Raw genomic sequence first — 144179 nt, forward strand, 5'->3', positions numbered from 1 at the left:
GCGGTGTGTCGGGATCTAGAATCTTGTGGTGCGGGTTCTGAGCACAATGGCCTCCTGAGATAAGCGGTTTCCTAGGATACGGTTTCCAAGCATACGGTTGCCTTGGTTACTGCATTCTAGAATGCGGTGTGTCGGGATCTAGAATCTTGTGGTGCTGGTTCTGAGCACAATGGCCTCCTGAAATAAGCGGTTTTAGGATACGGTTTCCAAGGATACGGTTGCCTTGGTTACTGCATTCTAGAATGGGGTGTGTCGGGATCTAGAATCTTGTGGTGCGGGTTCTGAGCACAATGGCCTCCTGAGATAAGCGGTTTCCTAGGATACGGTTTCCAAGGATACGGTTGCCTTGGTTACTGCATTCTAGAATGCGGTGTGTCGGGATCTAGAATCTTGTGGTGCGGGTTCTGAGCACAATGGCCTCCTGAGATAAGCGGTTTCCTAGGATACGGTTTCCAAGGATACGGTTGCCTTGGTTACTGCATTCTAGAATGCGGTGTGTCGGGATCTAGAATCTTGTGGTGCTGGTTCTGAGCACAATGGCCTCCTGAGATAAGCCGTTTCCTAGGATACGGTTTCCAAGGATACGGTTGCCTTGGTTACTGCATTCTAGAATGCGGTGTGTCGGGATCTAGAATCTTGTGGTGCGGGTTCTGAGCACAATGGCCTCCTGAGATAAGCGGTTTCCTAGGATACGGTTTCCAAGCATACGGTTGCCTTGGTTACTGCATTCTAGAATGCAGTGTGTCGGGATCTAGAATCTTGTGGTGCGGGTTCTGAGCACAATGGCCTCCTGAGATAAGCGGTTTCCTAGGATACGGTTTCCAAGGATACGGTTGCCTTGGTTACTGCATTCTAGAATGCGGTGTGTCGGGATCTAGAATCTTGTGGTGCTGGTTCTGAGCACAATGGCCTCCTGAGATAAGCGGTTTCCTAGGATACGGTTTCCAAGGATACGGTTGCCTTGGTTACTGCATTCTAGAATGCGGTGTGTCGGGATCTAGAATCTTGTGGTGCGGGTTCTGAGCACAATGGCCTCCTGAGATAAGCGGTTTCCTAGGATACGGTTTCCAAGCATACGGTTGCCTTGGTTACTGCATTCTAGAATGCGGTGTAGCGGGATCTAGAATCTTGTGGTGCTGGTTCTGAGCACAATGGCCTATTGAAATAAGCGGTTTTAGGATACGGTTTCCAAGGATACGGTTGCCTTGGTTACTGCATTCTAGAATGGGGTGTGTCGGGATCTAGAATCTTGTGGTGCGGGTTCTGAGCACAATGGCCTCCTGAGATAAGCGGTTTCCTAGGATACGGTTTCCAAGGATACGGTTGCCTTCGTTACTGCATTCTAGAATGCGGTGTGTCGGGATCTAGAATCTTGTGGTGCGGGTTCTGAGCACAATGGCCTCCTGAGATAAGCGGTTTCCTAGGATACGGTTTCCAAGGATACGGTTGCCTTGGTTACTGCATTCTAGAATGCGGTGTGTCGGGATCTAGAATCTTGTGGTGCGGGTTCTGAGCACAATGGCCTCCTGAGATAAGCGGTTTCCTAGATACGGTTTCCAAGGATACGGTTGCCTTGGTTACTGCATTCTAGAATGCGGTGTGTCGGGATGTAGAATCTTGTGGTGCTGGTTCTGAGCACAATGGCCTCCTGAGATAAGCGGTTTCCTAGGATACGATTTCCAAGGATACGGTTGCCTTGGTTACTGCATTCTAGAATGCGGTGTGTCGGGATCTAGAATCTTGTGATGCGGGTTCTGAGCACAATGGCCTCCTGAGATAAGCGGTTTCCTAGATACGGTTTCCAAGGATACGGTTGCCTTGGTTACTGCATTCTAGAATGCGGTGTGTCGGGATCTAGAATCTTGTGGTGCTGGTTCTGAGCACAATGGCCTCCTGAGATAAGCGGTTTTAGGATACGGTTTCCAAGGATACGGTTGCCTTGGTTACTGCATTATAGAATGCGGTGTGTCGGGATCTAGAATCTTGTGGTGCTGGTTCTGAGCACAACGGCCTCCTGAGATAAGCGGTTTCCTAGGATACGGTTTCCAAGGATACGGTTGCCTTGGTTACTGCATTCTAGAATGCGGTGTGTCGGGATCTAGAATCTTGTGGTGCGGGTTCTGAGCACAATGGCCTCCTGAGATAAGCGGTTTCCTAGGATACGGTTTCCAAGGATACAGTTGTCTTGGTTACTGCATTCTAGAATGGGGTGTGTCGGGATCTAGAATCTTGTGGTGCGGGTTCTGAGCACAATGGCCTCCTGAGATAAGCGGTTTCCTAGGATACGGTTTCCAAGGATACGGTTGCCTTGGTTACTGCATTCTAGAATGCGGTGTGTCGGGATCTAGAATCTTGTGGTGCGGGTTCTGAGCACAATGGCCTCCTGAGATAAGCGGTTTCCCAGGATACGGTTTCCAAGGATACGGTTGCCTTGGTTACTGCATTCTAGAATGCGGTGTGTCGGGATCTAGAATCTTGTGGTGCGGGTTCTGAGCACAATGGCCTCCTGAGATAAGCGGTTTCCTAGATACGGTTTCCAAGGATACGGTTGCCTTGGTTACTGCATTCTAGAATGCGGTGTGTCGGGATCTAGAATCTTGTGGTGCTGGTTCTGAGCACAATGGCCTCCTGAGATAAGCGGTTTCCTAGGATACGGTTTCCAAGGATACGGTTGCCTTGGTTACTGCATTCTAGAATGCGGTGTGTCAGGATGTAGAATCTTGTGGTGCTGGTTCTGAGCACAATGCCCTCCTGAGATAAGCGGTTTCCTAGGATACGGTTTCCAAGGATACGGTTGCCTTGGTTACTGCATTCTAGAATGCGGTGTGTCGGGATCTAGAATCTTGTGGTGCGGGTTCTGAGCACAATGGCCTCCTGAGATAAGCGGTTTCCTAGGATACGGTTTCCAAGGATACGGTTGCCTTGGTTACTGCATTCTAGAATGCGGTGTGTCGGGATCTAGAATCTTGTGGTGCGGGTTCTGAGCACAATGGCCTCCTGAGATAAGCGGTTTCCTAGGATACGGTTTCCAAGGATACGGTTGCCTTGGTTACTGCATTCTAGAATGCGGTGTGTCGGGATCTAGAATCTTGTGGTGCTGGTTCTGAGCACAATGGCCTCCTGAGATAAGCGGTTTCCTAGGATACGGTTTCCAAGGATACGGTTGCCTTGGTTACTGCATTCTAGAATGCGGTGTGTCGGGATCTAGAATCTTGTGGTGCGGGTTCTGAGCACAATGGCCTCCTGAGATAAGCGGTTTCCTAGGATACGGTTTCCAAGCATACGGTTGCCTTGGTTACTGCATTCTAGAATGCGGTGTGTCGGGATCTAGAATCTTGTGGTGCTGGTTCTGAGCACAATGGCCTCCTGAGATAAGTGGTTTTAGGATACGGTTTCCAAGGATACGGTTGCCTTGGTTACTGCATTCTAGAATGCGGTGTGTCGGGATCTAGAATCTTGTGGTGCGGGTTCTGAGCACAATGGCCTCCTGAGATAAGCGGTTTCCTAGGATACGGTTTCCAAGGATACGGTTGCCTTGGTTACTGCATTCTAGAATGCGGTGTGTCGGGATCTAGAATCTTGTGGTGCGGGTTCTGAGCACAATGGTCTCCTGAGATAAGCGGTTTCCTAGGATACGGTTTCCAAGGATACGGTTGCCTTGGTTACTGCATTCTAGAATGCGGTGTGTCGGGATCTAGAATCTTGTGGTGCTGGTTCTGAGCACAATGGCCTCCTGAGATAAGCGGTTTCCTAGGATACGGTTTCCAAGGATACGGTTGCCTTGGTTACCGCATTCTAGAATGCGGTGTGTCGGGATCTAGAATCTTGTGGTGCGGGTTCTGAGCACAATGGCCTCCTGAGATAAGCGGTTTCCTAGGATACGGTTTCCAAGGATAAGGTTGACTTGGTTACTGCATTCTAGAATGCGGTGTGTCGGGATCTAGAATCTTGTGGTGCGGGTTCTGAGCACAATGGCCTCCTGAGATAAGCGGTTTCCTAGGATACGGTTTCCAAGGATACGGTTGCCTTGGTTACTGCATTCTAGAATGCGGTGTGTCGGGATCTAGAATCTTGTGGTGCGGGTTCTGAGCACAATGGCCTCCTGATATAAGCGGTTTCCTAGGATACGGTTTCCAAGCATACGGTTGCCTTGGTTACTGCATTCTAGAATGCGGTGTGTCGGGATCTAGAATCTTGTGGTGCTGGTTCTGAGCACAATGGCCTCCTGAGATAAGCGGTTTTAGGATACGGTTTCCAAGGATACGGTTGCCTTGGTTACTGTATTCTAGAATGCGGTGTGTCGGGATGTAGAATCTTGTGGTGCGGGTTCTGAGCACAATGGCCTCCTGAGATAAGCCGTTTCCTAGGATACGGTTTCCAAGGATACGGTTGCCTTGGTTTCTGCATTCTAGAATGCGGTGTGTCGGGATCTAGAATCTTGTGGTGCGGGTTCTGAGCACAATGGCCTCCTGAGATAAGCGGTTTCCTAGGATACGGTTTCCAAGGATACGGTTGCCTTGGTTACTGCATTCTAGAATGCGGTGTGTCGGGATCTAGAATCTTATGGTGCTGGTTCTGAGCACAATGGCCTCCTGAGATAAGCGGTTTCCTAGGATACGGTTTCCAAGGATACGGTTGCCTTGGTTACTGCATTCTAGAATGGGGTGTGTCGGGATCTAGAATCTTGTGGTGCGGGTTCTGAGCACAATGGCCTCCTGAGATAAGCGGTTTCCTAGGATACGGTTTCCAAGGATACGGTTGCCTTGGTTACTGCATTCTAGAATGCGGTGTGTCGGGATCTAGAATCTTGTGGTGCGGGTTCTGAGCACAATGGCCTCCTGAGATAAGCGGTTTCCCAGGATACGGTTTCCAAGGATACGGTTGCCTTGGTTACTGCATTCTAGAATGCGGTGTGTCGGGATGTAGAATCTTGTGGTGCGGGTTCTGAGCACAATGGCCTCCTGAGATAAGATGTTTCCTAGGATACGGTTTCCAAGGATACGGTTGCCTTGGTTTCTGCATTCTAAAATGCGGTGTGTCGGGATCTAGAATCTTGTGGTGCTGGTTCTGAGCACAATGGCCTCCTGAGATAAGCGGTTTCCTAGGATACGGTTTCCAAGGATACGGTTGCCTTGGTTACTGCATTCTAGAATGCGGTGTGTCGGGATCTAGAATCTTGTGGTGCTGGTTCTGAGCACAATGGCCTCCTGAGATAAGCGGTTTCCTAGGATACGGTTTCCAAGGATACGGTTGCCTTGGTTACTGCATTCTAGACTGGGGTGTGTCGGGATCTAGAATCTTGTGGTGCGGGTTCTGAGCACAATGGCCTCCTGAGATAAGCGGTTTCCTAGGATACGGTTTCCAAGGATACGGTTGCCTTGGTTACTGCATTCTAGAATGCGGTGTGTCGGGATCTAGAATCTTGTGGTGCGGGTTCTGAGCACAATGGCCTCCTGAGATAAGCGGTTTCCTAGGATACGGTTTCCAAGGATACGGTTGCCTTGGTTACTGCATTCTAGAATGCGGTGTGTCGGGATCTAGAATCTTGTGGTGCTGGTTCTGAGCACAATGGCCTCCTGAGATAAGAGGTTTCCTAGGATACGGTTTCCAAGGATACGGTTGCCTTGGTTACTGCATTCTAGAATGCGGTGTGTTGGGATCTAGAATCTTGTGGTGCTGGTTCTGAGCACAATGGCCTCCTGAGATAAGCGGTTTCCTAGGATACGGTTTCCAAGGATACGGTTGCCTTGGTTACTGCATTCTAGACTGGGGTGTGTCGGGATCTAGATTCTTGTGGTGCGGGTTCTGAGCACAATGGCCTCCTGAGATAAGCGGTTTCCTAGGATACGGTTTCCAAGGATACGGTTGCCTTGGTTACTGCATTCTAGAATGCGGTGTGTCGGGATCTAGAATCTTGTGGTGCGGGTTCTGAGCACAATGGCCTCCTGAGATAAGCGGTTTCCTAGGATACGGTTTCCAAGGATACGGTTGCCTTGGTTACTGCATTCTAGAATGCGGTGTGTCGGGATCTAGAATCTTGTGGTGCGGGTTCTGAGCACAATGGCCTCCTGAGATAAGCGGTTTCCTAGATACGGTCTCCTAGGATACGGTTGCCTTGGTACCGCATTCTAGAATGCGGTGTGTCGGGATCTAGAATCTTGTGGTGCTGGTTCTGAGCACAATGGCCTCCTGAGATAAGCGGTTTCCTAGGATACGGTTTCCAAGGATACGGTTGCCTTGGTTACTGCATTCTAGAATGCGGTGAGTCAGGATCTAGAACCTTGTGGTGTGGGTTCTGAGCACAATGGCCTCCAGAGTAAGCCGTTTCCTAGGATACGGTTTCCAAGGATACGGTTGCCTTGGTTACTGCATTCTAGAATGCGGTGTGTCAGGATGTAGAATCTTGTGGTGCTGGTTCTGAGCACAATGGCCTCCTGAGATAAGCGATTTCCTAGGATACGGTTTCCAAGGATACGGTTGCCTTGGTTACTGCATTCTAGAATGCGGTGTGTCAGGATGTAGAATCTTGTGGTGCTGGTTCTGAGCACAATGGCCTCCTGAGATAAGCGGTTTCCTAGGATACGGTTTCCAAGGATACGGTTGCCTTGGTTACTGCATTCTAGAATGCGGTGTGTCGGGATCTAGAATCTTGTGGTGCGGGTTCTGAGCACAATGGCCTCCTGAGATAAGCGGTTTCCTAGGATACGTTTTCCAAGCATACGGTTGCCTTGGTTACTGCATTCTAGAATGCGGTGTGTCGGGATCTAGAATCTTGTGGTGCTGGTTCTGAGCACAATGGCCTCCTGAGATAAGCGGTTTTAGGATACGGTTTCCAAGGATACGGTTGCCTTGGTTACTGCATTCTAGAATGCGGTGTGTCGGGATCTAGAATCTTGTGGTGCGGGTTCTGAGCACAATGGCCTCCTGAGATAAGCGGTTTCCTAGGATACGGTTTCCAAGGATACGGTTGCCTTGGTTACTGCATTCTAGAATGCGGTGTGTCGGGATCTAGAATCTTGTGGTGCGGGTTCTGAGCACAATGGCCTCCTGAGATAAGCGGTTTCCTAGATACGGTCTCCTAGGATACGGTTGCCTTGGTACCGCATTCTAGAATGCGGTGTGTCGGGATCTAGAATCTTGTGGTGCTGGTTCTGAGCACAATGGCCTCCTGAGATAAGCGGTTTCCTAGGATACGGTTTCCAAGGATACGGTTGCCTTGGTTACTGCATTCTAGAATGCGGTGAGTCAGGATCTAGAACCTTGTGGTGTGGGTTCTGAGCACAATGGCCTCCAGAGTAAGCCGTTTCCTAGGATACGGTTTCCAAGGATACGGTTGCCTTGGTTACTGCATTCTAGAATGCGGTGTGTCAGGATGTAGAATCTTGTGGTGCTGGTTCTGAGCACAATGGCCTCCTGAGATAAGCGATTTCCTAGGATACGGTTTCCAAGGATACGGTTGCCTTGGTTACTGCATTCTAGAATGCGGTGTGTCGGGATGTAGAATCTTGTGGTGCGGGTTCTGAGCACAATGGCCTCCTGAGATAAGCGGTTTCCTAGGATACGGTTTCCAAGGATACGGTTGCCTTGGTTACTGCATTCTAGAATGCGGTGTGTCGGGATCTAGAATCTTGTGGTGCGGGTTCTGAGCACAATGGCCTCCTGAGATAAGCGGTTTCCTAGATACGGTTTCCAAGGATACGGTTGCCTTGGTTACCGCATTCTAGAATGCGGTGTGTCGGGATCTAGAATCTTGTGGTGCTGGTTCTGAGCACAATGGTCTCCTGAGATAAGCGGTTTCCTAGGATACGGTTTCCAAGGATACGGTTGCCTTGGTTACTGCATTCTAGAATGCGGTGAGTCAGGATCTAGAACCTTGTGGTGTGGGTTCTGAGCACAATGGCCTCCAGAGTAAGCCGTTTCCTAGGATACGGTTTCCAAGGATACGGTTGCCTTGGTTACTGCATTCTATAATGCGGTGTGTCAGGATGTAGAATCTTGTGGTGCTGGTTCTGAGCACAATGGCCTCCTGAGATAAGCGGTTTCCTAGGATACGGTTTCCAAGGATACGGTTGCCTTGGTTACTGCATTCTAGAATGCGGTGTGTCGGGATCTAGAATCTTGTGGTGCGGGTTCTGAGCACAATGGCCTCCTGAGATAAGCGGTTTCCTAGGATACGGTTTCCAAGCATACGGTTGCCTTGGTTACTGCATTCTAGAATGCGGTGTGTCGGGATCTAGAATCTTGTGGTGCTGGTTCTGAGCACAATGGCCTCCTGAGATAAGCGGTTTTAGGATACGGTTTCCAAGGATACGGTTGCCTTGGTTACTGCATTCTAGAATGCGGTGTGTCGGGATCTAGAATCTTGTGGTGCGGGTTCTGAGCACAATGGCCTCCTGAGATAAGCGGTTTCCTAGGATACGGTTTCCAAGCATACGGTTGCCTTGGTTACTGCATTCTAGAATGCGGTGTGTCGGGATCTAGAATCTGGTGGTGCTGGTTCTGAGCACAATGGCCTCCTGAGATAAGCGGTTTCCTAGGATACGGTTTCCAAGGATACGGTTGCCTTGGTTACTGCATTCTAGAATGCGGTGTGTCAGGATGTAGAATCTTGTGGTGCTGGTTCTGAGCACAATGGCCTCCTGAGATAAGCGGTTTCCTAGGATACGGTTTCCAAGGATACGGTTGCCTTGGTTACTGCATTATAGAATGCGGTGTGTCGGGATCTAGAATCTTGTGGTGCTGGTTCTGAGCACAACGGCCTCCTGAGATAAGCGGTTTTAGGATACGGTTTCCAAGGATACGGTTGCCTTGGTTACTGCATTATAGAATGCGGTGTGTCGGGATCTAGAATCTTGTGGTGCTGGTTCTGAGCACAACGGCCTCCTGAGATAAGCGGTTTCCTAGGATACGGTTTCCAAGGATACGGTTGCCTTGGTTACTGCATTCTAGAATGCGGTGTGTCGGGATCTAGAATCTTGTGGTGCGGGTTCTGAGCACAATGGCCTCCTGAGATAAGCGGTTTCCTAGGATACGGTTTCCAAGGATACAGTTGTCTTGGTTACTGCATTCTAGAATGGGGTGTGTCGGGATCTAGAATCTTGTGGTGCGGGTTCTGAGCACAATGGCCTCCTGAGATAAGCGGTTTCCTAGGATACGGTTTCCAAGGATACGGTTGCCTTGGTTACTGCATTCTAGAATGCGGTGTGTCGGGATCTAGAATCTTGTGGTGCGGGTTCTGAGCACAATGGCCTCCTGAGATAAGCGGTTTCCCAGGATACGGTTTCCAAGGATACGGTTGCCTTGGTTACTGCATTCTAGAATGCGGTGTGTCGGGATCTAGAATCTTGTGGTGCGGGTTCTGAGCACAATGGCCTCCTGAGATAAGCGGTTTCCTAGATACGGTTTCCAAGGATACGGTTGCCTTGGTTACTGCATTCTAGAATGCGGTGTGTCGGGATCTAGAATCTTGTGGTGCTGGTTCTGAGCACAATGGCCTCCTGAGATAAGCGGTTTCCTAGGATACGGTTTCCAAGGATACGGTTGCCTTGGTTACTGCATTCTAGAATGCGGTGTGTCAGGATGTAGATTCTTGTGGTGCTGGTTCTGAGCACAATGCCCTCCTGAGATAAGCGGTTTCCTAGGATACGGTTTCCAAGGATACGGTTGCCTTGGTTACTGCATTCTAGAATGCGGTGTGTCGGGATCTAGAATCTTGTGGTGCGGGTTCTGAGCACAATGGCCTCCTGAGATAAGCGGTTTCCTAGGATACGGTTTCCAAGGATACGGTTGCCTTGGTTACTGTATTCTAGAATGCGGTGTGTCGGGATGTAGAATCTTGTGGTGCGGGTTCTGAGCACAATGGCCTCCTGAGATAAGCGGTTTCCTAGGATACGGTTTCCAAGGATACGGTTGCCTTGGTTACTGCATTCTAGAATGCGGTGTGTCGGGATCTAGAATCTTGTGGTGCGGGTTCTGAGCACAATGGCCTCCTGATATAAGCGGTTTCCTAGGATACGGTTTCCAAGCATACGGTTGCCTTGGTTACTGCATTCTAGAATGCGGTGTGTCGGGATCTAGAATCTTGTGGTGCTGGTTCTGAGCACAATGGCCTCCTGAGATAAGCTGATTTAGGATACGGTTTCCAAGGATACGGTTGCCTTGGTTACTGTATTCTAGAATGCGGTGTGTCGGGATGTAGAATCTTGTGGTGCGGGTTCTGAGCACAATGGCCTCCTGAGATAAGCGGTTTCCTAGGATACGGTTTCCAAGGATACGGTTGCCTTGGTTTCTGCATTCTAGAATGCGGTGTGTCGGGATCTAGAATCTTGTGGTGCGGGTTCTGAGCACAATGGCCTCCTGAGATAAGCGGTTTCCTAGGATACGGTTTCCAAGGATACGGTTGCCTTGGTTACTGCATTCTAGAATGCGGTGTGTCAGGATGTAGAATCTTGTGGTGCTGGTTCTGAGCACAATGCCCTCCTGAGATAAGCGGTTTCCTAGGATACGGTTTCCAAGGATACGGTTGCCTTGGTTACTGCATTCTAGAATGCGGTGTGTCGGGATCTAGAATCTTGTGGTGCGGGTTCTGAGCACAATGGCCTCCTGAGATAAGCGGTTTCCTAGGATACGGTTTCCAAGGATACGGTTGCCTTGGTTACTGCATTCTAGAATGCGGTGTGTCGGGATCTAGAATCTTGTGGTGCTGGTTCTGAGCACAATGGCCTCCTGAGATAAGAGGTTTCCTAGGATACGGTTTCCAAGGATACGGTTGCCTTGGTTACTGCATTCTAGAATGCGGTGTGTTGGGATCTAGAATCTTGTGGTGCTGGTTCTGAGCACAATGGCCTCCTGAGATAAGCGGTTTCCTAGGATACGGTTTCCAAGGATACGGTTGCCTTGGTTACTGCATTCTAGACTGGGGTGTGTCGGGATCTAGAATCTTGTGGTGCGGGTTCTGAGCACAATGGCCTCCTGAGATAAGCGGTTTCCTAGGATACGGTTTCCAAGGATACGGTTGCCTTGGTTACTGCATTCTAGAATGCGGTGTGTCGGGATCTAGAATCTTGTGGTGCGGGTTCTGAGCACAATGGCCTCCTGAGATAAGCGGTTTCCTAGGATACGGTTTCCAAGGATACGGTTGCCTTGGTTACTGCATTCTAGAATGCGGTGTGTCGGGATCTAGAATCTTGTGGTGCGGGTTCTGAGCACAATGGCCTCCTGAGATAAGCGGTTTCCTAGATACGGTCTCCTAGGATACGGTTGCCTTGGTACCGCATTCTAGAATGCGGTGTGTCGGGATCTAGAATCTTGTGGTGCTGGTTCTGAGCACAATGGCCTCCTGAGATAAGCGGTTTCCTAGGATACGGTTTCCAAGGATACGGTTGCCTTGGTTACTGCATTCTAGAATGCGGTGAGTCAGGATCTAGAACCTTGTGGTGTGGGTTCTGAGCACAATGGCCTCCAGAGTAAGCCGTTTCCTAGGATACGGTTTCCAAGGATACGGTTGCCTTGGTTACTGCATTCTAGAATGCGGTGTGTCAGGATGTAGAATCTTGTGGTGCTGGTTCTGAGCACAATGGCCTCCTGAGATAAGCGATTTCCTAGGATACGGTTTCCAAGGATACGGTTGCCTTGGTTACTGCATTCTAGAATGCGGTGTGTCAGGATGCAGAATCTTGTGGTGCTGGTTCTGAGCACAATGGCCTCCTGAGATAAGCGGTTTCCTAGGATACGGTTTCCAAGGATACGGTTGCCTTGGTTACTGCATTCTAGAATGCGGTGTGTCGGGATCTAGAATCTTGTGGTGCGGGTTCTGAGCACAATGGCCTCCTGAGATAAGCGGTTTCCTAGGATACGGTTTCCAAGCATACGGTTGCCTTGGTTACTGCATTCTAGAATGCGGTGTGTCGGGATCTAGAATCTTGTGGTGCTGGTTCTGAGCACAATGGCCTCCTGAGATAAGCGGTTTTAGGATACGGTTTCCAAGGATACGGTTGCCTTGGTTACTGCATTCTAGAATGCGGTGTGTCGGGATCTAGAATCTTGTGGTGCGGGTTCTGAGCACAATGGCCTCCTGAGATAAGCGGTTTCCTAGGATACGGTTTCCAAGGATACGGTTGCCTTGGTTACTGCATTCTAGAATGCGGTGTGTCGGGATCTAGAATCTTGTGGTGCGGGTTCTGAGCACAATGGCCTCCTGAGATAAGCGGTTTCCTAGATACGGTCTCCTAGGATACGGTTGCCTTGGTACCGCATTCTAGAATGCGGTGTGTCGGGATCTAGAATCTTGTGGTGCTGGTTCTGAGCACAATGGCCTCCTGAGATAAGCGGTTTCCTAGGATACGGTTTCCAAGGATACGGTTGCCTTGGTTACTGCATTCTAGAATGCGGTGAGTCAGGATCTAGAACCTTGTGGTGTGGGTTCTGAGCACAATGGCCTCCAGAGTAAGCCGTTTCCTAGGATACGGTTTCCAAGGATACGGTTGCCTTGGTTACTGCATTCTAGAATGCGGTGTGTCAGGATGTAGAATCTTGTGGTGCTGGTTCTGAGCACAATGGCCTCCTGAGATAAGCGATTTCCTAGGATACGGTTTCCAAGGATACGGTTGCCTTGGTTACTGCATTCTAGAATGCGGTGTGTCGGGATGTAGAATCTTGTGGTGCGGGTTCTGAGCACAATGGCCTCCTGAGATAAGCGGTTTCCTAGGATACGGTTTCCAAGGATACGGTTGCCTTGGTTACTGCATTCTAGAATGCGGTGTGTCGGGATCTAGAATCTTGTGGTGCGGGTTCTGAGCACAATGGCCTCCTGAGATAAGCGGTTTCCTAGATACGGTTTCCAAGGATACGGTTGCCTTGGTTACCGCATTCTAGAATGCGGTGTGTCGGGATCTAGAATCTTGTGGTGCTGGTTCTGAGCACAATGGTCTCCTGAGATAAGCGGTTTCCTAGGATACGGTTTCCAAGGATACGGTTGCCTTGGTTACTGCATTCTAGAATGCGGTGAGTCAGGATCTAGAACCTTGTGGTGTGGGTTCTGAGCACAATGGCCTCCAGAGTAAGCCGTTTCCTAGGATACGGTTTCCAAGGATACGGTTGCCTTGGTTACTGCATTCTATAATGCGGTGTGTCAGGATGTAGAATCTTGTGGTGCTGGTTCTGAGCACAATGGCCTCCTGAGATAAGCGGTTTCCTAGGATACGGTTTCCAAGGATACGGTTGCCTTGGTTACTGCATTCTAGAATGCGGTGTGTCGGGATCTAGAATCTTGTGGTGCGGGTTCTGAGCACAATGGCCTCCTGAGATAAGCGGTTTCCTAGGATACGGTTTCCAAGCATACGGTTGCCTTGGTTACTGCATTCTAGAATGCGGTGTGTCGGGATCTAGAATCTTGTGGTGCTGGTTCTGAGCACAATGGCCTCCTGAGATAAGCGGTTTTAGGATACGGTTTCCAAGGATACGGTTGCCTTGGTTACTGCATTCTAGAATGCGGTGTGTCGGGATCTAGAATCTTGTGGTGCGGGTTCTGAGCACAATGGCCTCCTGAGATAAGCGGTTTCCTAGGATACGGTTTCCAAGGATACGGTTGCCTTGGTTACTGTATTCTAGAATGCGGTGTGTCGGGATGTAGAATCTTGTGGTGCGGGTTCTGAGCACAATGGCCTCCTGAGATAAGCGGTTTCCTAGGATACGGTTTCCAAGGATACGGTTGCCTTGGTTACTGCATTCTAGAATGCGGTGTGTCGGGATCTAGAATCTTGTGGTGCGGGTTCTGAGCACAATGGCCTCCTGATATAAGCGGTTTCCTAGGATACGGTTTCCAAGCATACGGTTGCCTTGGTTACTGCATTCTAGAATGCGGTGTGTCGGGATCTAGAATCTTGTGGTGCTGGTTCTGAGCACAATGGCCTCCTGAGATAAGCTGATTTAGGATACGGTTTCCAAGGATACGGTTGCCTTGGTTACTGTATTCTAGAATGCGGTGTGTCGGGATGTAGAATCTTGTGGTGCGGGTTCTGAGCACAATGGCCTCCTGAGATAAGCGGTTTCCTAGGATACGGTTTCCAAGGATACGGTTGCCTTGGTTTCTGCATTCTAGAATGCGGTGTGTCGGGATCTAGAATCTTGTGGTGCGGGTTCTGAGCACAATGGCCTCCTGAGATAAGCGGTTTCCTAGGATACGGTTTCCAAGGATACGGTTGCCTTGGTTACTGCATTCTAGAATGCGGTGTGTCAGGATGTAGAATCTTGTGGTGCTGGTTCTGAGCACAATGCCCTCCTGAGATAAGCGGTTTCCTAGGATACGGTTTCCAAGGATACGGTTGCCTTGGTTACTGCATTCTAGAATGCGGTGTGTCGGGATCTAGAATCTTGTGGTGCGGGTTCTGAGCACAATGGCCTCCTGAGATAAGCGGTTTCCTAGGATACGGTTTCCAAGGATACGGTTGCCTTGGTTACTGCATTCTAGAATGCGGTGTGTCGGGATCTAGAATCTTGTGGTGCTGGTTCTGAGCACAATGGCCTCCTGAGATAAGAGGTTTCCTAGGATACGGTTTCCAAGGATACGGTTGCCTTGGTTACTGCATTCTAGAATGCGGTGTGTTGGGATCTAGAATCTTGTGGTGCTGGTTCTGAGCACAATGGCCTCCTGAGATAAGCGGTTTCCTAGGATACGGTTTCCAAGGATACGGTTGCCTTGGTTACTGCATTCTAGACTGGGGTGTGTCGGGATCTAGAATCTTGTGGTGCGGGTTCTGAGCACAATGGCCTCCTGAGATAAGCGGTTTCCTAGGATACGGTTTCCAAGGATACGGTTGCCTTGGTTACTGCATTCTAGAATGCGGTGTGTCGGGATCTAGAATCTTGTGGTGCGGGTTCTGAGCACAATGGCCTCCTGAGATAAGCGGTTTCCTAGGATACGGTTTCCAAGGATACGGTTGCCTTGGTTACTGCATTCTAGAATGCGGTGTGTCGGGATCTAGAATCTTGTGGTGCGGGTTCTGAGCACAATGGCCTCCTGAGATAAGCGGTTTCCTAGATACGGTCTCCTAGGATACGGTTGCCTTGGTACCGCATTCTAGAATGCGGTGTGTCGGGATCTAGAATCTTGTGGTGCGGGTTCTGAGCACAATGGCCTCCTGAGATAAGCGGTTTCCTAGGATACGGTTTCCAAGGATACGGTTGCCTTGGTTACTGCATTCTAGAATGCGGTGAGTCAGGATCTAGAACCTTGTGGTGTGGGTTCTGAGCACAATGGCCTCCAGAGTAAGCCGTTTCCTAGGATACGGTTTCCAAGGATACGGTTGCCTTGGTTACTGCATTCTAGAATGCGGTGTGTCAGGATGTAGAATCTTGTGGTGCTGGTTCTGAGCACAATGGCCTCCTGAGATAAGCGATTTCCTAGGATACGAATTCCAAGGATACGGTTGCCTTGGTTACTGCATTCTAGAATGCGGTGTGTCAGGATGTAGAATCTTGTGGTGCTGGTTCTGAGCACAATGGCCTCCTGAGATAAGCGGTTTCCTAGGATACGGTTTCCAAGGATACGGTTGCCTTGGTTACTGCATTCTAGAATGCGGTGTGTCGGGATCTAGAATCTTGTGGTGCGGGTTCTGAGCACAATGGCCTCCTGAGATAAGCGGTTTCCTAGGATACGGTTTCCAAGCATACGGTTGCCTTGGTTACTGCATTCTAGAATGCGGTGTGTCGGGATCTAGAATCTTGTGGTGCTGGTTCTGAGCACAATGGCCTCCTGAGATAAGCGGTTTTAGGATACGGTTTCCAAGGATACGGTTGCCTTGGTTACTGCATTCTAGAATGCGGTGTGTCGGGATCTAGAATCTTGTGGTGCGGGTTCTGAGCACAATGGCCTCCTGAGATAAGCGGTTTCCTAGGATACGGTTTCCAAGGATACGGTTGCCTTGGTTACTGCATTCTAGAATGCGGTGTGTCGGGATCTAGAATCTTGTGGTGCGGGTTCTGAGCACAATGGCCTCCTGAGATAAGCGGTTTCCTAGATACGGTCTCCTAGGATACGGTTGCCTTGGTACCGCATTCTAGAATGCGGTGTGTCGGGATCTAGAATCTTGTGGTGCTGGTTCTGAGCACAATGGCCTCCTGAGATAAGCGGTTTCCTAGGATACGGTTTCCAAGGATACGGTTGCCTTGGTTACTGCATTCTAGAATGCGGTGAGTCAGGATCTAGAACCTTGTGGTGTGGGTTCTGAGCACAATGGCCTCCAGAGTAAGCCGTTTCCTAGGATACGGTTTCCAAGGATACGGTTGCCTTGGTTACTGCATTCTAGAATGCGGTGTGTCAGGATGTAGAATCTTGTGGTGCTGGTTCTGAGCACAATGGCCTCCTGAGATAAGCGATTTCCTAGGATACGGTTTCCAAGGATACGGTTGCCTTGGTTACTGCATTCTAGAATGCGGTGTGTCGGGATGTAGAATCTTGTGGTGCGGGTTCTGAGCACAATGGCCTCCTGAGATAAGCGGTTTCCTAGGATACGGTTTCCAAGGATACGGTTGCCTTGGTTACTGCATTCTAGAATGCGGTGTGTTGGGATCTAGAATCTTGTGGTGCTGGTTCTGAGCACAATGGCCTCCTGAGATAAGCGGTTTCCTAGGATACGGTTTCCAAGGATACGGTTGCCTTGGTTACTGCATTCTAGACTGGGGTGTGTCGGGATCTAGAATCTTGTGGTGCGGGTTCTGAGCACAATGGCCTCCTGAGATAAGCGGTTTCCTAGGATACGGTTTCCAAGGATACGGTTGCCTTGGTTACTGCATTCTAGAATGCGGTGTGTCGGGATCTAGAATCTTGTGGTGCGGGTTCTGAGCACAATGGCCTCCTGAGATAAGCGGTTTCCTAGGATACGGTTTCCAAGGATACGGTTGCCTTGGTTACTGCATTCTAGAATGCGGTGTGTCGGGATCTAGAATCTTGTGGTGCGGGTTCTGAGCACAATGGCCTCCTGAGATAAGCGGTTTCCTAGATACGGTCTCCTAGGATACGGTTGCCTTGGTACCGCATTCTAGAATGCGGTGTGTCGGGATCTAGAATCTTGTGGTGCTGGTTCTGAGCACAATGGCCTCCTGAGATAAGCGGTTTCCTAGGATACGGTTTCCAAGGATACGGTTGCCTTGGTTACTGCATTCTAGAATGCGGTGAGTCAGGATCTAGAACCTTGTGGTGTGGGTTCTGAGCACAATGGCCTCCAGAGTAAGCCGTTTCCTAGGATACGGTTTCCAAGGATACGGTTGCCTTGGTTACTGCATTCTAGAATGCGGTGTGTCAGGATGTAGAATCTTGTGGTGCTGGTTCTGAGCACAATGGCCTCCTGAGATAAGCGATTTCCTAGGATACGGTTTCCAAGGATACGGTTGCCTTGGTTACTGCATTCTAGAATGCGGTGTGTCGGGATGTAGAATCTTGTGGTGCGGGTTCTGAGCACAATGGCCTCCTGAGATAAGCGGTTTCCTAGGATACGGTTTCCAAGGATACGGTTGCCTTGGTTACTGCATTCTAGAATGCGGTGTGTTGGGATCTAGAATCTTGTGGTGCTGGTTCTGAGCACAATGGCCTCCTGAGATAAGCGGTTTCCTAGGATACGGTTTCCAAGGATACGGTTGCCTTGGTTACTGCATTCTAGACTGGGGTGTGTCGGGATCTAGAATCTTGTGGTGCGGGTTCTGAGCACAATGGCCTCCTGAGATAAGCGGTTTCCTAGGATACGGTTTCCAAGGATACGGTTGCCTTGGTTACTGCATTCTAGAATGCGGTGTGTCGGGATCTAGAATCTTGTGGTGCGGGTTCTGAGCACAATGGCCTCCTGAGATAAGCGGTTTCCTAGGATACGGTTTCCAAGGATACGGTTGCCTTGGTTACTGCATTCTAGAATGCGGTGTGTCGGGATCTAGAATCTTGTGGTGCGGGTTCTGAGCACAATGGCCTCCTGAGATAAGCGGTTTCCTAGATACGGTCTCCTAGGATACGGTTGCCTTGGTACCGCATTCTAGAATGCGGTGTGTCGGGATCTAGAATCTTGTGGTGCTGGTTCTGAGCACAATGGCCTCCTGAGATAAGCGGTTTCCTAGGATACGGTTTCCAAGGATACGGTTGCCTTGGTTACTGCATTCTAGAATGCGGTGAGTCAGGATCTAGAACCTTGTGGTGTGGGTTCTGAGCACAATGGCCTCCAGAGTAAGCCGTTTCCTAGGATACGGTTTCCAAGGATACGGTTGCCTTGGTTACTGCATTCTAGAATGCGGTGTGTCAGGATGTAGAATCTTGTGGTGCTGGTTCTGAGCACAATGGCCTCCTGAGATAAGCGATTTCCTAGGATACGGTTTCCAAGGATACGGTTGCCTTGGTTACTGCATTCTAGAATGCGGTGTGTCAGGATGTAGAATCTTGTGGTGCTGGTTCTGAGCACAATGGCCTCCTGAGATAAGCGGTTTCCTAGGATACGGTTTCCAAGGATACGGTTGCCTTGGTTACTGCATTCTAGAATGCGGTGTGTCGGGATCTAGAATCTTGTGGTGCGGGTTCTGAGCACAATGGCCTCCTGAGATAAGCGGTTTCCTAGGATACGGTTTCCAAGCATACGGTTGCCTTGGTTACTGCATTCTAGAATGCGGTGTGTCGGGATCTAGAATCTTGTGGTGCTGGTTCTGAGCACAATGGCCTCCTGAGATAAGCGGTTTTAGGATACGGTTTCCAAGGATACGGTTGCCTTGGTTACTGCATTCTAGAATGCGGTGTGTCGGGATCTAGAATCTTGTGGTGCGGGTTCTGAGCACAATGGCCTCCTGAGATAAGCGGTTTCCTAGGATACGGTTTCCAAGGATACGGTTGCCTTGGTTACTGCATTCTAGAATGCGGTGTGTCGGGATCTAGAATCTTGTGGTGCGGGTTCTGAGCACAATGGCCTCCTGAGATAAGCGGTTTCCTAGATACGGTCTCCTAGGATACGGTTGCCTTGGTACCGCATTCTAGAATGCGGTGTGTCGGGATCTAGAATCTTGTGGTGCTGGTTCTGAGCACAATGGCCTCCTGAGATAAGCGGTTTCCTAGGATACGGTTTCCAAGGATACGGTTGCCTTGGTTACTGCATTCTAGAATGCGGTGTGTCGGGATCTAGAATCTTGTGGTGCTGGTTCTGAGCACAATGGCCTCCTGAGATAAGCGGTTTTAGGATACGGTTTCCAAGGATACGGTTGCCTTGGTTACTGCATTCTAGAATGCGGTGTGTCGGGATCTAGAATCTTGTGGTGCGGGTTCTGAGCACAATGGCCTCCTGAGATAAGCGGTTTCCTAGGATACGGTTTCCAAGGATACGGTTGCCTTGGTTACTGTATTCTAGAATGCGGTGTGTCGGGATGTAGAATCTTGTGGTGCGGGTTCTGAGCACAATGGCCTCCTGAGATAAGCGGTTTCCTAGGATACGGTTTCCAAGGATACGGTTGCCTTGGTTACTGCATTCTAGAATGCGGTGTGTCGGGATCTAGAATCTTGTGGTGCGGGTTCTGAGCACAATGGCCTCCTGATATAAGCGGTTTCCTAGGATACGGTTTCCAAGCATACGGTTGCCTTGGTTACTGCATTCTAGAATGCGGTGTGTCGGGATCTAGAATCTTGTGGTGCTGGTTCTGAGCACAATGGCCTCCTGAGATAAGCTGATTTAGGATACGGTTTCCAAGGATACGGTTGCCTTGGTTACTGTATTCTAGAATGCGGTGTGTCGGGATGTAGAATCTTGTGGTGCGGGTTCTGAGCACAATGGCCTCCTGAGATAAGCGGTTTCCTAGGATACGGTTTCCAAGGATACGGTTGCCTTGGTTTCTGCATTCTAGAATGCGGTGTGTCGGGATCTAGAATCTTGTGGTGCGGGTTCTGAGCACAATGGCCTCCTGAGATAAGCGGTTTCCTAGGATACGGTTTCCAAGGATACGGTTGCCTTGGTTACTGCATTCTAGAATGCGGTGTGTCAGGATGTAGAATCTTGTGGTGCTGGTTCTGAGCACAATGCCCTCCTGAGATAAGCGGTTTCCTAGGATACGGTTTCCAAGGATACGGTTGCCTTGGTTACTGCATTCTAGAATGCGGTGTGTCGGGATCTAGAATCTTGTGGTGCGGGTTCTGAGCACAATGGCCTCCTGAGATAAGCGGTTTCCTAGGATACGGTTTCCAAGGATACGGTTGCCTTGGTTACTGCATTCTAGAATGCGGTGTGTCGGGATCTAGAATCTTGTGGTGCTGGTTCTGAGCACAATGGCCTCCTGAGATAAGAGGTTTCCTAGGATACGGTTTCCAAGGATACGGTTGCCTTGGTTACTGCATTCTAGAATGCGGTGTGTTGGGATCTAGAATCTTGTGGTGCTGGTTCTGAGCACAATGGCCTCCTGAGATAAGCGGTTTCCTAGGATACGGTTTCCAAGGATACGGTTGCCTTGGTTACTGCATTCTAGAATGCGGTGTGTCGGGATCTAGAATCTTGTGGTGCGGGTTCTGAGCACAATGGCCTCCTGAGATAAGCGGTTTCCTAGGATACGGTTTCCAAGCATACGGTTGCCTTGGTTACTGCATTCTAGAATGCGGTGTGTCGGGATCTAGAATCTTGTGGTGCTGGTTCTGAGCACAATGGCCTCCTGAGATAAGCGGTTTTAGGATACGGTTTCCAAGGATACGGTTGCCTTGGTTACTGCATTCTAGAATGCGGTGTGTCGGGATCTAGAATCTTGTGGTGCGGGTTCTGAGCACAATGGCCTCCTGAGATAAGCGATTTCCTAGGATACGGTTTCCAAGGATACGGTTGCCTTGGTTACTGCATTCTAGAATGCGGTGTGTCAGGATGTAGAATCTTGTGGTGCTGGTTCTGAGCACAATGGCCTCCTGAGATAAGCGGTTTCCTAGGATACGGTTTCCAAGGATACGGTTGCCTTGGTTACTGCATTCTAGAATGCGGTGTGTCGGGATCTAGAATCTTGTGGTGCGGGTTCTGAGCACAATGGCCTCCTGAGATAAGCGGTTTCCTAGGATACGGTTTCCAAGCATACGGTTGCCTTGGTTACTGCATTCTAGAATGCGGTGTGTCGGGATCTAGAATCTTGTGGTGCTGGTTCTGAGCACAATGGCCTCCTGAGATAAGCGGTTTTAGGATACGGTTTCCAAGGATACGGTTGCCTTGGTTACTGCATTCTAGAATGCGGTGTGTCGGGATCTAGAATCTTGTGGTGCGGGTTCTGAGCACAATGGCCTCCTGAGATAAGCGGTTTCCTAGGATACGGTTTCCAAGGATACGGTTGCCTTGGTTACTGCATTCTAGAATGCGGTGTGTCGGGATCTAGAATCTTGTGGTGCGGGTTCTGAGCACAATGGCCTCCTGAGATAAGCGGTTTCCTAGATACGGTCTCCTAGGATACGGTTGCCTTGGTACCGCATTCTAGAATGCGGTGTGTCGGGATCTAGAATCTTGTGGTGCTGGTTCTGAGCACAATGGCCTCCTGAGATAAGCGGTTTCCTAGGATACGGTTTCCAAGGATACGGTTGCCTTGGTTACTGCATTCTAGAATGCGGTGTGTCGGGATCTAGAATCTTGTGGTGCTGGTTCTGAGCACAATGGCCTCCTGAGATAAGCGGTTTTAGGATACGGTTTCCAAGGATACGGTTGCCTTGGTTACTGCATTCTAGAATGCGGTGTGTCGGGATCTAGAATCTTGTGGTGCGGGTTCTGAGCACAATGGCCTCCTGAGATAAGCGGTTTCCTAGGATACGGTTTCCAAGGATACGGTTGCCTTGGTTACTGTATTCTAGAATGCGGTGTGTCGGGATGTAGAATCTTGTGGTGCGGGTTCTGAGCACAATGGCCTCCTGAGATAAGCGGTTTCCTAGGATACGGTTTCCAAGGATACGGTTGCCTTGGTTACTGCATTCTAGAATGCGGTGTGTCGGGATCTAGAATCTTGTGGTGCGGGTTCTGAGCACAATGGCCTCCTGATATAAGCGGTTTCCTAGGATACGGTTTCCAAGCATACGGTTGCCTTGGTTACTGCATTCTAGAATGCGGTGTGTCGGGATCTAGAATCTTGTGGTGCTGGTTCTGAGCACAATGGCCTCCTGAGATAAGCTGATTTAGGATACGGTTTCCAAGGATACGGTTGCCTTGGTTACTGTATTCTAGAATGCGGTGTGTCGGGATGTAGAATCTTGTGGTGCGGGTTCTGAGCACAATGGCCTCCTGAGATAAGCGGTTTCCTAGGATACGGTTTCCAAGGATACGGTTGCCTTGGTTTCTGCATTCTAGAATGCGGTGTGTCGGGATCTAGAATCTTGTGGTGCGGGTTCTGAGCACAATGGCCTCCTGAGATAAGCGGTTTCCTAGGATACGGTTTCCAAGGATACGGTTGCCTTGGTTACTGCATTCTAGAATGCGGTGTGTCAGGATGTAGAATCTTGTGGTGCTGGTTCTGAGCACAATGCCCTCCTGAGATAAGCGGTTTCCTAGGATACGGTTTCCAAGGATACGGTTGCCTTGGTTACTGCATTCTAGAATGCGGTGTGTCGGGATCTAGAATCTTGTGGTGCGGGTTCTGAGCACAATGGCCTCCTGAGATAAGCGGTTTCCTAGGATACGGTTTCCAAGGATACGGTTGCCTTAGTTACTGCATTCTAGAATGCGGTGTGTCGGGATCTAGAATCTTGTGGTGCCGGTTCTGAGCACAATGGCCTCCTGAGATAAGCGGTTTCCTAGGATACGGTTTCCAAGGATACGGTTGCCTTGGTTACTGCATTCTAGAATGCGGTGTGTCGGGATCTAGAATCTTGTGGTGCGGGTTCTGAGCACAATGGCCTCCTGAGATAAGCGGTTTCCTAGGATACGGTTTCCAAGGATACGGTTGCCTTGGTTACTGCATTCTAGAATGCGGTGTGTCGGGATCTAGAATCTTGTGGTGCTGGTTCTGAGCACAATGGCCTCCTGAGATAAGCGGTTTTAGGATACGGTTTCCAAGGATACGGTTGCCTTGGTTACTGTATTCTAGAATGCGGTGTGTCGGGATGTAGAATCTTGTGGTGCGGGTTCTGAGCACAATGGCCTCCTGAGATAAGCGGTTTCCTAGGATACGGTTTCCAAGGATACGGTTGCCTTGGTTTCTGCATTCTAGAATGCGGTGTGTCGGGATCTAGAATCTTGTGGTGCGGGTTCTGAGCACAATGGCCTCCTGAGATAAGCGGTTTCCTAGGATACGGTTTCCAAGGATACGGTTGCCTTGGTTACTGCATTCTAGAATGCGGTGTGTCAGGATGTAGAATCTTGTGGTGCTGGTTCTGAGCACAATGGCCTCCTGAGATAAGCGGTTTCCTAGGATACGGTTTCCAAGGATACGGTTGCCTTGGTTACTGCATTCTAGAATGCGGTGTGTCGGGATCTAGAATCTTGTGGTGCTGGTTCTGAGCACAATGGCCTCCTGAGATAAGCGGTTTCCTAGGATACGGTTTCCAAGGATACGGTTGCCTTGGTTACTGCATTCTAGAATGCGGTGTGTCGGGATCTAGAATCTTGTGGTGCGGGTTCTGAGCACAATGGCCTCCTGAGATAAGCGGTTTCCTAGGATACGGTTTCCAAGCATACGGTTGCCTTGGATACTGCATTCTAGAATGCGGTGTGTCGGGATCTAGAATCTTGTGGTGCTGGTTCTGAGCACAATGGCCTCCTGAGATAAGTGGTTTTAGGATACGGTTTCCAAGGATACGGTTGCCTTGGTTACTGCATTCTAGAATGCGGTGTGTCGGGATCTAGAATCTTGTGGTGCGGGTTCTGAGCACAATGGCCTCCTGAGATAAGCGGTTTCCTAGGATACGGTTTCCAAGGATACGGTTGCCTTGGTTACTGCATTCTAGAATGCGGTGTGTCGGGATCTAGAATCTTGTGGTGCGGGTTCTGAGCACAATGGTCTCCTGAGATAAGCGGTTTCCTAGGATACGGTTTCCAAGGATACGGTTGCCTTGGTTACTGCATTCTAGAATGCGGTGTGTCGGGATCTAGAATCTTGTGGTGCTGGTTCTGAGCACAATGGCCTCCTGAGATAAGCGGTTTCCTAGGATACGGTTTCCAAGGATACGGTTGCCTTGGTTACCGCATTCTAGAATGCGGTGTGTCGGGATCTAGAATCTTGTGGTGCGGGTTCTGAGCACAATGGCCTCCTGAGATAAGCGGTTTCCTAGGATACGGTTTCCAAGGATAAGGTTGACTTGGTTACTGCATTCTAGAATGCGGTGTGTCGGGATCTAGAATCTTGTGGTGCGGGTTCTGAGCACAATGGCCTCCTGAGATAAGCGGTTTCCTAGGATACGGTTTCCAAGGATACGGTTGCCTTGGTTACTGCATTCTAGAATGCGGTGTGTCGGGATCTAGAATCTTGTGGTGCGGGTTCTGAGCACAATGGCCTCCTGATATAAGCGGTTTCCTAGGATACGGTTTCCAAGCATACGGTTGCCTTGGTTACTGCATTCTAGAATGCGGTGTGTCGGGATCTAGAATCTTGTGGTGCTGGTTCTGAGCACAATGGCCTCCTGAGATAAGCGGTTTTAGGATACGGTTTCCAAGGATACGGTTGCCTTGGTTACTGTATTCTAGAATGCGGTGTGTCGGGATGTAGAATCTTGTGGTGCGGGTTCTGAGCACAATGGCCTCCTGAGATAAGCGGTTTCCTAGGATACGGTTTCCAAGGATACGGTTGCCTTGGTTTCTGCATTCTAGAATGCGGTGTGTCGGGATCTAGAATCTTGTGGTGCGGGTTCTGAGCACAATGGCCTCCTGAGATAAGCGGTTTCCTAGGATACGGTTTCCAAGGATACGGTTGCCTTGGTTACTGCATTCTAGAATGCGGTGTGTCAGGATGTAGAATCTTGTGGTGCTGGTTCTGAGCACAATGCCCTCCTGAGATAAGCGGTTTCCTAGGATACGGTTTCCAAGGATACGGTTGCCTTGGTTACTGCATTCTAGAATGCGGTGTGTCGGGATCTAGAATCTTGTGGTGCGGGTTCTGAGCACAATGGCCTCCTGAGATAAGCGGTTTCCTAGGATACGGTTTCCAAGGATACGGTTGCCTTGGTTACTGCATTCTAGAATGCGGTGTGTCGGGATCTAGAATCTTGTGGTGCTGGTTCTGAGCACAATGGCCTCCTGAGATAAGAGGTTTCCTAGGATACGGTTTCCAAGGATACGGTTGCCTTGGTTACTGCATTCTAGAATGCGGTGTGTTGGGATCTAGAATCTTGTGGTGCTGGTTCTGAGCACAATGGCCTCCTGAGATAAGCGGTTTCCTAGGATACGGTTTCCAAGGATACGGTTGCCTTGGTTACTGCATTCTAGACTGGGGTGTGTCGGGATCTAGAATCTTGTGGTGCGGGTTCTGAGCACAATGGCCTCCTGAGATAAGCGGTTTCCTAGGATACGGTTTCCAAGGATACGGTTGCCTTGGTTACTGCATTCTAGAATGCGGTGTGTCGGGATCTAGAATCTTGTGGTGCGGGTTCTGAGCACAATGGCCTCCTGAGATAAGCGGTTTCCTAGGATACGGTTTCCAAGGATACGGTTGCCTTGGTTACTGCATTCTAGAATGCGGTGTGTCGGGATCTAGAATCTTGTGGTGCGGGTTCTGAGCACAATGGCCTCCTGAGATAAGCGGTTTCCTAGATACGGTCTCCTAGGATACGGTTGCCTTGGTACCGCATTCTAGAATGCGGTGTGTCGGGATCTAGAATCTTGTGGTGCGGGTTCTGAGCACAATGGCCTCCTGAGATAAGCGGTTTCCTAGGATACGGTTTCCAAGGATACGGTTGCCTTGGTTACTGCATTCTAGAATGCGGTGAGTCAGGATCTAGAACCTTGTGGTGTGGGTTCTGAGCACAATGGCCTCCAGAGTAAGCCGTTTCCTAGGATACGGTTTCCAAGGATACGGTTGCCTTGGTTACTGCATTCTAGAATGCGGTGTGTCAGGATGTAGAATCTTGTGGTGCTGGTTCTGAGCACAATGGCCTCCTGAGATAAGCGATTTCCTAGGATACGAATTCCAAGGATACGGTTGCCTTGGTTACTGCATTCTAGAATGCGGTGTGTCAGGATGTAGAATCTTGTGGTGCTGGTTCTGAGCACAATGGCCTCCTGAGATAAGCGGTTTCCTAGGATACGGTTTCCAAGGATACGGTTGCCTTGGTTACTGCATTCTAGAATGCGGTGTGTCGGGATCTAGAATCTTGTGGTGCGGGTTCTGAGCACAATGGCCTCCTGAGATAAGCGGTTTCCTAGGATACGGTTTCCAAGCATACGGTTGCCTTGGTTACTGCATTCTAGAATGCGGTGTGTCGGGATCTAGAATCTTGTGGTGCTGGTTCTGAGCACAATGGCCTCCTGAGATAAGCGGTTTTAGGATACGGTTTCCAAGGATACGGTTGCCTTGGTTACTGCATTCTAGAATGCGGTGTGTCGGGATCTAGAATCTTGTGGTGCGGGTTCTGAGCACAATGGCCTCCTGAGATAAGCGGTTTCCTAGGATACGGTTTCCAAGGATACGGTTGCCTTGGTTACTGCATTCTAGAATGCGGTGTGTCGGGATCTAGAATCTTGTGGTGCGGGTTCTGAGCACAATGGCCTCCTGAGATAAGCGGTTTCCTAGATACGGTCTCCTAGGATACGGTTGCCTTGGTACCGCATTCTAGAATGCGGTGTGTCGGGATCTAGAATCTTGTGGTGCTGGTTCTGAGCACAATGGCCTCCTGAGATAAGCGGTTTCCTAGGATACGGTTTCCAAGGATACGGTTGCCTTGGTTACTGCATTCTAGAATGCGGTGAGTCAGGATCTAGAACCTTGTGGTGTGGGTTCTGAGCACAATGGCCTCCAGAGTAAGCCGTTTCCTAGGATACGGTTTCCAAGGATACGGTTGCCTTGGTTACTGCATTCTAGAATGCGGTGTGTCAGGATGTAGAATCTTGTGGTGCTGGTTCTGAGCACAATGGCCTCCTGAGATAAGCGATTTCCTAGGATACGGTTTCCAAGGATACGGTTGCCTTGGTTACTGCATTCTAGAATGCGGTGTGTCGGGATGTAGAATCTTGTGGTGCGGGTTCTGAGCACAATGGCCTCCTGAGATAAGCGGTTTCCTAGGATACGGTTTCCAAGGATACGGTTGCCTTGGTTACTGCATTCTAGAATGCGGTGTGTTGGGATCTAGAATCTTGTGGTGCTGGTTCTGAGCACAATGGCCTCCTGAGATAAGCGGTTTCCTAGGATACGGTTTCCAAGGATACGGTTGCCTTGGTTACTGCATTCTAGACTGGGGTGTGTCGGGATCTAGAATCTTGTGGTGCGGGTTCTGAGCACAATGGCCTCCTGAGATAAGCGGTTTCCTAGGATACGGTTTCCAAGGATACGGTTGCCTTGGTTACTGCATTCTAGAATGCGGTGTGTCGGGATCTAGAATCTTGTGGTGCGGGTTCTGAGCACAATGGCCTCCTGAGATAAGCGGTTTCCTAGGATACGGTTTCCAAGGATACGGTTGCCTTGGTTACTGCATTCTAGAATGCGGTGTGTCGGGATCTAGAATCTTGTGGTGCGGGTTCTGAGCACAATGGCCTCCTGAGATAAGCGGTTTCCTAGATACGGTCTCCTAGGATACGGTTGCCTTGGTACCGCATTCTAGAATGCGGTGTGTCGGGATCTAGAATCTTGTGGTGCTGGTTCTGAGCACAATGGCCTCCTGAGATAAGCGGTTTCCTAGGATACGGTTTCCAAGGATACGGTTGCCTTGGTTACTGCATTCTAGAATGCGGTGAGTCAGGATCTAGAACCTTGTGGTGTGGGTTCTGAGCACAATGGCCTCCAGAGTAAGCCGTTTCCTAGGATACGGTTTCCAAGGATACGGTTGCCTTGGTTACTGCATTCTAGAATGCGGTGTGTCAGGATGTAGAATCTTGTGGTGCTGGTTCTGAGCACAATGGCCTCCTGAGATAAGCGATTTCCTAGGATACGGTTTCCAAGGATACGGTTGCCTTGGTTACTGCATTCTAGAATGCGGTGTGTCAGGATGTAGAATCTTGTGGTGCTGGTTCTGAGCACAATGGCCTCCTGAGATAAGCGGTTTCCTAGGATACGGTTTCCAAGGATACGGTTGCCTTGGTTACTGCATTCTAGAATGCGGTGTGTCGGGATCTAGAATCTTGTGGTGCGGGTTCTGAGCACAATGGCCTCCTGAGATAAGCGGTTTCCTAGGATACGGTTTCCAAGCATACGGTTGCCTTGGTTACTGCATTCTAGAATGCGGTGTGTCGGGATCTAGAATCTTGTGGTGCTGGTTCTGAGCACAATGGCCTCCTGAGATAAGCGGTTTTAGGATACGGTTTCCAAGGATACGGTTGCCTTGGTTACTGCATTCTAGAATGCGGTGTGTCGGGATCTAGAATCTTGTGGTGCGGGTTCTGAGCACAATGGCCTCCTGAGATAAGCGGTTTCCTAGGATACGGTTTCCAAGGATACGGTTGCCTTGGTTACTGCATTCTAGAATGCGGTGTGTCGGGATCTAGAATCTTGTGGTGCGGGTTCTGAGCACAATGGCCTCCTGAGATAAGCGGTTTCCTAGATACGGTCTCCTAGGATACGGTTGCCTTGGTACCGCATTCTAGAATGCGGTGTGTCGGGATCTAGAATCTTGTGGTGCTGGTTCTGAGCACAATGGCCTCCTGAGATAAGCGGTTTCCTAGGATACGGTTTCCAAGGATACGGTTGCCTTGGTTACTGCATTCTAGAATGCGGTGTGTCGGGATCTAGAATCTTGTGGTGCTGGTTCTGAGCACAATGGCCTCCTGAGATAAGCGGTTTTAGGATACGGTTTCCAAGGATACGGTTGCCTTGGTTACTGCATTCTAGAATGCGGTGTGTCGGGATCTAGAATCTTGTGGTGCGGGTTCTGAGCACAATGGCCTCCTGAGATAAGCGGTTTCCTAGGATACGGTTTCCAAGGATACGGTTGCCTTGGTTACTGTATTCTAGAATGCGGTGTGTCGGGATGTAGAATCTTGTGGTGCGGGTTCTGAGCACAATGGCCTCCTGAGATAAGCGGTTTCCTAGGATACGGTTTCCAAGGATACGGTTGCCTTGGTTACTGCATTCTAGAATGCGGTGTGTCGGGATCTAGAATCTTGTGGTGCGGGTTCTGAGCACAATGGCCTCCTGATATAAGCGGTTTCCTAGGATACGGTTTCCAAGCATACGGTTGCCTTGGTTACTGCATTCTAGAATGCGGTGTGTCGGGATCTAGAATCTTGTGGTGCTGGTTCTGAGCACAATGGCCTCCTGAGATAAGCTGATTTAGGATACGGTTTCCAAGGATACGGTTGCCTTGGTTACTGTATTCTAGAATGCGGTGTGTCGGGATGTAGAATCTTGTGGTGCGGGTTCTGAGCACAATGGCCTCCTGAGATAAGCGGTTTCCTAGGATACGGTTTCCAAGGATACGGTTGCCTTGGTTTCTGCATTCTAGAATGCGGTGTGTCGGGATCTAGAATCTTGTGGTGCGGGTTCTGAGCACAATGGCCTCCTGAGATAAGCGGTTTCCTAGGATACGGTTTCCAAGGATACGGTTGCCTTGGTTACTGCATTCTAGAATGCGGTGTGTCAGGATGTAGAATCTTGTGGTGCTGGTTCTGAGCACAATGCCCTCCTGAGATAAGCGGTTTCCTAGGATACGGTTTCCAAGGATACGGTTGCCTTGGTTACTGCATTCTAGAATGCGGTGTGTCGGGATCTAGAATCTTGTGGTGCGGGTTCTGAGCACAATGGCCTCCTGAGATAAGCGGTTTCCTAGGATACGGTTTCCAAGGATACGGTTGCCTTGGTTACTGCATTCTAGAATGCGGTGTGTCGGGATCTAGAATCTTGTGGTGCTGGTTCTGAGCACAATGGCCTCCTGAGATAAGAGGTTTCCTAGGATACGGTTTCCAAGGATACGGTTGCCTTGGTTACTGCATTCTAGAATGCGGTGTGTTGGGATCTAGAATCTTGTGGTGCTGGTTCTGAGCACAATGGCCTCCTGAGATAAGCGGTTTCCTAGGATACGGTTTCCAAGGATACGGTTGCCTTGGTTACTGCATTCTAGAATGCGGTGTGTCGGGATCTAGAATCTTGTGGTGCGGGTTCTGAGCACAATGGCCTCCTGAGATAAGCGGTTTCCTAGGATACGGTTTCCAAGCATACGGTTGCCTTGGTTACTGCATTCTAGAATGCGGTGTGTCGGGATCTAGAATCTTGTGGTGCTGGTTCTGAGCACAATGGCCTCCTGAGATAAGCGGTTTTAGGATACGGTTTCCAAGGATACGGTTGCCTTGGTTACTGCATTCTAGAATGCGGTGTGTCGGGATCTAGAATCTTGTGGTGCGGGTTCTGAGCACAATGGCCTCCTGAGATAAGCGATTTCCTAGGATACGGTTTCCAAGGATACGGTTGCCTTGGTTACTGCATTCTAGAATGCGGTGTGTCAGGATGTAGAATCTTGTGGTGCTGGTTCTGAGCACAATGGCCTCCTGAGATAAGCGGTTTCCTAGGATACGGTTTCCAAGGATACGGTTGCCTTGGTTACTGCATTCTAGAATGCGGTGTGTCGGGATCTAGAATCTTGTGGTGCGGGTTCTGAGCACAATGGCCTCCTGAGATAAGCGGTTTCCTAGGATACGGTTTCCAAGCATACGGTTGCCTTGGTTACTGCATTCTAGAATGCGGTGTGTCGGGATCTAGAATCTTGTGGTGCTGGTTCTGAGCACAATGGCCTCCTGAGATAAGCGGTTTTAGGATACGGTTTCCAAGGATACGGTTGCCTTGGTTACTGCATTCTAGAATGCGGTGTGTCGGGATCTAGAATCTTGTGGTGCGGGTTCTGAGCACAATGGCCTCCTGAGATAAGCGGTTTCCTAGGATACGGTTTCCAAGGATACGGTTGCCTTGGTTACTGCATTCTAGAATGCGGTGTGTCGGGATCTAGAATCTTGTGGTGCGGGTTCTGAGCACAATGGCCTCCTGAGATAAGCGGTTTCCTAGATACGGTCTCCTAGGATACGGTTGCCTTGGTACCGCATTCTAGAATGCGGTGTGTCGGGATCTAGAATCTTGTGGTGCTGGTTCTGAGCACAATGGCCTCCTGAGATAAGCGGTTTCCTAGGATACGGTTTCCAAGGATACGGTTGCCTTGGTTACTGCATTCTAGAATGCGGTGTGTCGGGATCTAGAATCTTGTGGTGCTGGTTCTGAGCACAATGGCCTCCTGAGATAAGCGGTTTTAGGATACGGTTTCCAAGGATACGGTTGCCTTGGTTACTGCATTCTAGAATGCGGTGTGTCGGGATCTAGAATCTTGTGGTGCGGGTTCTGAGCACAATGGCCTCCTGAGATAAGCGGTTTCCTAGGATACGGTCTCCAAGGATACGGTTGCCTTGGTTACTGTATTCTAGAATGCGGTGTGTCGGGATGTAGAATCTTGTGGTGCGGGTTCTGAGCACAATGGCCTCCTGAGATAAGCGGTTTCCTAGGATACGGTTTCCAAGGATACGGTTGCCTTGGTTACTGCATTCTAGAATGCGGTGTGTCGGGATCTAGAATCTTGTGGTGCGGGTTCTGAGCACAATGGCCTCCTGATATAAGCGGTTTCCTAGGATACGGTTTCCAAGCATACGGTTGCCTTGGTTACTGCATTCTAGAATGCGGTGTGTCGGGATCTAGAATCTTGTGGTGCTGGTTCTGAGCACAATGGCCTCCTGAGATAAGCTGATTTAGGATACGGTTTCCAAGGATACGGTTGCCTTGGTTACTGTATTCTAGAATGCGGTGTGTCGGGATGTAGAATCTTGTGGTGCGGGTTCTGAGCACAATGGCCTCCTGAGATAAGCGGTTTCCTAGGATACGGTTTCCAAGGATACGGTTGCCTTGGTTTCTGCATTCTAGAATGCGGTGTGTCGGGATCTAGAATCTTGTGGTGCGGGTTCTGAGCACAATGGCCTCCTGAGATAAGCGGTTTCCTAGGATACGGTTTCCAAGGATACGGTTGCCTTGGTTACTGCATTCTAGAATGCGGTGTGTCAGGATGTAGAATCTTGTGGTGCTGGTTCTGAGCACAATGCCCTCCTGAGATAAGCGGTTTCCTAGGATACGGTTTCCAAGGATACGGTTGCCTTGGTTACTGCATTCTAGAATGCGGTGTGTCGGGATCTAGAATCTTGTGGTGCGGGTTCTGAGCACAATGGCCTCCTGAGATAAGCGGTTTCCTAGGATACGGTTTCCAAGGATACGGTTGCCTTAGTTACTGCATTCTAGAATGCGGTGTGTCGGGATCTAGAATCTTGTGGTGCGGGTTCTGAGCACAATGGCCTCCTGAGATAAGCGGTTTCCTAGGATACGGTTTCCAAGGATACGGTTGCCTTGGTTACTGCATTCTAGAATGCGGTGTGTCGGGATCTAGAATCTTGTGGTGCGGGTTCTGAGCACAATGGCCTCCTGAGATAAGCGGTTTCCTAGGATACGGTTTCCAAGGATACGGTTGCCTTGGTTACTGCATTCTAGAATGCGGTGTGTCGGGATCTAGAATCTTGTGGTGCTGGTTCTGAGCACAATGGCCTCCTGAGATAAGCGGTTTTAGGATACGGTTTCCAAGGATACGGTTGCCTTGGTTACTGTATTCTAGAATGCGGTGTGTCGGGATGTAGAATCTTGTGGTGCGGGTTCTGAGCACAATGGCCTCCTGAGATAAGCGGTTTCCTAGGATACGGTTTCCAAGGATACGGTTGCCTTGGTTTCTGCATTCTAGAATGCGGTGTGTCGGGATCTAGAATCTTGTGGTGCGGGTTCTGAGCACAATGGCCTCCTGAGATAAGCGGTTTCCTAGGATACGGTTTCCAAGGATACGGTTGCCTTGGTTACTGCATTCTAGAATGCGGTGTGTCAGGATGTAGAATCTTGTGGTGCTGGTTCTGAGCACAATGGCCTCCTGAGATAAGCGGTTTCCTAGGATACGGTTTCCAAGGATACGGTTGCCTTGGTTACTGCATTCTAGAATGCGGTGTGTCGGGATCTAGAATCTTGTGGTGCTGGTTCTGAGCACAATGGCCTCCTGAGATAAGCGGTTTCCTAGGATACGGTTTCCAAGGATACGGTTGCCTTGGTTACTGCATTCTAGAATGCGGTGTGTCGGGATCTAGAATCTTGTGGTGCGGGTTCTGAGCACAATGGCCTCCTGAGATAAGCGGTTTCCTAGGATACGGTTTCCAAGCATACGGTTGCCTTGGATACTGCATTCTAGAATGCGGTGTGTCGGGATCTAGAATCTTGTGGTGCTGGTTCTGAGCACAATGGCCTCCTGAGATAAGTGGTTTTAGGATACGGTTTCCAAGGATACGGTTGCCTTGGTTACTGCATTCTAGAATGCGGTGTGTCGGGATCTAGAATCTTGTGGTGCGGGTTCTGAGCACAATGGCCTCCTGAGATAAGCGGTTTCCTAGGATACGGTTTCCAAGGATACGGTTGCCTTGGTTACTGCATTCTAGAATGCGGTGTGTCGGGATCTAGAATCTTGTGGTGCGGGTTCTGAGCACAATGGTCTCCTGAGATAAGCGGTTTCCTAGGATACGGTTTCCAAGGATACGGTTGCCTTGGTTACTGCATTCTAGAATGCGGTGTGTCGGGATCTAGAATCTTGTGGTGCTGGTTCTGAGCACAATGGCCTCCTGAGATAAGCGGTTTCCTAGGATACGGTTTCCAAGGATACGGTTGCCTTGGTTACCGCATTCTAGAATGCGGTGTGTCGGGATCTAGAATCTTGTGGTGCGGGTTCTGAGCACAATGGCCTCCTGAGATAAGCGGTTTCCTAGGATACGGTTTCCAAGGATAAGGTTGACTTGGTTACTGCATTCTAGAATGCGGTGTGTCGGGATCTAGAATCTTGTGGTGCGGGTTCTGAGCACAATGGCCTCCTGAGATAAGCGGTTTCCTAGGATACGGTTTCCAAGGATACGGTTGCCTTGGTTACTGCATTCTAGAATGCGGTGTGTCGGGATCTAGAATCTTGTGGTGCGGGTTCTGAGCACAATGGCCTCCTGATATAAGCGGTTTCCTAGGATACGGTTTCCAAGCATACGGTTGCCTTGGTTACTGCATTCTAGAATGCGGTGTGTCGGGATCTAGAATCTTGTGGTGCTGGTTCTGAGCACAATGGCCTCCTGAGATAAGCGGTTTTAGGATACGGTTTCCAAGGATACGGTTGCCTTGGTTACTGTATTCTAGAATGCGGTGTGTCGGGATGTAGAATCTTGTGGTGCGGGTTCTGAGCACAATGGCCTCCTGAGATAAGCGGTTTCCTAGGATACGGTTTCCAAGGATACGGTTGCCTTGGTTTCTGCATTGAAGAATGCGGTGTGTCGGGATCTAGAATCTTGTGGTGCGGGTTCTGAGCACAATGGCCTCCTGAGATAAGCGGTTTCCTAGGATACGGTTTCCAAGGATACGGTTGCCTTGGTTACTGCATTCTAGAATGCGGTGTGTCAGGATGTAGAATCTTGTGGTGCTGGTTCTGAGCACAATGCCCTCCTGAGATAAGCGGTTTCCTAGGATACGGTTTCCAAGGATACGGTTGCCTTGGTTACTGCATTCTAGAATGCGGTGTGTCGGGATCTAGAATCTTGTGGTGCGGGTTCTGAGCACAATGGCCTCCTGAGATAAGCGGTTTCCTAGGATACGGTTTCCAAGGATACGGTTGCCTTGGTTACTGCATTCTAGAATGCGGTGTGTCGGGATCTAGAATCTTGTGGTGCTGGTTCTGAGCACAATGGCCTCCTGAGATAAGCGGTTTCCTAGGATACGGTTTCCAAGGATACGGTTGCCTTGGTTACCGCATTCTAGAATGCGGTGTGTCGGGATCTAGAATCTTGTGGTGCGGGTTCTGAGCACAATGGCCTCCTGAGATAAGCGGTTTCCTAGGATACGGTTTCCAAGGATACGGTTGCCTTGGTTACTGCATTCTAGAATGCGGTGTGTCGGGATCTAGAATCTTGTGGTGCTGGTTCTGAGCACAATGGCCTCCTGAGATAAGCGGTTTTAGGATACGGTTTCCAAGGATACGGTTGCCTTGGTTACTGTATTCTAGAATGCGGTGTGTCGGGATGTAGAATCTTGTGGTGCGGGTTCTGAGCACAATGGCCTCCTGAGATAAGCGGTTTCCTAGGATACGGTTTCCAAGGATACGGTTGCCTTGGTTTCTGCATTCTAGAATGCGGTGTGTCGGGATCTAGAATCTTGTGGTGCGGGTTCTGAGCACAATGGCCTCCTGAGATAAGCGGTTTCCTAGGATACGGTTTCCAAGGATACGGTTGCCTTGGTTACTGCATTCTAGAATGCGGTGTGTCGGGATCTAGAATCTTGTGGTGCTGGTTCTGAGCACAATGGCCTCCTGAGATAAGCGGTTTCCTAGGATACGGTTTCCAAGGATACGGTTGCCTTGGTTACCGCATTCTAGAATGCGGTGTGTCGGGATCTAGAATCTTGTGGTGCGGGTTCTGAGCACAATGGTCTCCTGAGATAAGCGGTTTCCTAGGATACGGTTTCCAAGGATACGGTTGCCTTGGTTACTGCATTCTAGAATGCGGTGTGTCGGGATCTAGAATCTTGTGGTGCGGGTTCTGAGCACAATGGCCTCCTGAGATAAGCGGTTTCCTAGGATACGGTTTCCAAGGATACGGTTGCCTTGGTTACTGCATTCTAGAATGCGGTGTGTCGGGATCTAGAATCTTGTGGTGCGGGTTCTGAGCACAATGGCCTCCTGATATAAGCGGTTTCCTAGGATACGGTTTCCAAGCATACGGTTGCCTTGGTTACTGCATTCTAGAATGCGGTGTGTCGGGATCTAGAATCTTGTGGTGCTGGTTCTGAGCACAATGGCCTCCTGAGATAAGCGGTTTTAGGATACGGTTTCCAAGGATACGGTTGCCTTGGTTACTGTATTCTAGAATGCGGTGTGTCGGGATGTAGAATCTTGTGGTGCGGGTTCTGAGCACAATGGCCTCCTGAGATAAGCGGTTTCCTAGGATACGGTTTCCAAGGATACGGTTGCCTTGGTTACTGCATTCTAGAATGCGGTGTGTCGGGATCTAGAATCTTGTGGTGCGGGTTCTGAGCACAATGGTCTCCTGAGATAAGCGGTTTCCTAGGATACGGTTTCCAAGGATACGGTTGCCTTGGTTACTGCATTCTAGAATGCGGTGTGTCGGGATCTAGAATCTTGTGGTGCTGGTTCTGAGCACAATGGCCTCCTGAGATAAGCGGTTTCCTAGGATACGGTTTCCAAGGATACGGTTGCCTTGGTTACCGCATTCTAGAATGCGGTGTGTCGGGATCTAGAATCTTGTGGTGCGGGTTCTGAGCACAATGGCCTCCTGAGATAAGCGGTTTCCTAGGATACGGTTTCCAAGGATACGGTTGCCTTGGTTACTGCATTCTAGAATGCGGTGTGTCAGGATGTAGAATCTTGTGGTGCTGGTTCTGAGCACAATGCCCTCCTGAGATAAGCGGTTTCCTAGGATACGGTTTCCAAGGATACGGTTGCCTTGGTTTCTGCATTGAAGAATGCGGTGTGTCGGGATCTAGAATCTTGTGGTGCGGGTTCTGAGCACAATGGCCTCCTGAGATAAGCGGTTTCCTAGGATACGGTTTCCAAGGATACGGTTGCCTTGGTTACTGCATTCTAGAATGCGGTGTGTCAGGATGTAGAATCTTGTGGTGCTGGTTCTGAGCACAATGCCCTCCTGAGATAAGCGGTTTCCTAGGATACGGTTTCCAAGGATACGGTTGCCTTGGTTACTGCATTCTAGAATGCGGTGTGTCGGGATCTAGAATCTTGTGGTGCGGGTTCTGAGCACAATGGCCTCCTGAGATAAGCGGTTTCCTAGGATACGGTTTCCAAGGATACGGTTGCCTTGGTTACTGCATTCTAGAATGCGGTGTGTCGGGATCTAGAATCTTGTGGTGCTGGTTCTGAGCACAATGGCCTCCTGAGATAAGCGGTTTCCTAGGATACTGTTTCCAAGGATATGGTTGCCTTGGATACTGCATTCTAGAATGCGGTGTGTCAGGATCTCAAATCTTGTGTTGCGGGTTCTGAGCACAATGGCCTCCAGAGTAAGCCGTTTCCTAGGATACGGTTTCCAAGGATACGGTGCCTTTGTTACTGCATTCTAGAATGCGGTGTGTCAGGATCTAGAATCTTGTGGTGCGGGTTCTGAGCACAACGGCCTCCTGAGTTAAGCGGTTTCCTACCTTACGGTTTCCAATGATACGGTTGCTTTGGTTACTGCATTCTAGAATGCGGTGTGTCAGGATCTAGAATCTTGTGGTGCGGGTTCTGAGCACAACGGCCTCCTGAGATAAGCGGTTTCCTAGGATACGGTTTCCAAGGATACGGTTGCCTTGGATACTGAATTCTAGAATGCGGTGTGTCAGGATCTTGCATCTTGTGGGACGGGTTCTGAGCTCTATGGTCTCTAGAGTAAGCGGTTTCCTAGGATAGGGTTTCCAGGATACAGTTGCCGTGGACACGGTGTTCTAGAATGTGGTGTGTCAGGATCTAGAATATTGTTGGTCGGGTTGAGAGAATAATAGTCTACAGGAATACGCGGTTTCCTAGGATACGGACTCCAAGAATACGGTTGCCTTGCATACGGCGTTCTAGAATGTGGTGTGTCAGGATCTAGAATCTTGGGAACAGATTCTGAAAATAATGGTCTCCAGAGATAAGTGGTTTCCTAGGATACGGTTTCCAAGGATACGGTTGCCTTGGATACGGTGTTCTAGAATATGGTGTAACAGGATCTAGAATCTTGTGGGACGGGTTCTGAGCACAATCGTCTCCAGAGTAAGCGGTTTCCTAGGATACGGTTTCCAAGGATACGGTTGCCTTCGATACTGCGTTCTAGAATGCGGTGTGTCAGGATCTGGAATCTTGTGGTGTGGGTTCTGAGAACAATGGCCTCCTGAGATAAGCGGTTTCCTAGGATACGGTTTCCAAGGATACGGTTGCCTTGGATACTGCATTCTAGAATGCGGTGTGTCAGGATCTAGAATCTTGTGTTGCGGGTTCTGAGCACAATGGCCTCCAGAGTAAGCCGCTTCCTAGGATACGGTTTCCAAGGATACGGTGCCTTGGTTACTGCATTCTAGAATGTGGTGTGTCAGGATCTAGAATCTTGTGGTGCGGGTTCTGAGCACAACGGCCTCCTGAGATAAGCGGTTTCCTAGGATACGGTTTCCAAGGATACGGTTGCCTTGGTTACTGCATTCTAGAATGCGGTGTGTCAGGATCTAGAATCTTGTGGTGCGGGTTCTGAGCACAACGGCCTCCTGAGATAAGCGGTTTCCTAGGATACGGGTTCCAAGGATACGGTTGCCTTGGTTACTGCATTCTAGAATGCGGTGTGTCAGGATCTAGAATCTTGTGGTGCGGGTTCTGAGCACAACGGCCTCCTGAGATAAGCGGTTTCCTAGGATACGGTTTCCAAGGATACGGTTGCCTTGGTTACTGCATTCTAGAATGCGGTGTGTCAGGATCTAGAATCTTGTGGTGCGGGTTCTGAGCACAACGGCCTCCTGAGATAAGCGGTTTCCTAGGATACGGGTTCCAAGGATACGGTTGCCTTGGTTACTGCATTCTAGAATGCGGTGTGTCAGGATCTAGAATCCTGTGGTAGGGGTTCTGAGCACAACGGCCTCCTGAGATAAGCGGTTTCCTAGGATACGGTTTCCAAGGATACGGTTGCCTTGGTTACTGCATTCTAGAATGCGGTGTGTCAGGATCTAGAATCTTGTGGTGCGGGTTCTGAGCAAACGGCCTCCTGAGATAAGCCGTTTCCTAGGATACGGTTTCCAAGGATACGGTTGCCTTGGATACTGCATTCTAGAATGCGGTGTGTCAGGATCTAGAATCTTGTGGTGCGGGTTCTGAGCACAACGGCCTCCTGAGATAAGCGGTTTCCTCGGATACGGTTTCCAAGGATACGGTTGCCTAGGATACTGCATTCTAGAATTCGGTGTGTCAGGATCTAGAATCTTGTGGTGCGGGTTCTGAGCACAATGGCCTCCTGAGATAAGCGGTTTCCTAGCATACGGTTTCCAAGGATAAGGTTGCCTTGGATACTGCATTCTAGAATGCGGTGTGTCAGGATCTAGAATCTTGTGTTGCGGGTTCTGAGCACAATGGCCTCCAGGGTAAGCCGTTTCCTAGGATACGGTTTCCAAGGATACGGTGCCTTGGTTACTGCATTCTAGCATGCGGTGTGTCAGGATCTAGAATCTTGTGGTGCGGGTTCTGAGCACAATGGCCTCCTGAGATAAGCGATTCCCTCGATACGGTTTCCAAGGATACGGTTGCCTTGGATACTGCATTCTAGAATGCGGTGTGTCAGGATCTAGAATCTTGTGGTGCGTGTTCTGAGCACAACGGCCTCCTGAGATACGCGGTTTCCTAGGATACGGTTTCCAAGGATACGGTTGCCTTGGTTACTGCATTCTAGAATGCGGTGTGTCAGGATCTAGAATCTTGTGGTGCGGGTTCTGAGCACAACGGCCTCCTGAGATAAGCGGTTTCCTAGGATACGGTTTCCAAGGATACGGTTGCCTTGGATACTGCATTCTAGAATGCGGTGTGTCAGGATGTGGAATCTTGTGGTGCGGGTTCTGATCACAATGGCCTCCTGAGATAAGCGGTTTCCTAGGATACGGTTTCCAAGGATACGGTTGCCTTGGATACTGCATTCTAGAATGCGGTGTGTCAGGATCTGGAATCTTATGGTGCGGGTGCTGAGCACAATTGCCTCCTAAGATAAGCGGTTTCCTAGGACACGGTTTCCAAGGATACGGTTGCCATGGATACGGCGTTCTGGAATGTGGTGTGTTAGCATCTAGAATCTTGTTGTGCTGGTTCTGATCACAATGGCCTCCTGAGAAAATCGGTTTCCTAGGAAACGGTTTCCAAGGATACGGTTGCCTTCGATACTGCGTTCTAGAATGCGGTGTGTCAGGATCTGGAATCTTGTGGTGTGGGTTCTGAGAACAATGGCCTCCTGAGATAAGCGGTTTCCTAGGATACGGTTTCCAAGGATACGGTTGCCTTGGATACTGCATTCTAGAATGCGGTGTGTCAGGATCTAGAATCTTGTGTTGCGGGTTCTGAGCACAATGGCCTCCAGAGTAAGCCGCTTCCTAGGATACGGTTTCCAAGGATACGGTGCCTTGGTTACTGCATTCTGGAATGTGGTGTGTCAGGATCTAGAATCTTGTGGTGCGGGTTCTGAGCACAACGGCCTCCTGAGATAAGCGGTTTCCTAGGATACGGTTTCCAAGGATACGGTTGCCTTGGTTACTGCATTCTAGAATGCGGTGTGTCAGGATCTAGAATCTTGTGGTGCGGGTTCTGAGCACAACGGCCTCCTGAGATAAGCGGTTTCCTAGGATACGGGTTCCAAGGATACGGTTGCCTTGGTTACTGCATTCTAGAATGCGGTGTGTCAGGATCTAGAATCTTGTGGTGCGGGTTCTGAGCACAACGGCCTCCTGAGATAAGCGGTTTCCTAGGATACGGTTTCCAAGGATACGGTTGCCTTGGTTACTGCATTCTAGAATGCGGTGTGTCAGGATCTAGAATCTTGTGGTGCGGGTTCTGAGCAAACGGCCTCCTGAGATAAGCCGTTTCCTAGGATACGGTTTCCAAGGATACGGTTGCCTTGGATACTGCATTCTAGAATGCGGTGTGTCAGGATGTAGAATCTTGTGGTGCGGGTTCTGAGCACAACGGCCTCCTGAGATAAGCGGTTTCCTCGGATACGGTTTCCAAGGATACGGTTGCCTAGGATACTGCATTCTAGAATTCGGTGTGTCAGGATCTAGAATCTTGTGGTGCGGGTTCTGAGCACAATGGCCTCCTGATATAAGCGGTTTCCTAGCATACGGTTTCCAAGGATAAGGTTGCCTTGGATACTGCATTCTAGAATGCGGTGTGTCAGGATCTAGAATCTTGTGTTGCGGGTTCTGAGCACAATGGCCTCCAGGGTAAGCCGTTTCCTAGGATACGGTTTCCAAGGATACGGTGCCTTGGTTACTGCATTCTAGCATGCGGTGTGTCAGGATCTAGAATCTTGTGGTGCGGGTTCTGAGCACAATGGCCTCCTGAGATAAGCGGTTCCCTCGATACGGTTTCCAAGGATACGGTTGCCTTGGATACTGCATTCTAGAATGCGGTGTGTCAGGATCTAGAATCTTGTGGTGCGTGTTCTGAGCACAACGGCCTCCTGAGATACGCGGTTTCCTAGGATACGGTTTCCAAGGATACGGTTGCCTTGGTTACTGCATTCTAGAATGCGGTGTGTCAGGATCTAGAATCTTGTGGTGCGGGTTCTGAGCACAACGGACTCCTGAGATAAGCGGTTTCCTAGGATACGGTTTCCAAGGATACGGTTGCCTTGGATACTGCATTCTAGAATGCGGTGTGTCAGAATGTGGAATCTTGTGGTGCGGGTTCTGAGCACAATGGCCTCCTGAGATAAGCGGTTTCCTAGGATACGGTTTCCAAGGATACGGTTGCCTTGGATACTGCATTCTAGAATGCGGTGTGTCAGGATCTTGAATCTTGTGTTGCGGGTTCTGAGCACAATGGCCTCCAGAGTAAGCCGTTTCCTAGGATACGGTTTCCAAGGATACGGTGCCTTTGTTACTGCATTCTAGAATGCGGTGTGTCAGGATCTAGAATCTTGTGGTGCGGGTTCTGAGCACAACGGCCTCCTGAGATAAGCGGTTTCCTACGATACGGTTTCCAAGGATACGGTTGCCTTGGTTACTGCATTCTAGAATGTGGTGTGTCAGGATCTAGAATCTTGTGGTGCGGGTTCTGAGCACATCGGCCTCCTGAGATAAGCGGTTTCCTAGGATACGGTTTCCAAGGATACGGTTGCCTTGGTTACTGCATTCTAGAATGCGGTGTGTCAGGATCTAGAATCTCGTGGTGCCGGTTATGAGCACAACGGCCTCCTTAGATAAGCGGTTTCCTAGGATACGGTTTCCAAGAATACGGTTGCCTTGGATACTGCATTCTAGAATGCGGTGTGTCAGGATCAAGAATCTTGTGGTGCGGGTTCTGAGCACAATGGCCTCCTGAGATAAGCGGTTTCCTAGGATACGGTTTCCAAGTATACGGTTGCCTTGGATACTGCATTCTAGAATGCGGTGTGTCAGGATCTTGAATCTTGTGTTGCGGGTTCTGAGCACAATGGCCTCCAGAGTAAGCCGTTTCCTAGGATACGGTTTCCAAGGATACGGTGCCTTTGTTAGTGCATTCTAGAATGCGGTGTGTCAGGATCTAGAATCTTGTGGTGCGGGTTCTGAGCACAACGGCCTCCTGAGATAAGCGGTTTCCTACGATACGGTTTCCAAGGATACGGTTGCCTTGGTTACTGCATTCTAGAATGTGGTGTGTCAGGATCTAGAATCTGGTGGTGCGGGATCTGAGCACATCGGCCTCCTGAGATAAGCGGTTTCCTACGATACGGTTTCCAAGGATACGGTTGCCTTGGTTACTGCATTCTAGAATGTGGTGTGTCAGGATCTAGAATCTGGTGGTGCGGGTTCTGAGCACAACGGCCTCCTGAGATAAGCGGTTTCCTAGGATACGGTTTCTAAGGATACGTTTGCCTTGGTTACTGCATTCTAGAATGCGGTGTGTCAGGATCTAGAATCTTGTGGTGCGGGGTCTGAGCACAATGGCCTCCTGAGATAAGCGGTTCCCTGGATACGGTTTCCAAGGATACGGTTGCCTTGGTTACTGCATTCTAGAATGCGGTGTGTCAGGATGTAGAATCTTGTGGTGCGGGTTCTGAGCACAACGGCCTCCTGAGATAAGCGGTTTCCTAGGATACGGTTTCCAAGGATACGGTGGCCTTGGTTACTGCATTCTAGAATGCGGTGTGTCAGGATCTAGAATCTTGTGGTGCGGGTTCTGAGCACATCGGCCTCCTGAGATAAGCGGTTTCCTAGGATACGGTTTCCAAGGATACGGTTGCCTTGGTTATGCATTCTAGAATGTGGTGTGTCAGGATCTAGAATCTTGTGGTGCGGGTTCTGAGCACATCGGCCTCCTGAGATAAGCGGTTTCCTAGGATACGGTTTCCAAGGATACGGTTGCCTTGGTTACTGCATTCTAGAATGCGGTGTGTCAGGATCTAGAATCTTGTGGTGCGGTTTCTGAGCACAACCGCCTCCTGAGATAAGCGGTTTCCTAGGATACGGTTTCCAAGGATACGGTTGCCTTGGATACTGCATTCTAGAATGCGGTGTGTCAGGATCTAGAATCTTGTGGTGCGGGTTCTGAGCACAATGGCCTCCTGAGATAAGCGGTTTCCTAGGATACGGTTTCCAAGGATACGGTTGCCTTGGTTACTGCATTCTAGAATGCGGTGTGTCAGGATCTAGAATCTTGTGGTGCGGGTTCTGAGCACAATTGCCTCCTGAGATAAGCGGTTCCCTGGATACGGTTTCCAAGGATACGGTTGCCTTGGATACTGCATTCTAGAATGCGGTGTGTCAGGATCTAGAATCTTGTGGTGCGGGTTCTGAGCACAATGGCCTCCTGAGATAAGCGGTTTCCTAGGATACGGTTTCCAAGGATACGGTTGCCTTGGTTACTGCATTCTAGAATGCGGTGTGTCAGGATCTAGAATCTTGTGGTGCGGGTTCTGAGCACAACGGCCTCCTGAGATAAGCGGTTTCCTAGGATACGGTTTCCAATGATACGGTGGCCTTGGATACTGCATTCTAGAATGCGGTGTGTCAGGATCTTGCATCTTGTGGGACGGGTTCTGAGCTCTATGGTCTCTAGCGTAAGCGGTTTCCTAGGATAGGGTTTCCAGGATACAGTTGCCGTGGACACGGTGTTCTAGAATGTGGTGTGTCAGGATCTAGAATATTGTTGGTCGGGTTGAGAGAATAATAGTCTACAGGAATACGCGGTTTCCTAGGATACGGACTCCAAGAATACGGTTGCCTTGCATACGGCGTTCTAGAATGTGGTGTGTCAGGATCTAGAATCTTGGGAACAGATTCTGAAAATAATGGTCTCCAGAGATAAGTGGTTTCCTAGGATACGGTTTCCAAGGATACGGTTGCCTTGGATACGGTGTTCTAGAATATGGTGTAACAGGATCTAGAATCTTGTGGGACGGGTTCTGAGCACAATCGTCTCCAGAGTAAGCGGTTTCCTAGGATACGGTTTCCAAGGATACGGTTGCCTTCGATACTGCGTTCTAGAATGCGGTGTGTCAGGATCTAGAATCTTGTGGTGCCGGTTTTGAGCACAATGTCCTCTTGAGATAAGCGGTTTCCTAGGATACGGTTTCCAAGGATACGGTTGCCTTGGATACGGCGTTCTCGAATGCGGTGTGTCAGGATCTAGAATCTTGTGTTGCGGGTTCTGAGCACAACGGCCTCCTGAGATAAGTGGTTTCCTAGGATACGGTTTCCAAGGATATGGTTGCCTGGATACTGCGTTCTAGAATGCGGTGTGTCAGGATCTAGAATCTTGTGGTGCGGGTTCTCAGCACAATGGCCTCCTGAGATAAGCGGTTTCCTAGGATACTGTTTCCAAGGATATGGTTGCCTTGGATACTGCATTCTAGAATGCGGTGTGTCAGGATCTAGAATCTTGTGGTGCGGGTTCTGAGCACAATGGCCTCCTGAGATAAGCGGTTCCCTCGATACGGTTTCCAAGGATACGGTTGCCTTGGATACTGCATTCTAGAATGCGGTGTGTCAGGATCTAGAATCTTGTGGTGCGTGTTCTGAGCACAACGGCCTCCTGAGATACGCGGTTTCCTAGGATACGGTTTCCAAGGATACGGTTGCCATGGATACGGCGTTCTGGAATGTGGTGTGTTAGCATCTAGAATCTTGTTGTGCTGGTTCTGATCACAATGGCCTCCTGAGAAAATCGGTTTCCTAGGAAACGGTTTCCAAGGATACGGTTGCCTTCGATACTGCGTTCTAGAATGCGGTGTGTCAGGATCTGGAATCTTGTGGTGTGGGTTCTGAGAACAATGGCCTCCTGAGATAAGCGGTTTCCTAGGATACGGTTTCCAAGGATACGGTTGCCTTGGATACTGCATTCTAGAATGCGGTGTGTCAGGATCTAGAATCTTGTGTTGCGGGTTCTGAGCACAATGGCCTCCAGAGTAAGCCGCTTCCTAGGATACGGTTTCCAAGGATACGGTGCCTTGGTTACTGCATTCTGGAATGTGGTGTGTCAGGATCTAGAATCTTGTGGTGCGGGTTCTGAGCACAACGGCCTCCTGAGATAAGCGGTTTCCTAGGATACGGTTTCCAAGGATACGGTTGCCTTGGTTACTGCATTCTAGAATGCGGTGTGTCAGGATCTAGAATCTTGTGGTGCGGGTTCTGAGCACAACGGCCTCCTGAGATAAGCGGTTTCCTAGGATACGGGTTCCAAGGATACGGTTGCCTTGGTTACTGCATTCTAGAATGCGGTGTGTCAGGATCTAGAATCTTGTGGTGCGGGTTCTGAGCACAACGGCCTCCTGAGATAAGCGGTTTCCTAGGATACGGTTTCCAAGGATACGGTTGCCTTGGTTACTGCATTCTAGAATGCGGTGTGTCAGGATCTAGAATCTTGTGGTGCGGGTTCTGAGCAAACGGCCTCCTGAGATAAGCCGTTTCCTAGGATACGGTTTCCAAGGATACGGTTGCCTTGGATACTGCATTCTAGAATGCGGTGTGTCAGGATGTAGAATCTTGTGGTGCGGGTTCTGAGCACAACGGCCTCCTGAGATAAGCGGTTTCCTCGGATACGGTTTCCAAGGATACGGTTGCCTAGGATACTGCATTCTAGAATTCGGTGTGTCAGGATCTAGAATCTTGTGGTGCGGGTTCTGAGCACAATGGCCTCCTGATATAAGCGGTTTCCTAGCATACGGTTTCCAAGGATAAGGTTGCCTTGGATACTGCATTCTAGAATGCGGTGTGTCAGGATCTAGAATCTTGTGTTGCGGGTTCTGAGCACAATGGCCTCCAGGGTAAGCCGTTTCCTAGGATACGGTTTCCAAGGATACGGTGCCTTGGTTACTGCATTCTAGCATGCGGTGTGTCAGGATCTAGAATCTTGTGGTGCGGGTTCTGAGCACAATGGCCTCCTGAGATAAGCGGTTCCCTCGATACGGTTTCCAAGGATACGGTTGCCTTGGATACTGCATTCTAGAATGCGGTGTGTCAGGATCTAGAATCTTGTGGTGCGTGTTCTGAGCACAACGGCCTCCTGAGATACGCGGTTTCCTAGGATACGGTTTCCAAGGATACGGTTGCCTTGGTTACTGCATTCTAGAATGCGGTGTGTCAGGATCTAGAATCTTGTGGTGCGGGTTCTGAGCACAACGGACTCCTGAGATAAGCGGTTTCCTAGGATACGGTTTCCAAGGATACGGTTGCCTTGGATACTGCATTCTAGAATGCGGTGTGTCAGAATGTGGAATCTTGTGGTGCGGGTTCTGAGCACAATGGCCTCCTGAGATAAGCGGTTTCCTAGGATACGGTTTCCAAGGATACGGTTGCCTTGGATACTGCATTCTAGAATGCGGTGTGTCAGGATCTTGAATCTTGTGTTGCGGGTTCTGAGCACAATGGCCTCCAGAGTAAGCCGTTTCCTAGGATACGGTTTCCAAGGATACGGTGCCTTTGTTACTGCATTCTAGAATGCGGTGTGTCAGGATCTAGAATCTTGTGGTGCGGGTTCTGAGCACAACGGCCTCCTGAGATAAGCGGTTTCCTACGATACGGTTTCCAAGGATACGGTTGCCTTGGTTACTGCATTCTAGAATGTGGTGTGTCAGGATCTAGAATCTTGTGGTGCGGGTTCTGAGCACATCGGCCTCCTGAGATAAGCGGTTTCCTAGGATACGGTTTCCAAGGATACGGTTGCCTTGGTTACTGCATTCTAGAATGCGGTGTGTCAGGATCTAGAATCTCGTGGTGCCGGTTATGAGCACAACGGCCTCCTTAGATAAGCGGTTTCCTAGGATACGGTTTCCAAGAATACGGTTGCCTTGGATACTGCATTCTAGAATGCGGTGTGTCAGGATCAAGAATCTTGTGGTGCGGGTTCTGAGCACAATGGCCTCCTGAGATAAGCGGTTTCCTAGGATACGGTTTCCAAGTATACGGTTGCCTTGGATACTGCATTCTAGAATGCGGTGTGTCAGGATCTTGAATCTTGTGTTGCGGGTTCTGAGCACAATGGCCTCCAGAGTAAGCCGTTTCCTAGGATACGGTTTCCAAGGATACGGTGCCTTTGTTAGTGCATTCTAGAATGCGGTGTGTCAGGATCTAGAATCTTGTGGTGCGGGTTCTGAGCACAACGGCCTCCTGAGATAAGCGGTTTCCTACGATACGGTTTCCAAGGATACGGTTGCCTTGGTTACTGCATTCTAGAATGTGGTGTGTCAGGATCTAGAATCTGGTGGTGCGGGATCTGAGCACATCGGCCTCCTGAGATAAGCGGTTTCCTACGATACGGTTTCCAAGGATACGGTTGCCTTGGTTACTGCATTCTAGAATGTGGTGTGTCAGGATCTAGAATCTGGTGGTGCGGGTTCTGAGCACAACGGCCTCCTGAGATAAGCGGTTTCCTAGGATACGGTTTCTAAGGATACGTTTGCCTTGGTTACTGCATTCTAGAATGCGGTGTGTCAGGATCTAGAATCTTGTGGTGCGGGGTCTGAGCACAATGGCCTCCTGAGATAAGCGGTTCCCTGGATACGGTTTCCAAGGATACGGTTGCCTTGGTTACTGCATTCTAGAATGCGGTGTGTCAGGATGTAGAATCTTGTGGTGCGGGTTCTGAGCACAACGGCCTCCTGAGATAAGCGGTTTCCTAGGATACGGTTTCCAAGGATACGGTGGCCTTGGTTACTGCATTCTAGAATGCGGTGTGTCAGGATCTAGAATCTTGTGGTGCGGGTTCTGAGCACATCGGCCTCCTGAGATAAGCGGTTTCCTAGGATACGGTTTCCAAGGATACGGTTGCCTTGGTTATGCATTCTAGAATGTGGTGTGTCAGGATCTAGAATCTTGTGGTGCGGGTTCTGAGCACATCGGCCTCCTGAGATAAGCGGTTTCCTAGGATACGGTTTCCAAGGATACGGTTGCCTTGGTTACTGCATTCTAGAATGCGGTGTGTCAGGATCTAGAATCTTGTGGTGCGGTTTCTGAGCACAACCGCCTCCTGAGATAAGCGGTTTCCTAGGATACGGTTTCCAAGGATACGGTTGCCTTGGATACTGCATTCTAGAATGCGGTGTGTCAGGATCTAGAATCTTGTGGTGCGGGTTCTGAGCACAATGGCCTCCTGAGATAAGCGGTTTCCTAGGATACGGTTTCCAAGGATACGGTTGCCTTGGTTACTGCATTCTAGAATGCGGTGTGTCAGGATCTAGAATCTTGTGGTGCGGGTTCTGAGCACAATTGCCTCCTGAGATAAGCGGTTCCCTGGATACGGTTTCCAAGGATACGGTTGCCTTGGATACTGCATTCTAGAATGCGGTGTGTCAGGATCTAGAATCTTGTGGTGCGGGTTCTGAGCACAATGGCCTCCTGAGATAAGCGGTTTCCTAGGATACGGTTTCCAAGGATACGGTTGCCTTGGTTACTGCATTCTAGAATGCGGTGTGTCAGGATCTAGAATCTTGTGGTGCGGGTTCTGAGCACAACGGCCTCCTGAGATAAGCGGTTTCCTAGGATACGGTTTCCAATGATACGGTGGCCTTGGATACTGCATTCTAGAATGCGGTGTGTCAGGATCTTGCATCTTGTGGGACGGGTTCTGAGCTCTATGGTCTCTAGCGTAAGCGGTTTCCTAGGATAGGGTTTCCAGGATACAGTTGCCGTGGACACGGTGTTCTAGAATGTGGTGTGTCAGGATCTAGAATATTGTTGGTCGGGTTGAGAGAATAATAGTCTACAGGAATACGCGGTTTCCTAGGATACGGACTCCAAGAATACGGTTGCCTTGCATACGGCGTTCTAGAATGTGGTGTGTCAGGATCTAGAATCTTGGGAACAGATTCTGAAAATAATGGTCTCCAGAGATAAGTGGTTTCCTAGGATACGGTTTCCAAGGATACGGTTGCCTTGGATACGGTGTTCTAGAATATGGTGTAACAGGATCTAGAATCTTGTGGGACGGGTTCTGAGCACAATCGTCTCCAGAGTAAGCGGTTTCCTAGGATACGGTTTCCAAGGATACGGTTGCCTTCGATACTGCGTTCTAGAATGCGGTGTGTCAGGATCTAGAATCTTGTGGTGCCGGTTTTGAGCACAATGTCCTCTTGAGATAAGCGGTTTCCTAGGATACGGTTTCCAAGGATACGGTTGCCTTGGATACGGCGTTCTCGAATGCGGTGTGTCAGGATCTAGAATCTTGTGTTGCGGGTTCTGAGCACAACGGCCTCCTGAGATAAGTGGTTTCCTAGGATACGGTTTCCAAGGATATGGTTGCCTGGATACTGCGTTCTAGAATGCGGTGTGTCAGGATCTAGAATCTTGTGGTGCGGGTTCTCAGCACAATGGCCTCCTGAGATAAGCGGTTTCCTAGGATACTGTTTCCAAGGATATGGTTGCCTTGGATACTGCATTCTAGAATGCGGTGTGTCAGGATCTAGAATCTTGTGGTGCGGGTTCTGAGCACAATGGCCTCCTGAGATAAGCGGTTCCCTCGATACGGTTTCCAAGGATACGGTTGCCTTGGATACTGCATTCTAGAATGCGGTGTGTCAGGATCTAGAATCTTGTGGTGCGTGTTCTGAGCACAACGGCCTCCTGAGATACGCGGTTTCCTAGGATACGGTTTCCAAGGATACGGTTGCCTTGGTTACTGCATTCTAGAATGCGGTGTGTCAGGATCTAGAATCTTGTGGTGCGGGTTCTGAGCACAACGGCCTCCTGAGATAAGCGGTTTCCTAGGATACGGTTTCCAAGGATACGGTTGCCTTGGTTACTGCATTCTAGAATGCGGTGTGTCAGGATCTAGAATCTTGTGGTGCGGGTTCTGAGCACAACGGCCTCCTGAGATAAGCGGTTTCCTAGGATACGGTTTCCAAGGATACGGTTGCCTTGGTTACTGCATTCTAGAATGCGGTGTGTCAGGATCTAGAATCTCGTGGTGCCGGTTCTGAGCACAACGGCCTCCTGAGATAAGCGGTTTCCTAGGATACGGTTTCCAAGGATACGGTTGCCTTGGATACTGCATTCTAGAATGCGGTGTGTCAGGATCTGGAATCTTATGGTGCGGGTGCTGAGCACAATTGCCTCCTAAGATAAGCGGTTTCCTAGGATACGGTTTCCAAGGATACGGTTGCCATGGATACGGCGTTCTGGAATGTGGTGTGTTAGCATCTAGAATCTTGTTGTGCTGGTTCTGATCACAATGGCCTCCTGAGAAAATCGGTTTCCTAGGAAACGGTTTCCAAGGATACGGTTGCCTTGGATACTGCATTCCTGAATGCGGTGTGTCAGGATCTAGAATCTTGTGGTGCGGGTTCTGAGCACAATGGCCTCCTGAGATAAGCGGTTTCCTAGGATACTGTTTCCAAGGATATGGTTGCCTTGGATACTGCATTCTAGAATGCGGTGTGTCAGGATCTCAAATCTTGTTTTGCGGGTTCTGAGCACAATGGCCTCCAGAGTAAGCCGTTTCCTAGGATACGGTTTCCAAGGATACGGTGCCTTTGTTACTGCATTCTAGAATGCGGTGTGTCAGGATCTAGAATCTTGTGGTGCGGGTTCTGAGCACAACGGCCTCCTGAGTTAAGCGGTTTCCTACCTTACGGTTTCCAATGATACGGTTGCTTTGGTTACTGCATTCTAGAATGCGGTGTGTCAGGATCTAGAATCTTGTGGTGCGGGTTCTGAGCACAACGGCCTCCTGAGATAAGCGGTTTCCTAGGATACGGTTTCCAAGGATACGGTTGCCTTGGATACTGAATTCTAGAATGCGGTGTGTCAGGATCTTGCATCTTGTGGGACGGGTTCTGAGCTCTATGGTCTCTAGAGTAAGCGGTTTCCTAGGATAGGGTTTCCAGGATACAGTTGCCGTGGACACGGTGTTCTAGAATGTGGTGTGTCAGGATCTAGAATATTGTTGGTCGGGTTGAGAGAATAATAGTCTACAGGAATACGCGGTTTCCTAGGATACGGACTCCAAGAATACGGTTGCCTTGCATACGGCGTTCTAGAATGTGGTGTGTCAGGATCTAGAATCTTGGGAACAGATTCTGAAAATAATGGTCTCCAGAGATAAGTGGTTTCCTAGGATACGGTTTCCAAGGATACGGTTGCCTTGGATACGGTGTTCTAGAATATGGTGTAACAGGATCTAGAATCTTGTGGGACGGGTTCTGAGCACAATCGTCTCCAGAGTAAGCGGTTTCCTAGGATACGGTTTCCAAGGATACGGTTGCCTTCGATACTGCGTTCTAGAATGCGGTGTGTCAGGATCTGGAATCTTGTGGTGTGGGTTCTGAGAACAATGGCCTCCTGAGATAAGCGGTTTCCTAGGATACGGTTTCCAAGGATACGGTTGCCTTGGATACTGCATTCTAGAATGCGGTGTGTCAGGATCTAGAATCTTGTGTTGCGGGTTCTGAGCACAATGGCCTCCAGAGTAAGCCGCTTCCTAGGATACGGTTTCCAAGGATACGGTGCCTTGGTTACTGCATTCTAGAATGTGGTGTGTCAGGATCTAGAATCTTGTGGTGCGGGTTCTGAGCACAACGGCCTCCTGAGATAAGCGGTTTCCTAGGATACGGTTTCCAAGGATACGGTTGCCTTGGTTACTGCATTCTAGAATGCGGTGTGTCAGGATCTAGAATCTTGTGGTGCGGGTTCTGAGCACAACGGCCTCCTGAGATAAGCGGTTTCCTAGGATACGGGTTCCAAGGATACGGTTGCCTTGGTTACTGCATTCTAGAATGCGGTGTGTCAGGATCTAGAATCTTGTGGTGCGGGTTCTGAGCACAACGGCCTCCTGAGATAAGCGGTTTCCTAGGATACGGTTTCCAAGGATACGGTTGCCTTGGTTACTGCATTCTAGAATGCGGTGTGTCAGGATCTAGAATCTTGTGGTGCGGGTTCTGAGCAAACGGCCTCCTGAGATAAGCCGTTTCCTAGGATACGGTTTCCAAGGATACGGTTGCCTTGGATACTGCATTCTAGAATGCGGTGTGTCAGGATGTAGAATCTTGTGGTGCGGGTTCTGAGCACAACGGCCTCCTGAGATAAGCGGTGTCCTCGGATACGGTTTCCAAGGATACGGTTGCCTAGGATACTGCATTCTAGAATGCGGTGTGTCAGGATCTAGAATCTTGTGTTGCGGGTTCTGAGCACAATGGCCTCCAGGGTAAGCCGTTTCCTAGGATACGGTTTCCAAGGATACGGTGCCTTGGTTACTGCATTCTAGCATGCGGTGTGTCAGGATCTAGAATCTTGTGGTGCGGGTTCTGAGCACAATGGCCTCCTGAGATAAGCGGTTCCCTCGATACGGTTTCCAAGGATACGGTTGCCTTGGATACTGCATTCTAGAATGCGGTGTGTCAGGATCTAGAATCTTGTGGTGCGTGTTCTGAGCACAACGGCCTCCTGAGATACGCGGTTTCCTAGGATACGGTTTCCAAGGATACGGTTGCCTTGGTTACTGCATTCTAGAATGCGGTGTGTCAGGATCTAGAATCTTGTGGTGCGGGTTCTGAGCACAACGGCCTCCTGAGATAAGCGGTTTCCTAGGATACGGTTTCCAAGGATACGGTTGCCTTGGATACTGCATTCTAGAATGCGGTGTGTCAGGATGTGGAATCTTGTGGTGCGGGTTCTGAGCACAATGGCCTCCTGAGATAAGCGGTTTCCTAGGATACGGTTTCCAAGGATACGGTTGCCTTGGATACTGCATTCTAGAATGCGGTGTGTCAGGATCTAGAATCTTGTGGTGCGGGTTCTGAGCACAATGGCCTCCTGAGATAAGCGGTTTCCTAGGATACGGTTTCCAAGGATACGGTTGCCTTGGATACTGCATTCTAGAATGCGGTGTGTCAGGATCAAGAATCTTGTGGTGCGGGTTCTGAGCACAATGGCCTCCTGAGATAAGCGGTTTCCTAGGATACGGTTTCCAAGTATACGGTTGCCTTGGATACTGCATTCTAGAATGCGGTGTGTCAGGATCTTGAATCTTGTGTTGCGGGTTCTGAGCACAATGGCCTCCAGAGTAAGCCGTTTCCTAGGATACGGTTTCCAAGGATACGGTGCCTTTGTTACTGCATTCTAGAATGCGGTGTGTCAGGATCTAGAATCTTGTAGTGCGGGTTCTGAGCACAACGGCCTCCTGAGATAAGCGGTTTCCTACGATACGGTTCCAAGGATACGGTTGCCTTGGTTACTGCATTCTAGAATGTGGTGTGTCAGGATCTAGAATCTTGTGGTGCGGGTTCTGAGCACATCGGCCTCCTGAGATAAGCGGTTTCCTAGGTTACGGTTTCCAAGGATACGGTTGCCTTGGTTACTGCATTCTAGAATGCGGTGTGTCAGGATCTAGAATCTTGTGGTGCGGGTTCTGAGCACAACGGCCTCCTGAGATAAGCGGTTTCCTAGGATACGGTTTCCAAGGATACGGTTGCCTTGGTTACTGCATTCTAGAATGCGGTGTGTCAGGATCTAGAATCTTGTGGTGCGGGTTCTGAGCACAACGGCCTCCTGAGATAAGCGGTTTCCTAGGATACGGTTTCCAAGGATACGGTTGCCTTGGTTACTGCATTCTATAATGCGGTGTGTCAGGATCTAGAATCTTGTGGTGCGGGTTCTGAGCACAATGGCCTCCTGAGATAAGCGGTTCCCTGGATACGGTTTCCAAGGATACGGTTGCCTTGGATACTGCATTCTAGAATGCGGTGTGTCAGGATCTAGAATCTTGTAGTGCGGGTTCTGAGCACAATGGCCTCCTGAGATAAGCGGTTTCCTAGGATACGGTTTCCAAGGATACGGTTGCCTTGGTTACTGCATTCTAGAATGCGGTGTGTCAGGATCTAGAATCTTGTGGTGCGGGTTCTGAGCACAACGGCCTCCTGAGATAAGCGGTTTCCTAGGATACGGTTTCCAAGGATACGGTTGCCTTGGATACTGCATTCTAGAATGCGGTGTGTCAGGATCTTGCATCTTGTGGGACGGGTTCTGAGCTCTATGGTCTCTAGAGTAAGCGTTTTCCTAGGATAGGGTTTCCAGGATACAGTTGCCGTGGACACGGTGTTCTAGAATGTGGTGTGTCAGGATCTAGAATATTGTTGGTCGGGTTGAGAGGATAATAGTCTACAGGAATACGCGGTTTCCTAGGATACGGACTCCAAGAATACGGTTGCCTTGCATACGGCGTTCTAGAATGTGGTGTGTCAGGATCTAGAATCTTGGGAACAGATTCTGAAAATAATGGTCTCCAGAGATAAGTGGTTTCCTAGGATACGGTTTCCAAGGATACGGTTGCCTTGGATACGGTGTTCTAGAATATGGTGTAACAGGATCTAGAATCTTGTGGGACGGGTTCTGAGCACAATCGTCTCCAGAGTAAGCGGTTTCCTAGGATACGGTTTCCAAGGATACGGTTGCCTTGGTTACTGCATTCTAGAATGCGGTGTGTCAGGATCTAGAATCTTGTGGTGCGGGTTCTGAGCACAACGGCCTCCTGAGATAAGCGGTTTCCTACGATACGGTTTCCAAGGATACGGTTGCCTTGGATACTGCATTCTAGAATGCGGTGTGTCAGGATCTTGCATCTTGTGGGACGGGTTCTGAGCTCTATGGTCTCTAGAGTAAGCGGTTTCCTAGGATAGGGTTTCCAGGATACAGTTGCCGTGGACACGGTGTTCTAGAATGCGGTGTGTCAGGATCTAGAATCTTGTGGTGCCGGTTTTGAGCACAATGTCCTCTTGAGATAAGCGGTTTCCTAGGATACGGTTTCCAAGGATACGGTTGCCTTGGATACGGCGTTCTCGAATGCGGTGTGTCAGGATCTAGAATCTTGTGTTGCGGGTTCTGAGCACAACGGCCTCCTGAGATAAGTGGTTTCCTAGGATACGGTTTCCAAGGATATGGTTGCCTGGATACTGCATTCTAGAATGCGGTGTGTCAGGATCTAGAATCTTGTGGTGCGGGTTCTGAGCACAATGGCCTCCTGAGATAAGCGGTTTCCTAGGATACTGTTTCCAAGGATATGGTTGCCTTGGATACTGCATTCTAGAATGCGGTGTGTCAGGATCTAGAATCTTGTGGTGCGGGTTCTGAGCACAATGGCCTCCAGGGTAAGCCGTTTCCTAGGATACGGTTTCCAAGGAGACGGTACCTTGGTTACTGCATTCTAGAATGCGGTGTGTCAGGATCTAGAATCTTGTGGTGCGGGTTCTGAGCACAATGGCCTCCTGAGATAAGCGGTTCCCTCGATACGGTTTCCAAGGATACGGTTGCCTTGGATACTGCATTCTAGAATGCGGTGTGTCAGGATCTAGAATCTTGTGGTGCGTGTTCTGAGCACAACGGCCTCCTGAGATACGCGGTTTCCTAGGATACGGTTTCCAAGGATACGGTTGCCTTGGTTACTGCATTCTAGAATGCGGTGTGTCAGGATCTAGAATCTTGTGGTGCGGGTTCTGAGCACAACGGCCTCCTGAGATAAGCGGTTTCCTAGGATACGGTTTCCAAGGATACGGTTGCCTTGGTTACTGCATTCTAGAATGCGGTGTGTCAGGATCTAGAATCTTGTGGTGCGGGTTCTGAGCACAACGGCCTCCTGAGATAAGCGGTTTCCTAGGATACGGTTTCCAAGGATACGGTTGCCTTGGTTACTGCATTCTAGAATGCGGTGTGTCAGGATCTAGAATCTCGTGGTGCCGGTTATGAGCACAACGGCCTCCTTAGATAAGCGGTTTCCTAGGATACGGTTTCCAAGAATACGGTGCCTTGGATACTGCATTCTAGAATGCGGTGTGTCAGGATCAAGAATCTTGTGGTGCGGGTTCTGAGCACAATGGCCTCCTGAGATAAGCGGTTTCCTAGGATACGGTTTCCAAGTATACGGTTGCCTTGGATACTGCATTCTAGAATGCGGTGTGTCAGGATCTTGAATCTTGTGTTGCGGGTTCTGAGCACAATGGCCTCCAGAGTAAGCCGTTTCCTAGGATACGGTTTCCAAGGATACGGTGCCTTTGTTACTGCATTCTAGAATGCGGTGTGTCAGGATCTAGAATCTTGTGGTGCGGGTTCTGAGCACAACGGCCTCCTGAGATAAGCGGTTTCCTACGATACGGTTTCCAAGGATACGGTTGCCTTGGTTACTGCATTCTAGAATGTGGTGTGTCAGGATCTAGAATCTGGTGGTGCGGGATCTGAGCACATCGGCCTCCTGAGATAAGCGGTTTCCTACGATACGGTTTCCAAGGATACGGTTGCCTTGGTTACTGCATTCTAGAATGTGGTGTGTCAGGATCTAGAATCTGGTGGTGCGGGTTCTGAGCACAACGGCCTCCTGAGATAAGCGGTTTCCTAGGATACGGTTTCCAAGGATACGTTTGCCTTGGTTACTGCATTCTAGAATGCGGTGTGTCAGGATCTAGAATCTTGTGGTGCGGGTTCTGAGCACAATGGCCTCCTGAGATAAGCGGTTCCCTGGATACGGTTTCCAAGGATACGGTTGCCTTGGTTACCGCATTCTAGAATGCGGTGTGTCAGGATGTAGAATCTTGTGGTGCGGGTTCTGAGCACAACGGCCTCCTGAGATAAGCGGTTTCCTAGGATACGGTTTCCAAGGATACGGTGGCCTTGGATACTGCATTCTAGAATGCGGTGTGTCAGGATCTTGCATCTTGTGGGACGGGTTCTGAGCTCTATGGTCTCTAGAGTAAGCGGTTTCCTAGGATAGGGTTTCCAGGATACAGTTGCCGTGGACACGGTGTTCTAGAATGTGGTGTGTCAGGATCTAGAATATTGTTGGTCGGGTTGAGAGAATAATAGTCTACAGGAATACGCGGTTTCCTAGGATACGGACTCCAAGAATACGGTTGCCTTGCATACGGCGTTCTAGAATGTGGTGTGTCAGGATCTAGAATCTTGGGAACAGATTCTGAAAATAATGGTCTCCAGAGATAAGTGGTTTCCTAGGATACGGTTTCCAAGGATACGGTTGCCTTGGATACGGTGTTCTAGAATATGGTGTAACAGGATCTAGAATCTTGTGGGACGGGTTCTGAGCACAACGGCCTCCTGAGATAAGTGGTTTCCTAGGATACGGTTTCCAAGGATATGGTTGCCTGGATACTGCATTCTAGAATGCGGTGTGTCAGGATCTAGAATCTTGTGGTGCGGGTTCTGAGCACAATGGCCTCCTGAGATAAGCGGTTTCCTAGGATACTGTTTCCAAGGATATGGTTGCCTTGGATACTGCATTCTAGAATGCGGTGTGTCAGGATCTAGAATCTTGTGGTGCGGGTTCTGAGCACAATGGCCTCCAGGGTAAGCCGTTTCCTAGGATACGGTTTCCAAGGATACGGTACCTTGGTTACTGCATTCTAGAATGCGGTGTGTCAGGATCTAGAATCTTGTGGTGCGGGTTCTGAGCACAATGGCCTCCTGAGATAAGCGGTTCCCTCGATACGGTTTCCAAGGATACGGTTGCCTTGGATACTGCATTCTAGAATGCGGTGTGTCAGGATCTAGAATCTTGTGGTGCGTGTTCTGAGCACAACGGCCTCCTGAGATACGCGGTTTCCTAGGATACGGTTTCCAAGGATACGGTTGCCTTGGTTACTGCATTCTAGAATGCGGTGTGTCAGGATCTAGAATCTTGTGGTGCGGGTTCTGAGCACAACGGCCTCCTGAGATAAGCGGTTTCCTAGGATACGGTTTCCAAGGATACGGTTGCCTTGGTTACTGCATTCTAGAATGCGGTGTGTCAGGATCTAGAATCTTGTGGTGCGGGTTCTGAGCACAACGGCCTCCTGAGATAAGCGGTTTCCTAGGATACGGTTTCCAAGGATACGGTTGCCTTGGTTACTGCATTCTAGAATGCGGTGTGTCAGGATCTAGAATCTCGTGGTGCCGGTTATGAGCACAACGGCCTCCTTAGATAAGCGGTTTCCTAGGATACGGTTTCCAAGAATACGGTGCCTTGGATACTGCATTCTAGAATGCGGTGTGTCAGGATCAAGAATCTTGTGGTGCGGGTTCTGAGCACAATGGCCTCCTGAGATAAGCGGTTTCCTAGGATACGGTTTCCAAGTATACGGTTGCCTTGGATACTGCATTCTAGAATGCGGTGTGTCAGGATCTTGAATCTTGTGTTGCGGGTTCTGAGCACAATGGCCTCCAGAGTAAGCCGTTTCCTAGGATACGGTTTCCAAGGATACGGTGCCTTTGTTACTGCATTCTAGAATGCGGTGTGTCAGGATCTAGAATCTTGTGGTGCGGGTTCTGAGCACAACGGCCTCCTGAGATAAGCGGTTTCCTACGATACGGTTTCCAAGGATACGGTTGCCTTGGTTACTGCATTCTAGAATGTGGTGTGTCAGGATCTAGAATCTGGTGGTGCGGGATCTGAGCACATCGGCCTCCTGAGATAAGCGGTTTCCTACGATACGGTTTCCAAGGATACGGTTGCCTTGGTTACTGCATTCTAGAATGTGGTGTGTCAGGATCTAGAATCTGGTGGTGCGGGTTCTGAGCACAACGGCCTCCTGAGATAAGCGGTTTCCTAGGATACGGTTTCCAAGGATACGTTTGCCTTGGTTACTGCATTCTAGAATGCGGTGTGTCAGGATCTAGAATCTTGTGGTGCGGGTTCTGAGCACAATGGCCTCCTGAGATAAGCGGTTCCCTGGATACGGTTTCCAAGGATACGGTTGCCTTGGTTACCGCATTCTAGAATGCGGTGTGTCAGGATGTAGAATCTTGTGGTGCGGGTTCTGAGCACAACGGCCTCCTGAGATAAGCGGTTTCCTAGGATACGGTTTCCAAGGATACGGTGGCCTTGGATACTGCATTCTAGAATGCGGTGTGTCAGGATCTTGCATCTTGTGGGACGGGTTCTGAGCTCTATGGTCTCTAGAGTAAGCGGTTTCCTAGGATAGGGTTTCCAGGATACAGTTGCCGTGGACACGGTGTTCTAGAATGTGGTGTGTCAGGATCTAGAATATTGTTGGTCGGGTTGAGAGAATAATAGTCTACAGGAATACGCGGTTTCCTAGGATACGGACTCCAAGAATACGGTTGCCTTGCATACGGCGTTCTAGAATGTGGTGTGTCAGGATCTAGAATCTTGGGAACAGATTCTGAAAATAATGGTCTCCAGAGATAAGTGGTTTCCTAGGATACGGTTTCCAAGGATACGGTTGCCTTGGATACGGTGTTCTAGAATATGGTGTAACAGGATCTAGAATCTTGTGGGACGGGTTCTGAGCACAACGGCCTCCTGAGATAAGTGGTTTCCTAGGATACGGTTTCCAAGGATATGGTTGCCTGGATACTGCATTCTAGAATGCGGTGTGTCAGGATCTAGAATCTTGTGGTGCGGGTTCTGAGCACAATGGCCTCCTGAGATAAGCGGTTTCCTAGGATACTGTTTCCAAGGATATGGTTGCCTTGGATACTGCATTCTAGAATGCGGTGTGTCAGGATCTAGAATCTTGTGGTGCGGGTTCTGAGCACAATGGCCTCCAGGGTAAGCCGTTTCCTAGGATACGGTTTCCAAGGATACGGTACCTTGGTTACTGCATTCTAGAATGCGGTGTGTCAGGATCTAGAATCTTGTGGTGCGGGTTCTGAGCACAATGGCCTCCTGAGATAAGCGGTTCCCTCGATACGGTTTCCAAGGATACGGTTGCCTTGGATACTGCATTCTAGAATGCGGTGTGTCAGGATCTAGAATCTTGTGGTGCGTGTTCTGAGCACAACGGCCTCCTGAGATACGCGGTTTCCTAGGATACGGTTTCCAAGGATACGGTTGCCTTGGTTACTGCATTCTAGAATGCGGTGTGTCAGGATCTAGAATCTTGTGGTGCGGGTTCTGAGCACAACGGCCTCCTGAGATAAGCGGTTTCCTAGGATACGGTTTCCAAGGATACGGTTGCCTTGGTTACTGCATTCTAGAATGCGGTGTGTCAGGATCTAGAATCTTGTGGTGCGGGTTCTGAGCACAACGGCCTCCTGAGATAAGCGGTTTCCTAGGATACGGTTTCCAAGGATACGGTTGCCTTGGTTACTGCATTCTAGAATGCGGTGTGTCAGGATCTAGAATCTCGTGGTGCCGGTTATGAGCACAACGGCCTCCTTAGATAAGCGGTTTCCTAGGATACGGTTTCCAAGAATACGGTTGCCTTGGATACTGCATTCTAGAATGCGGTGTGTCAGGATCAAGAATCTTGTGGTGCGGGTTCTGAGCACAATGGCCTCCTGAGATAAGCGGTTTCCTAGGATACGGTTTCCAAGTATACGGTTGCCTTGGATACTGCATTCTAGAATGCGGTGTGTCAGGATCTTGAATCTTGTGTTGCGGGTTCTGCGCACAATGGCCTCCAGAGTAAGCCGTTTCCTAGGATACGGTTTCCAAGGATACGGTGCCTTTGTTACTGCATTCTAGAATGCGGTGTGTCAGGATCTAGAATCTTGTGGTGCGGGTTCTGAGCACAACGGCCTCCTGAGATAAGCGGTTTCCTACGATACGGTTTCCAAGGATACGGTTGCCTTGGTTACTGCATTCTAGAATGTGGTGTGTCAGGATCTAGAATCTGGTGGTGCGGGATCTGAGCACATCGGCCTCCTGAGATAAGCGGTTTCCTACGATACGGTTTCCAAGGATACGGTTGCCTTGGTTACTGCATTCTAGAATGTGGTGTGTCAGGATCTAGAATCTGGTGGTGCGGGTTCTGAGCACAACGGCCTCCTGAGATAAGCGGTTTCCTAGGATACGGTTTCCAAGGATACGTTTGCCTTGGTTACTGCATTCTAGAATGCGGTGTGTCAGGATCTAGAATCTTGTGGTGCGGGGTCTGAGCACAATGGCCTCCTGAGATAAGCGGTTCCCTGGATACGGTTTCCAAGGATACGGTTGCCTTGGTTACCGCATTCTAGAATGCGGTGTGTCAGGATGTAGAATCTTGTGGTGCGGGTTCTGAGCACAACGGCCTCCTGAGATAAGCGGTTTCCTAGGATACGGTTTCCAAGGATACGGTGGCCTTGGATACTGCATTCTAGAATGCGGTGTGTCAGGATCTTGCATCTTGTGGGACGGGTTCTGAGCGCTATGGTCTCTAGAGTAAGCGGTTTCCTAGGATAGGGTTTCCAGGATACAGTTGCCGTGGACACGGTGTTCTAGAATGTGGTGTGTCAGGATCTAGAATATTGTTGGTCGGGTTGAGAGAATAATAGTCTACAGGAATACGCGGTTTCCTAGGATACGGACTCCAAGAATACGGTTGCCTTGCATACGGCGTTCTAGAATGTGGTGTGTCAGGATCTAGAATCTTGGGAACAGATTCTGAAAATAATGGTCTCCAGAGATAAGTGGTTTCCTAGGATACGGTTTCCAAGGATACGGTTGCCTTGGATACGGTGTTCTAGAATATGGTGTAACAGGATCTAGAATCTTGTGGGACGGGTTCTGAGCACAATCGTCTCCAGAGTAAGCGGTTTCCTAGGATACGGTTTCCAAGGATACGGTTGCCTTCGATACTGCGTTCTAGAATGCGGTGTGTCAGGATCTAGAATCTTGTGGTGCCGGTTTTGAGCACAATGTCCTCTTGAGATAAGCGGTTTCCTAGGATACGGTTTCCAAGGATACGGTTGCCTTGGATACGGCGTTCTCAAATGCGGTGTGTCAGGATCTAGAATCTTGTGGTGCGGGTTCTGAGCACAATGGCCTCCTGAGATAAGCGGTTTCCTAGGATACTGTTTCCAAGGATATGGTTGCCTTGGATACTGCATTCTAGAATGCGGTGTGTCAGGATCTAGAATCTTGTGTTGCGGGTTCTGAGCACAATGGCCTCCAGGGTAAGCCGTTTCCTAGGATACGGTTGCCAAGGATACGGTGCCTTGGTTACTGCATTCTAGAATGCGGTGTGTCAGGATCTAGAATCTTGTGGTGCGGGTTCTGAGCACAATGACCTCCTGAGATAAGCGGTTCCCTCGATACGGTTTCCAAGGATACGGTTGCCTTGGATACTGCATTCTAGAATGCGGTGTGTCAGGATCTAGAATCTAGTGGTGCGTGTTCTGAGCACAACGGCCTCCTGAGATACGCGGTTTCCTAGGATACGGTTTCCAAGGATACGGTTGCCTTGGTTACAGCATTCTAGAATGCGGTGTGTCAGGATCTAGAATCTTGTGGTGCGGGTTCTGAGCACAACGGCCTCCTGAGATAAGCGGTTTCCTAGGATACGGTATCCAAGGATACGGTTGCCTTGGTTACTGCATTCTAGAATGCGGTGTGTCAGGATCTAGAATCTTGTGGTGCCGGTTCTGAGCACAATGGCCTTCTGAGATAAGCGGTTTCCTAGGATACGGTTTCCAAGGATACGATTGCCTTGGTTACTACATTCTAGAATGCGGTGTGTCAGGATCTAGAATCTCGTGGTGCCGGTTATGAGCACAACGGCCTCCTGAGATAAGCGGTTTCCTAGGATACGGTTTCCAAGGATACGGTTGCCTTGGATACTGCATTCTAGAATGCGGTGTGTCAGGATCAAGAATCTTGTGGTGCGGGTTCTGAGCACAATGGCCTCCTGAGATAAGCGGTTTCCTAGGATACGGTTTCCAAGTATACGGTTGCCTTGGATACTGCATTCTAGAATGCGGTGTGTCAGGATCTTGAATCTTGTGTTGCGGGTTCTGAGCACAATGGCCTCCAGAGTAAGCGGTTTCCTAGGATACGGTTTCCAAGGATACGGTTGCCTTGGTTACTGCATTCTAGAATGCGGTGTGTCAGGATGTAGAATCTTGTGGTGCTGGTTCTGAGCACAATGGCCTCCTGAGATAAGCGATTTCCTAGGATACGAATTCCAAGGATACGGTTGCCTTGGTTACTGCATTCTAGAATGCGGTGTGTCAGGATGTAGAATCTTGTGGTGCTGGTTCTGAGCACAATGGCCTCCTGAGATAAGCGGTTTCCTAGGATACGGTTTCCAAGGATACGGTTGCCTTGGTTACTGCATTCTAGAATGCGGTGTGTCGGGATCTAGAATCTTGTGGTGCGGGTTCTGAGCACAATGGCCTCCTGAGATAAGCGGTTTCCTAGGATACGGTTTCCAAGCATACGGTTGCCTTGGTTACTGCATTCTAGAATGCGGTGTGTCGGGATCTAGAATCTTGTGGTGCTGGTTCTGAGCACAATGGCCTCCTGAGATAAGCGGTTTTAGGATACGGTTTCCAAGGATACGGTTGCCTTGGTTACTGCATTCTAGAATGCGGTGTGTCGGGATCTAGAATCTTGTGGTGCGGGTTCTGAGCACAATGGCCTCCTGAGATAAGCGGTTTCCTAGGATACGGTTTCCAAGGATACGGTTGCCTTGGTTACTGCATTCTAGAATGCGGTGTGTCGGGATCTAGAATCTTGTGGTGCGGGTTCTGAGCACAATGGCCTCCTGAGATAAGCGGTTTCCTAGATACGGTCTCCTAGGATACGGTTGCCTTGGTACCGCATTCTAGAATGCGGTGTGTCGGGATCTAGAATCTTGTGGTGCTGGTTCTGAGCACAATGGCCTCCTGAGATAAGCGGTTTCCTAGGATACGGTTTCCAAGGATACGGTTGCCTTGGTTACTGCATTCTAGAATGCGGTGAGTCAGGATCTAGAACCTTGTGGTGTGGGTTCTGAGCACAATGGCCTCCAGAGTAAGCCGTTTCCTAGGATACGGTTTCCAAGGATACGGTTGCCTTGGTTACTGCATTCTAGAATGCGGTGTGTCAGGATGTAGAATCTTGTGGTGCTGGTTCTGAGCACAATGGCCTCCTGAGATAAGCGATTTCCTAGGATACGGTTTCCAAGGATACGGTTGCCTTGGTTACTGCATTCTAGAATGCGGTGTGTCGGGATGTAGAATCTTGTGGTGCGGGTTCTGAGCACAATGGCCTCCTGAGATAAGCGGTTTCCTAGGATACGGTTTCCAAGGATACGGTTGCCTTGGTTACTGCATTCTAGAATGCGGTGTGTTGGGATCTAGAATCTTGTGGTGCTGGTTCTGAGCACAATGGCCTCCTGAGATAAGCGGTTTCCTAGGATACGGTTTCCAAGGATACGGTTGCCTTGGTTACTGCATTCTAGACTGGGGTGTGTCGGGATCTAGAATCTTGTGGTGCGGGTTCTGAGCACAATGGCCTCCTGAGATAAGCGGTTTCCTAGGATACGGTTTCCAAGGATACGGTTGCCTTGGTTACTGCATTCTAGAATGCGGTGTGTCGGGATCTAGAATCTTGTGGTGCGGGTTCTGAGCACAATGGCCTCCTGAGATAAGCGGTTTCCTAGGATACGGTTTCCAAGGATACGGTTGCCTTGGTTACTGCATTCTAGAATGCGGTGTGTCGGGATCTAGAATCTTGTGGTGCGGGTTCTGAGCACAATGGCCTCCTGAGATAAGCGGTTTCCTAGATACGGTCTCCTAGGATACGGTTGCCTTGGTACCGCATTCTAGAATGCGGTGTGTCGGGATCTAGAATCTTGTGGTGCTGGTTCTGAGCACAATGGCCTCCTGAGATAAGCGGTTTCCTAGGATACGGTTTCCAAGGATACGGTTGCCTTGGTTACTGCATTCTAGAATGCGGTGAGTCAGGATCTAGAACCTTGTGGTGTGGGTTCTGAGCACAATGGCCTCCAGAGTAAGCCGTTTCCTAGGATACGGTTTCCAAGGATACGGTTGCCTTGGTTACTGCATTCTAGAATGCGGTGTGTCAGGATGTAGAATCTTGTGGTGCTGGTTCTGAGCACAATGGCCTCCTGAGATAAGCGATTTCCTAGGATACGGTTTCCAAGGATACGGTTGCCTTGGTTACTGCATTCTAGAATGCGGTGTGTCAGGATGTAGAATCTTGTGGTGCTGGTTCTGAGCACAATGGCCTCCTGAGATAAGCGGTTTCCTAGGATACGGTTTCCAAGGATACGGTTGCCTTGGTTACTGCATTCTAGAATGCGGTGTGTCGGGATCTAGAATCTTGTGGTGCGGGTTCTGAGCACAATGGCCTCCTGAGATAAGCGGTTTCCTAGGATACGGTTTCCAAGCATACGGTTGCCTTGGTTACTGCATTCTAGAATGCGGTGTGTCGGGATCTAGAATCTTGTGGTGCTGGTTCTGAGCACAATGGCCTCCTGAGATAAGCGGTTTTAGGATACGGTTTCCAAGGATACGGTTGCCTTGGTTACTGCATTCTAGAATGCGGTGTGTCGGGATCTAGAATCTTGTGGTGCGGGTTCTGAGCACAATGGCCTCCTGAGATAAGCGGTTTCCTAGGATACGGTTTCCAAGGATACGGTTGCCTTGGTTACTGCATTCTAGAATGCGGTGTGTCGGGATCTAGAATCTTGTGGTGCGGGTTCTGAGCACAATGGCCTCCTGAGATAAGCGGTTTCCTAGATACGGTCTCCTAGGATACGGTTGCCTTGGTACCGCATTCTAGAATGCGGTGTGTCGGGATCTAGAATCTTGTGGTGCTGGTTCTGAGCACAATGGCCTCCTGAGATAAGCGGTTTCCTAGGATACGGTTTCCAAGGATACGGTTGCCTTGGTTACTGCATTCTAGAATGCGGTGTGTCGGGATCTAGAATCTTGTGGTGCTGGTTCTGAGCACAATGGCCTCCTGAGATAAGCGGTTTTAGGATACGGTTTCCAAGGATACGGTTGCCTTGGTTACTGCATTCTAGAATGCGGTGTGTCGGGATCTAGAATCTTGTGGTGCGGGTTCTGAGCACAATGGCCTCCTGAGATAAGCGGTTTCCTAGGATACGGTTTCCAAGGATACGGTTGCCTTGGTTACTGTATTCTAGAATGCGGTGTGTCGGGATGTAGAATCTTGTGGTGCGGGTTCTGAGCACAATGGCCTCCTGAGATAAGCGGTTTCCTAGGATACGGTTTCCAAGGATACGGTTGCCTTGGTTACTGCATTCTAGAATGCGGTGTGTCGGGATCTAGAATCTTGTGGTGCGGGTTCTGAGCACAATGGCCTCCTGATATAAGCGGTTTCCTAGGATACGGTTTCCAAGCATACGGTTGCCTTGGTTACTGCATTCTAGAATGCGGTGTGTCGGGATCTAGAATCTTGTGGTGCTGGTTCTGAGCACAATGGCCTCCTGAGATAAGCTGATTTAGGATACGGTTTCCAAGGATACGGTTGCCTTGGTTACTGTATTCTAGAATGCGGTGTGTCGGGATGTAGAATCTTGTGGTGCGGGTTCTGAGCACAATGGCCTCCTGAGATAAGCGGTTTCCTAGGATACGGTTTCCAAGGATACGGTTGCCTTGGTTTCTGCATTCTAGAATGCGGTGTGTCGGGATCTAGAATCTTGTGGTGCGGGTTCTGAGCACAATGGCCTCCTGAGATAAGCGGTTTCCTAGGATACGGTTTCCAAGGATACGGTTGCCTTGGTTACTGCATTCTAGAATGCGGTGTGTCAGGATGTAGAATCTTGTGGTGCTGGTTCTGAGCACAATGCCCTCCTGAGATAAGCGGTTTCCTAGGATACGGTTTCCAAGGATACGGTTGCCTTGGTTACTGCATTCTAGAATGCGGTGTGTCGGGATCTAGAATCTTGTGGTGCGGGTTCTGAGCACAATGGCCTCCTGAGATAAGCGGTTTCCTAGGATACGGTTTCCAAGGATACGGTTGCCTTGGTTACTGCATTCTAGAATGCGGTGTGTCGGGATCTAGAATCTTGTGGTGCTGGTTCTGAGCACAATGGCCTCCTGAGATAAGAGGTTTCCTAGGATACGGTTTCCAAGGATACGGTTGCCTTGGTTACTGCATTCTAGAATGCGGTGTGTTGGGATCTAGAATCTTGTGGTGCTGGTTCTGAGCACAATGGCCTCCTGAGATAAGCGGTTTCCTAGGATACGGTTTCCAAGGATACGGTTGCCTTGGTTACTGCATTCTAGAATGCGGTGTGTCGGGATCTAGAATCTTGTGGTGCGGGTTCTGAGCACAATGGCCTCCTGAGATAAGCGGTTTCCTAGGATACGGTTTCCAAGCATACGGTTGCCTTGGTTACTGCATTCTAGAATGCGGTGTGTCGGGATCTAGAATCTTGTGGTGCTGGTTCTGAGCACAATGGCCTCCTGAGATAAGCGGTTTTAGGATACGGTTTCCAAGGATACGGTTGCCTTGGTTACTGCATTCTAGAATGCGGTGTGTCGGGATCTAGAATCTTGTGGTGCGGGTTCTGAGCACAATGGCCTCCTGAGATAAGCGATTTCCTAGGATACGGTTTCCAAGGATACGGTTGCCTTGGTTACTGCATTCTAGAATGCGGTGTGTCAGGATGTAGAATCTTGTGGTGCTGGTTCTGAGCACAATGGCCTCCTGAGATAAGCGGTTTCCTAGGATACGGTTTCCAAGGATACGGTTGCCTTGGTTACTGCATTCTAGAATGCGGTGTGTCGGGATCTAGAATCTTGTGGTGCGGGTTCTGAGCACAATGGCCTCCTGAGATAAGCGGTTTCCTAGGATACGGTTTCCAAGCATACGGTTGCCTTGGTTACTGCATTCTAGAATGCGGTGTGTCGGGATCTAGAATCTTGTGGTGCTGGTTCTGAGCACAATGGCCTCCTGAGATAAGCGGTTTTAGGATACGGTTTCCAAGGATACGGTTGCCTTGGTTACTGCATTCTAGAATGCGGTGTGTCGGGATCTAGAATCTTGTGGTGCGGGTTCTGAGCACAATGGCCTCCTGAGATAAGCGGTTTCCTAGGATACGGTTTCCAAGGATACGGTTGCCTTGGTTACTGCATTCTAGAATGCGGTGTGTCGGGATCTAGAATCTTGTGGTGCGGGTTCTGAGCACAATGGCCTCCTGAGATAAGCGGTTTCCTAGATACGGTCTCCTAGGATACGGTTGCCTTGGTACCGCATTCTAGAATGCGGTGTGTCGGGATCTAGAATCTTGTGGTGCTGGTTCTGAGCACAATGGCCTCCTGAGATAAGCGGTTTCCTAGGATACGGTTTCCAAGGATACGGTTGCCTTGGTTACTGCATTCTAGAATGCGGTGTGTCGGGATCTAGAATCTTGTGGTGCTGGTTCTGAGCACAATGGCCTCCTGAGATAAGCGGTTTTAGGATACGGTTTCCAAGGATACGGTTGCCTTGGTTACTGCATTCTAGAATGCGGTGTGTCGGGATCTAGAATCTTGTGGTGCGGGTTCTGAGCACAATGGCCTCCTGAGATAAGCGGTTTCCTAGGATACGGTCTCCAAGGATACGGTTGCCTTGGTTACTGTATTCTAGAATGCGGTGTGTCGGGATGTAGAATCTTGTGGTGCGGGTTCTGAGCACAATGGCCTCCTGAGATAAGCGGTTTCCTAGGATACGGTTTCCAAGGATACGGTTGCCTTGGTTACTGCATTCTAGAATGCGGTGTGTCGGGATCTAGAATCTTGTGGTGCGGGTTCTGAGCACAATGGCCTCCTGATATAAGCGGTTTCCTAGGATACGGTTTCCAAGCATACGGTTGCCTTGGTTACTGCATTCTAGAATGCGGTGTGTCGGGATCTAGAATCTTGTGGTGCTGGTTCTGAGCACAATGGCCTCCTGAGATAAGCTGATTTAGGATACGGTTTCCAAGGATACGGTTGCCTTGGTTACTGTATTCTAGAATGCGGTGTGTCGGGATGTAGAATCTTGTGGTGCGGGTTCTGAGCACAATGGCCTCCTGAGATAAGCGGTTTCCTAGGATACGGTTTCCAAGGATACGGTTGCCTTGGTTTCTGCATTCTAGAATGCGGTGTGTCGGGATCTAGAATCTTGTGGTGCGGGTTCTGAGCACAATGGCCTCCTGAGATAAGCGGTTTCCTAGGATACGGTTTCCAAGGATACGGTTGCCTTGGTTACTGCATTCTAGAATGCGGTGTGTCAGGATGTAGAATCTTGTGGTGCTGGTTCTGAGCACAATGCCCTCCTGAGATAAGCGGTTTCCTAGGATACGGTTTCCAAGGATACGGTTGCCTTGGTTACTGCATTCTAGAATGCGGTGTGTCGGGATCTAGAATCTTGTGGTGCGGGTTCTGAGCACAATGGCCTCCTGAGATAAGCGGTTTCCTAGGATACGGTTTCCAAGGATACGGTTGCCTTAGTTACTGCATTCTAGAATGCGGTGTGTCGGGATCTAGAATCTTGTGGTGCGGGTTCTGAGCACAATGGCCTCCTGAGATAAGCGGTTTCCTAGGATACGGTTTCCAAGGATACGGTTGCCTTGGTTACTGCATTCTAGAATGCGGTGTGTCGGGATCTAGAATCTTGTGGTGCGGGTTCTGAGCACAATGGCCTCCTGAGATAAGCGGTTTCCTAGGATACGGTTTCCAAGGATACGGTTGCCTTGGTTACTGCATTCTAGAATGCGGTGTGTCGGGATCTAGAATCTTGTGGTGCTGGTTCTGAGCACAATGGCCTCCTGAGATAAGCGGTTTTAGGATACGGTTTCCAAGGATACGGTTGCCTTGGTTACTGTATTCTAGAATGCGGTGTGTCGGGATGTAGAATCTTGTGGTGCGGGTTCTGAGCACAATGGCCTCCTGAGATAAGCGGTTTCCTAGGATACGGTTTCCAAGGATACGGTTGCCTTGGTTTCTGCATTCTAGAATGCGGTGTGTCGGGATCTAGAATCTTGTGGTGCGGGTTCTGAGCACAATGGCCTCCTGAGATAAGCGGTTTCCTAGGATACGGTTTCCAAGGATACGGTTGCCTTGGTTACTGCATTCTAGAATGCGGTGTGTCAGGATGTAGAATCTTGTGGTGCTGGTTCTGAGCACAATGGCCTCCTGAGATAAGCGGTTTCCTAGGATACGGTTTCCAAGGATACGGTTGCCTTGGTTACTGCATTCTAGAATGCGGTGTGTCGGGATCTAGAATCTTGTGGTGCTGGTTCTGAGCACAATGGCCTCCTGAGATAAGCGGTTTCCTAGGATACGGTTTCCAAGGATACGGTTGCCTTGGTTACTGCATTCTAGAATGCGGTGTGTCGGGATCTAGAATCTTGTGGTGCGGGTTCTGAGCACAATGGCCTCCTGAGATAAGCGGTTTCCTAGGATACGGTTTCCAAGCATACGGTTGCCTTGGATACTGCATTCTAGAATGCGGTGTGTCGGGATCTAGAATCTTGTGGTGCTGGTTCTGAGCACAATGGCCTCCTGAGATAAGTGGTTTTAGGATACGGTTTCCAAGGATACGGTTGCCTTGGTTACTGCATTCTAGAATGCGGTGTGTCGGGATCTAGAATCTTGTGGTGCGGGTTCTGAGCACAATGGCCTCCTGAGATAAGCGGTTTCCTAGGATACGGTTTCCAAGGATACGGTTGCCTTGGTTACTGCATTCTAGAATGCGGTGTGTCGGGATCTAGAATCTTGTGGTGCGGGTTCTGAGCACAATGGTCTCCTGAGATAAGCGGTTTCCTAGGATACGGTTTCCAAGGATACGGTTGCCTTGGTTACTGCATTCTAGAATGCGGTGTGTCGGGATCTAGAATCTTGTGGTGCTGGTTCTGAGCACAATGGCCTCCTGAGATAAGCGGTTTCCTAGGATACGGTTTCCAAGGATACGGTTGCCTTGGTTACCGCATTCTAGAATGCGGTGTGTCGGGATCTAGAATCTTGTGGTGCGGGTTCTGAGCACAATGGCCTCCTGAGATAAGCGGTTTCCTAGGATACGGTTTCCAAGGATAAGGTTGACTTGGTTACTGCATTCTAGAATGCGGTGTGTCGGGATCTAGAATCTTGTGGTGCGGGTTCTGAGCACAATGGCCTCCTGAGATAAGCGGTTTCCTAGGATACGGTTTCCAAGGATACGGTTGCCTTGGTTACTGCTTTCTAGAATGCGGTGTGTCGGGATCTAGAATCTTGTGGTGCGGGTTCTGAGCACAATGGCCTCCTGATATAAGCGGTTTCCTAGGATACGGTTTCCAAGCATACGGTTGCCTTGGTTACTGCATTCTAGAATGCGGTGTGTCGGGATCTAGAATCTTGTGGTGCTGGTTCTGAGCACAATGGCCTCCTGAGATAAGCGGTTTTAGGATACGGTTTCCAAGGATACGGTTGCCTTGGTTACTGTATTCTAGAATGCGGTGTGTCGGGATGTAGAATCTTGTGGTGCGGGTTCTGAGCACAATGGCCTCCTGAGATAAGCGGTTTCCTAGGATACGGTTTCCAAGGATACGGTTGCCTTGGTTTCTGCATTGAAGAATGCGGTGTGTCGGGATCTAGAATCTTGTGGTGCGGGTTCTGAGCACAATGGCCTCCTGAGATAAGCGGTTTCCTAGGATACGGTTTCCAAGGATACGGTTGCCTTGGTTACTGCATTCTAGAATGCGGTGTGTCAGGATGTAGAATCTTGTGGTGCTGGTTCTGAGCACAATGCCCTCCTGAGATAAGCGGTTTCCTAGGATACGGTTTCCAAGGATACGGTTGCCTTGGTTACTGCATTCTAGAATGCGGTGTGTCGGGATCTAGAATCTTGTGGTGCGGGTTCTGAGCACAATGGCCTCCTGAGATAAGCGGTTTCCTAGGATACGGTTTCCAAGGATACGGTTGCCTTGGTTACTGCATTCTAGAATGCGGTGTGTCGGGATCTAGAATCTTGTGGTGCTGGTTCTGAGCACAATGGCCTCCTGAGATAAGCGGTTTCCTAGGATACGGTTTCCAAGGATACGGTTGCCTTGGTTACCGCATTCTAGAATGCGGTGTGTCGGGATCTAGAATCTTGTGGTGCGGGTTCTGAGCACAATGGCCTCCTGAGATAAGCGGTTTCCTAGGATACGGTTTCCAAGGATACGGTTGCCTTGGTTACTGCATTCTAGAATGCGGTGTGTCGGGATCTAGAATCTTGTGGTGCTGGTTCTGAGCACAATGGCCTCCTGAGATAAGCGGTTTTAGGATACGGTTTCCAAGGATACGGTTGCCTTGGTTACTGTATTCTAGAATGCGGTGTGTCGGGATGTAGAATCTTGTGGTGCGGGTTCTGAGCACAATGGCCTCCTGAGATAAGCGGTTTCCTAGGATACGGTTTCCAAGGATACGGTTGCCTTGGTTTCTGCATTCTAGAATGCGGTGTGTCGGGATCTAGAATCTTGTGGTGCGGGTTCTGAGCACAATGGCCTCCTGAGATAAGCGGTTTCCTAGGATACGGTTTCCAAGGATACGGTTGCCTTGGTTACTGCATTCTAGAATGCGGTGTGTCGGGATCTAGAATCTTGTGGTGCTGGTTCTGAGCACAATGGCCTCCTGAGATAAGCGGTTTCCTAGGATACGGTTTCCAAGGATACGGTTGCCTTGGTTACCGCATTCTAGAATGCGGTGTGTCGGGATCTAGAATCTTGTGGTGCGGGTTCTGAGCACAATGGTCTCCTGAGATAAGCGGTTTCCTAGGATACGGTTTCCAAGGATACGGTTGCCTTGGTTACTGCATTCTAGAATGCGGTGTGTCGGGATCTAGAATCTTGTGGTGCGGGTTCTGAGCACAATGGCCTCCTGAGATAAGCGGTTTCCTAGGATACGGTTTCCAAGGATACGGTTGCCTTGGTTACTGCATTCTAGAATGCGGTGTGTCGGGATCTAGAATCTTGTGGTGCGGGTTCTGAGCACAATGGCCTCCTGATATAAGCGGTTTCCTAGGATACGGTTTCCAAGCATACGGTTGCCTTGGTTACTGCATTCTAGAATGCGGTGTGTCGGGATCTAGAATCTTGTGGTGCTGGTTCTGAGCACAATGGCCTCCTGAGATAAGCGGTTTTAGGATACGGTTTCCAAGGATACGGTTGCCTTGGTTACTGTATTCTAGAATGCGGTGTGTCGGGATGTAGAATCTTGTGGTGCGGGTTCTGAGCACAATGGCCTCCTGAGATAAGCGGTTTCCTAGGATACGGTTTCCAAGGATACGGTTGCCTTGGTTACTGCATTCTAGAATGCGGTGTGTCGGGATCTAGAATCTTGTGGTGCGGGTTCTGAGCACAATGGTCTCCTGAGATAAGCGGTTTCCTAGGATACGGTTTCCAAGGATACGGTTGCCTTGGTTACTGCATTCTAGAATGCGGTGTGTCGGGATCTAGAATCTTGTGGTGCTGGTTCTGAGCACAATGGCCTCCTGAGATAAGCGGTTTCCTAGGATACGGTTTCCAAGGATACGGTTGCCTTGGTTACCGCATTCTAGAATGCGGTGTGTCGGGATCTAGAATCTTGTGGTGCGGGTTCTGAGCACAATGGCCTCCTGAGATAAGCGGTTTCCTAGGATACGGTTTCCAAGGATACGGTTGCCTTGGTTACTGCATTCTAGAATGCGGTGTGTCAGGATGTAGAATCTTGTGGTGCTGGTTCTGAGCACAATGCCCTCCTGAGATAAGCGGTTTCCTAGGATACGGTTTCCAAGGATACGGTTGCCTTGGTTTCTGCATTGAAGAATGCGGTGTGTCGGGATCTAGAATCTTGTGGTGCGGGTTCTGAGCACAATGGCCTCCTGAGATAAGCGGTTTCCTAGGATACGGTTTCCAAGGATACGGTTGCCTTGGTTACTGCATTCTAGAATGCGGTGTGTCAGGATGTAGAATCTTGTGGTGCTGGTTCTGAGCACAATGCCCTCCTGAGATAAGCGGTTTCCTAGGATACGGTTTCCAAGGATACGGTTGCCTTGGTTACTGCATTCTAGAATGCGGTGTGTCGGGATCTAGAATCTTGTGGTGCGGGTTCTGAGCACAATGGCCTCCTGAGATAAGCGGTTTCCTAGGATACGGTTTCCAAGGATACGGTTGCCTTGGTTACTGCATTCTAGAATGCGGTGTGTCGGGATCTAGAATCTTGTGGTGCTGGTTCTGAGCACAATGGCCTCCTGAGATAAGCGGTTTCCTAGGATACGGTTTCCAAGGATACGGTTGCCTTGGTTACCGCATTCTAGAATGCGGTGTGTCGGGATCTAGAATCTTGTGGTGCGGGTTCTGAGCACAATGGCCTCCTGAGATAAGCGGTTTCCTAGGATACGGTTTCCAAGGATACGGTTGCCTTGGTTACTGCATTCTAGAATGCGGTGTGTCGGGATCTAGAATCTTGTGGTGCTGGTTCTGAGCACAATGGCCTCCTGAGATAAGCGGTTTTAGGATACGGTTTCCAAGGATACGGTTGCCTTGGTTACTGTATTCTAGAATGCGGTGTGTCGGGATGTAGAATCTTGTGGTGCGGGTTCTGAGCACAATGGCCTCCTGAGATAAGCGGTTTCCTAGGATACGGTTTCCAAGGATACGGTTGCCTTGGTTTCTGCATTCTAGAATGCGGTGTGTCGGGATCTAGAATCTTGTGGTGCGGGTTCTGAGCACAATGGCCTCCTGAGATAAGCGGTTTCCTAGGATACGGTTTCCAAGGATACGGTTGCCTTGGTTACTGCATTCTAGAATGCGGTGTGTCGGGATCTAGAATCTTGTGGTGCTGGTTCTGAGCACAATGGCCTCCTGAGATAAGCGGTTTCCTAGGATACGGTTTCCAAGGATACGGTTGCCTTGGTTACCGCATTCTAGAATGCGGTGTGTCGGGATCTAGAATCTTGTGGTGCGGGTTCTGAGCACAATGGTCTCCTGAGATAAGCGGTTTCCTAGGATACGGTTTCCAAGGATACGGTTGCCTTGGTTACTGCATTCTAGAATGCGGTGTGTCGGGATCTAGAATCTTGTGGTGCGGGTTCTGAGCACAATGGCCTCCTGAGATAAGCGGTTTCCTAGGATACGGTTTCCAAGGATACGGTTGCCTTGGTTACTGCATTCTAGAATGCGGTGTGTCGGGATCTAGAATCTTGTGGTGCGGGTTCTGAGCACAATGGCCTCCTGATATAAGCGGTTTCCTAGGATACGGTTTCCAAGCATACGGTTGCCTTGGTTACTGCATTCTAGAATGCGGTGTGTCGGGATCTAGAATCTTGTGGTGCTGGTTCTGAGCACAATGGCCTCCTGAGATAAGCGGTTTTAGGATACGGTTTCCAAGGATACGGTTGCCTTGGTTACTGTATTCTAGAATGCGGTGTGTCGGGATGTAGAATCTTGTGGTGCGGGTTCTGAGCACAATGGCCTCCTGAGATAAGGGGTTTCCTAGGATACGGTTTCCAAGGATACGGTTGCCTTGGTTACTGCATTCTAGAATGCGGTGTGTCGGGATCTAGAATCTTGTGGTGCGGGTTCTGAGCACAATGGTCTCCTGAGATAAGCGGTTTCCTAGGATACGGTTTCCAAGGATACGGTTGCCTTGGTTACTGCATTCTAGAATGCGGTGTGTCGGGATCTAGAATCTTGTGGTGCTGGTTCTGAGCACAATGGCCTCCTGAGATAAGCGGTTTCCTAGGATACGGTTTCCAAGGATACGGTTGCCTTGGTTACCGCATTCTAGAATGCGGTGTGTCGGGATCTAGAATCTTGTGGTGCGGGTTCTGAGCACAATGGCCTCCTGAGATAAGCGGTTTCCTAGGATACGGTTTCCAAGGATACGGTTGCCTTGGTTACTGCATTCTAGAATGCGGTGTGTCAGGATGTAGAATCTTGTGGTGCTGGTTCTGAGCACAATGCCCTCCTGAGATAAGCGGTTTCCTAGGATACGGTTTCCAAGGATACGGTTGCCTTGGTTACTGCATTCTAGAATGCGGTGTGTCGGGATCTAGAATCTTGTGGTGCGGGTTCTGAGCACAATGGCCTCCTGAGATAAGCGGTTTCCTAGGATACGGTTTCCAAGGATACGGTTGCCTTGGTTACTGCATTCTAGAATGCGGTGTGTCGGGATCTAGAATCTTGTGGTGCGGGTTCTGAGCACAATGGCCTCCTGAGATAAGCGGTTTCCTAGGATACGGTTTCCAAGGATACGGTTGCCTTGGTTACTGCATTCTAGAATGCGGTGTGTCGGGATCTAGAATCTTGTGGTGCGGGTTCTGAGCACAATGGCCTCCTGATATAAGCGGTTTCCTAGGATACGGTTTCCAAGCATACGGTTGCCTTGGTTACTGCATTCTAGAATGCGGTGTGTCGGGATCTAGAATCTTGTGGTGCTGGTTCTGAGCACAATGGCCTCCTGAGATAAGCGGTTTTAGGATACGGTTTCCAAGGATACGGTTGCCTTGGTTACTGTATTCTAGAATGCGGTGTGTCGGGATGTAGAATCTTGTGGTGCGGGTTCTGAGCACAATGGCCTCCTGAGATAAGCGGTTTCCTAGGATACGGTTTCCAAGGATACGGTTGCCTTGGTTACTGCATTCTAGAATGCGGTGTGTCGGGATCTAGAATCTTGTGGTGCGGGTTCTGAGCACAATGGTCTCCTGAGATAAGCGGTTTCCTAGGATACGGTTTCCAAGGATACGGTTGCCTTGGTTACTGCATTCTAGAATGCGGTGTGTCGGGATCTAGAATCTTGTGGTGCGGGTTCTGAGCACAATGGTCTCCAGAGATAAGCGGTTTCCTAGGATACGGTTTCCAAGGATACGGTTGCCTTGGTTACCGCATTCTAGAATGCGGTGTGTCGGGATCTAGAATCTTGTGGTGCGGGTTCTGAGCACAATGGCCTCCTGAGATAAGCGGTTTCCTAGGATACGGTTTCCAAGGATACGGTTGCCTTGGTTACTGCATTCTAGAATGCGGTGTGTCAGGATGTAGAATCTTGTGGTGCTGGTTCTGAGCACAATGCCCTCCTGAGATAAGCGGTTTCCTAGGATACGGTTTCCAAGGATACGGTTGCCTTGGTTACTGCATTCTAGAATGCGGTGTGTCGGGATCTAGAATCTTGTGGTGCGGGTTCTGAGCACAATGGCCTCCTGAGATAAGCGGTTTCCTAGGATACGGTTTCCAAGGATACGGTTGCCTTGGTTACTGCATTCTAGAATGCGGTGTGTCGGGATCTAGAATCTTGTGGTGCTGGTTCTGAGCACAATGGCCTCCTGAGATAAGCGGTTTCCTAGGATACGGTTTCCAAGGATACGGTTGCCTTGGTTACCGCATTCTAGAATGCGGTGTGTCGGGATCTAGAATCTTGTGGTGCGGGTTCTGAGCACAATGGCCTCCTGAGATAAGCGGTTTCCTAGGATACGGTTTCCAAGGATACGGTTGCCTTGGTTACTGCATTCTAGAATGCGGTGTGTCGGGATCTAGAATCTTGTGGTGCTGGTTCTGAGCACAATGGCCTCCTGAGATAAGCGGTTTTAGGATACGGTTTCCAAGGATACGGTTGCCTTGGTTACTGTATTCTAGAATGCGGTGTGTCGGGATGTAGAATCTTGTGGTGCGGGTTCTGAGCACAATGGCCTCCTGAGATAAGCGGTTTCCTAGGATACGGTTTCCAAGGATACGGTTGCCTTGGTTTCTGCATTCTAGAATGCGGTGTGTCGGGATCTAGAATCTTGTGGTGCGGGTTCTGAGCACAATGGCCTCCTGAGATAAGCGGTTTCCTAGGATACGGTTTCCAAGGATACGGTTGCCTTGGTTACTGCATTCTAGAATGCGGTGTGTCAGGATGTAGAATCTTGTGGTGCTGGTTCTGAGCACAATGGCCTCCTGAGATAAGCGGTTTCCTAGGATACGGTTTCCAAGGATACGGTTGCCTTGGTTACTGCATTCTAGAATGCGGTGTGTCGGGATCTAGAATCTTGTGGTGCTGGTTCTGAGCACAATGGCCTCCTGAGATAAGCGGTTTCCTAGGATACGGTTTCCAAGGATACGGTTGCCTTGGTTACTGCATTCTAGAATGCGGTGTGTCGGGATCTAGAATCTTGTGGTGCGGGTTCTGAGCACAATGGCCTCCTGAGATAAGCGGTTTCCTAGGATACGGTTTCCAAGCATACGGTTGCCTTGGTTACTGCATTCTAGAATGCGGTGTGTCGGGATCTAGAATCTTGTGGTGCTGGTTCTGAGCACAATGGCCTCCTGAGATAAGTGGTTTTAGGATACGGTTTCCAAGGATACGGTTGCCTTGGTTACTGCATTCTAGAATGCGGTGTGTCGGGATCTAGAATCTTGTGGTGCGGGTTCTGAGCACAATGGCCTCCTGAGATAAGCGGTTTCCTAGGATACGGTTTCCAAGGATACGGTTGCCTTGGTTACTGCATTCTAGAATGCGGTGTGTCGGGATCTAGAATCTTGTGGTGCGGGTTCTGAGCACAATGGTCTCCTGAGATAAGCGGTTTCCTAGGATACGGTTTCCAAGGATACGGTTGCCTTGGTTACTGCATTCTAGAATGCGGTGTGTCGGGATCTAGAATCTTGTGGTGCTGGTTCTGAGCACAATGGCCTCCTGAGATAAGCGGTTTCCTAGGATACGGTTTCCAAGGATACGGTTGCCTTGGTTACCGCATTCTAGAATGCGGTGTGTCGGGATCTAGAATCTTGTGGTGCGGGTTCTGAGCACAATGGCCTCCTGAGATAAGCGGTTTCCTAGGATACGGTTTCCAAGGATAAGGTTGACTTGGTTACTGCATTCTAGAATGCGGTGTGTCGGGATCTAGAATCTTGTGGTGCGGGTTCTGAGCACAATGGCCTCCTGAGATAAGCGGTTTCCTAGGATACGGTTTCCAAGGATACGGTTGCCTTGGTTACTGCATTCTAGAATGCGGTGTGTCGGGATCTAGAATCTTGTGGTGCGGGTTCTGAGCACAATGGCCTCCTGATATAAGCGGTTTCCTAGGATACGGTTTCCAAGCATACGGTTGCCTTGGTTACTGCATTCTAGAATGCGGTGTGTCGGGATCTAGAATCTTGTGGTGCTGGTTCTGAGCACAATGGCCTCCTGAGATAAGCGGTTTTAGGATACGGTTTCCAAGGATACGGTTGCCTTGGTTACTGTATTCTAGAATGCGGTGTGTCGGGATGTAGAATCTTGTGGTGCGGGTTCTGACCACAATGGCCTCCTGAGATAAGCGGTTTCCTAGGATACGGTTTCCAAGGATACGGTTGCCTTGGTTTCTGCATTGAAGAATGCGGTGTGTCGGGATCTAGAATCTTGTGGTGCGGGTTCTGAGCACAATGGCCTCCTGAGATAAGCGGTTTCCTAGGATACGGTTTCCAAGGATACGGTTGCCTTGGTTACTGCATTCTAGAATGCGGTGTGTCAGGATGTAGAATCTTGTGGTGCTGGTTCTGAGCACAATGCCCTCCTGAGATAAGCGGTTTCCTAGGATACGGTTTCCAAGGATACGGTTGCCTTGGTTACTGCATTCTAGAATGCGGTGTGTCGGGATCTAGAATCTTGTGGTGCGGGTTCTGAGCACAATGGCCTCCTGAGATAAGCGGTTTCCTAGGATACGGTTTCCAAGGATACGGTTGCCTTGGTTACTGCATTCTAGAATGCGGTGTGTCGGGATCTAGAATCTTGTGGTGCGGGTTCTGAGCACAATGGCCTCCTGAGATAAGCGGTTTCCTAGGATACGGTTTCCAAGGATACGGTTGCCTTGGTTACTGCATTCTAGAATGCGGTGTGTCAGGATGTAGAATCTTGTGGTGCTGGTTCTGAGCACAATGCCCTCCTGAGATAAGCGGTTTCCTAGGATACGGTTTCCAAGGATACGGTTGCCTTGGTTACCGCATTCTAGAATGCGGTGTGTCGGGATCTAGAATCTTGTGGTGCGGGTTCTGAGCACAATGGTCTCCTGAGATAAGCGGTTTCCTAGGATACGGTTTCCAAGGATACGGTTGCCTTGGTTACTGCATTCTAGAATGCGGTGTGTCGGGATCTAGAATCTTGTGGTGCGGGTTCTGAGCACAATGGCCTCCTGAGATAAGCGGTTTCCTAGGATACGGTTTCCAAGGATACGGTTGCCTTGGTTACTGCATTCTAGAATGCGGTGTGTCGGGATCTAGAATCTTGTGGTGCGGGTTCTGAGCACAATGGCCTCCTGATATAAGCGGTTTCCTAGGATACGGTTTCCAAGCATACGGTTGCCTTGGTTACTGCATTCTAGAATGCGGTGTGTCGGGATCTAGAATCTTGTGGTGCTGGTTCTGAGCACAAAGGCCTCCTGAGATAAGCGGTTTTAGGATACGGTTTCCAAGGATACGGTTGCCTTGGTTACTGTATTCTAGAATGCGGTGTGTCGGGATGTAGAATCTTGTGGTGCGGGTTCTGAGCACAATGGCCTCCTGAGATAAGCGGTTTCCTAGGATACGGTTTCCAAGGATACGGTTGCCTTGGTTACTGCATTCTAGAATGCGGTGTGTCGGGATCTAGAATCTTGTGGTGCGGGTTCTGAGCACAATGGTCTCCTGAGATAAGCGGTTTCCTAGGATACGGTTTCCAAGGATACGGTTGCCTTGGTTACTGCATTCTAGAATGCGGTGTGTCGGGATCTAGAATCTTGTGGTGCTGGTTCTGAGCACAATGGCCTCCTGAGATAAGCGGTTTCCTAGGATACGGTTTCCAAGGATACGGTTGCCTTGGTTACCGCATTCTAGAATGCGGTGTGTCGGGATCTAGAATCTTGTGGTGCGGGTTCTGAGCACAATGGCCTCCTGAGATAAGCGGTTTCCTAGGATACGGTTTCCAAGGATACGGTTGCCTTGGTTACTGCATTCTAGAATGCGGTGTGTCAGGATGTAGAATCTTGTGGTGCTGGTTCTGAGCACAATGCCCTCCTGAGATAAGCGGTTTCCTAGGATACGGTTTCCAAGGATACGGTTGCCTTGGTTACTGCATTCTAGAATGCGGTGTGTCGGGATCTAGAATCTTGTGGTGCGGGTTCTGAGCACAATGGCCTCCTGAGATAAGCGGTTTCCTAGGATACGGTTTCCAAGGATACGGTTGCCTTGGTTACTGCATTCTAGAATGCGGTGTGTCGGGATCTAGAATCTTGTGGTGCGGGTTCTGAGCACAATGGCCTCCTGAGATAAGCGGTTTCCTAGGATACGGTTTCCAAGGATACGGTTGCCTTGGTTACTGCATTCTAGAATGCGGTGTGTCGGGATCTAGAATCTTGTGGTGCGGGTTCTGAGCACAATGGCCTCCTGATATAAGCGGTTTCCTAGGATACGGTTTCCAAGCATACGGTTGCCTTGGTTACTGCATTCTAGAATGCGGTGTGTCGGGATCTAGAATCTTGTGGTGCTGGTTCTGAGCACAATGGCCTCCTGAGATAAGCGGTTTTAGGATACGGTTTCCAAGGATACGGTTGCCTTGGTTACTGTATTCTAGAATGCGGTGTGTCGGGATGTAGAATCTTGTGGTGCGGGTTCTGAGCACAATGGCCTCCTGAGATAAGCGGTTTCCTAGGATACGGTTTCCAAGGATACGGTTGCCTTGGTTTCTGCATTCTAGAATGCGGTGTGTCGGGATCTAGAATCTTGTGGTGCGGGTTCTGAGCACAATGGCCTCCTGAGATAAGCGGTTTCCTAGGATACGGTTTCCAAGGATACGGTTGCCTTGGTTACTGCATTCTAGAATGCGGTGTGTCAGGATGTAGAATCTTGTGGTGCTGGTTCTGAGCACAATGCCCTCCTGAGATAAGCGGTTTCCTAGGATACGGTTTCCAAGGATACGGTTGCCTTGGTTACTGCATTCTAGAATGTGGTGTGTCAGGATCTAGAATCTTGTGGTGCGGGTTCTGAGAACAACGGCCTCCTGAGATAAGCGGTTTCCTAGGATACGGTTTCCAAGGATACGATTGCCTTGGTTACTGCATTCTAGAATGCGGTGTGTCAGGATCTAAAATCTCGTGGTGCCGGTTCTGAGCACAACGGCCTCCTGAGATAAGCGGTTTCCTAGGATACGGTTTCCAAGGATACGGTTGCCTTGGATACTGCATTCTAGAATGCGGTGTGTCAGGATCTAGAATCTTGTGGTGCGGGTTCTGAGCACAATGGCCTCCTGAGATAAGCGGTTCCTATGATACGGTTTCCAAGCATACGGTTGCCTTGGATACGGCGTTCTAGAATGTGGTGTGTGAGGATCTAGAATCTTGTGGTGCGGGTTCTGAGTACAATGGCCTCCTGAGATAAGCGGTTCCTATGATACGGTTTCCAAGGATACGGTTGCCTTGGATACGGCGTTCTGGAATGTGGTGTGTCAGGATCTAGAATCTTGTGGGGCACGTTCTGAGCACAATGGCCTCCAGAGAAAAGCAGTTTCCTAGGATACGGCTTCAAAGTATACCGTTGCCTTGGATACTGCTTTTTAGAATGTGGTCTGTCAGGATTTAGAATCTTGTGGTGCGGGTTCTGAACACTATGGTCTGGAGAGATAAGTGGTTTCCTAGGATACGGTTTCCAAGGATACGGTTGCCTTGGATACTGCATTCTAGAATGCGGTGTGTCAGGATCTAGAATCTTGTGGGTCGGGTTCTGAGCACAATGTCCTCCAGAGATAGGCGGTTTCCTAGGATACGGTTTGCAAGTATACGGTTGCCTTGGATACTGCGTTTTAGAATGTGGTTTGTCAGGATCTAGAATCTGTGGTGCGGGTTCTGAGCACTATGGTCTCCAGATATAAGGGGTTTCCTAGGATACGGTTTCCAAGGATAAGGTTTCCTTGGATACTGCGTTCTAGAATGTGGTGTGTCAGGATCTAGAATCTTGTTGGGCTGGTTCTGAGCACATGGCGTCCAGATATAAGCGGTTTCCTAGGATACGGTTTCCAAGGATACGGTTTCCTTGGATACTGGGTACTATAATGTGTTGTGTCAGGATCTAGAATATGGTGCTGCGGGTTCTGAGCACAATGGACTCCAGATATAAGCGGTTTCCTAGGATACGGTTTCCAAGGATACGGTTGCCTCTTATTCTGCATTCTAGAATGTGGTGTGTCAGAATCTAGATCTTGAGAGATGGGTTCTAAGCACAATGGTCTACAGATATAAGCGGGCTCCTAGGATTCGGTTTCCAAGGATACGGTTGCCTTGGATACTGCATTCTAGAAAGTGGTGTGTCAGGGTCTAGAATCTTGTGGGACAGTATCTGAGCAGAATGGTCTCCAGGGATACGCGGTTTACTAGGATACGGTTTCCAAGGATACGGTTGCCTTGGATACTGCATTCTAGAATGCGGTGTGTCAGGATCTAGAATCTTGTGGTGCGGGTTCTGAGTACATCGGCCTCCTGAGATAAGCGGTTTCCTAGGATACGGTTTCCAAGGATACGGTTGCCTTGGTTACTGCATTCTAGAATGCTGTGTGTCAGGATCTAGAATCTTGAGGTGCGGGTTCTGAGCACAACGGCCTCCTGAGATAAGCGGTTTCCTAGGATACGGTTTCCAAGGATACGGTTGCCTTGGATACTGCATTCTAGAATGCGGTGTGTCAGGATCTAGAATCTTGTGGTGCGGGTTCTGAGCACAATGGCCTCCTGAGATAAGCGGTTTCCTAGGATACGGTTTCCAAGGATACGGTTGCCTTGGTTACTGCATTCTAGAATGCGGTGTGTCAGGATCTAGAATCTTGTGGTTCGGGTTCTGAGCACAACGGCCTCCTGAGATAAGCGGTTTCCTAGGATACGGTTTCCAAGGATACGGTTGCCTTGGATACTGCATTCTGGAATGCGGTGTGTCAGGATCTAGAATCTTGTGTTGCGGGTTCTGAGCACAACGGCCTCCTGAGATAAGCGGTTTCCTAGGATACGGTTTCCAAGGATACGGTGGCCTTGGATACTGCATTCTAGAATGCGGTGTGTCAGGATCTAGAATCTTGTGGTGCGGGTTCTGAGCACAATGGCCTCCTGAGATAAGCGGTTCCCTGGATACGGTTTCCAAGGATACGGTTGCCTTGGATACTGCATTCTAGAATGCGGTGTGTCAGGATCTAGAATCTTGTGGTGCGGGTTCTGAGCACAATGGCCTCCTGAGATAAGCGGTTTCCTAGGATACGGTTTCTAAGGATACGGTTGCCTTGGTTACTGCATTCTAGAATGCGGTGTGTCAGGATCTAGAATCTTGTGGTGCCGGTTCTGAGCACAACGGCCTCCTGAGATAAGCGGTTTCCTAGGATACGGTTTCCAAGGATATGGATGCCTTGGATACTGCATTCTAGAATGCGGTGTGTCAGGATCTAGAATCTTGTGTTGCGGGTTCTGAGCACAATGGCCTCCAGGTTAAGCCGTTTCCTAGGATACGGTGTCCAAGGATACGGTGCCTTGGTTACTGTATTCTAGAATGCGGTGTGTCAGGATCTAGAATCTTGTGGTGCGGGTTCTGAGCACAATGGCCTCCTGAGATAAGCGGTTTCCTAGGATACGGTTTCTAAGGATACGGTTGCCTTGGTTACTGCATTCTAGAATGCGGTGTGTCAGGATCTAGAATCTTGTGGTGCCGGTTCTGAGCACAATGGCCTCCTGAGATAAGCGGTTTCCTAGGATACGGTTTCCAAGGATATGGATGCCTTGGATACTGCATTCTAGAATGCGGTGTGTCAGGATCTAGAATCTTGTGTTGCGGGTTCTGAGCACAATGGCCTCCAGGTTAAGCCGTTTCCTAGGATACGGTTTCCAAGGATACGGTGCCTTGGTTACTGCATTCTAGAATGCGGTGTGTCAGGATCTAGAATCTTGTGGTGCGGGGTCTGAGCACAATGGCCTCCTGAGATAAGCGGTTCCCTGGATACGGTTTCCAAGGATACGGTTGCCTTGGATACTGCATTCTAGAATGCGGTGTGTCAGGATCTAGAATCTTGTGGTGCGGGTTCTGAGCACAATGGCCTCCTGAGATAAGCGGTTTCCTAGGATACGGTTTCTAAGGATACGGTTGCCTTGGTTACTGCATTCTAGAATGCGGTGTGTCAGGATCTAGAATCTTGTGGTGCCGGTTCTGAGCACAACGGCCTCCTGAGATAAGCGGTTTCCTAGGATACGGTTTCCGAGGATACGGTTGCCTTGGATACTGCATTCTAGAATGCGGTGTGTCAGGATCTAGAATCTTGTGTTGCGGGTTCTGAGCACAATGGCCTCCAGAGTAAGCCGCTTCCTAGGATACGTTTTCCAAGGATACGGTGCCTTGGTTACTGCATTCTAGAATGTGGTGTGTCAGGATCTAGAATCTTGTGGTGCGAGTTCTGAGCACAACTGCCTCCTGAGATAAGCGGTTTCCAAGGATACGGTTTACAGGATACGGTTGCCTTGGTTACTGCATTCGAGAATGCGGTGTGTCAGGATCTAGAATCTTGTGGTGCGGGTTCTGAGCACAACGGCCTCCTGAGATAAGCTGTTTCCTAGGATATGGTTTCCAAGGATACGGTTGCCTTGGTTACTGCATTCTAGAATGCGGTGTGTCAGGATCTAGAAACTTGCGGTGCGGGTTCTGAGCAAACGGCCTCCTGAGATAAGCCGTTTCCTAGGATACGGTTTCCAAGGATACGGTTGCCTTGGATACTGCATTCTAGAATGCGGTGTGTCAGGATCTAGAATCTTGTGCGGGTTCTGAGCACAACGGCCTCCTGAGATAAGCGGTTTCCTAGGATACGGTTTCCAAGGATACGGTTGCCTTGGATACTGCATTCTAGAATGCGGTGTGTCAGGATCTAGAATCTTGTGGTGCGGGTTCTGAGCACAATGGCCTCCTGAGATAAGCGGTTTCCTAGCATACGGTTTCCAAGGATACGGTTGCCTTGGATACTGCATTCTAGAATGCGGTGTGTCAGGATCTAGAATCTTGTGGTGCGGGGTCTGAGCACAATGGCCTCCTGAGATAAGCGGTTCCCTCGATACGGTTTCCAAGGATACGGTTGCCTTGGATACTGCATTCTAGAATGCGGTGTGTCAGGATCTAGAATCTTGTGGTGCGGGTTCTGAGCACAAGGGCCTCCTCAGATAAGGGGTTTCCTAGGATACGGTTTCCAAGGATACGGTTGCCTTGGTTACTGCATTCTAGAATGCGGTGTGTCAGGATCTAGAATCTTGTGGTGCGGGTTCTGAGCACAACGGCCTCCTGAGATAAGCGGTTTCCTAGGATACGGTTTCCAAGGGTACGGTTGCCTTGGTTACTGCATTCTAGAATGCGGTGTGTCAGGATCTAGAATCTCGTGGTGCCGGTTATGAACACAACGGCCTCCTGAGATAAGCGGTTTCCTAGGATACGGTTTCCAAGGATACGGTTGCCTTGCATACGGCGTTCTAGAATGTGGTGTGTCAGGATCTAGAATCTTGGGAACATATTCTGAAAATAATGGTCTCCAGAGATAAGTGGTTTCCTAGGATACGGTTTCCAAGGATACGGTTGACTTGGATACGGTGTTCTAGAATATGGTGTAACAGGATTTAGAATCTTGTGGGACGGGTTCTGAGCACAATCGTCTCCAGAGTAAGCGGTTTCCTAGGATACGGTTTCCAAGGATTCGGTTGCCTTGGTTACTGCATTCTAGAATGCGGTGTGTCAGGATCTAGAATCTTGTGGTGCGGGTTCTGAGCACAACGGCCTCCTGAGATAAGCGGTTTCCTAGGATACGGTTTCCAAGGATACGGTTGCCTTGGATACTGCATTCTAGAATGCGGTGTGTCAGGATCTAGAATCTTGTGGTGCGGGTTCTGAGCACAATGGCCTCCAGAGTAAGCCGCTTCCTAGGATACGTTTTCCAAGGATACGGTGCCTTGGTTACTGCATTCTAGAATGTGGTGTGTCAGGATCTAGAATCTTGTGGTGCGGGTTCTGAGAACAACGGCCTCCTGAGATAAGCGGTTTCCTAGGATACGGTTTCCAAGGATACGATTGCCTTGGTTACTGCATTCTAGAATGCGGTGTGTCAGGATCTAAAATCTCGTGGTGCCGGTTCTGAGCACAATGGCCTCCTGAGATAAGCGGTTCCTATGATACGGTTTCCAAGCATACGGTTGCCTTGGATACGGCGTTCTAGAATGTGGTGTGTGAGGATCTAGAATCTTGTGGTGCGGGTTCTGAGTACAATGGCCTCCTGAGATAAGCGGTTCCTATGATACGGTTTCCAAGGATACGGTTGCCTTGGATACGGCGTTCTGGAATGTGGTGTGTCAGGATCTAGAATCTTGTGGGGCACGTTCTGAGCACAATGGCCTCCAGAGAAAAGCAGTTTCCTAGGATACGGCTTCAAAGTATACCGTTCCCTTGGATACTGCTTTTTAGAATGTGGTCTGTCAGGATTTAGAATCTTGTGGTGCGGGTTCTGAACACTATGGTCTGGAGAGATAAGTGGTTTCCTAGGATACGGTTTCCAAGGATACGGTTGCCTTGGATACTGCATTCTAGAATGCGGTGTGTCAGGATCTAGAATCTTGTGGGTCGGGTTCTGAGCACAATGGCCTCCAGAGATAGGCGGTTTCCTAGGATACGGTTTGCAAGTATACGGTTGCCTTGGATACTGCGTTTTAGAATGTGGTTTGTCAGGATCTAGAATCTGTGGTGCGGGTTCTGAGCACTATGGTCTCCAGATATAAGGGGTTTCCTAGGATACGGTTTCCAAGGATAAGGTTTCCTTGGATACTGCGTTCTAGAATGTGGTGTGTCAGGATCTAGAATCTTGTTGGGCTGGTTCTGAGCACATGGCGTCCAGATATAAGCGGTTTCCTAGCATACGGTTTCCAAGGATACGGTTTCCTTGGATACTGGGTACTATAATGTGTTGTGTCAGGATCTAGAATATGGTGCTGCGGGTTCTGAGCACAATGGACTCCAGATATAAGCGGTTTCCTAGGATACGGTTTCCAAGGATACGGTTGCCTCTTATTCTGCATTCTAGAATGTGGTGTGTCAGAATCTAGATCTTGAGAGATGGGTTCTAAGCACAATGGTCTACAGATATAAGCGGGCTCCTAGGATTCGGTTTCCAAGGATACGGTTGCCTTGGATACTGCATTCTAGAAAGTGGTGTGTCAGGGTCTAGAATCTTGTGGGACAGTATCTGAGCAGAATGGTCTCCAGGGATACGCGGTTTACTAGGATACGGTTTCCAAGGATACGGTTGCCTTGGATACTGCATTCTAGAATGCGGTGTGTCAGGATCTAGAATCTTGTGGTGCGGGTTCTGAGTACATCGGCCTCCTGAGATAAGCGGTTTCCTAGGATACGGTTTCCAAGGATACGGTTGCCTTGGTTACTGCATTCTAGAATGCTGTGTGTCAGGATCTAGAATCTTGAGGTGCGGGTTCTGAGCACAACGGCCTCCTGAGATAAGCGGTTTCCTAGGATACGGTTTCCAAGGATACGGTTGCCTTGGATACTGCATTCTAGAATGCGGTGTGTCAGGATCTAGAATCTTGTGGTGCGGGTTCTGAGCACAATGGCCTCCTGAGATAAGCGGTTTCCTAGGATACGGTTTCCAAGGATACGGTTGCCTTGGTTACTGCATTCTAGAATGCGGTGTGTCAGGATCTAGAATCTTGTGGTTCGGGTTCTGAGCACAACGGCCTCCTGAGATAAGCGGTTTCCTAGGATACGGTTTCCAAGGATACGGTTGCCTTGGATACTGCATTCTGGAATGCGGTGTGTCAGGATCTAGAATCTTGTGTTGCGGGTTCTGAGCACAACGGCCTCCTGAGATAAGCGGTTTCCTAGGATACGGTTTCCAAGGATACGGTGGCCTTGGATACTGCATTCTAGAATGCGGTGTGTCAGGATCTAGAATCTTGTGGTGCGGGTTCTGAGCACAATGGCCTCCTGAGATAAGCGGTTCCCTGGATACGGTTTCCAAGGATACGGTTGCCTTGGATACTGCATTCTAGAATGCGGTGTGTCAGGATCTAGAATCTTGTGGTGCGGGTTCTGAGCACAATGGCCTCCTGAGATAAGCGGTTTCCTAGGATACGGTTTCTAAGGATACGGTTGCCTTGGTTACTGCATTCTAGAATGCGGTGTGTCAGGATCTAGAATCTTGTGGTGCCGGTTCTGAGCACAACGGCCTCCTGAGATAAGCGGTTTCCTAGGATACGGTTTCCAAGGATATGGATGCCTTGGATACTGCATTCTAGAATGCGGTGTGTCAGGATCTAGAATCTTGTGTTGCGGGTTCTGAGCACAATGGCCTCCAGGTTAAGCCGTTTCCTAGGATACGGTGTCCAAGGATACGGTGCCTTGGTTACTGCATTCTAGAATGCGGTGTGTCAGGATCTAGAATCTTGTGGTGCGGGTTCTGAGCACAATGGCCTCCTGAGATAAGCGGTTTCCTAGGATACGGTTTCTAAGGATACGGTTGCCTTGGTTACTGCATTCTAGAATGCGGTGTGTCAGGATCTAGAATCTTGTGGTGCCGGTTCTGAGCACAATGGCCTCCTGAGATAAGCGGTTTCCTAGGATACGGTTTCCAAGGATACGGTTGCCTTGGTTACTGCATTCTAGAATGCGGTGTGTCAGGATCTAGAATCTTGTGGTGCGGGTTCTGAGCACAACGGCCTCCTGAGATAAGCGGTTTCCGAGGATACGGTTTCCAAGAATATGGTTGCCTTGGTTACTGCATTCTAGAATGCGGTGTGTCAGGATCTAGAATCTTGTGGTGCGGGTTCTGAGCACAACGGCCTCCTGAGATAAGCGGTTTCCTAGGATACGGTTTCTAAGGATACGGTTGTCTTGGATCCTGCATTCTAGAATGCGGTGTGTCAGGATCTTGCATCTTGTGGGACGGGTTCTGAGCACTATGGTCTCTAGAGTAAGCGGTTTCCTAGGATAGGGTTTCCAGGATACAGTTGCCGTGGACACGGTGTTCTAGAATGTGGTGTGTCAGGATCTAGAATATTGTTGGTCGGGTTGAGAGAATAAGAGTCTACAGGAATACGCGGTTTCCTAGGATACGGACTCCAAGAATACGGTTGCCTTGCATACGGCGTTCTAGAATGTGGTGTGTCAGGATCTAGAATCTTGGGAACATATTCTGAAAATAATGGTCTCCAGAGATAAGTGGTTTCCTAGGATACGGTTTCCAAGGATACGGTTGACTTGGATACGGTGTTCTAGAATATGGTGTAACAGGATTTAGAATCTTGTGGTACGGGTTCTGAGCACAATCGTCTCCAGAGTAAGCGGTTTCCTAGGATACGGTTTCCAAGGATACGGTTGCCTTGGTTACTGCATTCTAGAATGCGGTGTGTCAGGATCTAGAATCTTGTGGTGCGGGTTCTGAGCACAACGGCCTCCTGAGATAAGCGGTTTCCTAGGATACGGTTTCCAAGGATACGGTTGCCTTGGATACTGCATTCGAGAATGCGGTGTGTCAGGATCTAGAATCTTGTGGTGCGGGTTCTGAGCACAATGGCCTCCAGAGTAAGCCGCTTCCTAGGATACGGTTTCAAAGGATACGGTGCCTTGGTTACTGCATTCTAGAATGTGGTGTGTCAGGATCTAGAATCTTGTGGTGCGGGTTCTGAGAACAACGGCCTCCTGAGATAAGCGGTTTCCTAGGATACGGTTTCCAAGGATACGATTGCCTTGGTTACTGCATTCTAGAATGCGGTGTGTCAGGATCTAAAATCTCGTGGTGCCGGTTCTGAGCACAACGGCCTCCTGAGATAAGCGGTTTCCTAGGATACGGTTTCCAAGGATACGGTTGCCTTGGATACTGCATTCTAGAATGCGGTGTGTCAGGATCTAGAATCTTGTGGTGCGGGTTCTGAGCACAATGGCCTCCTGAGATAAGCGGTTCCTATGATACGGTTTCCAAGCATACGGTTGCCTGGGATACGGCGTTCTAGAATGTGGTGTGTGAGGATCTAGAATCTTGTGGTGCGGGTTCTGAGTACAATGGCCTCCTGAGATAAGCGGTTCCTATGATACGGTTTCCAAGGATACGGTTGCCTTGGATACGGCGTTCTGGAATGTGGTGTGTCAGGATCTAGAATCTTGTGGGGCACGTTCTGAGCACAATGGCCTCCAGAGAAAAGCAGTTTCCTAGGATACGGCTTCAAAGTATACCGTTGCCTTGGATACTGCTTTTTAGAATGTGGTCTGTCAGGATTTAGAATCTTGTGGTGCGGGTTCTGAACACTATGGTCTGGAGAGATAAGTGGTTTCCTAGGATACGGTTTCCAAGGATACGGTTGCCTTGGATACTGCATTCTAGAATGCGGTGTGTCAGGATCTAGAATCTTGTGGGTCGGGTTCTGAGCACAATGGCCTCCAGAGATAGGCGGTTTCCTAGGATACGGTTTGCAAGTATACGGTTGCCTTGGATACTGCGTTTTAGAATGTGGTTTGTCAGGATCTAGAATCTGTGGTGCGGGTTCTGAGCACTATGGTCTCCAGATATAAGGGGTTTCCTAGGATACGGTTTCCAAGGATAAGGTTTCCTTGGATACTGCGTTCTAGAATGTGGTGTGTCAGGATCTAGAATCTTGTTGGGCTGGTTCTGAGCACATGGCGTCCAGATATAAGCGGTTTCCTAGGATACGGTTTCCAAGGATACGGTTTCCTTGGATACTGGGTACTATAATGTGTTGTGTCAGGATCTAGAATATGGTGCTGCGGGTTCTGAGCACAATGGACTCCAGATATAAGCGGTTTCCTAGGATACGGTTTCCAAGGATACGGTTGCCTCTTATTCTGCATTCTAGAATGTGGTGTGTCAGAATCTAGATCTTGAGAGATGGGTTCTAAGCACAATGGTCTACAGATATAAGCGGGCTCCTAGGATTCGGTTTCCAAGGATACGGTTGCCTTGGATACTGCATTCTAGAAAGTGGTGTGTCAGGGTCTAGAATCTTGTGGGACAGTATCTGAGCAGAATGGTCTCCAGGGATACGCGGTTTACTAGGATACGGTTTCCAAGGATACGGTTGCCTTGGATACTGCATTCTAGAATGCGGTGTGTCAGGATCTAGAATCTTGTGGTGCGGGTTCTGAGTACATCGGCCTCCTGAGATAAGCGGTTTCCTAGGATACGGTTTCCAAGGATACGGTTGCCTTGGTTACTGCATTCCAGAATGCTGTGTGTCAGGATCTAGAATCTTGAGGTGCGGGTTCTGAGCACAATGGCCTCCTGAGATAAGCGGTTTCCTAGGATACGGTTTCTAAGGATACGGTGGCCTTGGATACTGCATTCTAGAATGCGGTGTGTCAGGATATAGAATCTTGTGGTGCGGGTTCTGAGCACAATGGCCTCCTGAGATAAGCGGTTCCCTGGATACGGTTTCCAAGGATACGGTTGCCTTGGATACTGCATTCTAGAATGCGGTGTGTCAGGATCTAGAATCTTGTGGTGCGGGTTCTGAGCACAATGGCCTCCTGAGATAAGCGGTTTCCTAGGATACGGTTTCTAAGGATACGGTTGCCTTGGTTACTGCATTCTAGAATGCGGTGTGTCAGGATCTAGAATCTTGTGGTGCCGGTTCTGAGCACAACGGCCTCCTGAGATAAGCGGTTTCCTAGGATACGGTTTCCAAGGATATGGATGCCTTGGATACTGCATTCTAGAATGCGGTGTGTCAGGATCTAGAATCTTGTGTTGCGGGTTCTGAGCACAATGGCCTCCAGGTTAAGCCGTTTCCTAGGATACGGTGTCCAAGGATACGGTGCCTTGGTTACTGCATTCTAGAATGCGGTGTGTCAGGATCTAGAATCTTGTGGTGCGGGTTCTGAGCACAATGGCCTCCTGAGATAAGCGGTTTCCTAGGATACGGTTTCTAAGGATACGGTTGCCTTGGTTACTGCATTCTAGAATGCGGTGTGTCAGGATCTAGAATCTTGTGGTGCCGGTTCTGAGCACAATGGCCTCCTGAGATAAGCGGTTTCCTAGGATACGGTTTCCAAGGATACGGTTGCCTTGGTTACTGCATTCTAGAATGCGGTGTGTCAGGATCTAGAATCTTGTGGTGCGGGTTCTGAGCACAACGGCCTCCTGAGATAAGCGGTTTCCGAGGATACGGTTTCCAAGAATATGGTTGCCTTGGTTACTGCATTCTAGAATGCGGTGTGTCAGGATCTAGAATCTTGTGGTGCGGGTTCTGAGCACAACGGCCTCCTGAGATAAGCGGTTTCCTAGGATACGGTTTCTAAGGATACGGTTGTCTTGGATCCTGCATTCTAGAATGCGGTGTGTCAGGATCTTGCATCTTGTGGGACGGGTTCTGAGCACTATGGTCTCTAGAGTAAGCGGTTTCCTAGGATAGGGTTTCCAGGATACAGTTGCCGTGGACACGGTGTTCTAGAATGTGGTGTGTCAGGATCTAGAATATTGTTGGTCGGGTTGAGAGAATAAGAGTCTACAGGAATACGCGGTTTCCTAGGATACGGACTCCAAGAATACGGTTGCCTTGCATACGGCGTTCTAGAATGTGGTGTGTCAGGATCTAGAATCTTGGGAACATATTCTGAAAATAATGGTCTCCAGAGATAAGTGGTTTCCTAGGATACGGTTTCCAAGGATACGGTTGACTTGGATACGGTGTTCTAGAATATGGTGTAACAGGATTTAGAATCTTGTGGGACGGGTTCTGAGCACAATCGTCTCCAGAGTAAGCGGTTTCCTAGGATACGGTTTCCAAGGATACGGTTGCCTTGGTTACTGCATTCTAGAATGCGGTGTGTCAGGATCTAGAATCTTGTGGTGCGGGTTCTGAGCACAACGGCCTCCTGAGATAAGCGGTTTCCTAGGATACGGTTTCCAAGGATACGGTTGCCTTGGATACTGCATTCGAGAATGCGGTGTGTCAGGATCTAGAATCTTGTGGTGCGGGTTCTGAGCACAATGGCCTCCAGAGTAAGCCGCTTCCTAGGATACGGTTTCAAAGGATACGGTGCCTTGGTTACTGCATTCTAGAATGTGGTGTGTCAGGATCTAGAATCTTGTGGTGCGGGTTCTGAGAACAACGGCCTCCTGAGATAAGCGGTTTCCTAGGATACGGTTTCCAAGGATACGATTGCCTTGGTTACTGCATTCTAGAATGCGGTGTGTCAGGATCTAAAATCTCGTGGTGCCGGTTCTGAGCACAACGGCCTCCTGAGATAAGCGGTTTCCTAGGATACGGTTTCCAAGGATACGGTTGCCTTGGATACTGCATTCTAGAATGCGGTGTGTCAGGATCTAGAATCTTGTGGTGCGGGTTCTGAGCACAATGGCCTCCTGAGATAAGCGGTTCCTATGATACGGTTTCCAAGCATACGGTTGCCTTGGATACGGCGTTCTAGAATGTGGTGTGTGAGGATCTAGAATCTTGTGGTGCGGGTTCTGAGTACAATGGCCTCCTGAGATAAGCGGTTCCTATGATACGGTTTCCAAGGATACGGTTGCCTTGGATACGGCGTTCTGGAATGTGGTGTGTCAGGATCTAGAATCTTGTGGGGCACGTTCTGAGCACAATGGCCTCCAGAGAAAAGCAGTTTCCTAGGATACGGCTTCAAAGTATACCGTTGCCTTGGATACTGCTTTTTAGAATGTGGTCTGTCAGGATTTAGAATCTTGTGGTGCGGGTTCTGAACACTATGGTCTGGAGAGATAAGTGGTTTCCTAGGATACGGTTTCCAAGGATACGGTTGCCTTGGATACTGCATTCTAGAATGCGGTGTGTCAGGATCTAGAATCTTGTGGGTCGGGTTCTGAGCACAATGGCCTCCAGAGATAGGCGGTTTCCTAGGATACGGTTTGCAAGTATACGGTTGCCTTGGATACTGCGTTTTAGAATGTGGTTTGTCAGGATCTAGAATCTGTGGTGCGGGTTCTGAGCACTATGGTCTCCAGATATAAGGGGTTTCCTAGGATACGGTTTCCAAGGATAAGGTTTCCTTGGATACTGCGTTCTAGAATGTGGTGTGTCAGGATCTAGAATCTTGTTGGGCTGGTTCTGAGCACATGGCGTCCAGATATAAGCGGTTTCCTAGGATACGGTTTCCAAGGATACGGTTTCCTTGGATACTGGGTACTATAATGTGTTGTGTCAGGATCTAGAATATGGTGCTGCGGGTTCTGAGCACAATGGACTCCAGATATAAGCGGTTTCCTAGGATACGGTTTCCAAGGATACGGTTGCCTCTTATTCTGCATTCTAGAATGTGGTGTGTCAGAATCTAGATCTTGAGAGATGGGTTCTAAGCACAATGGTCTACAGATATAAGCGGGCTCCTAGGATTCGGTTTCCAAGGATACGGTTGCCTTGGATACTGCATTCTAGAAAGTGGTGTGTCAGGGTCTAGAATCTTGTGGGACAGTATCTGAGCAGAATGGTCTCCAGGGATACGCGGTTTACTAGGATACGGTTTCCAAGGATACGGTTGCCTTGGATACTGCATTCTAGAATGCGGTGTGTCAGGATCTAGAATCTTGTGGTGCGGGTTCTGAGTACATCGGCCTCCTGAGATAAGCGGTTTCCTAGGATACGGTTTCCAAGGATACGGTTGCCTTGGTTACTGCATTCTAGAATGCTGTGTGTCAGGATCTAGAATCTTGAGGTGCGGGTTCTGAGCACAACGGCCTCCTGAGATAAGCGGTTTCCTAGGATACGGTTTCCAAGGATACGGTTGCCTTGGATACTGCATTCTAGAATGCGGTGTGTCAGGATCTAGAATCTTGTGGTGCGGGTTCTGAGCACAATGGCCTCCTGAGATAAGCGGTTTCCTAGGATACGGTTTCCAAGGATACGGTTGCCTTGGTTACTGCATTCTAGAATGCGGTGTGTCAGGATCTAGAATCTTGTGGTTCGGGTTCTGAGCACAACGGCCTCCTGAGATAAGCGGTTTCCTAGGATACGGTTTCCAAGGATACGGTTGCCTTGGATACTGCATTCTGGAATGCAGTGTGTCAGGATCTAGAATCTTGTGTTGCGGGTTCTGAGCACAACGGCCTCCTGAGATAAGCGGTTTCCTAGGATACGGTTTCCAAGGATACGGTGGCCTTGGATACTGCATTCTAGAATGCGGTGTGTCAGGATCTAGAATCTTGTGGTGCGGGTTCTGAGCACAATGGCCTCCTGAGATAAGCGGTTCCCTGGATACGGTTTCCAAGGATACGGTTGCCTTGGATACTGCATTCTAGAATGCGGTGTGTCAGGATCTAGAATCTTGTGGTGCGGGTTCTGAGCACAATGGCCTCCTGAGATAAGCGGTTTCCTAGGATACGGTTTCTAAGGATACGGTTGCCTTGGTTACTGCATTCTAGAATGCGGTGTGTCAGGATCTAGAATCTTGTGGTGCCGGTTCTGAGCACAACGGCCTCCTGAGATAAGCGGTTTACTAGGATACGGTTTCCAAGGATATGGATGCCTTGGATACTGCATTCTAGAATGCGGTGTGTCAGGATCTAGAATCTTGTGTTGCGGGTTCTGAGCACAATGGCCTCCAGGTTAAGCCGTTTCCTAGGATACGGTGTCCAAGGATACGGTGCCTTGGTTACTGCATTCTAGAATGCGGTGTGTCAGGATTAGAATCTTGTGGTGCGGGTTCTGAGCACAATGGCCTCCTGAGATAAGCGGTTTCCTAGGATACGGTTTCTAAGGATACGGTTGTCTTGGATCCTGCATTCTAGAATGCGGTGTGTCAGGATCTTGCATCTTGTGGGACGGGTTCTGAGCACTATGGTCTCTAGAGTAAGCGGTTTCCTAGGATAGGGTTTCCAGGATACAGTTGCCGTGGACACGGTGTTCTAGAATGTAGTGTGTCAGGATCTAGAATATTGTTGGTCGGGTTGAGAGAATAATAGTCTACAGGAATACGCGGTTTCCTAGGATACGGACTCCAAGAATACGGTTGCCTTGCATACGGCGTTCTAGAATGTGGTGTGTCAGGATCTAGAATCTTGGGAACATATTCTGAAAATAATGGTCTCCAGAGATAAGTGGTTTCCTAGGATACGGTTTCCAAGGATACGGTTGACTTGGATACGGTGTTCTAGAATATGGTGTAACAAGATTTAGAATCTTGTGGGACGGGTTCTGAGCACAATCGTCTCCAGAGTAAGCGGTTTCCTAGGATACGGTTTCCAAGGATACGGTTGCCTTGGTTACTGCATTCTAGAATGCGGTGTGTCAGGATCTAGAATCTTGTGGTGCGGGTTCTGAGCACAACGGCCTCCTGAGATAAGCGGTTTCCTAGGATACGGTTTCCAAGGATACGGTTGCCTTGGATACTGCATTCGAGAATGCGGTGTGTCAGGATCTAGAATCTTTTGGTGCGGGTTCTGAGCACAATGGCCTCCAGAGTAAGCCGCTTCCTAGGATACGGTTTCAAAGGATACGGTGCCTTGGTTACTGCATTCTAGAATGTGGTGTGTCAGGATCTAGAATCTTGTGGTGCGGGTTCTGAGAACAACGGCCTCCTGAGATAAGCGGTTTCCTAGGATACGGTTTCCAAGGATACGATTGCCTTGGTTACTGCATTCTAGAATGCGGTGTGTCAGGATCTAAAATCTCGTGGTGCCGGTTCTGAGCACAACGGCCTCCTGAGATAAGCGGTTTCCTAGGATACGGTTTCCAAGGATACGGTTGCCTTGGATACTGCATTCTAGAATGCGGTGTGTCAGGATCTAGAATCTTGTGGTGCGGGTTCTGAGCACAATGGCCTCCTGAGATAAGCGGTTCCTATGATACGGTTTCCAAGCATACGGTTGCCTTGGATACGGCGTTCTAGAATGTGGTGTGTGAGGATCTAGAATCTTGTGGTGCGGGTTCTGAGTACAATGGCCTCCTGAGATAAGCGGTTCCTATGATACGGTTTCCAAGGATACGGTTGCCTTGGATACGGCGTTCTGGAATGTGGTGTGTCAGGATCTAGAATCTTGTGGGGCACGTTCTGAGCACAATGGCCTCCAGAGAAAAGCAGTTTCCTAGGATACGGCTTCAAAGTATACCGTTGCCTTGGATACTGCTTTTTAGAATGTGGTCTGTCAGGATTTAGAATCTTGTGGTGCGGGTTCTGAACACTATGGTCTGGAGAGATAAGTGGTTTCCTAGGATACGGTTTCCAAGGATACGGTTGCCTTGGATACTGCATTCTAGAATGCGGTGTGTCAGGATCTAGAATCTTGTGGGTCGGGTTCTGAGCACAATGGCCTCCAGAGATAGGCGGTTTCCTAGGATACGGTTTGCAAGTATACGGTTGCCTTGGATACTGCGTTTTAGAATGTGGTTTGTCAGGATCTAGAATCTGTGGTGCGGGTTCTGAGCACTATGGTCTCCAGATATAAGGGGTTTCCTAGGATACGGTTTCCAAGGATAAGGTTTCCTTGGATACTGCGTTCTAGAATGTGGTGTGTCAGGATCTAGAATCTTGTTGGGCTGGTTCTGAGCACATGGCGTCCAGATATAAGCGGTTTCCTAGGATACGGTTTCCAAGGATACGGTTTCCTTGGATACTGGGTACTATAATGTGTTGTGTCAGGATCTAGAATATGGTGCTGCGGGTTCTGAGCACAATGGACTCCAGATATAAGCGGTTTCCTAGGATACGGTTTCCAAGGATACGGTTGCCTCTTATTCTGCATTCTAGAATGTGGTGTGTCAGAATCTAGATCTTGAGAGATGGGTTCTAAGCACAATGGTCTACAGATATAAGCGGGCTCCTAGGATTCGGTTTCCAAGGATACGGTTGCCTTGGATACTGCATTCTAGAAAGTGGTGTGTCAGGGTCTAGAATCTTGTGGGACAGTATCTGAGCAGAATGGTCTCCAGGGATACGCGGTTTACTAGGATACGGTTTCCAAGGATACGGTTGCCTTGGATACTGCATTCTAGAATGCGGTGTGTCAGGATCTAGAATCTTGTGGTGCGGGTTCTGAGTACATCGGCCTCCTGAGATAAGCGGTTTCCTAGGATACGGTTTCCAAGGATACGGTTGCCTTGGTTACTGCATTCTAGAATGCTGTGTGTCAGGATCTAGAATCTTGAGGTGCGGGTTCTGAGCACAACGGCCTCCTGAGATAAGCGGTTTCCTAGGATACGGTTTCCAAGGATACGGTTGCCTTGGATACTGCATTCTAGAATGCGGTGTGTCAGGATCTAGAATCTTGTGGTGCGGGTTCTGAGCACAATGGCCTCCTGAGATAAGCGGTTTCCTAGGATACGGTTTCCAAGGATACGGTTGCCTTGGTTACTGCATTCTAGAATGCGGTGTGTCAGGATCTAGAATCTTGTGGTTCGGGTTCTGAGCACAACGGCCTCCTGAGATAAGCGGTTTCCTAGGATACGGTTTCCAAGGATACGGTTGCCTTGGATACTGCATTCTGGAATGCGGTGTGTCAGGATCTAGAATCTTGTGTTGCGGGTTCTGAGCACAACGGCCTCCTGAGATAAGCTGTTTCCTAGGATACGGTTTCCAAGGATACGGTGGCCTTGGATACTGCATTCTAGAATGCGGTGTGTCAGGATCTAGAATCTTGTGGTGCGGGTTCTGAGCACAATGGCCTCCTGAGATAAGCGGTTCCCTGGATACGGTTTCCAAGGATACGGTTGCCTTGGATACTGCATTCTAGAATGCGGTGTGTCAGGATCTAGAATCTTGTGGTGCGGGTTCTGAGCACAATGGCCTCCTGAGATAAGCGGTTTCCTAGGATACGGTTTCTAAGGATACGGTTGCCTTGGTTACTGCATTCTAGAATGCGGTGTGTCAGGATCTAGAATCTTGTGGTGCCGGTTCTGAGCACAACGGCCTCCTGAGATAAGCGGTTTCCTAGGATACGGTTTCCAAGGATATGGATGCCTTGGATACTGCATTCTAGAATGCGGTGTGTCAGGATCTAGAATCTTGTGTTGCGGGTTCTGAGCACAATGGCCTCCAGGTTAAGCCGTTTCCTAGGATACGGTGTCCAAGGATACGGTGCCTTGGTTACTGCATTCTAGAATGCGGTGTGTCAGGATCTAGAATCTTGTGGTGCGGGTTCTGAGCACAATGGCCTCCTGAGATAAGCGGTTTCCTAGGATACGGTTTCTAAGGATACGGTTGCCTTGGTTACTGCATTCTAGAATGCGGTGTGTCAGGATCTAGAATCTTGTGGTGCCGGTTCTGAGCACAATGGCCTCCTCAGATAAGCGGTTTCCTAGGATACGGTTTCCAAGGATATGGATGCCTTGGATACTGCATTCTAGAATGCGGTGTGTCAGGATCTAGAATCTTGTGTTGCGGGTTCTGAGCACAATGGCCTCCAGGTTAAGCCGTTTCCTAGGATACGGTTTCCAAGGATACGGTGCCTTGGTTACTGCATTCTAGAATGCGGTGTGTCAGGATCTAGAATCTTGTGGTGCGGGGTCTGAGCACAATGGCCTCCTGAGATAAGCGGTTCCCTGGATACGGTTTCCAAGGATACGGTTGCCTTGGATACTGCATTCTAGAATGCGGTGTGTCAGGATCTAGAATCTTGTGGTGCGGGTTCTGAGCACAATGGCCTCCTGAGATAAGCGGTTTCCTAGGATACGGTTTCTAAGGATACGGTTGCCTTGGTTACTGCATTCTAGAATGCGGTGTGTCAGGATCTAGAATCTTGTGGTGCCGGTTCTGAGCACAACGGCCTCCTGAGATAAGCGGTTTCCTAGGATACGGTTTCCGAGGATACGGTTGCCTTGGATACTGCATTCTAGAATGCGGTGTGTCAGGATCTAGAATCTTGTGTTGCGGGTTCTGAGCACAATGGCCTCCAGAGTAAGCCGCTTCCTAGGATACGTTTTCCAAGGATACGGTGCCTTGGTTACTGCATTCTAGAATGTGGTGTGTCAGGATCTAGAATCTTGTGGTGCGAGTTCTGAGCACAACTGCCTCCTGAGATAAGCGGTTTCCAAGGATACGGTTTACAGGATACGGTTGCCTTCGTTACTGCATTCGAGAATGCGGTGTGTCAGGATCTAGAATCTTGTGGTGCGGGTTCTGAGCACAACGGCCTCCTGAGATAAGCTGTTTCCTAGGATATGGTTTCCAAGGATACGGTTGCCTTGGTTACTGCATTCTAGAATGCGGTGTGTCAGGATCTAGAAACTTGCGGTGCGGGTTCTGAGCAAACGGCCTCCTGAGATAAGCCGTTTCCTAGGATACGGTTTCCAAGGATACGGTTGCCTTGGATACTGCATTCTAGAATGCGGTGTGTCAGGATCTAGAATCTTGTGCGGGTTCTGAGCACAACGGCCTCCTGAGATAAGCGGTTTCCTAGGATACGGTTTCCAAGGATACGGTTGCCTTGGATACTGCATTCTAGAATGCGGTGTGTCAGGATCTAGAATCTTGTGGTGCGGGTTCTGAGCACAATGGCCTCCTGAGATAAGCGGTTTCCTAGCATACGGTTTCCAAGGATACGGTTGCCTTGGATACTGCATTCTAGAATGCGGTGTGTCAGGATCTAGAATCTTGTGGTGCGGGTTCTGAGCACAATGGCCTCCTGAGATAAGCGGTTCCCTCGATACGGTTTCCAAGGATACGGTTGCCTTGGATACTGCATTCTAGAATGCGGTGTGTCAGGATCTAGAATCTTGTGGTGCGGGTTCTGAGCACAAGGGCCTCCTCAGATAAGGGGTTTCCTAGGATACGGTTTCCAAGGATACGGTTGCCTTGGTTACTGCATTCTAGAATGCGGTGTGTCAGGATCTAGAATCTTGTGGTGCGGGTTCTGAGCACAACGGCCTCCTGAGATAAGCGGTTTCCTAGGATACGGTTTCCAAGGGTACGGTTGCCTTGGTTACTGCATTCTAGAATGCGGTGTGTCAGGATCTAGAATCTCGTGGTGCCGGTTATGAACACAACGGCCTCCTGAGATAAGCGGTTTCCTAGGATACGGTTTCCAAGGATACGGTTGCCTTGCATACGGCGTTCTAGAATGTGGTGTGTCAGGATCTAGAATCTTGGGAACATATTCTGAAAATAATGGTCTCCAGAGATAAGTGGTTTCCTAGGATAAGGTTTCCAAGGATACGGTTGACTTGGATACGGTGTTCTAGAATATGGTGTAACAGGATTTAGAATCTTGTGGGACGGGTTCTGAGCACAATCGTCTCCAGAGTAAGCGGTTTCCTAGGATACGGTTTCCAAGGATACGGTTGCCTTGGTTACTGCATTCTAGAATGCGGTGTGTCAGGATCTAGAATCTTGTGGTGCGGGTTCTGAGCACAACGGCCTCCTGAGATAAGCGGTTTCCTAGGATACGGTTTCCAAGGATACGGTTGCCTTGGATACTGCATTCTAGAATGCGGTGTGTCAGGATCTAGAATCTTGTGGTGCGGGTTCTGAGCACAATGGCCTCCAGAGTAAGCCGCTTCCTAGGATACGTTTTCCAAGGATACGGTGCCTTGGTTACTGCATTCTAGAATGTGGTGTGTCAGGATCTAGAATCTTGTGGTGCGGGTTCTGAGAACAACGGCCTCCTGAGATAAGCGGTTTCCTAGGATACGGTTTCCAAGGATACGATTGCCTTGGTTACTGCATTCTAGAATGCGGTGTGTCAGGATCTAAAATCTCGTGGTGCCGGTTCTGAGCACAATGGCCTCCTGAGATAAGCGGTTCCTATGATACGGTTTCCAAGCATACGGTTGCCTTGGATACGGCGTTCTAGAATGTGGTGTGTGAGGATCTAGAATCTTGTGGTGCGGTTTCTGAGTACAATGGCCTCCTGAGATAAGCGGTTCCTATGATACGGTTTCCAAGGATACGGTTGCCTTGGATACGGCGTTCTGGAATGTGGTGTGTCAGGATCTAGAATCTTGTGGGGCACGTTCTGAGCACAATGGCCTCCAGAGAAAAGCAGTTTCCTAGGATACGGCTTCAAAGTATACCGTTGCCTTGGATACTGCTTTTTAGAATGTGGTCTGTCAGGATTTAGAATCTTGTGGTGCGGGTTCTGAACACTATGGTCTGGAGAGATAAGTGGTTTCCTAGGATACGGTTTCCAAGGATACGGTTGCCTTGGATACTGCATTCTAGAATGCGGTGTGTCAGGATCTAGAATCTTGTGGGTCGGGTTCTGAGCACAATGGCCTCCAGAGATAGGCGGTTTCCTAGGATACGGTTTGCAAGTATACGGTTGCCTTGGATACTGCGTTTTAGAATGTGGTTTGTCAGGATCTAGAATCTGTGGTGCGGGTTCTGAGCACTATGGTCTCCAGATATAAGGGGTTTCCTAGGATACGGTTTCCAAGGATAAAGTTTCCTTGGATACTGCGTTCTAGAATGTGGTGTGTCAGGATCTAGAATCTTGTTGGGCTGGTTCTGAGCACATGGCGTCCAGATATAAGCGGTTTCCTAGGATACGGTTTCCAAGGATACGGTTTCCTTGGATACTGGGTACTATAATGTGTTGTGTCAGGATCTAGAATATGGTGCTGCGGGTTCTGAGCACAATGGACTCCAGATATAAGCGGTTTCCTAGGATACGGTTTCCAAGGATACGGTTGCCTCTTATTCTGCATTCTAGAATGTGGTGTGTCAGAATCTAGATCTTGAGAGATGGGTTCTAAGCACAATGGTCTACAGATATAAGCGGGCTCCTAGGATTCGGTTTCCAAGGATACGGTTGCCTTGGATACTGCATTCTAGAAAGTGGTGTGTCAGGGTCTAGAATCTTGTGGGACAGTATCTGAGCAGAATGGTCTCCAGGGATACGCGGTTTACTAGGATACGGTTTCCAAGGATACGGTTGCCTTGGATACTGCATTCTAGAATGCGGTGTGTCAGGATCTAGAATCTTGTGGTGCAGGTTCTGAGTACATCGGCCTCCTGAGATAAGCGGTTTCCTAGGATACGGTTTCCAAGGATACGGTTGCCTTGGTTACTGCATTCTAGAATGCTGTGTGTCAGGATCTAGAATCTTGAGGTGCGGGTTCTGAGCACAACGGCCTCCTGAGATAAGCGGTTTCCTAGGATACGGTTTCCAAGGATACGGTTGCCTTGGATACTGCATTCTAGAATGCGGTGTGTCAGGATCTAGAATCTTGTGGTGCGGGTTCTGAGCACAATGGCCTCCTGAGATAAGCGGTTTCCTACGATACGGTTTCCAAGGATACGGTTGCATTGGTTACTGCATTCTAGAATGCGGTGTGTCAGGATCTAGAATCTTGTGGTTCGGGTTCTGAGCACAACGGCCTCCTGAGATAAGCGGTTTCCTAGGATACGGTTTCCAAGGATACGGTTGCCTTGGATACTGCATTCTGGAATGCGGTGTGTCAGGATCTAGAATCTTGTGTTGCGGGTTCTGAGCACAACGGCCCCCTGAGATAAGCGGTTTCCTAGGATACGGTTTCCAAGGATACGGTTGCCTTGGATACTGCATTCTAGAATGCGGTGTGTCAGGATCTAGAATCTTGTGGTGCGGGTTCTGAGCACAATGGCCTCCTGAGATAAGCGGTTCCCTGGATACGGTTTCCAAGGATACGGTTGCCTTGGATACTGCATTCTAGAATGCGGTGTGTCAGGATCTAGAATCTTGTGGTGCGGGTTCTGAGCACAATGGCCTCCTGAGATAAGCGGTTTCCTAGGATACGGTTTCTAAGGATACGGTTGCCTTGGTTACTGCATTCTAGAATGCGGTGTGTCAGGATCTAGAATCTTGTGGTGCCGGTTCTGAGCACAACGGCCTCCTGAGATAAGCGGTTTCCTAGGATACGGTTTCCAAGGATATGGATGCCTTGGATACTGCATTCTAGAATGCGGTGTGTCAGGATCTAGAATCTTGTGTTGCGGGTTCTGAGCACAATGGCCTCCAGGTTAAGCCGTTTCCTAGGATACGGTGTCCAAGGATACGGTGCCTTGGTTACTGCATTCTAGAATGCGGTGTGTCAGGATCTAGAATCTTGTGGTGCGGGTTCTGAGCACAATGGCCTCCTGAGATAAGCGGTTTCCTAGGATACGGTTTCTAAGGATACGGTTGCCTTGGTTACTGAATTCTAGAATGCGGTGTGTCAGGATCTAGAATCTTGTGGTGCCGGTTCTGAGCACAATGGCCTCCTGAGATAAGCGGTTTCCTAGGATACGGTTTCCAAGGATATGGATGCCTTAGATACTGCATTCTAGAATGCGGTGTGTCAGGATCTAGAATCTTGTGTTGCGGGTTCTGAGCACAATGGCCTCCAGGTTAAGCCGTTTCCTAGGATACGGTTTCCAAGGATACGGTGCCTTGGTTACTGCATTCTAGAATGCGGTGTGTCAGGATCTAGAATCTTGTGGTGCGGGGTCTGAGCACAATGGCCTCCTGAGATAAGCGGTTCCCTGGATACGGTTTCCAAGGATACGGTTGCCTTGGATACTGCATTCTAGAATGCGGTGTGTCAGGATCTAGAATCTTGTGGTGCGGGTTCTGAGCACAATGGCCTCCTGAGATAAGCGGTTTCCTAGGATACGGTTTCTAAGGATACGGTTGCCTTGGTTACTGCATTCTAGAATGCGGTGTGTCAGGATCTAGAATCTTGTGGTGCCGGTTCTGAGCACAACGGCCTCCTGAGATAAGCGGTTTCCTAGGATACGGTTTCCGAGGATACGGTTGCCTTGGATACTGCATTCTAGAATGCGGTGTGTCAGGATCTAGAATCTTGTGTTGCGGGTTCTGAGCACAATGGCCTCCAGAGTAAGCCGCTTCCTAGGATACGGTTTCCAAGGATACGGTGCCTTGGTTACTGCATTCTAGAATGTGGTGTGTCAGGATCTAGAATCTTGTGGTGCGGGTTCTGAGCACAACTGCCTCCTGAGATAAGCGGTTTCCAAGGATACGGTTTACAGGATACGGTTGCCTTGGTTACTGCATTCGAGAATGCGGTGTGTCAGGATCTAGAATCTTGTGGTGCGGGTTCTGAGCACAACGGCCTCCTGAGATAAGCTGTTTCCTAGGATATGGTTTCCAAGGATACGGTTGCCTTGGTTACTGCATTCTAGAATGCGGTGTGTCAGGATCTAGAAACTTGCGGTGCGGGTTCTGAGCAAACGGCCTCCTGAGATAAGCCGTTTCCTAGGATACGGTTTCCAAGGATACGGTTGCCTTGGATACTGCATTCTAGAATGCGGTGTGTCAGGATCTAGAATCTTGTGCGGGTTCTGAGCACAACGGCCTCCTGAGATAAGCGGTTTCCTAGGATACGGTTTCCAAGGATACCGTTGCCTTGGATACTGCATTCTAGAATGCGGTGTGTCAGGATCTAGAATCTTGTGGTGCGGGTTCTGAGCACAATGGCCTCCTGAGATAAGCGGTTTCCTAGCATACGGTTTCCAAGGATACGGTTGCCTTGGATACTGCATTCTAGAATGCGGTGTGTCAGGATCTAGAATCTTGTGGTGCGGGTTCTGAGCACAATGGCCTCCTGAGATAAGCGGTTCCCTCGATACGGTTTCCAAGGATACGGTTGCCTTGGATACTGCATTCTAGAATGCGGTGTGTCAGGATCTAGAATCTTGTGGTGCGGGTTCTGAGCACAACGGCCTCCTCAGATAAGGGGTTTCCTAGGATACGGTTTCCAAGGATACGGTTGCCTTGGTTACTGCATTCTAGAATGCGGTGTGTCAGGATCTAGAATCTTGTGGTGCGGGTTCTGAGCACAACGGCCTCCTGAGATAAGCGGTTTCCTAGGATACGGTTTCCAAGGGTACGGTTGCCTTGGTTACTGCATTCTAGAATGCGGTGTGTCAGGATCTAGAATCTCGTGGTGCCGGTTATGAACACAACGGCCTCCTGAGATAAGCGGTTTCCTAGGATACGGTTTCCAAGGATACGGTTGCCTTGGATACTGCATTCTAGAATGCGGTGTGTCAGGATCAAGAATCTTGTGGTGCGGGTTCTGAGCACAATGGCCTCCTGAGATAAGCGTTTTCCTAGGATACGGTTTCCAAGTATACGGTTGCCTTGGATACGGAGTTCTCGAATGCGGTGTGTCAGGATCTAGAATCTTGTGGTGCGGGTTCTGAGCACAACGGCCTCCTGAGATAAGCGGTTTCCTAGGATACGGTTTCCAAGGATACGGTTGCTTTGGATACTGCATTCTAGAATGCGGTGTGTCAGGATCTAGAATCTTGTGGTGCGGGTTCTGAGCACAACGGCCTCCTGAGATAAGCGGTTTCCTACGATACTGTTTCCAAGGATACGGTTGCCTTGGATACTGCATTCTGGAATGCGGTGTGTCAGGATCTAGAATCTTGTGTTGCGGGTTCTGAGCACAACGGCCTCCTGAGATAAGCGGTTTCCTAGGATACGGTTTCCAAGGATACGGTTGCCTTGGATACTGCATTCTAGAATGCGGTGTGTCAGGATCTAGAATCTTGTGGTGCGGGTTCTGAGCACAACGGCCTCCTGAGATAAGTGGTTTCCTAAGATACGGTTTCCAAGGATACGGTTGCCTTGGTTACTGCATTCGAGAATGCGGTGTGTCAGGATCTAGAATCTTGTGGTGCGGGTTCTGAGCACAACGGCCTCCTGAGATAAGCGGTTTCCTAGGATACGGTTTCCAAGGATACGGTTGCCTTGGTTACTGCATTCTAGAATGCGGTGTGTCAGGATCTAGAATCTTGTGGTGCCGGTTCTGAGCACAACGGCCTCCTGAGATAAGCGGTTTCCTAGCATACGGTTTCCAAGGATACGGTGCCTTGGTTACTGCATTCTAGAATGCGGTGTGTCAGGATCTAGAATCTTGTGGTGCGGGTTCTGAGCACAACGGCCTCCTGAGATAAGCGGTTTCCTAGGATACGGTTTCCAAGGATACGGTTGCCTTGGTTACTGCATTCTAGAATGCGGTGTGTCAGGATCTAGAATCTTGTGGTGCGGGTTCTGAGCACAACGGCCTCCTGAGATAAGCGGATTCCTAGGATACGGTTTCCAAGGATACGGTTGCCTTGGTTACTGCATTCTAGAATGCGGTGTGTCAGGATCTAGAATCTTGTGGTGCGGGTTCTGAGCACAACGGCCTCCTGAGATAAGCCGTTTCCTAGGATACGGTTTGCAAGGATACGGTTGCCTTGGATACTGCATTCTAGAATGCGGTGTGTCAGGATCTAGAATCTTGTGTTGCGGGTTCTGAGCACAATGGCCTCCAGGGTAAGCCGTTTCCTAGGATACGGTTTCCAAGGATACGGTGCCTTGGTTACTGCATTCTAGAATGCGGTGTGTCAGGATCTAGAATCTTGTGGTGCGGGTTCTGAGCACAATGGCCTCCAGGGTAAGGCGTTTCCTAGGATACGGTTTCCAAGGATACGGTGCCTTGGTTACTGCATTCTAGAATGCGGTGTGTCAGGATCTAGAATTTTGTGGTGCAGGTTCTGAGCACAATGGCCTCCTGAGATAAGCGGTTTCCTAGGATACGGTTTCCAAGGATACGGTTGCCTTGGTTACTGCATTCTAGAATGCGGTGTGTCAGGCTCTAGAATCTTGTGGGCCGAGTTCTGAGCACAATGGCCTCCTCAGATAAGCGGTTTCCTAGGATACGGTTTCCAAGAAAAGAGATGCCTTGGATACGGCGTTCTAGAATGTGGTGTGTCAGGATCTAGAATCTTGTGGTGCGGGTTCTGAGCACTATGGTCTCAGAGAGTAAGCAGTTTCCTAGGATACGTTTTCCAAGAATACGGTTGCCTTGGATACTGGATTCTAGAATGAGGTGTGTCAGGAGCTAGAATCTTGTGGTTTGGGTTCTGACAACTATGGTCTCCAGAGTAAGAGGTTTCCTAGGAAAAGGTTTCCAAGGATACGGTTGCCTTGGATACTGCATTCTAGAATGTGGTGTGTCAAGATCTAGAATCTTGTGGTGCGGGTTCTGAGCACTATGGTCTCCAGAGTAAGCGGTTTCCTAGAATACGGTTTCCAAGGATACGGTTGCCTTGGATACTGCATTCTAGAATGTGGTGTGTCAATATCTAGAATCTTGTGGTGCGGGTTCTGAGCACTATGGTCTCCAGAGTAAACGGTTTCCTAGAATACGGTTTCCAAGGATACGGTTGCCTTGGATACTGCATTCTAAAATGCGGTGTGTAAGGATCTAGAATCTTGTGTTGCGAGTTCTGAGCACAAGGCCTCCTGAGATAAGCGGTTTCCTATGACACGGTTTCCAAGGATACGGTAGCCTTGGATACGGCGTTCTAGAATGTGGTGTGTCAGGATCTAGAATCTTTTGGTTCTGGTTCTGAGCACAATGGCCTCCTGAAATAAGCGGTTTCCTAGGATATGGTTTACAAGGATACGGTTGCCTTAGATAGAGCATTCTAGAATGCGGTTTGTCAGGATCTAGAATCTTGTGGGGCGGGTTCTGAGCACAATGGCCTCCAGAGATAGGTGGTTTCCTAGGATAACGTTTGCAAGTATATGGTTGCTTGTATAGTGCGTTCTAGAATGTGGTGTGTCAGTATCTAGAGTCTTGTGGTGCGGGTTCTGAGCACAATGTCCTCCTGACATAAGCGGTTACCTAGGATACGGTTTCCAAGAATATGGTTGCCCTGTATACGGCGTTCTAGAATGTGGAGTGTCAGGATCTAGATTCTTGAGGTGCGGGTTCTGAGCACTATGGCCTCCTGAGATAAGCAGTTTCCTAGAATACGTTTTCCAAGGATACGGTTGCATTCGATACAGCATTCTAGAATGCGGTGTGTCAGGATCTAGAATCTAGTGGGTCGGGTTTGAGCACAATGGCCTCCAGAGATAGGCCGTTTCCTAGGATACGGTTTGTAAGTATACGGTTGCCTTGGATACTACTTTTTAGAATGTGGTGTGTCAGGATCTAGTATCTTCTGGGGCGGGTCTGAGCACAATGTCCTCCATATATAAGCGGTTTCCTAGGATACGGTTTCCAAGGATACGGTTGGCTTGCATATGGGGTTCTAGAATGTTGTGTGTCAGGATCTAGAATCTTGTGGGGCGGGTTCGAAGCACAATGGCCTCAATATATAAGCGGTTTCCTAGGATACGGTTTCCAAGGATACGGTTGCCTTGGCTACGGCGTTCTAGAATGCGGTGTGTCAGGATCTAGAATCTTGTTGGACGGGTTCTGAGCACAATGGCCTCCATATAAAAGTGGTTTCCAAGGATACTGTTTCCAAGGATACGGTTGCCTTGGATACTGCGTTTTACAATGTTCATTGTCAGAATCTAGAATCTTGTGGGGCAGATTCTGAGCTCAATGGTCTCCAGAGATAAGAGGTTTCCTAGGATACTGTTTCCAGGATACGGTTGCAGTGGACACGGCATTCTAGAATGTGGTGTGTCAGGATCTAGAATATTGTTGGTCAGGTTCAGAGAACAATATTCTACAGGAATATGCGGTTTCCTAGGATACGGACTCCAAGAATACGGTTGCCTTGCATACGGCGTTCTAGAATGTGGTGTAACAGGATCTAGAATCTTGTGGGACGGGTTCTGAGCACAATGGTCTCCAGGGATTCGCGGTTTACTAGGATTCCGTCTCCAAGTATACGGTTGCCTTGGATAGTGCGTTTTACAATGTGGTATGTCAGGATCTAGAATCTTGTGGTGCGGGTTCTGAGCACAATGGCCTCCTGAGATAAGCGGTTTCCTAGGATACGGTCTACAAGGATACGGTTGCCTTGGTACGGCGTTCAAGAATGTGGTGTGTCAGGATCTAGAATCTTGTGGTTCTGTTTCTGAGCACTATAGTATCCAGAGTAAGCGGTTTCCTAGGATACGGTTTCCAAGGATACGGTTGCCTTGGATACTGTATTCTAGAATGTGGTGTGTCAGGATCTGGAATCTTGTGGTGCGGGTTCTGAGCACAATGGCCTCCTGAGATTCGCGGTTTCCTAGGATACGGTTTCCAAGAATACGGTTGCCTTGGATACGGCGTTCTAGAATGTGGTATGTCAGGATCTAGAATCTTGTGGTTCTGGTTCTGAGCACTATGGTATCCAGAGTAAACGGTTTCCTAGGATACGGTTTCCAAGGATACGGTAGCCTTGGATACGGCGTTTTACAATGTGGTGTGTCAGGATCTAGAATCTTGTGGTGCGGGTTCTGAGCACTATGGTCTCCAGAGTAAGCGGTTTCCTAGGTACGGTTTCCAAGGATACGGTTGCCTTGGATAATGCGTTCTAGAATGCGGTGTGTCAGGATCTAGAATCTTGTGGTGCGGGTTCTGAGCACAATGGCCTCCTGAGATAAGCGGTTTCCTAGGATACGGTTTCCAAGAATATGGTTGCCCTGTATACAGGGTTCTAGAATGTGGTGTGTCAGGATCTTGAATCTTGTGGGACGGGTTCTGAGCACTATGGTCTCCAGAGATAAGCGGTTTCCTAGGATACGGTTGGCTTGGAACTGCATTCTAGAATGTGGTGTGTCAGTATCTAGAATCTTGTGGGGCACGTTCTGAGCACAAAGGCCTCCTGAGATAAGCGGTTTCCTAGGATACGGTTTCCAAGTATACCGTTGTCTTGGTTACTGCGTTTTACAATGTGGTTTGTCAGGATTTAGAATCTTGTGGTGCGGGTTCTGAGCACTATGTTCTCCAGAGATAAGCGGTTTCCTAGGATACGGTTTCCAAGGATACAGTTGCCTTGAATACTGAATTCTAGAAAGCGGTGTGTCAGGATCTAGAATCTTGTGGCACGGGTTCTGAGCACAATGGTCTCCAGGGATTCGCGGTTTACTAGGATTCTGTCTCCAAGTATACGGTTGCCTTGGATAGTGCGTTTTACAATGTCGTATGTCAGTATCTAGAAACTTGTGGTGCGGGTTCTGAGCACTATGGTCTCCAGAGTAAGCGGTTTCCTAGGATACGGTTTCCAAGGATACGGTTGCCTTGGATAATGCATTCTAGAATGCGGTGTGTCAGGATCTAGAATCTTGTGGTGCGGGTTCTGAGCACAATGGCCTCCTGAGATAAGCGGTTTCCTAGAATACGGTTTCCAAGGATACGGTTGACTTGGATACGGGGTTCTAGAATGTGGTGTGTCAGGATCTTGAATCTTGTGGGACGGGTTCTGAGCACTATGGTCTCCAGAGATAAGTGGTTTCCTAGGATACGGTTGGCTTGGAACTGCATTCTAGAATGTGGTGTGTCAGTATCTAGAATCTTGTGGGGCACGTTATGAGCACAAAGGCCTCCTGAGATAAGCGGTTTCCTAGGATACGGTTTCCAAGGATACGGTTGCCTTGGTTACTGCATTCTAGAATGCGGTGTGTCAGGATCTAGAATCTTGTGGTGCGGGTTCTGAGCACAACGGCCTCCTGAGATAAGCGGTTTCCTAGGATACGGTTTCCAAGTATACGGTTGCCTTGGTTACTGCATTCTAGAATGCGGTGTGTCAGTATCTAGAATCTCGTGGTGCCGGTTCTGAGCACAACGGCCTCCTGAGATAAGCGGTTTCCTAGGATACGTTTTCCAAGGATACGGTTGCCTTGGATACTGCATTCTAGAATGCGGTGTGTCAGGATCTAGAATCTTGTGGTGCGGGTTCTGAGCACAACGGCCTCCTGAGATAAGCGGTTTCCTAGGATACGGTTTCCAAGGATACGGTTGCCTTGGATACTGCATTCTAGAATGCGGTGTGTCAGGATCTAGAATCTTGTGTTGCGGGTTCTGAGCACAAGGGCCTCCTGAGATAAGCGGTTTCCTAGGATACGGTTTCCAAGGATACGGTTGCCTTGGATACTGCATTCTAGAATGCGGTGTGTCAGGATCTAGAATCTTGTGGTGCGGGTTCTGAGCACAACGGCCTCCTGAGATAAGCGGTTTCCGAGGATACGGTTTCCAAGAATACGGTTGCCTTGGTTACTGCATTCTAGAATGCGGTGTGTCAGGATCTAGAATCTTGTGGTGCGGGTTCTGAGCACAACGACCTCCTGAGATAAGCGGTTTCCTAGGATACGGTTTCTAAGGATACGGTTGTCTTGGATCCTGCATTCTAGAATGCGGTGTGTCAGGATCTTGCATCTTGTGGGACGGGTTCTGAGCACTATGGTCTCTAGAGTAAGCGGTTTCCTAGGATAGGGTTTCCAGGATACAGTTGCCGTGGACACGGTGTTCTAGAATGTGGTGTGTCAGGATCTAGAATATTGTTGGTCGGGTTGAGAGAATAATAGTCTACAGGAATACGCGGTTTCCTAGGATACGGACTCCAAGAATACCGTTGCCTTGCATACGGCGTTCTAGAATGTGGTGTGTCAGGATCTAGAATCTTGGGAACAGATTCTGAAAATAATGGTCTCCAGAGATAAGTGGTTTCCTAGGATACGGTTTCCAAGGATACGGTTGACTTGGATACGGTGTTCTAGAATATGGTGTAACAGGATTTAGAATCTTGTGGGACGGGTTCTGAGCACAATCGTCTCCAGAGTAAGCGGTTTCCTAGGATACGGTTTCCAAGGATACGGTTGCCTTCGATACTGCGTTCTAGAATGCGGTGTGTCAGTATCTAGAATCTTGTGGTGCCGGTTTTGAGCACAATGGCCTCTTGAGATAAGCGGTTTCCTAGGATACGGTTTCCAACGATACGGTTGCCTTGGATAAGGCGTTCTCGAATGTGGTGTGTCAGGATCTAGATTCTTGTGGTGCGGGTTCTGAGCACAACGGCCTCCTGAGATAAGCGGTTTCCTAGGATACGGTTTCCATGGATACGGTTGCCTTGGATACTGCATTCTGGAATACGGTGTGTCAGGATCTAGAATCTTGTGTTGCGGGTTCTGAGCACAACGGCCTCCTGAGTTAAGCGGTTTCCTAGGATACGGTTTCCAAGGATACGGTTGCCTTGGATACTGCATTCTAGAATGCGGTGTGTCAGGATCTAGAATCTTGTGGTGCGGGTTCTGGCACAATGGCCTCCTGAGATAAGCGGTTTTCTAGGATACGGTTTCCAAGGATATGGTTGCCTTGGATACTGCATTCTAGAATGCGGTGTGTCAGGATCTAGAATCTTGTGTTGCGGGTTCTGAGCACAATGGCCTCCTGAGATAAGCGGTTTCCTAGGATACGGTTTCCAAGGATACGGTTGCCTTGGTTACTGCATTCTAGAATGCGGTGTGTCAGGATCTTGCATCTTGTGGGACGGGTTCTGAGCACTATGGTCTCTAGAGTAAGCGGTTTCCTAGGATAGGGTTTCCAGGATACAGTTGCCGTGGACACGGTGTTCTAGAATGTGGTGTGTCAGGATCTAGAATATTGTTGGTCGGGTTGAGAGAATAATAGTCTACAGGAATACGCGGTTTCCTAGGATACGGACTCCAAGAATACGGTTGCCTTGCATACGGCGTTCTAGAATGTGGTGTGTCAGGATCTAGAATCTTGGGAACAGATTCTGAAAATAATGGTCTCCAGAGATAAGTGGTTTCCTAGGATACGGTTTCCAAGGATACGGTTGACTTGGATACGGTGTTCTAGAATATGGTGTAACAGGATTTAGAATCTTGTGGGACGGGTTCTGAGCACAATCGTCTCCAGAGTAAGCGGTTTCCTAGGATACGGTTTCCAAGGATACGGTTGCCTTCGATACTGCGTTCTAGAATGCGGTGTGTCAGTATCTAGAATCTTGTGGTGCCGGTTTTGAGCACAATGGCCTCTTGAGATAACCGGTTTACTAGGATACGGTTTCCAACGATACGGTTGCCTTGGATAAGGCGTTCTCGAATGTGGTGTGTCAGGATCTAGATTCTTGTGGTGCGGGTTCTGAGCACAACGGCCTCCTGAGATAAGCGGTTTCCTAGGATACGGTTTCCAAGGATACGGTGCCTTGGTTACTGCATTCTAGAATGCGGTGTGTCAGGATCTAGAATCTTGTGTTGCGGGTTCTGAGCACAATGGCCTCCTGAGATAAGCGGTTTCCTAGGATACGGTTTCCAAGGATACGGTTGCCTTGGTTACTGCATTCTAGAATGCGGTGTGTCAGGATCTAGAATCTTGTGGTGCGGGTTCTGAGCACAACGGCCTCCTGAGATAAGCGGTTTCCTAGGATACGGTTTCCAAGGATATGGTTGCCTTGGATACTGCATTCTAGAATGCGGTGTGTCAGGATCTAGAATCTTGTGTTGCGGGTTCTGAGCACAATGGCCTCCAGGGTAAGCCGTTTCCTAGGATACGGTTTCCAAGGATACGGTGCCTTGGTTACTGCATTCTAGAATGCGGTGTGTCAGGATCTAGAATCTTGTGTTGCGGGTTCTGAGCACAATGGCCTCCTGAGATAAGCGGTTTCCTAGGATACGGTTTCCAAGGATACGGTTGCCTTGGTTACTGCATTCTAGAATGCGGTGTGTCAGGATCTAGAATCTTGTGGTGCGGGTTCTGAGCACAACGGCCTCCTGAGATAAGCGGTTTCCTAGGATAAGGTTTCCAAGGATACGGTTGCCTTGGTTACTGCATTCTAGAATGCGGTGTGTCAGGATCTAGAATCTTGTGGTGCGGGTTCTGAGCACAACGGCCTCCTGAGATAAGCGGTTTCCGAGGATACGGTTTCCAAGAATACGGTTGCCTTGGTTACTGCATTCTAGAATGCGGTGTGTCAGGATCTAGAATCTTGTGGTGCGGGTTCTGAGCACAACGGCCTCCTGAGATAAGCGGTTTCCTAGGATACGGTTTCTAAGGATACGGTTGTCTTGGATCCTGCATTCTAGAATGCGGTGTGTCAGGATCTTGCATCTTGTGGGACGGGTTCTGAGCACTATGGTCTCTAGAGTAAGCGGTTTCCTAGGATAGGGTTTCCAGGATACAGTTGCCGTGGACACGGTGTTCTAGAATGTGGTGTGTCAGGATCTAGAATATTGTTGGTCGGGTTGAGAGAATAATAGTCTACAGGAATACGCGGTTTCCTAGGATACGGACTCCAAGAATACGGTTGCCTTGCATACGGCGTTCTAGAATGTGGTGTGTCAGGATCTAGAATCTTGGGAACAGATTCTGAAAATAATGGTCTCCAGAGATAAGTGGTTTCCTAGGATACGGTTTCCAAGGATACGGTTGACTTGGATACGGTGTTCTAGAATATGGTGTAACAGGATTTAGAATCTTGTGGGACGGGTTCTGAGCACAATCGTCTCCAGAGTAAGCGGTTTCCTAGGATACGGTTTCCAAGGATACGGTTGCCTTGGTTACTGCATTCTAGAATGCGGTGTGTCAGGATCTAGAATCTTGTGGTGCGGGTTCTGAGCACAACGGCCTCCTGAGATATGCGGTTTCCTAGGATACGGTTTCCAAGGATACGGTTGCCTTGGATACTGCATTCTAGAATGCGGTGTGTCAGGATCTAGAATCTTGTGTTGCGGGTTCTGAGCACAAAGGCCTCCAGAGTAAGCCGCTTCCTAGGATACGGTTTCAAAGGATACGGTGCCTTGGTTACTGCATTCTAGAATGTGGTGTGTCAGGATCTAGAATCTTGTGGTGCGGGTTCTGAGAACAACGGCCTCCTGAGATAAGCGGTTTCCTAGGATACGGTTTCCAAGGATACGATTGCCTTGGTTACTGCATTCTAGAATGTGGTGTGTGAGGATCTAGAATCTTGTGGTGCGGGTTCTGAGTACCATGGCCTCCTGAGATAAGCGGTTCCTATGATACGGTTTCCAAGGATACGGTTGCCTTGGATACGGCGTTCTGGAATGTGGTGTGTCAGGATCTAGAATCTTGTGGGGCACGTTCTGAGCACAATGGCCTCCAGAGAAAAGCAGTTTCCTAGGATACGGCTTCAAAGTATACCGTGCCTTGGATACTGCTTTTTAGAATGTGGTCTGTCAGGATTTAGAATCTTGTGGTGCGGGTTCTGAACACTATGGTCTGGAGAGATAAGTGGTTTCCTAGGATACGGTTTCCAAGGATACGGTTGCCTTGGATACTGCATTCTAGAATGCGGTGTGTCAGGATCTAGAATCTTGTGGGTCGGGTTCTGAGCACAATGGCCTCCAGAGATAGGCGGTATCCTAGGATACGGTTTGCAAGTATACGGTTGCCTTGGATACTGCGTTTTAGAATGTGGTTTGTCAGGATCTAGAATCTGTGGTGTGGGTTCTGAGCACTATGGTCTCCAGATATAAGGGGTTTCCTAGGATACGGTTTCCAAGGATAAGGTTTCCTTGGATACTGCGTTCTAGAATGTGGTGTGTCAGGATCTAGAATCTTGTTGGGCTGGTTCTGAGCACATGGCGTCCAGATATAAGCGGTTTCCTAGGATACGGTTTCCAAGGATACGGTTTCCTTGGATACTGGGTACTATAATGTGTTGTGTCAGGATCTAGAATATGGTGCTGCGGGTTCTGAGCACAATGGACTCCAGATATAAGCGGTTTCCTAGGATACGGTTTCCAAGAATACGGTTGCCTCTTATTCTGCATTCTAGAATGTGGTGTGTCAGAATCTAGAATCTTGAGAGATGGGTTCTAAGCACAATGGTCTACAGATATAAGCGGGCTCCTAGGATTCGGTTTCCAAGGATACGGTTGCCTTCGATACTGCATTCTAGAAAGTGGTGTGTCAGGGTCTAGAATCTTGTGGGACAGTATCTGAGCAGAATGGTCTCCAGGGATACGCGGTTTACTAGGATACGGTTTCCAAGGATACGGTTGCCTTGGATACTGCATTCTAGAATGCGGTGTGTCAGGATCTAGAATCTTGTGGTGCGGGTTCTGAGTACATCGGCCTCCTGAGATAAGCGGTTTCCTAGGATACGGTTTCCAAGGATACGGTTGCCTTGGTTACTGCATTCTAGAATGCGGTGTGTCAGGATCTAGAATCCTGTGGTGCGGGTTCTGAGCACAACGGCCTCCTGAGATAAGCGGTTTCCGAGGATACGGTTTCCAAGAATACGGTTGCCTTGGTTACTGCATTCTAGAATGCGGTGTGTCAGGATCTTGCATCTTGTGGGACGGGTTCTGAGCACTATGGTCTCTAGAGTAAGCGGTTTCCTAGGATAGGGTTTCCAGGATACAGTTGCCGTGGACACGGTGTTCTAGAATGTGGTGTGTCAGGATCTAGAATATTGTTGGTCGGGTTGAGAGAATAATAGTCTACAGGAATACGCGGTTTCCTAGGATACGGACTCCAAGAATACGGTTGCCTTGCATACGGCGTTCTAGAATGTGGTGTGTCAGGATCTAGAATCTTGGGAACAGATTCTGAAAATAATGGTCTCCAGAGATAAGTGGTTTCCTAGGATACGGTTTCCAAGGATACGGTTGACTTGGATACGGTGTTCTAGAATATGGTGTAACAGGATTTAGAATCTTGTGGGACGGGTTCTGAGCACAATCGTCTCCAGAGTAAGCGGTTTCCTAGGATACGGTTTCCAAGGATACGGTTGCCTTCGATACTGCGTTCTAGAATGCGGTGTGTCAGTATCTAGAATCTTGTGGTGCCGGTTTTGAGCACAATGGCCTCTTGAGATAAGCGGTTTCCTAGGATACGGTTTCCAACGATACGGTTGCCTTGGATAAGGCGTTCTCGAATGTGGTGTGTCAGGATCTAGATTCTTGTGGTGCGGGTTCTGAGCACAACGGCCTCCTGAGATAAGAGGTTTCCTAGGATACGGTTTCCATGGATACGGTTGCCTTGGATACTGCATTCTGGAATACGGTGTGTCAGGATCTAGAATCTTGTGTTGCGGGTTCTGAGCACAACGGCCTCCTGAGTTAAGCGGTTTCCTAGGATACGGTTTCCAAGGATACGGTTGCCTTGGATACTGCATTCTAGAATGCGGTGTGTCAGGATCTAGAATCTTGTGGTGCGGGATCTGGCACAACGGCCTCCTGAGATAAGCGGTTTCCTAGGATACGGTTTCCAAGGATATGGTTGCCTTGGATACTGCATTCTAGAATGCGGTGTGTCAGGATCTAGAATCTTGTGTTGCGGGTTCTGAGCACAATGGCCTCCAGGGTAAGCCGTTTCCTAGGATACGGTTTCCAAGGATACGGTGCCTTGGTTACTGCATTCTAGAATGCGGTGTGTCAGGATCTAGAATCTTGTGTTGCGGGTTCTGAGCACAATGGCCTCCTGAGATAAGCGGTTTCCTAGGATACGGTTTCCAAGGATACGGTTGCCTTGGTTACTGCATTCTAGAATGCGGTGTGTCAGGATCTTGCATCTTGTGGGACGGGTTCTGAGCAGTATGGTCTCTAGAGTAAGCGGTTTCCTAGGATAGGGTTTCCAGGATACAGTTGCCGTGGACACGGTGTTCTAGAATGTGGTGTGTCAGGATCTAGAATATTGTTGGTCGGGTTGAGAGAATAATAGTCTACAGGAATACGCGGTTTCCTAGGATACGGACTCCAAGAATACGGTTGCCTTGCATACGGCGTTCTAGAATGTGGTGTGTCAGGATCTAGAATCTTGGGAACAGATTCTGAAAATAATGGTCTCCAGAGATAAGTGGTTTCCTAGGATACGGTTTCCAAGGATACGGTTGACTTGGATACGGTGTTCTAGAATATGGTGTAACAGGATTTAGAATCTTGTGGGACGGGTTCTGAGCACAATCGTCTCCAGAGTAAGCGGTTTCCTAGGATACGGTTTCCAAGGATACGGTTGCCTTCGATACTGCGTTCTAGAATGCGGTGTGTCAGTATCTAGAACCTTGTGGTGCCGGTTTTGAGCACAATGGCCTCTTGAGATAACCGGTTTCCTAGGATACGGTTTCCAACGATACGGTTGCCTTGGATAAGGCGTTCTCGAATGTGGTGTGTCAGGATCTAGATTCTTGTGGTGCGGGTTCTGAGCACAACGGCCTCCTGAGATAAGCGGTTTCCTAGGATACGGTTTCCAAGGATACGGTGCCTTGGTTACTGCATTCTAGAATGCGGTGTGTCAGGATCTAGAATCTTGTGTTGCGGGTTCTGAGCACAATGGCCTCCTGAGATAAGCGGTTTCCTAGGATACGGTTTCCAAGGATACGGTTGCCTTGGTTACTGCATTCTAGAATGCGGTGTGTCAGGATCTAGAATCTTGTGGTGCGGGTTCTGAGCACAACGGCCTCCTGAGATAAGCAGTTTCCTAGGATACGGTTTCCAAGGATATGGTTGCCTTGGATACTGCATTCTAGAATGCCGTGTGTCAGGATCTAGAATCTTGTGTTGCGTGTTCTGAGCACAATGGCCTCCAGGGTAAGCCGTTTCCTAGGATACGGTTTCCAAGGATACGGTGCCTTGGTTACTGCATTCTAGAATGCGGTGTGTCAGGATCTAGAATCTTGTGTTGCGGGTTCTGAGCACAATGGCCTCCTGAGATAAGCGGTTTCCTAGGATACGGTTTCCAAGGATACGGTTGCCTTGGTTACTGCATTCTAGAATGCGGTGTGTCAGGATCTAGAATGTTGTGGTGCGGGTTCTGAGCACAACGGCCTCCTGAGATAAGCGGTTTCCTAGGATAAGGTTTCCAAGGATACGGTTGCCTTGGTTACTGCATTATAGAATGCGGTGTGTCAGGATCTAGAATCTTGTGGTGCGGGTTCTGAGCACAACGGCCTCCTGAGATAAGCGGTTTCCGAGGATACGGTTTCCAAGAATACGGTTGCCTTGGTTACTGCATTCTAGAATGCGGTGTGTCAGGATCTAGAATCTTGTGGTGCGGGTTCTGAGCACAACGGCCTCCTGAGATAAGCGGTTTCCTAGGATACGGTTTCTAAGGATACGGTTGTCTTGGATCCTGCATTCTAGAATGCGGTGTGTCAGGATCTTGCATCTTGTGGGACGGGTTCTGAGCACTATGGTCTCTAGAGTAAGCGGTTTCCTAGGATAGGGTTTCCAGGATACAGTTGCCGTGGACACGGTGTTCTAGAATGTGGTGTGTCAGGATCTAGAATATTGTTGGTCGGGTTGAGAGAATAATAGTCTACAGGAATACGCGGTTTCCTAGGATACGGACTCCAAGAATACGGTTGCCTTGCATACGGCGTTCTAGAATGTGGTGTGTCAGGATCTAGAATCTTGGGAACAGATTCTGAAAATAATGGTCTCCAGAGATAAGTGGTTTCCTAGGATACGGTTTCCAAGGATACGGTTGACTTGGATACGGTGTTCTAGAATATGGTGTAACAGGATTTAGAATCTTGTGGGACGGGTTCTGAGCACAATCGTCTCCAGAGTAAGCGGTTTCCTAGGATACGGTTTCCAAGGATACGGTTGCCTTGGTTACTGCATTCTAGAATGCGGTGTGTCAGGATCTAGAATCTTGTGGTGCGGGTTCTGAGCACAACGGCCTCCTGAGATAAGCGGTTTCCTAGGATACGGTTTCCAAGGATACGGTTGCCTTGGATACTGCATTCTAGAATGCGGTGTGTCAGGATCTAGAATCTTGTGTTGCGGGTTCTGAGCACAATGGCCTCCAGAGTAAGCCGCTTCCTAGGATACGGTTTCAAAGGATACGGTGCCTTGGTTACTGCATTCTAGAATGTGGTGTGTCAGGATCTAGAATCTTGTGGTGCGGGTTCTGAGAACAACGGCCTCCTGAGATAAGCGGTTTCCTAGGATACGGTTTCCAAGGATACGATTGCCTTGGTTACTGCATTCTAGAATGCGGTGTGTCAGGATCTAAAATCTCGTGGTGCCGGTTCTGAGCACAACGGCCTCCTGAGATAAGCGGTTTCCTAGGATACGGTTTCCAAGGATACGGTTGCCTTGGATACTGCATTCTAGAATGCGGTGTGTCAGGATCTAGAATCTTGTGGTGCGGGTTCTGAGCACAATGGCCTCCTGAGATAAGCGGTTCCTATGATACGGTTTCCAAGCATACGGTTGCCTTGGATACGGCGTTCTAGAATGTGGTGTGTGAGGATCTAGAATCTTGTGGTGCGGGTTCTGAGTACCATGGCCTCCTGAGATAAGCGGTTCCTATGATACGGTTTCCAAGGATACGGTTGCCTTGGATACGGCGTTCTGGAATGTGGTGTGTCAGGATCTAGAATCTTGTGGGGCACGTTCTGAGCACAATGGCCTCCAGAGAAAAGCAGTTTCCTAGGATACGGCTTCAAAGTATACCGTGCCTTGGATACTGCTTTTTAGAATGTGGTCTCTCAGGATTTAGAATCTTGTGGTGCGGGTTCTGAACACTATGGTCTGGAGAGATAAGTGGTTTCCTAGGATACGGTTTCCAAGGATACGGTTGCCTTGGATACTGCATTCTAGAATGCGGTGTGTCAGGATCTAGAATCTTGTGGGTCGGGTTCTGAGCACAATGGCCTCCAGAGATAGGCGGTTTCCTAGGATACGGTTTGCAAGTATACGGTTGCCTTGGATACTGCGTTTTAGAATGTGGTGTGTCAGGATCTAGAATCTGTGGTGCGGGTTCTGAGCACTATGGTCTCCAGATATAAGGGGTTTCCTAGGATACGGTTTCCAAGGATAAGGTTTCCTTGGATACTGCGTTCTAGAATGTGGTGTGTCAGGATCTAGAATCTTGTTGGGCTGGTTCTGAGCACATGGCGTCCAGATATAAGCGGTTTCCTAGGATACGGTTTCCAAGGATACGGTTTCCTTGGATACTGGGTACTATAATGTGTTGTGTCAGGATCTAGAATATGGTGCTGCGGGTTCTGAGCACAATGGACTCCAGATATAAGCAGTTTCCTAGGATACGGTTTCCAAGAATACGGTTGCCTCTTATTCTGCATTCTAGAATGTGGTGTGTCAGAATCTAGAATCTTGAGAGATGGGTTCTAAGCACAATGGTCTACAGATATAAGCGGGCTCCTAGGATTCGGTTTCCAAGGATACGGTTGCCTTGGATACTGCATTCTAGAAAGTGGTGTGTCAGGGTCTAGAATCTTGTGGGACAGTATCTGAGCAGAATGGTCTCCAGGGATACGCGGTTTACTAGGATACGGTTTCCAAGGATACGGTTGCCTTGGATACTGCATTCTAGAATGCGGTGTGTCCGGATCTAGAATCTTGAGGTGCGGGTTCTGAGCACAACAGCCTCCTGAGATAAGCGGTTTCCTAGGATACGGTTTCCAAGGATACGGTTGCCTTGGATACTGCATTCTAGAATGCGGTGTGTCAGGATCTAGAATCTTGTGGTGCGGGTTCTGAACACAATGGCCTCCTGAGATAAGCGGTTTCCTAGGATACGGTTTCCAAGGATACGGTTGCCTTGGTTACTGCATTCTAGAATGCGGTGTGTCAGGATCTAGAATCTTGTGGTTCGGGTTCTGAGCACAACGGCCTCCTGAGATAAGCGGTTTCCTAGGATACGGTTTCCAAGGATACGGTTGCCTTGGATACTGCATTCTGGAATGCGGTGTGTCAGGATCTAGAATCTTGTGTTGCGGGTTCTGAGCACAAGGGCCTCCTGAGATAAGCGGTTTCCTAGGATACGGTTTCCAAGGATACGGTTGCCTTGGATACTGCATTCTAGAATGCGGTGTGTCAGGATCTAGAATCTTGTGGTGCGGGTTCTGAGCACAATGGCCTCCTGAGATAAGCGGTTCCCTGGATACGGTTTCCAAGGATACGGTTGCCTTGGATACTGCATTCTAGAATGCGGTGTGTCAGGATCTAGAATCTTGTGGTGCGGGTTCTGAGCACAATGGCCTCCTGAGATAAGCGGTTTCCTAGGATACGGTTTCTAAGGATACGGTTGCCTTGGTTACTGCATTCTAGAATGCGGTGTGTCAGGATCTAGAATCTTGTGGTGCCGGTTCGGAGCACAACGGCCTCCTGAGATAAGCAGTTTCCTAGGATACGGTTTCCAAGGATATGGATGCCTTGGATACTGCATTCTAGAATGCGGTGTGTCAGGATCTAGAATCTTGTGTTGCGGGTTCTGAGCACAATGGCCTCCAGGTTAAGCCGTTTCCTAGGATACGGTTTCCAAGGATACGGTGCCTTGGTTACTGCATTCTAGAATGCGGTGTGTCAGGATCTAGAATCTTGTGGTGCGGGTTCTGAGCACAATGGCCTCCTGAGATAAGCGGTTTCCTAGGATACGGTTTCTAAGGATACGGTTGCCTTGGTTACTGCATTCTAGAATGCGGTGTGTCAGGATCTAGAATCTTGTGGTGCCGGTTCTGAGCACAATGGCCTCCTGAGATAAGCGGTTTCCTAGGATACGGTTTCCAAGGATATGGATGCCTTGGATACTGCATTCTAGAATGCGGTGTGTCAGGATCTAGAATCTTGTGTTGCGGGTTCTGAGCACAATTGCCTCCAGGTTAAGCCGTTTCCTAGGATACGGTTTCCAAGGATACGGTGCCTTGGTTACTGCATTCTAGAATGCGGTGTGTCAGGATCTAGAATCTTGTGGTGCGGTTCTGAGCACAATGGCCTCCTGAGATAAGCGGTTCCCTGGATACGGTTTCCAAGGATACGGTTGCCTTGGATACTGCATTCTAGAATTCGGTGTGTCAGGATCTAGAATCTTGTGGTGCGGGTTCTGAGCACAATGGCCTCCTGAGATAAGCGGTTTCCTAGGATACGGTTTCTAAGGATACGGTTGCCTTGGTTACTGCATTCTAGAATGCGGTGTGTCAGGATCTAGAATCTTGTGGTGCCGGTTCTGAGCACAACGGCCTCCTGAGATAAGCGGTTTCCTAGGATACGGTTTCCAAGGATACGGTGCCTTGGTTACTGCATTCTAGAATGCGGTGTGTCAGGATCTAGAATCTTGTGGTGCGGGTTCTGAGCACAACGGCCTCCTGAGATAAGCGGTTTCCTAGGATACGGTTTCCGAGGATACGGTTGCCTTGGATACTGCATTCTAGAATGCGGTGTGTCAGGATCTAGAATCTTGTGTTGCGGGTTCTGAGCACAATGGCCTCCAGAGTAAGCCGCTTCCTAGGATACGGTTTCCAAGGATACGGTGCCTTGGTTACTGCATTCTAGAATGTGGTGTGTCAGGATCTAGAATCTTGTGGTGCGGGTTCTGAGCACAACTGCCTCCTGAGATAAGCGGTTTCCAAGGATACGGTTTACAGGATACGGTTGCCTTGGTTACTGCATTCGAGAATGCGGTGTGTCAGGATCTAGAATCTTGTGGTGCGGGTTCTGAGCACAACGGCCTCCTGAGATAAGCTGTTTCCTAGGGTATGGTTTCCAAGGATACGGTTGCCTTGGTTACTGCATTCTAGAATGCGGTGTGTCAGGATCTAGAATCTTGTGGTGCGGGTTCTGAGCACAATGGCCTCCTGAGATAAGCGGTTTCCTAGGATACGGTTTCTAAGGATACGGTTGCCTTGGTTACTGCATTCTAGAATGCGGTGTGTCAGGATCTAGAATCTTGTGGTGCCGATTCTGAGCACAACGGCCTCCTGAGATAAGCGGTTTCCGAGGATACGGTTTCCAAGAATACGGTTGCCTTGGTTACTGCATTCTAGAATGCGGTGTGTCAGGATCTAGAATCTTGTGGTGCGGGTTCTGAGCACAACGGCCTCCTGAGATAAGCGGTTTCCTAGGATAAGGTTTCCAAGGATACGGTTGCCTTGGTTACTGCATTCTAGAATGCGGTGTGTCAGGATCTAGAATCTTGTGGTGCGGGTTCTGAGCACAACGGCCTCCTGAGATAAGCGGTTTCCGAGGATACGGTTTCCAAGAATACGGTTGCCTTGGTTACTGCATTCTAGAATGCGGTGTGTCAGGATCTAGAATCTTGTGGTGCGGGTTCTGAGCACAACGGCCTCCTGAGATAAGCGGTTTCCTAGGATACGGTTTCTAAGGATACGGTTGTCTTGGATCCTGCATTCTAGAATGCGGTGTGTCAGGATCTTGCATCTTGTGGAACGGGTTCTGAGCACTATGGTCTCTAGAGTAAGCGGTTTCCTAGGATAGGGTTTCCAGGATACAGTTGCCGTGGACACGGTGTTCTAGAATGTGGTGTGTCAGGATCTAGAATATTGTTGGTCGGGTTGAGAGAATAATAGTCTACAGGAATACGCGGTTTCCTAGGATACGGACTCCAAGAATACGGTTGCCTTGCATACGGCGTTCTAGAATGTGGTGTGTCAGGATCTAGAATCTTGGGAACAGATTCTGAAAATAATGGTCTCCAGAGATAAGTGGTTTCCTAGGATACGGTTTCCAAGGATACGGTTGACTTGGATACGGTGTTCTAGAATATGGTGTAACAGGATTTAGAATCTTGTGGGACGGGTTCTGAGCACAATCGTCTCCAGAGTAAGCGGTTTCCTAGGATACGGTTTCCAAGGATACGGTTGCCTTGGTTACTGCATTCTAGAATGCGGTGTGTCAGGATCTAGAATCTTGTGGTGCGGGTTCTGAGCACAACGGCCTCCTGAGATAAGCGGTTTCCTAGGATACGGTTTCCAAGGATACGGTTGCCTTGGATACTGCATTCTAGAATGCGGTGTGTCAGGATCTAGAATCTTGTGTTGCGGGTTCTGAGCACAATGGCCTCCAGAGTAAGCCGCTTCCTAGGATACGGTTTCAAAGGATACGGTGCCTTGGTTACTGCATTCTAGAATGTGGTGTGTCAGGATCTAGAATCTTGTGGTGCGGGTTCTGAGAACAACGGCCTCCTGAGATAAGCGGTTTCCTAGGATACGGTTTCCAAGGATACGATTGCCTTGGTTACTGCATTCTAGAATGCGGTGTGTCAGGATCTAAAATCTCGTGGTGCCGGTTCTGAGCACAACGGCCTCCTGAGATAAGCGGTTTCCTAGGATACGGTTTCCAAGGATACGGTTGCCTTGGATACTGCATTCTAGAATGCGGTGTGTCAGGATCTAGAATCTTGTGGTGCGGGTTCTGAGCACAATGGCCTCCTGAGATAAGCGGTTCCTATGATACGGTTTCCAAGCATATGGTTGCCTTGGATACGGCGTTCTAGAATGTGGTGTGTGAGGATCTAGAATCTTGTGGTGCGGGTTCTGAGTACCATGGCCTCCTGAGATAAGCGGTTCCTATGATACGGTTTCCAAGGATACGGTTGCCTTGGATACGGCGTTCTGGAATGTGGTGTGTCAGGATCTAGAATCTTGTGGGGCACGTTCTGAGCACAATGGCCTCCAGAGAAAAGCAGTTTCCTAGGATACGGCTTCAAAGTATACCGTGCCTTGGATACTGCTTTTTAGAATGTGGTCTGTCAGGATTTAGAATCTTGTGGTGCGGGTTCTGAACACTATGGTCTGGAGAGATAAGTGGTTTCCTAGGATACGGTTTCCAAGGATACGGTTGCCTTGGATACTGCATTCTAGAATGCGGTGTGTCAGGATCTAGAATCTTGTGGGTCGGGTTCTGAGCACAATGGCCTCCAGAGATAGGCGGTTTCCTAGGATACGGTTTGCAAGTATACGGTTGCCTTGGATACTGCGTTTTAGAATGTGGTTTGTCAGGATCTAGAATCTGTGGTGCGGGTTCTGAGCACTATGGTCTCCAGATATAAGGGGTTTCCTAGGATACGGTTTCCAAGGATAAGGTTTCCTTGGATACTGCGTTCTAGAATGTGGTGTGTCAGGATCTAGAATCTTGTTGGGCTGGTTCTGAGCACATGGCGTCCAGATATAAGCGGTTTCCTAGGATACGGTTTCCAAGGATACGGTTTCCTTGGATACTGGGTACTATAATGTGTTGTGTCAGGATCTAGAATATGGTGCTGCGGGTTCTGAGCACAATGGACTCCAGATATAAGCGGTTTCCTAGGATACGGTTTCCAAGAATACGGTTGCCTCTTATTCTGCATTCTAGAATGTGGTGTGTCAGAATCTAGAATCTTGAGAGATGGGTTCAAAGCACAATGGTCTACAGATATAAGCGGGCTCCTAGGATTCGGTTTCCAAGGATACGGTTGCCTTGGATACTGCATTCTAGAAAGTGGTGTGTCAGGGTCTAGAATCTTGTGGGACAGTATCTGAGCAGAATGGTCTCCAGGGATACGCGGTTTACTAGGATACGGTTTCCAAGGATACGGTTGCCTTGGATACTGCATTCTAGAATGCGGTGTGTCAGGATCTAGAATCTTGTGGTGCGGGTTCTGAGTACATCGGCCTCCTGAGATAAGCGGTTTCCTAGGATACGGTTTCCAAGGATACGGTTGCCTTGGTTACTGCATTCTAGAATGCTGTGTGTCAGGATCTAGAATCTTGAGGTGCGGGTTCTGAGCACAACGGCCTCCTGAGATAAGCGGTTTCCTAGGATACGGTTTCCAAGGATACGGTTGCCTTGGATACTGCATTCTAGAATGCGGTGTGTCAGGATCTAGAATCTTGTGGTGCGGGTTCTGAGCACAATGGCCTCCTGAGATAAGCGGTTTCCTAGGATACGGTTTCCAAGGATACGGTTGCCTTGGTTATGCATTCTAGAATGCGGTGTGTCAGGATCTAGAATCTTGTGTTGCGGGTTCTGAGCACAATGGCCTCCTGAGATAAGCGGTTTCCTAGGATACGGTTTCCGAGGATACGGTTGCCTTGGATACTGCATTCTAGAATGCGGTGTGTCAGGATCTAGAATCTTGTGTTGCGGGTTCTGAGCACAATGGCCTCCAGAGTAAGCCGCTTCCTAGGATACGGTTTCCAAGGATACGGTGTCTTGGTTACTGCATTCTAGAATGTGGTGTGTCAGGATCTAGAATCTTGTGGTGCGGGTTCTGAGCACAACTGCCTCCTGAGATAAGCGGTTTCCAAGGATACGGTTTACAGGATACGGTTGCCTTGGTTACTGCATTCGAGAATGCGGTGTGTCAGGATCTAGAATCTTGTGGTGCGGGTTCTGAGCACAACGGCCTCCTGAGATAAGCTGTTTCCTAGGGTATGGTTTCCAAGGATACGGTTGCCTTGGTTACTGCATTCTAGAATGCGGTGTGTCAGGATCTAGAATCTTGTGGTGCGGGTTCTGAGCACAATGGCCTCCTGAGATAAGCGGTTTCCTAGGATACGGTTTCTAAGGATACGGTTGCCTTGGTTACTGCATTCTAGAATGCGGTGTGTCAGGATCTAGAATCTTGTGGTGCCGATTCTGAGCACAACGGCCTCCTGAGATAAGCGGTTTCCGAGGATACGGTTTCCAAGAATACGGTTGCCTTGGTTACTGCATTCTAGAAAGCGGTGTGTCAGGATCTAGAATCTTGTGGTGCGGGTTCTGAGCACAACGGCCTCCTGAGATAAGCGGTTTCCTAGGATAAGGTTTCCAAGGATACGGTTGCCTTGGTTACTGCATTCTAGAATGCGGTGTGTCAGGATCTAGAATCTTGTGGTGCGGGTTCTGAGCACAACGGCCTCCTGAGATAAGCGGTTTCCGAGGATACGGTTTCCAAGAATACGGTTGCCTTGGTTACTGCATTCTAGAATGCGGTGTGTCAGGATCTAGAATCTTGTGGTGCGGGTTCTGAGCACAACGGCCTCCTGAGATAAGCGGTTTCCTAGGATACGGTTTCTAAGGATACGGTTGTCTTGGATCCTGCATTCTAGAATGCGGTGTGTCAGGATCTTGCATCTTGTGGAACGGGTTCTGAGCACTATGGTCTCTAGAGTAAGCGGTTTCCTAGGATAGGGTTTCCAGGATACAGTTGCCGTGGACACGGTGTTCTAGAATGTGGTGTGTCAGGATCTAGAATATTGTTGGTCGGGTTGAGAGAATAATAGTCTACAGGAATACGCGGTTTCCTAGGATACGGACTCCAAGAATACGGTTGCCTTGCATACGGCGTTCTAGAATGTGGTGTGTCAGGATCTAGAATCTTGGGAACAGATTCTGAAAATAATGGTCTCCAGAGATAAGTGGTTTCCTAGGATACGGTTTCCAAGGATACGGTTGACTTGGATACGGTGTTCTAGAATATGGTGTAACAGGATTTAGAATCTTGTGGGACGGGTTCTGAGCACAATCGTCTCCAGAGTAAGCGGTTTCCTAGGATACGGTTTCCAAGGATACGGTTGCCTTGGTTACTGCATTCTAGAATGCGGTGTGTCAGGATCTAGAATCTTGTGGTGCGGGTTCTGAGCACAACGGCCTCCTGAGATAAGCGGTTTCCTAGGATACGGTTTCCAAGGATACGGTTGCCTTGGATACTGCATTCTAGAATGCGGTGTGTCAGGATCTAGAATCTTGTGTTGCGGGTTCTGAGCACAATGGCCTCCAGAGTAAGCCGCTTCCTAGGATACGGTTTCAAAGGATACGGTGCCTTGGTTACTGCATTCTAGAATGTGGTGTGTCAGGATCTAGAATCTTGTGGTGCGGGTTCTGAGAACAACGGCCTCCTGAGATAAGCGGTTTCCTAGGATACGGTTTCCAAGGATACGATTGCCTTGGTTACTGCATTCTAGAATGCGGTGTGTCAGGATCTAAAATCTCGTGGTGCCGGTTCTGAGCACAACGGCCTCCTGAGATAATCGGTTTCCTAGGATACGGTTTCCAAGGATACGGTTGCCTTGGATACTGCATTCTAGAATGCGGTGTGTCAGGATCTAGAATCTTGTGGTGCGGGTTCTGAGCACAATGGCCTCCTGAGATAAGCGGTTCCTATGATACGGTTTCCAAGCATACGGTTGCCTTGGATACGGCGTTCTAGAATGTGGTGTGTGAGGATCTAGAATCTTGTGGTGCGGGTTCTGAGTACCATGGCCTCCTGAGATAAGCGGTTCCTATGATACGGTTTCCAAGGATACGGTTGCCTTGGATACGGCGTTCTGGAATGTGGTGTGTCAGGATCTAGAATCTTGTGGGGCACGTTCTGAGCACAATGGCCTCCAGAGAAAAGCAGTTTCCTAGGATACGGCTTCAAAGTATACCGTGCCTTGGATACTGCTTTTTAGAATGTGGTCTGTCAGGATTTAGAATCTTGTGGTGCGGGTTCTGAACACTATGGTCTGGAGAGATAAGTGGTTTCCTAGGATACGGTTTCCAAGGATACGGTTGCCTTGGATACTGCATTCTAGAATGCGGTGTGTCAGGATCTAGAATCTTGTGGGTCGGGTTCTGAGCACAATGGCCTCCAGAGATAGGCGGTTTCCTAGGATACGGTTTGCAAGTATACGGTTGCCTTGGATACTGCGTTTTAGAATGTGGTTTGTCAGGATCTAGAATCTGTGGTGCGGGTTCTGAGCACTATGGTCTCCAGATATAAGGGGTTTCCTAGGATACGGTTTCCAAGGATAAGGTTTCCTTGGATACTGCGTTCTAGAATGTGGTGTGTCAGGATCTAGAATCTTGTGGTGCGGGTTCTGAGTACATCGGCCTCCTGAGATAAGCGGTTTCCTAGGATACGGTTTCCAAGGATACGGTTGCCTTGGTTACTGCATTCTAGAATGCTGTGTGTCAGGATCTAGAATCTTGAGGTGCGGGTTCTGAGCACAACGGCCTCCTGAGATAAGCGGTTTCCTAGGATACGGTTTCCAAGGATACGGTTGCCTTGGATACTGCATTCTAGAATGCGGTGTGTCAGGATCTAGAATCTTGTGGTGCGGGTTCTGAGCACAATGGCCTCCTGAGATAAGCGGTTTCCTAGGATACGGTTTCCAAGGATACGGTTGCCTTGGTTACTGCATTCTAGAATGCGGTGTGTCAGGATCTAGAATCTTGTGTTGCGGGTTCTGAGCACAATGGCCTCCTGAGATAAGCGGTTTCCTAGGATACGGTTTCCGAGGATACGGTTGCCTTGGATACTGCATTCTAGAATGCGGTGTGTCAGGATCTAGAATCTTGTGTTGCGGGTTCTGAGCACAATGGCCTCCAGAGTAAGCCGCTTCCTAGGATACGGTTTCCAAGGATACGGTGCCTTGGTTACTGCATTCTAGAATGTGGTGTGTCAGGATCTAGAATCTTGTGGTGCGGGTTCTGAGCACAACTGCCTCCTGAGATAAGCGGTTTCCAAGGATACGGTTTACAGGATACGGTTGCCTTGGTTACTGCATTCGAGAATGCGGTGTGTCAGGATCTAGTATCTTGTGGTGCGGGTTCTGAGCACAACGGCCTCCTGAGATAAGCTGTTTCCTAGGGTATGGTTTCCAAGGATACGGTTGCCTTGGTTACTGCATTCTAGAATGCGGTGTGTCAGGATCTAGAATCTTGTGGTGCGGGTTCTGAGCACAATGGCCTCCTGAGATAAGCGGTTTCCTAGGATACGGTTTCTAAGGATACGGTTGCCTTGGTTACTGCATTCTAGAATGCGGTGTGTCAGGATCTAGAATCTTGTGGTGCCGATTCTGAGCACAACGGCCTCCTGAGATAAGCGGTTTCCGAGGATACGGTTTCCAAGAATACGGTTGCCTTGGTTACTGCATTCTAGAATGCGGTGTGTCAGGATCTAGAATCTTGTGGTGCGGGTTCTGAGCACAACGGCCTCCTGAGATAAGCGGTTTCCTAGGATAAGGTTTCCAAGGATACGGTTGCCTTGGTTACTGCATTCTAGAATGCGGTGTGTCAGGATCTAGAATCTTGTGGTGCGGGTTCTGAGCACAACGGCCTCCTGAGATAAGCGGTTTCCGAGGATACGGTTTCCAAGAATACGGTTGCCTTGGTTACTGCATTCTAGAATGCGGTGTGTCAGGATCTAGAATCTTGTGGTGCGGGTTCTGAGCACAACGGCCTCCTGAGATAAGCGGTTTCCTAGGATACGGTTTCTAAGGATACGGTTGTCTTGGATCCTGCATTCTAGAATGCGGTGTGTCAGGATCTTGCATCTTGTGGAACGGGTTCTGAGCACTATGGTCTCTAGAGTAAGCGGTTTCCTAGGATAGGGTTTCCAGGATACAGTTGCCGTGGACACGGTGTTCTAGAATGTGGTGTGTCAGGATCTAGAATATTGTTGGTCGGGTTGAGAGAATAATAGTCTACAGGAATACGCGGTTTCCTAGGATACGGACTCCAAGAATACGGTTGCCTTGCATACGGCGTTCTAGAATGTGGTGTGTCAGGATCTAGAATCTTGGGAACAGATTCTGAAAATAATGGTCTCCAGAGATAAGTGGTTTCCTAGGATACGGTTTCCAAGGATACGGTTGACTTGGATACGGTGTTCTAGAATATGGTGTAACAGGATTTAGAATCTTGTGGGACGGGTTCTGAGCACAATCGTCTCCAGAGTAAGCGGTTTCCTAGGATACGGTTTCCAAGGATACGGTTGCCTTGGTTACTGCATTCTAGAATGCGGTGTGTCAGGATCTAGAATCTTGTGGTGCGGGTTCTGAGCACAACGGCCTCCTGAGATAAGCGGTTTCCTAGGATACGGTTTCCAAGGATACGGTTGCCTTGGATACTGCATTCTAGAATGCGGTGTGTCAGGATCTAGAATCTTGTGTTGCGGGTTCTGAGCACAATGGCCTCCAGAGTAAGCCGCTTCCTAGGATACGGTTTCAAAGGATACGGTGCCTTGGTTACTGCATTCTAGAATGTGGTGTGTCAGGATCTAGAATCTTGTGGTGCGGGTTCTGAGAACAACGGCCTCCTGAGATAAGCGGTTTCCTAGGATACGGTTTCCAAGGATACGATTGCCTTGGTTACTGCATTCTAGAATGCGGTGTGTCAGGATCTAAAATCTCGTGGTGCCGGTTCTGAGCACAACGGCCTCCTGAGATAAGCGGTTTCCTAGGATACGGTTTCCAAGGATACGGTTGCCTTGGATACTGCATTCTAGAATGCGGTGTGTCAGGATCTAGAATCTTGTGGTGCGGGTTCTGAGCACAATGGCCTCCTGAGATAAGCGGTTCCTATGATACGGTTTCCAAGCATACGGTTGCCTTGGATACGGCGTTCTAGAATGTGGTGTGTGAGGATCTAGAATCTTGTGGTGCGGGTTCTGAGTACCATGGCCTCCTGAGATAAGCGGTTCCTATGATACGGTTTCCAAGGATACGGTTGCCTTGGATACGGCGTTCTGGAATGTGGTGTGTCAGGATCTAGAATCTTGTGGGGCACGTTCTGAGCACAATGGCCTCCAGAGAAAAGCAGTTTCCTAGGATACGGCTTCAAAGTATACCGTGCCTTGGATACTGCTTTTTAGAATGTGGTCTGTCAGGATTTAGAATCTTGTGGTGCGGGTTCTGAACACTATGGTCTGGAGAGATAAGTGGTTTCCTAGGATACGGTTTCCAAGGATACGGTTGCCTTGGATACTGCATTCTAGAATGCGGTGTGTCAGGATCTAGAATCTTGTGGGTCGGGTTCTGAGCACAATGGCCTCCAGAGATAGGCGGTTTCCTAGGATACGGTTTGCAAGTATACGGTTGCCTTGGATACTGCGTTTTAGAATGTGGTTTGTCAGGATCTAGAATCTGTGGTGCGGGTTCTGAGCACTATGGTCTCCAGATATAAGGGGTTTCCTAGGATACGGTTTCCAAGGATAAGGTTTCCTTGGATACTGCGTTCTAGAATGTGGTGTGTCAGGATCTAGAATCTTGTTGGGCTGGTTCTGAGCACATGGCGTCCAGATATAAGCGGTTTCCTAGGATACGGTTTCCAAGGATACGGTTTCCTTGGATACTGGGTACTATAATGTGTTGTGTCAGGATCTAGAATATGGTGCTGCGGGTTCTGAGCACAATGGACTCCAGATATAAGCGGTTTCCTAGGATACGGTTTCCAAGAATACGGTTGCCTCTTATTCTGCATTCTAGAATGTGGTGTGTCAGAATCTAGAATCTTGAGAGATGGGTTCTAAGCACAATGGTCTACAGATATAAGCGGGCTCCTAGGATTCGGTTTCCAAGGATACGGTTGCCTTGCATACTGCATTCTAGAAAGTGGTGTGTCAGGGTCTAGAATCTTGTGGGACAGTATCTGAGCAGAATGGTCTCCAGGGATACGCGGTTTACTAGGATACGGTTTCCAAGGATACGGTTGCCTTGGATACTGCATTCTAGAATGCGGTGTGTCAGGATCTAGAATCTTGTGGTGCGGGTTCTGAGTACATCGGCCTCCTGAGATAAGCGGTTTCCTAGGATACGGTTTCCAAGGATACGGTTGCCTTGGTTACTGCATTCTAGAATGCTGTGTGTCAGGATCTAGAATCTTGAGGTGCGGGTTCTGAGCACAACGGCCTCCTGAGATAAGCGGTTTCCTAGGATACGGTTTCCAAGGATACGGTTGCCTTGGATACTGCATTCTAGAATGCGGTGTGTCAGGATCTAGAATCTTGTGGTGCGGGTTCTGAGCACAATGGCCTCCTGAGATAAGCGGTTTCCTAGGATACGGTTTCCAAGGATACGGTTGCCTTGGTTACTGCATTCTAGAATGCGGTGTGTCAGGATCTAGAATCTTGTGGTTCGGGTTCTGAGCACAACGGCCTCCTGAGATAAGCGGTTTCCTAGGATACGGTTTCCAAGGATACGGTTGCCTTGGATACTGCATTCTGGAATGCGGTGTGTCAGGATCTAGAATCTTGTGTTGCGGGTTCTGAGCACAATGGCCTCCTGAGATAAGCGGTTTCCTAGGATACGGTTTCCAAGGATACGGTTGCCTTGGATACTGCATTCTAGAATGCGGTGTGTCAGGATCTAGAATCTTGTGGTGCGGGTTCTGAGCACAATGGCCTCCTGAGATAAGCGGTTCCCTGGATACGGTTTCCAAGGATACGGTTGCCTTGGATACTGCATTCTAGAATGCGGTGTGTCAGGATCTAGAATCTTGTGTTGCGGGTTCTGAGCACAATGGCCTCCTGAGATAAGCGGTTCCCTGGATACGGTTTCCAAGGATACGGTTGCCTTGGATACTGCATTCTGGAATGCGGTGTGTCAGGATCTAGAATCTTGTGTTGCGGGTTCTGAGCACAATGGCCTCCTGAGATAAGCGGTTTCCTAGGATACGGTTTCTAAGGATACGGTTGCCTTGGTTACTGCATTCTAGAATGCGGTGTGTCAGGATCTAGAATCTTGTGGTGCCGGTTCTGAGCACAACGGCCTCCTGAGATAAGCAGTTTCCTAGGATACGGTTTCCAAGGATATGGATGCCTTGGATACTGCATTCTAGAATGCGGTGTGTCAGGATCTAGAATCTTGTGTTGCGGGTTCTGAGCACAATGGCCTCCAGGTTAAGCCGTTTCCTAGGATACGGTTTCCAAGGATACGGTGCCTTGGTTACTGCATTCTAGAATGCGGTGTGTCAGGATCTAGAATCTTGTGGTGCGGGTTCTGAGCACAATGGCCTCCTGAGATAAGCGGTTTCCTAGGATACGGTTTCTAAGGATACGGTTGCCTTGGTTACTGCATTCTAGAATGCGGTGTGTCAGGATCTAGAATCTTGTGGTGCCGGTTCTGAGCACAATGGCCTCCTGAGATAAGCGGTTTCCTAGGATACGGTTTCCAAGGATATGGATGCCTTGGATACTGCATTCTAGAATGCGGTGTGTCAGGATCTAGAATCTTGTGTTGCGGGTTCTGAGCACAATTGCCTCCAGGTTAAGCCGTTTCCTAGGATACGGTTTCCAAGGATACGGTGCCTTGGTTACTTCATTCTAGAATGCGGTGTGTCAGGATCTAGAATCTTGTGGTGCGGGTTCTGAGCACAATGGCCTCCTGAGATAAGCGGTTCCCTGGATACGGTTTCCAAGGATACGGTTGCCTTGGATACTGCATTCTAGAATTCGGTGTGTCAGGATCTAGAATCTTGTGGTGCGGGTTCTGAGCACAATGGCCTCCTGAGATAAGCGGTTTCCTAGGATACGGTTTCTAAGGATACGGTTGCCTTGGTTACTGCATTCTAGAATGCGGTGTGTCAGGATCTAGAATCTTGTGGTGCCGGTTCTGAGCACAACGGCCTCCTGAGATAAGCGGTTTCCTAGGATACGGTTTCCAAGGATACGGTGCCTTGGTTACTGCATTCTAGAATGCGGTGTGTCAGGATCTAGAATCTTGTGGTGCGGGTTCTGAGCACAACGGCCTCCTGAGATAAGCGGTTTCCTAGGATACGGTTTCCGAGGATACGGTTGCCTTGGATACTGCATTCTAGAATGCGGTGTGTCAGGATCTAGAATCTTGTGTTGCGGGTTCTGAGCACAATGGCCTCCAGAGTAAGCCGCTTCCTAGGATACGGTTTCCAAGGATACGGTGCCTTGGTTACTGCATTCTAGAATGTGGTGTGTCAGGATCTAGAATCTTGTGGTGCGGGTTCTGAGCACAACTGCCTCCTGAGATAAGCGGTTTCCAAGGATACGGTTTACAGGATACGGTTGCCTTGGTTACTGCATTCGAGAATGCGGTGTGTCAGGATCTAGAATCTTGTGGTGCGGGTTCTGAGCACAACGGCCTCCTGAGATAAGCTGTTTCCTAGGGTATGGTTTCCAAGGATACGGTTGCCTTGGTTACTGCATTCTAGAATGCGGTGTGTCAGGATCTAGAATCTTGTGGTGCGGGTTCTGAGCACAATGGCCTCCTGAGATAAGCGGTTTCCTAGGATACGGTTTCTAAGGATACGGTTGCCTTGGTTACTGCATTCTAGAATGCGGTGTGTCAGGATCTAGAATCTTGTGGTGCCGGTTCTGAGCACAACGGCCTCCTGAGATAAGCGGTTTCCTAGGATACGGTTTCCGAGGATACGGTTGCCTTGGATACTGCATTCTAGAATGCGGTGTGTCAGGATCTAGAATCTTGTGTTGCGGGTTCTGAGCACAATGGCCTCCAGAGTAAGCCGCTTCCTAGGATACGGTTTCCAAGTATACGGTTGCCTTGGATACGGAGTTCTCGAATGCGGTGTGTCAGGATCTAGAATCTTGTGGTGCGGGTTCTGAGCACAACGGCCTCCTGAGATAAGCGGTTTCCTAGGATACGGTTTCCAAGGATACGGTTGCTTTGGATACTGCATTCTAGAATGCGGTGTGTCAGGATCTAGAATCTTGTGGTGCGGGTTCTGAGCACAACGGCCTCCTGAGATAAGCGGTTTCCTAGGATACTGTTTCCAAGGATACGGTTGCCTTGGATACTGCATTCTGGAATGCGGTGTGTCAGGATCTAGAATCTTGTGTTGCGGGTTCAGAGCACAACGGCCTCCTGAGATAAGCGGTTTCCTAGGATACGGTTTCCAAGGATACGGTTGCCTTGGATACTGCATTCTAGAATGCGGTGTGTCAGGATCTAGAATCTTGTGGTGCGGGTTCTGAGCACAACGGCCTCCTGAGATAAGTGGTTTCCTAAGATACGGTTTCCAAGGATACGGTTGCCTTGGTTACTACATTCGAGAATGCGGTGTGTCAGGATCTAGAATCTTGTGGTGCGGGTTCTGAGCACAACGGCCTCCTGAGATAAGCGGTTTCCTAGGATACGGTTTCCAAGGATACGGTTGCCTTGGTTACTGCATTCTAGAATGCGGTGTGTCAGGATCTAGAATCTTGTGGTGCCGGTTCTGAGCACAACGGCCTCCTGAGATAAGCGGTTTCCTAGGATACGGTTTCCAAGGATACGGTGCCTTGGTTACTGCATTCTAGAATGCGGTGTGTCAGGATCTAGAATCTTGTGGTGCGGGTTCTGAGCACAACGGCCTCCTGAGATAAGCGGTTTCCTAGGATACGGTTTCCAAGGATACGGTTGCCTTGGTTACTGCATTCTAGAATGCGGTGTGTCAGGATCTAGAATCTTGTGGTGCGGGTTCTGACCACAACGGCCTCCTGAGATAAGCGGATTCCTAGGATACGGTTTCCAAGGATACGGTTGCCTTGGTTACTGCATTCTAGAATGCGGTGTGTCAGGATCTAGAATCTTGTGGTGCGGGTTCTGAGCACAACGGTCTCCTGAGATAAGCCGTTTCCTAGGATACGGTTTCCAAGGATACGGTTGCCTTGGATACTGCATTCTAGAATGCGGTGTGTCAGGATCTAGAATTTTGTGTTGCGGGTTCTGAGCACAATGGCCTCCAGGGTAAGCCGTTTCCTAGGATACGGTATCCAAGGATACGGTGCCTTGGTTACTGCATTCTAGAATGCGGTGTGTCAGGATCTAGAATCTTGTGGTGCGGGTTCTGAGCACAATGGCCTCCAGGGTAAGGCGTTTCCTAGGATACGGTTTCCAAGGATACGGTGCCTTGGTTACTGCATTATAGAATGCGGTGTGTCAGGATCTAGAATTTTGTGGTGCAGGTACTGAGCACAATGGCCTCCTGAGATAAGCGGTTTCCTAGGATACGGTTTCCAAGGATACGGTTGCCTTGGTTACTGAATTCTAGAATGCGGTGTGTCAGGCTCTAGAATCTTGTGGGCCGAGTTCTGAGCACAATGGCCTCCTCAGATAAGCGGTTTCCTAGGATACGGTTTCCAAGAAAAGAGATGCCTTGGATACGGCGTTCTAGAATGTGGTGTGTCAGGATCTAGAATCTTGTGGTGCGGGTTCTGAGCACTATGGTCTCAGAGAGTAAGCAGTTTCCTAGGATACGGTTTCCAAGAATACGGTTGCCTTGGATACTGCATTCTAGAATGAGGTGTGTCAGGAGCTAGAATCTTGTGGTTCGGGTTCTGACAACTATGGTCTCCAGAGTAAGAGGTTTCCTAGGAAAAGGTTTCCAAGGATACGGTTGCCTTGGATACTGCATTCTAGAATGTGGTGTGTCAAGATCTAGAATCTTGTGGTGCGGGTTCTGAGCACTATGGTCTCCAGAGTAAGCGGTTTCCTAGAATACGGTTTCCAAGGATACGGTAGCCTTGGATACTGCATTCTAAAATGCGGTGTGTAAGGATCTAGAATCTTGTGGTGCGAGTTCTCAGCACAAGGCCTCCTGAGATAAGCGGTTTCCTATGATACGGTTTCCAAGGATATGGTAGCCTTGGATACGGCGTTCTAGAATATGGTGTGTCAGGATCTAGAATCTTTTGGTTCTGGTTCTGAGCACAATGGCCTCCTGAAATAAGCGGTTTCCTAGGATACGGTTTACAAGGATACGGTTGCCTTAGATACAGCAATCTAGAATGCGGTTTGTCAGGATCTAGAATCTTGTGGTGTGGGTTCTGAGCACAATGGCCTCCAGAGATAGGTGGTTTCCTAGGATAAGGTTTGCAAGTATATGGTTGCCTTGTATACTGCGTTCTAGAATGTGGTGTGTCAGTATCTAGAGTCTTGTGGTGCGGGTTCTGAGCACAATGGCCTCCTGAGATAAGCGGTTTCCTAGGATACGGTTTCCAAGAATATGGTTGCCCTGTATACGGCGTTCTAGAATGTGGAGTGTCAGGATCTAGATTCTTGAGGTGCGGGTTCTGAGCACTATGGCCTCCTGAGATAAGCAGTTTCCTAGAATACGTTTTCCAAGGATACGGTTGCATTCGATACAGCATTCTAGAATGCGGTGTGTCAGGATCTAGAATCTAGTGGGGCGGGTTTGAGCACAATGGCCTCCAGAGATAGGCCGTTTCCTAGGATACGGTTTGTAAGTATACGGTTGCCTTGGATACTACGTTTTAGAATGTGGTGTGTCAGGATCTAGAATCTTCTGGGGCGGGTCTGAGCACAATGGCCTCCATATATAAGCGGTTTCCTAGGATACGGTTTCCAAGGATACGGTTGGCTTGCATATGGGGTTCTAGAATGTTGTGTGTCAGGATCTAGAATCTTGTGGGGCGGGTTCGAAGCACAATGGCCTCAATATATAAGCGGAATCCTAGGATACGGTTTCCAAGGATACGGTTCCCTTCGATACTGCGTTCTAGAATGCGGTGTGTCAGGATCTAGAATCTTGTGGTGCGGGTTCTGAGCACAATGGCCTCCTGAGATAATCGGTTTCCTAGGATACGGTTTCCAAGGATACGGTTGCCTTGTATACGGCATTCTAAAATGCGGTGTATCAGGATCTAGAATCGTTGGGGACGGGTTCTGAGCACAATGGCCTCCTGAGATAAGCGGTTTCCTAGGATACTGTTTCCAAGGATACGGTTCCCTTGGATACTGCATTCTAGAATGCGGTGTGTCAGGATCTACAATATTGTGGTGCGGGTTCTGAGCACAATGGCCTCCTGAGATAAGCGGTTTCCTAGGATACTGTTTCCAAGAACACGGTTCCCTTGGATACTGCATTCTAGAATGTGGTGTGTCAGGATCTACAATATTGTGGTGCGGGTTCTGAGCACAATGGCCTCCTGAGATAAGCGGTTTCCTAGGATAAGGTTTCCAAGGACACGGGTGCCTTGGATATGGTGTTCTAGAATGTGGTGTGTCAGTATCTAGAATCTTGTGGTGCGGGTTCTGAGCACAATGGCCTCCTGAGATAAGCGGTTTCCTAGGATACGGTTTCCAAGATCCGGTTGCCTTGGATTCGGCGTTCTGGAATGTGGTGTGTCAGGATCTAGAATCTTGTGGTGTGGGTTCTGAGCACAATGGCCTCCTGACGTAAGCGGGTTCCTAGGAAAAGTTTTCCAAGGATATGGTTGCCTTGGATACGGCCTTCTAGAATGTGGTGTGTCAGGATATAGAATCATGGGGTGCGGGTTCTGAGAACTATGGTCTCCAGAGTAAGCGTTTTCCTAGGATACGGTTTCCAATGATACGGTTGCCTTGGATACAGCGTTCTAGAATGCGGTGTGTCAGGATCTGGAATCTTGTGGTGCGGGAAGTGAGCACAATGGCTTCCGGAGTAAGCGGTTTCCTAGGATACGGTTTCCAAGGATACGGTTCCCTTGGATACTGCATTCTAGCATGCGGTGTGTCAGGATCTAGAATCTTGTGGTGCGGGTTCTGAGCACAATGGCCTCCTGACGTAAGCGGTTTCCTAGGATAAGGTTTCCAAGGATACGTTTGCCTTGGATACGGCGTTCTAGAATGTGGTGTGTCAGGATCTAGAATCTTGTGGTGCGGGTTCTGAGCACTATGGTCCCCAGAGTAAGCGGTTTCCCAGGATACGGTTTGCAAGGATACGGTTGCCTTGGATACTGCGTTCTAGAATGCCGTGTGTCAGGATCTAGAATCTTGTGGTGCGGGTTCTGAGCACAATGGCCTCCTGAGATAAGCGGTTTCCTAGGATACGGTTTCCAAGGATACGGTTCCCTTGGATACTGTGTTCTAGAATGCGGTGTGTCAGGATCTAGAATCTTGTGGTGCGGGTTCTGAGCACAATGGACTCCTAATATAAGCGGTTTCCTAGGATACGGTTTCCAAGGATACGGTTGCCTTGGATACTGTGTTCTAGAATGCGTAGTGTCAGGATCTGGAATCTTGTGGTGCGGGTTCTGAGCACAATATCCTCCAGAGTAAGCGGTTTCCTAGGATACGGTTTCCAAGGATTTAGTTCCCTTGGATACTGCATTCTAGAATGCGGTGTGTCATGATCTAGAATCTTGTGGTGCGGGTTCTGAGCACAATGGCCTCCTTAGATAAGCGGTTTCCTAGGATACGGTCTACAAGGATACGGTTGCCTTGGATACGGCATTGTAGAATGTGGTGAGTCAGGATCTAGAATCTTGTGGTGCGGGTTCTGAGCACTATGGTATCCAGAGTAAGTGGTTTCCTAGGATACGGTTTCCAAAGATACGGTTACCTTGAATACTGCATTCTAGAATGCGGTGTGTCAGGATCTAGAATCTTGTGGTGCGGGTTCTGAGCACAATGGCCTCCTGACGTAAGCGGTTTCCTAGGATAAGGTTTCCAAGGATACGTTTGCCTTGGATACGGCGTTCTACAATGTGGTGTGTCAGGATCTAGAATCTTGTGGTGCGGGTTCTGAGCACTATGGTCCCCAGAGTAAGCGGTTTCCTAGGATACGGTTTCCAAGGATACGGTTCCCTTGGATACTGCATTCTAGAATGTGGTGTGTCAATATCTAGAATCTTGTGGTGCGGGTTCTGAGCACTATGGTCTCCAGAGTAAACGGTTTCCTAGAATACGGTTTCCAAGGATACGGTTGCCTTGGATACTGCATTCTAAAATGCGGTGTGTAAGGATCTAGAATCTTGTGTTGCGAGTTCTGAGCACAAGGCCTCCTGAGATAAGCGGTTTCCTATGACACGGTTTCCAAGGATACGGTAGCCTTGGATACGGCGTTCTAGAATGTGGTGTGTCAGGATCTAGAATTTTTGGTTCTGTTTCTGAGCACAATGGCCTCCTGAAATAAGCGGTTTCCTAGGATATGGTTTACAAGGATACGGTTGCCTTAGATACAGCATTCTAGAATGCGGTTTGTCAGGATCTAGAATCTTGTGGGGCGGGTTCTGAGCACAATGGCCTCCAGAGATAGGTGGTTTCCTAGGATAACGTTTGCAAGTATATGGTTGCTTGTATACTGCGTTCTAGAATGTGGTGTGTCAGTATCTAGAGTCTTGTGGTGCGGGTTCTGAGCACAATGTCCTCCTGACATAAGCGGTTACCTAGGATACGGTTTCCAAGAATATGGTTGCCCTGTATACGGCGTTCTAGAATGTGGAGTGTCAGGATCTAGATTCTTGAGGTGCGGGTTCTGAGCACTATGGCCTCCTGAGATAAGCAGTTTCCTAGAATACGTTTTCCAAGGATACGGTTGCATTCGATACAGCATTCTAGAATGCGGTGTGTCAGGATCTAGATTCTAGTGGGGCGGGTTTGAGCACAATGGCCTCCAGAGATAGGCCGTTTCCTAGGATACGGTTTGTAAGTATACGGTTGCCTTGGATACTACTTTTTAGAATGTGGTGTGTCAGGATCTAGTATCTTCTGGGGCGGGTCTGAGCACAATGGCCTCCATATATAAGCGGTTTCCTAGGATACGGTTTCCAAGGATACGGTTGGCTTGCATATGGGGTTCTAGAATGTTGTGTGTCAGGATCTAGAATCTTGTGGGGCGGGTTCGAAGCACAATGGCCTCCATATATAAGCGGTTTCCTAGGATACGGTTTCCAAGGATACGGTTGCCTTGGCTACGGCGTTCTAGAATGCGGTGTGTCAGGATCTAGAATCTTCTTGGACGGGTTCTGAGCACAATGGCCTCCATATAAAAGTGGTTTCCAAGGATACTGTTTCCAAGGATACGGTTGCCTTGGATACTGCGTTTTACAATGTTCATTGTCAGAATCTAGAATCTTGTGGGGCAGATTCTGAGCTCAATGGTCTCCAGAGATAAGAGGTTTCTTAGGATACGGTTTCCAGGATACGGTTGCAGTGGACACGGCATTCTAGAATGTGGTGTGTCAGGCTAGAATATTGTTGGTCAGGTTCAGAGAACAATATTCTACAGGAATATGCGGTTTCCTAGGATACGGACTCCAAGAATACGGTTGCCTTGCATACGGCGTTCTAGAATGTGGTGTAACAGGATCTAGAATCTTGTGGGACGGGTTCTGAGCACAATGGTCTCCAGGGATTCGCGGTTTACTAGGATTCCGTCTCCAAGTATACGGTTGCCTTGGA

Source organism: Desmodus rotundus, unplaced genomic scaffold (assembly GCF_022682495.2).
Source record: "Desmodus rotundus isolate HL8 unplaced genomic scaffold, HLdesRot8A.1 manual_scaffold_15, whole genome shotgun sequence".
In the NCBI taxonomy this organism is placed as follows: domain Eukaryota; kingdom Metazoa; phylum Chordata; class Mammalia; order Chiroptera; family Phyllostomidae; genus Desmodus; species Desmodus rotundus.